General features: G+C 34.3%; 1 protein-coding gene across 4 annotated transcripts; it reads left to right on the forward strand.

The window, feature by feature from the left end:
• The first annotated feature begins 5,961 nt into the window (after nucleotides 1–5,961).
• On the forward strand, nucleotides 5,962–81,424 carry SMC5 (structural maintenance of chromosomes 5). Of its 4 annotated transcripts, XR_004230370.1 has the most exons (26): nucleotides 5,962–7,033; nucleotides 23,911–24,052; nucleotides 27,474–27,526; nucleotides 29,079–29,241; nucleotides 32,441–32,575; nucleotides 36,657–36,797; nucleotides 38,072–38,233; nucleotides 41,092–41,163; nucleotides 43,555–43,810; nucleotides 44,705–44,859; nucleotides 46,810–46,923; nucleotides 52,888–52,982; nucleotides 53,121–53,253; nucleotides 55,128–55,301; nucleotides 56,290–56,459; nucleotides 57,451–57,574; nucleotides 57,836–57,958; nucleotides 61,774–61,899; nucleotides 63,330–63,425; nucleotides 63,819–63,923; nucleotides 64,200–64,319; nucleotides 65,865–66,044; nucleotides 66,133–66,228; nucleotides 68,182–70,491; nucleotides 76,283–76,393; nucleotides 80,326–81,424. XR_004230370.1 is itself a non-coding variant. In XM_031943632.1 (25 exons), the coding sequence occupies exons 3-25, from the start codon at nucleotides 23,954–23,956 to the stop codon at nucleotides 68,323–68,325; spliced, it is 3,036 nt and encodes a 1,011-aa protein (XP_031799492.1). In that variant the 5' UTR covers nucleotides 6,998–7,033; nucleotides 22,273–22,439; nucleotides 23,911–23,953; the 3' UTR covers nucleotides 68,326–70,520. The 4 variants fall into 4 exon arrangements, 2 of the variants coding, with proteins under 2 accessions (XP_031799478.1, XP_031799492.1); XR_004230371.1 differs by lacking the exon at nucleotides 76,283–76,393; XM_031943632.1 differs by lacking the exons at nucleotides 76,283–76,393; nucleotides 80,326–81,424 and adding an exon at nucleotides 22,273–22,439 and having other exon boundaries at nucleotides 6,998–7,033; nucleotides 68,182–70,520.
• Nucleotides 81,425–132,198: the final 50,774 nt, after the last annotated feature.

Here is a 132,198-nt window from a genome sequence, read left to right on the forward strand (position 1 = left end):
TAATGATCAATTCTGATGTGGCCTTTTTCAGCAACAAGGTGATTCAGGCCATTTCCAATGGTCTTGTAATGGAGAGAGCCATCTGCATCCAGAGAGGGGCTATGGAGACTGAGTGTGGATCACAATATAATTTTTTCATTTTTTGTTGTTTGCTTGCAATTTGTTTTCTTTTTTTTTTCCCTTTTTGATCTGATTTTTCTTGTGAATCATGATAACTGTGAAAATATATGCAAAAAAGCGGCACATGTTTACCATATATTGGATTACTTGGTGTGGAGGGGAGGGGTTGTGGGAAAGAGAGGGAGAAAAAATTTGGAACACAAGATTTTGCAAGGATGACTATTGAAAACTATCTATGCATATATTTTGAAAATCAAAAGCTTAAAAAAGAAAATATTTAATTGGAGATAAATGGAAGATTGTCTTGTTCATCTAGGCGAAGGATTCTTAACCATTTCTATATTATAACTTCTTTGGGATCCTGGGAACCTTGTCTATGCTCTCCTCAGTACAATGTTTTTAAAGTCACAAAATAAAGTATATCAGATTTAAAAGGGGGGGGGAAAAAGATCATCAAAAGCTTCATAAACTATGAGTCACAACTGTACATGGGATTGTGTAATTGAATGTAGGGGTGGGGGGGCTGTGTGTGAAAAATTTGGCAACAGTAAAAAGTTTCTGGGCACAACAAACAAAAATTAATTCAAAATCAAACTCATAAAGAATCCAAGGTATTTCTGGCAGTACCTACCCATGCTGCATCATGTAACCTTACTGGAGTTTAGATTCTAAACATATAACATGCACACTTTGAACTACACGTGCATGAACACTGCCAGAAACACCTTACCTCAGATTCAAGATACAGTCACATGAAAATTTCTTGGACAAAAAGGGGTCATGAGGGGAAAAAGTTTAAAAAGCTCTGCCATAGTCAATGAAACAATATCAATATTAAATATAAATCTCCAAGGTCAGGTAGATTTACAAGTGAATTCTACCAAACATTCAGAGAACAATTAATTCCAGTACTATATAAACTATTCAGAAAAACAGGTGAAGGAGTCATGCTAAATGCCTTTTGTGATACAAATATGTGCTGATACCTAAACCAGAGGAGCCAAGACAGAAGAAAAATTATAGACCAATTTCCCTAATGAATATTAATGCAAAAATTTTAAATAGAATATTAACAAAGAGATTACAGCAATTTATCACAAGGATAATACATTAGGACCAAGTGAAATTTATATTAGCAATGCTCAATATTAGGAAAACTATTAGCATAACGAATCATAACAATAAAACTAACAAACTATATGATTATTTTAACAGATGCAGAAAAGCTTCTGACAAAATATAGCACTCATTCCTATTAAAAAACAATACAGAGCATAGGAATAAATGGAAGTTTCCTTAAAATGATAAGTAATATCTATCTAAAGCCATCAGCACCCATTACAAGTTATGGGGACAAGTTAGAAGCTTTCCTAACAAGATGAGGGGTGAAATAAGGATATACATTATCACTGTTATTATTCAATGTTAGATTAGAAGTGTTAATTTAGCAATGAGAGAAGAAAAAGAAATTGAAAGCATTAGAATAGGCAATGAAGAAATAAAACTAATATTCTTTGCAAAAGATGATGAGAATATATTTTGAGAATCCTGGAAAATAATCTAAAAAAACTAGTTAAAATAATTAATAATTTTAGCAAAGTTTCAGGATAAACCCCCCCCCCATGAATTATCAGCATTTCTATATATTACCAATAAAGCAAAGCAGCGAGATAAATTCCTTCCAAAAGAATTATAGACAATATAAAATACTTGAGATTCTATCAAGAAAAACCAAGAAACTAGAGAAACACAATTACAAAACACTTTTCATACAAATAAAATCAGATCTAAACAACTGAAAAAAATATCAATTGCACATGTGTAGATCAAGCCAATATAATAAAAAAATTACAATTCAACTTAAATTAATGTACTTACTTAGTATATACCATTCAAACTATCAAAAAATTAGTGTATAGACCTAGAAAAAATAATAAAAAAATTTATCTGGAAGAACAAAAGATTAAAAATAGCAAGGGAATTAATGAAAAAAAAATTCAAAGAAGGGGGCCTGGTCATACCAGGTCTAAAACTATAATAGAAAGCAGCAATGACCAAAACTATTTAATATTGGCTCTAACTTAGTGATGGATCAATGGAATAGGTTAGGTACAAAAGATACAGTTGTAACTAACTATAAATAGCCTATTTGATAAATCTAAGAATTCCAATTTCTAGAATAAGAACTCACTATTGGAAAAATATGCTGAGAAAACTGGAAACTAGTATGGTAGAAAATAGATATAGAACACATCACACCATATACTAAGATAAGGTCAAAATGGGTACATGACTTAGACATAAGCAAATTAAGAGAGCAAGAGCTAGTTTACCTCTCCAGGTCTATGGAGATTAGAATTTATGACCAAACAAAAGACAGCAAACTTTATGAACTGCAAAATGGATAGTTTGGATTATATTAAAAAAAAAAAAAAAAAAAAAAAAAAGGTTTTGCACACACACAATCAAATGCAACCAAGAGTAAAATGAAAGCAGAAATCTAGAAAACAATTTTTACTACCAATGTTTCTAATAAAGACTTTATTTCTCACATACATAGAGAACTAAGTCAAATTTATAAGAATTCAAGTCATTTTCAAATTGATAAAAAAGGTGAAAGGAAATGAACTGGCAGTTTTCAGATGAAGACAGGATAGAGGAGGAAGAGGGAGAAAATTTTGGAACTCAAAAATCTTATTAAAATGAATACTGAAAATTATCTTTACATATAATTGAAAAAAATAAAATATTATTAAATGAAAAAAAAAGAATAGTTGAACCAATTCACAGGTGCCCCAATGATAATATTCTGTAGATGGGGAAGTTCTTAAGAAATAAAATTTGGTAACACAAATTAATTATTTTGGTGATGAAGAAAAGAAGCTTTGTTAAAATAAATTTGAATACACAGACCAACATGGATTTTTAACAGACAGAAGTATGGACAAGTACTGAGGATGAATAGAAAACTAACAGAATACTGTAATAATAATGTCACAGAAGTATTAATGTTTAGAACGATCTAAGGCTAGATAGATCCTAAGAGAAAGCAGAGCCAAGGTCATAGAGTAACAGAAGTACAGAAAACTCCCCTCGCTGAATCCCTACAAACAGAACTGGAAAATACATCAAATGGCATCCTGATAGGGAAACCCAAGATAAAATCACAGTGAGTTATTTTTGCAGCCCAGACTGGCATAAGGTAAAAGAGAGAAAGAGATCTGTGGACATTGGGAAATAGGTCTGGTCAGGAGAAAGTATCACAGGAGGAGCTCTCTAGCCTTTTAAAGAAAGGTACAGTAATAAAGAGGAGGTCCTAGACCCATGCAGGGTACCCTGAGACCTATATCAAAACACCTCAATGGAGACAGGTGTCATCTGGCACCTTTGTTACTCATATTCATTTCCCAAAGATTGAAGGTGGACTGAGGAGAGGATTTGTTCCAACAGATTAAGAGTTTTAATTAACTACAAGCTAAGTATGAGTCAGAAAAAAAAATTACATTATAGTTAAAAATGTTAATAGTTTTCAGTGTTCAGGATTAGGGGCACAAATAGTGGCATTACACTCTGTCACAGTCACATACTATCTAGAACATTGTGTTTAGTCACTGATGTAATATTTTTAAAAGCTAGGGAGAGTTCAGATAAGGGAACCTAAAATGGCATAGGAATCAGAGAGGATGCCATATGAGGACTGATTAAAGGAATTAGAGATATTTAGCACAGAAAAAAAAAAAAAGAAAATTAAGGGGAATACCAAGAATGTGCTAGATGTTTACCAACTCACTCTAAATGTATACATGATACATTTTTAAGTTTAATCTGCATTAATTCTTCATCAGTCAAGACAATCAACAAAGCAATAAAACAAATCATATTTTTAACATTTGTGGATTTCTGAAATATAAATGCTCATACTGAAAATTTAAAAATTGACTTTCTAAAGCATGTAGAAGCTGGCTTCAGTACCCTGGCATTGAAGGCCAAAGGCCAAGAACCTGTCTCCTTGCTAAGTTTCTGAATATCACAAGATTCACAACCCAGTCAAATCTCATTCATATTAACCCTTACTTTCTGAGTAGACTTCCTAACTCTTCAAAGTCTATTCATGCTTGCCTAGTTGGTTGGGACAGACTACTGCTACGTGATGAGAAACACACCACTTCTTGCTCATACCTGTCATGTGAGAGAGGCTTCCATATGCCTTCTAAGGCATAACAACATGCCAAGTTGGGCAGCTGAAGGTTCTGCCAAAACTTTAAGGATCAACCTTCAACTTTTAGTCATTTGTCTCCATCCATAGAACTTACAGCTATCTAGTCTGGATCTACTCCCAAAAACTTGGCATTCTCTTATTCCATTACAATGATGCAGAACCTCCAAAATTTAAATATTTAGTGATGTGTACATTTACTACATAAAAATCCTTGTCTTGCTTTGCTGGGCTGCTAACTTCTTCAAGGAGCTTGGCCTGCCCATGAGTACATATATCTCATTTTAAAATACTTTTGCTTAGGGTAGAGACTGTCTGAGCCTGAATTCTTTCAGAGGTTGTACCATGACATATACCTGATACCTCAACAATACCAGAATCACAAGACTGGTAAAATAAAAATTATAATTTACCCCAAAAAGAAAGAAAATAGAATCTATATAAAGTTTTGTTTTTGTTTTTTTTTTAATGTATAATTTTAAGATTGTGATCAAAATGGAGAAGCACTGTGTCTATTTCATCTTAGTCTTTTGCTTGACCTTCATCTCTATGTCACTCCCACTGACTGTAGGTTTCCCCAAGGGTCTATCCTATACCTTCTCTATTTTTTCCACATTTAAGTTTGTTGAATTTCACCAGCTCTAATGAGCTCAATTATCATCTTTGCCAATTCCAATAGACTTGGGGTGGAAAATGCCAGCTGTACTGATTGAGAACTATGGAGACTGAATGTGGATAGAAACATTTTTTTCTTGTGGTTTTTTTTTTTTTACCTCTTGGTCTGATTTTTCTTGTACAACATAACAAATACGGAAATATGTTTAAAAGGATTGTACATATTTAACCTATATCAGATTGCTTGCTTTCTTGGGGAGGGAGGACATAAAGGAGAAAGAAAAATTTGGAACACAGTCTTACAAAAATGAATGTTAAAAATTATCTTTACAATATTTGGAAAAATAAAATACTATTGAAAAAAATTATCATCTTTATGCAGATAATTCCCAGATCACTATATCTAGTTCTAGTTCCACATTACTAATTGCCTATTAAATATTTTGAAGTGCATATCCTGTAAGGATTTCAAATTCAGGATATCCAGAACTAATTATCTTTCTACATAGGGAACTATGCTTCTTTCAGTCACCCAAGACTGCAACCTCAATGTAAGTACTTTTAATTAAAATTTTTTTTTGCTGGAGGCTTTTGACTTTTTTTTTTAATTGGGACATGATTTTCTAAACTGATGTGTGATTTCTGTGATGTAGGTAAAGTCTTAAGTGAAGAAAGCAATTTTTCATGTCTGGGAATTGGAAAGAGGCGTTCTGGGAGGTTTTGTGACTGGGAAGGAAGAAAAGTCACACAATCAAATATGCTATTGTTGTGGATCTTCATCTACTGTGTCATTGTATCAGACTTGTCTCACTGATTTTTGTTTTTTATTAGTGATTCCTGTCATCTTATATTTTCTTTTTTTCATCTCTGTCACTTCAGTACGTTGTTATCTGGTACTTTAGCAATTTTTTTAAAAAATGGATTAAGTATTTGACTTGCTCATTTTGCCTTTTGCTTCATTCTCATTTCTCCGCGTCTGGCTTTTGTTTTGTTTGGGGGGAGGGATATTTCTGGGTGTGCCTGAGAAATCTAGATCGTTTTGAAGCGGACAACATCGCCTTCCCCTCCTCCTCCATAATCTCTTGTTGTTCTGGTGCCTCTTCGTTACCTTTTTGGATTTTTTTGGCCAGGAGGTAAGGAGCGGTTTGTCATTTCCTTCTCCAGCTCAGATCAGAACTGAAACAAACAAGGCTAACCGACTGACCCACTGCCGAGTCTGTGAGAATTCGGATTTGAATCTAAGACGATGAGTGCTCCGTGCTCCAGGCCCAGCGTGCCGGCGCCGTTCTCGGAGGCACCTACCTGCCCTCTCCATAGCAACAACAATAAAGAACGACCTCCTGTGCACATTCAGAGAGAAAGCTATGGGAAGAAGCGCAAATGGCTTGAGATGAGGGACACCCAAACTGACTAATGCCTTTAGTTCCTAAAATCACGAGTCCGATCTCGAGCAGCTCCTCCCTCGCTTTCCACAATTTTGCTCCAACTCGGTCCCAAAGGAAGGGACTAGAAGAAGTCTTAAAACCCGCCTCCCGAGACGGCGCTCCCCACCACCTTGCGGCTCTTCTGCTTTCTTCCCGATTCTGGCCTTCCTCGCCCGCCTTTATTCGTCTCCTGAGTGTGACGTAGGGCGGCTACCCGATCCATTTCCGTTGAAACCGAAAGTTTTCTCCGGAAGGCGCGGCCGGCAGCCCGACGGAACCGAGGCGGAGGAGGGAAAAAAGGCTAGGCCGAGGAGCCGCGCAAGCGCAGGCGCGGAAGCCCGAACCCCCGCGCGCGCTTTTTCTGCGCGGGAGTCGCGACCGAAAGGCTTCTCCTTTCCTTTCTTCTCCTTCTCGCCCTTCTTTCCTTTTTCGTCCTGGAGGGAGGGGAAGCCGGGGTCGGGGCAGTTGAGCCGGCGGCGATGGCGACCCCTGGTAAGAGGAAGGCGGACTCGGACGTGGGCCATTCTAAGAAGACGGCTCTGGATCTCGAAGAGCCTGGATGCGGGAAAAGAGGAAGCCTCCTGCCTCCGCCTTCGCGGGCGATGCTGTCAGGATTCGTGGAGGGCTCCATCGTCCGGATCACCATGGAGAACTTCCTGTGAGTGAAGCTGGGGTGGGTGGGAGCGCCGAGGCTGAACCCCAGCGGCGGGAATCTTTAGGCCGCCTCTGGGCCCTGTTGCGTGAATCCCAGCTGTCTCTGCCCCTCCCCCGCAAGTCTAGTCGCTCTTTCTTCCTCCACCTTCCAGTGCGTAATCCTTTGCCTTATCCGCCTTCTTCCAACCCATCCATTCCCTCTTACTATCTCTTCCCCCCTCTCTCCAGCCTATCCCGACCCCCAAACCTTGCCGATCGTTAAAAAATTTCCATTCTAAGGGCTTATTTTGTGCAAGCACCCAAAAAAATTGGTAGGCTTGGGAGGGACCCCAGAGCTTATCGAGGACGGGGAGTTGTTACCTTTTTTGTCTCTTAAACCCTTTGACAATCCTGTTGAAGCCGATGGATGCTATCCCCGAATAATATTTTTAAATAACTGGAGGAAATGTTAAATTTCATATAGTGAAAATAGTTTCCCTACTCCCCATCCTTAATTCACAGAATCATTTAAATATCTACACAGATCACCCTCTTCCCCCAGATTAAGAACTCCTGATTTAGTGTAATGCCCTCTTTTTTTTTTTTTTAAACAAAGAAGGAAAATACAAGAGTCTGATAGTAGCCTAGCAAATTTTTAAATCCCAGATCTTTTATTTTGAATCTAGGTGGTTGGTTTTTTTTTTGTTTTTTTCATTTGTGCCTTTTCCCTGCTTCTGGGCTTTCTCTGATTCCTAAATAGCCGAATTGCAATATCTTCATTTATTTTGCATTGGGAAAGGAAATTATTTTAATGCCTTGGCTTTCAGCGTGATGCAGAGTTTTGAGTTTTTTGTATTTTTTTTTCCTCTTCGAGTTTGGTAATCAGCTTTGATAGCTCTTCCCTGTAATACTGAATTTGTCTGGTAATGAGGGCCAGGGATACATATGCTGAATTTATTTTTCCTACGTCTCCACATGAAATTGAGTTTTGAAAAGGAGACACTTTACACAACTATTAAAGCTTTGCTGGTTTTATAAAACAATTAGATATTTCTGTTAAATTCGAAAGAAGTCAGTTCCCAATTTTATGTACCAGTCTAGAAAATTTCTTCATTTGGAAAAATTAGTACTAGCTTCTGACATAAAAGACTTTAAAGTTTTGAAAAATACCTTAGATGTATATGTGTAGGTTTTTAAAAATCTGTGTGTACATACATTTGTGTAGTTTATATATACCTATATCACACATCCATATCTCCTTTGATCCAGCATTGTTGTGATGATACATCTCTTAACAAAAAATAGAATAACAGATGATCATTTTTTTTCTTGGTTAAATTTTTATTTGCTTATTGTTTTAGGTCCAGTTCTTTGCATTTGGGCTTGTTTTGTGTTGTAATTATGAGTATTTTTTTCTATTTCATAGATCACTTGAATTATAAGGTGAAACGATTTTATGTATGAGAAAATTGAGATAGATTGAGGAAAAGTAACATCTAAGATCATACAGGACAAGAGTTCAGATTTTCTCATCCTGGTCCAATATTTACTCAGCTAATAAATATTTTTTTAACCACTATCTTTACAATAAGCTACTTACTACTAGATTAGTGTTTTATTCAGTACCATATTACTAGTACTGTGCTAAGTGCTGAAGATACAAAGAAAGATAAAAGACAGCACTCTATTCCAAGAAGCTCACAATCTAATGGGGGAGACAGCCTGGAAACAACTGTATAAACAAACTAAATTGGAAATATTAAATGGATTGGTAAAGGCTTATAAAAGGTGGAATTTGAACTGGGACTTGAAGGGGAGCCAGGTAGAAAAAATGTGGCATGGTAGAAAGCCAGTGAAAATGCCTAAAGTCAGGAAATGATCTGTCATGTAACTAGGAACAAACAGCCAGGAGACCAATCTGTAGATAGCAGCATGTGGGAAGTGAAAAAGAAGTATAAGGTATAAAGGAAAATTGGGGAGGAAAGTGGGGTAGATTTTAAAGGGCTGTGAGCACAAAATAGAGGTTTTTATATTTAATCCTGGATGTGAGAGGAGAGTTCACTGAGTAGGGGTTAAACTGGAAAATCACTTGACAACTGAAATGAGGAAGAGAAAGAGACTTGTGGAAGGAAGACTAGTCCCCAAGCTATTGGCAATTCAGATGGGCCTACTCCTATGTGAAGGCAGTGCTAGAGACAAATAGGGAATATGTATATACATAGGGGTAAAATTTGCAACAGATTAAATATGGAGCCTTGATAAGTTTTGAACATTTGAGCCATTATCAAAGAAAAGAGGGTAATAGACAGTGTTGAGAAGTAAAGAAAGATAAAGATTGGCAAAAGGCCTTTAGTTTTGTCAGTTAAGACATCATTGGTAACAATGTAGAGAGTTTTTGTTGAACAATGAGATAGGAAGCTAGACTAGATAATTTAATGGAATATAATGAAAAGCAATAAATACTGGGAATTCAGGGAAGATTTATATGAATTAATACAAAGTGAATTAAGTAGAAACATCCAGTTACACAATGACAAGGTAAATTTTTTTTGATGTTTTCCAATTATATGTAAAGACAATTTTCAACTTTCGTTTTTACAAAATTCTGAGTTTTTAATTTTTCTCCCTTCTCTCTCCCTAAAATGGTAATTTGATGTTACATAGGTTCAATCATGTAAAGCCCATTTCCAAATTAGTCACAGTTGTGAAAAAGAAACAGAGCAAAAAAAAGAAAAGAAAAGAAAATAGTACGTTTTGATTTGCATTCAGAGTGCATCAGTTCTATTTCTGGATGTGGATAACATTTTTTCATTATGAGTCCTTTGGTATTGTCTTGGATCATTGTATTGCTGAGGACCTAATTAGCTCATCCATAGTTTATCATCGTACAATATTGCTATTATTGTATATAACATTTTACTTTGAATCAGTTCCTACAAGTCTTCCCAAATTTTTCTGAAATCCTCTTGCTCATTATTTCTTATTGCATGATAGTATTCCGTTACAATTATATCATGTAACTTTTTAAATCACCAAAAGGAAGCTGAATTTTGGATGGCTACACTATTAGTTATCCTAGAGACAAATAATGAAACACACTTCCTTTCTCTAATAAAGAGGTGGGGCAATTGGGCAAAATTTTTTTGTTTAATTTTTTTTTTCTTTGAGGGAACATTCTAAAAATTATTGTTGTGAAAACAAAGCATTAATGACATTTAAAAAAGTAAATTTCTCAGAGCAGGTATATGTATTTTTCTCAATTGTATTTTATCTAACCAAATAACATGTAAAGATAGTTTTCAACATTCATTTGTTGTAAAACGTTTTGTTCCAAATTTCCTTACTCCTTTGCCTCCCCCTCTGATAAAGGTTAAATATGTACTATCCTTTTAAACATTTCCATATTTGTTATGTTGTGCAAAAAAAAAAAAAAATCAGACCAAAAGGAAACAAACCCAACAAACAAAAAGGTGAAAATATTATGCTTTGATCCACATTGAATTTCCATAGTTCTCTCTCTGGATGTGATTGGCATTTTCCATCCCAACTCTTAATAGAATTGCTTTGAGTTGTTGAGAAAAACTAAGTGTCATAGTTGATCATGATATAATCTTCTTATTACTGTGCACAATGTTCTCCTGGTTCTTCTCAGTTCAGTCAACATCAGTTCATATAATTCTTTCTAGCTTTTTTGAAATCAGCCTGTTTCATCATTTCTTATAGAACAAAAATATTCCATTAACTTCATAGATCATAACTTATTTAAGCTATTCCTTACCTGATGGGCATCCACTTAATTTCCAGTTTCTTGCCACTACAAAAAAAAGCTGCTAAAACATTTATGCACATGTGGTCTTTTTCCCTTCTTTATGATCCCTTTTTAGATACAGATCTAATAGAAATACTGCTAGATCAAAGGGATGTATATAGTTTGATAGCCCTTGGGGCATAGTTTTAAGAAAAAGGTATAGTGTAAAATAAATCAAGAAAAGTTGAGTAAGGCCCAAATGTAGGGGACGTTGAATGACCAATTTTATTCAAGTTTGATTTTGTGGAGGGAAAAGAACCATCAAAAGATTTTTTAAGCAGGAGACTGGCATGGCTTAGAGAAAGCTATTTTGTTGTTAGTATTTAAAATGGAGTGTAGGAGATAACGCCTGCTTGGACAGGAATTTTTTTTTTTTTTTACATCAGTGGCAAGGAGTCATCCAACTTTTGTTTGAAAGCCTCGTAATGATTAGAAGCTATATTGGCCAACTATCTACCTATAAAACCAACAATCTAATAAAGTGGATGATAATTACAAAAATAAGTATTGCCCAAATTAACATAAGGGAAATTAGAATAACACTAACTTAGAAAAACCAATTTTATAAGCTATAAATGATATCTCTAAGAAAAACTTAAGCTGTTTGAAAAAATAAGTTTAAAAAGAATTATACTAAATCTCTTCTATGTCACAAATAATATTTTGGTGCCTAACCTAGGGAGAGCAAAAACAGAAACAAAACAATCCTAGTAGTTACAAAATAATTTCCCTTTAGAGCAAGATTATAGCAATATATCACAAAAATAATATACTATGATTAGGCAGCATTTATTCTAGAAATGTAGGAGAGGTTTAATATTAGGAAATCTATAAGTGTAATTTAGCATCAGTAACAAAAACAACCAAAAAAAAAATCACCATTAGGTCATTAGATGGAGAAAAATTTTTTTTTAACAAAATACAACATTCATTTCAATTAAAAGCAATAGAAAGCCCAGGAATAAATAGAGGTTTTCTTAAATAATAAATAATAGCTATCTAAAACTGAAGTCTTTTCAGTAAGATTAGAAGTAAAGCAATGATGTCCATTATTAGCATTCATATTCATTATTATACTATAGCAGTGACAAGAAAAAGAAATTGAAGGGATAAGAATAAGCAGAAAAGAAAACTATCACTCTTTGCAGATTATATTATGTTGTATATTATGTGGAGAATGCTAGAGCATCAGTTAAAAACAATTAAAACTAACAAAATTACAGAGTATAAAATAAACCCTTATAAATCATCAACATTTCTGTATACTACTAACAAAATCCAACACAAAGAATTAGATATTTTATTTAAAATAAATGCAGATGTTTGGGAAGAGGACCAAAATTATGTTGATTAATTAATTATGTTAACCAAGTTAGTGTGTACAACTGTGGCTGATCAGACCAATATGAGTTTGGAATATTCGGTCACAGGTCAGATACAAATCCCTGTGAACATTTGGGGTGGGCTGTCTTAACTGCACACCTTTCATTTCTATTGAGCTAATTCAATTCCACTTTGCTCATAGAATACATCTTTTCTTATGGGGGTGTGTTATGCTGAGCAGTCCAGTGCCAGTGTCTCCTGTATCACTCAATCAATTGTAAAATTCTTGAGAGTATCCTTGTATCTCTTTTTCTGACCATTTTGTGAATGCTTGACCCATGTGAGTTCTCCATAAAAGCCTTTTTGGCATTCCAGTAGTTTGGTTAGCCCAACAGAGTTGCACCCTCTGTAGTAGTGTGAATGCTTGGCAGTTTAGTTCAAGAATGGATCTCAGTCCTGATCTTCAGAATCTTCCTAAGATAATTCAAATGGAAGTGATAGTATAAAATACTTAAGATTTTATCAGCCAAGACACATATAGAAACAATATGAATACACAAAGCAATGTTCACCCAAATACAGATCTAAATAATTGGAGAAATGTTAATTGCTCATGAGTAAATTGAGGCAATAATATAAAAATGACAGTACTATCTAAATTGACATATTCAATGCCATTGTATTCAAACTGCCAAAGAATTACTTTGAAGAGCTAGGAAAAAAAATAACAAAATTCTTCAGGAAGAACAAAATGTCAAGAATATCAAGGCAATCAATGGAGAAAAATATGAAGGAAAGGCATCTATCAATACCAGATCTCAAAATATATTATAAAGAAATACTCATCAAAGCAGTTTGGGATTGGATAAAAAATAGAGTAGTTGAACAATATGCAATAGATAGAAGCAAATGAGCAGAGTAACCTAGAGTTTCAGGATAAGAACTCACTATTTGACAACTGCTAAGAAAACAGGAAAGTCATCTGGCAGAAATAAAGCATAGGCCACAAATAGATACAAATCTTAAGGGGGGAAAAGTTATCTATAGCTGGAGAAAGAGTTCGTGACCAAACAAGAGATAGAGATTTCATGGAAGATAAAACAGATTAATTTTACTTACATAAATTAAAAAGGTTTTGCACAAACAAAACCATTACACTCAAAATTAAGGGGAAAAAAGCAGGAAATGGGGATGGGAAGGAAGGTTACAAGTTTCTGTGATAAAGGTCTTATTTCTCCCTAGTTGATAACTAGGCAAAGGATATAAATAAGAAGTTTTCACAAAGTTTTTTTCCCTATCTCATACCAAAATCTATGTGCCATTTAACCCGTTAACCATTGCTTTTAGTTCTGCCTTTTAAAGAGTTAATTTTTATTCTATGTGGGTTTTTTCAAATTTTAAAAAACATCTGTCATAATCCTTCTTAAAGTTTTCTCCATTTCTTTCAGATGATCCTTATATGGCCTTAAGTTCCATAATTACTGTGTTCACTATTCTTTAATTATGTCCAAGGTTATCCTTTCTGAACTAAACACAGTACTCCAGACATAGTCTAATCACAATAAGGTAGAACGGGACTGAATGAATGAATTTATTAAGCACTTATTTTGTGCCAGGCATAAGTGCGAAGTGCTGCCATTACAAATATAAAAAGTGAGATAGTCCCTACATTCAGGGAGCTTAAATTCTTAGAGGAAGATAGTGTGTGGGGTTGTGTCAGAGAATAAGAGAGAGAAAAGGGGACAGTGAGGAGAGAGGAGGACAGAAAATCATTTTCCAAGACAGTTTTGGTCTATAAAGGGATGGTGAGTTGTTCCATAGAGTTCAACTGTTGTCATTTTCTGGGAGATTGGGGCCTGTGAACTTCAAAGAAAAATTTGATAATCATATTTCAAAATAATGGTTTGTAGTTTTTTATCTTTTATTTAGGGCATTTAAAAATGTTATTCTGAAAAGGGGTCCATAGGCTTCATCAAATTGTCAAAAAGACCCAAAAAAGGTTAAGAACCCCTGGCTTAGAGCAAGAGATAGAAAACGGGATTGGAGGAAAGATTTGGGGAGAGTAGAGAGTGAGTGTAATGTGTGCACTTACTTTCAAGATGGCATAGGTGGACTTGTGGGTAGGATTTAGAACTAGCCAAATATAAAGTAAATTGATAAGAAAAGAATAAATTAAGTAAATTTGAACTCTCAGTCACCATTTAAATTGAATGCTCAAAGATCACTATAGATGCAAGCCTTGAAATTAAGACTTACCTTTTGGACAGAAGCTGTGGCTACTAAAAAGTAAGAGACATACCTTGCCAACAAAGGTTCATATAGTCAGAGGTATGCTTTTTCTAGTAATAATGTATGTCTGAACCTCATAGAAATTGTGCTTTTGAATTGTGGTGCAGAAGACTCTCAAGAATCCCTTGAATAACAAGGAAATCAAATCAGTCAATACTTGATGAAATTCAAGCTATTCATTGGAAAGATAATTACTGGAACTGAAGTTTAAGTACTTTGGCCATATGATGAGAAGACAAGACTCATTGGAAAAGATTATGATGTTGGGAAAGATTGAAAGCGCAAGAGGATATAGAAGATGAGTTGGATAGATAGTGTCAAGGAAGCAACAAACAGCCTTCTGGAAACAAGAACCAAAAGTCAGACAGACATGACTGAACAGCAAGGGTCCCAGAGACTAAGGACATAGATTTGGAGGTCTGGTACAGAGAGAAATAGGGCAGGGAAGGTAGACAAATAACAAGATGATTTGAGTAAATGGATAGAAGGGATATGAAGTTGAATATTTGGTCTGGAACAAACTAGATATAGTGTGGACTCTGCTTTTCTTAACAATACCTAATTAGCATTAATCATATTATTAACCTTGTAGTCCACTAAAGGATCATTTTCCCTACCGCCATTTTTTCACATTAACTGTTTTGACATGCACCCACCTAAGTACATACAAAATCTATATATAAATGGAAGATAATCTTAGAAGGAAAACATTAGTAAAAGAGGAGGAATAAGGGTGGCATTTTGTAGAAGATAGACTAGCTGAGTTTTAAAGAATTTAAGGAATAAATCAGTGAAAGGCACTGAATTGGGAAATGGAGTATAAGTTTACAACAGCAAAAGGACAGGTGTCACTGGATTAGAAAGTACAGAAAGACAAAGTGGAGATGAAATCTTTTTTAGTAGAAGTCTATATGAAAGAGAATGAGGTTTTGAACCTCATTTGAAAGTGGTGCTTGTAGGAATGAAAAAGAAAGAGATGTAAAAGACATTGAACTCAAAATAGTAGAACTTGACAATTGTATTAGCTATTTGGGAGAACAGTATATTGAGGAGTGGTGATAGGATCAAGAAAGATCATCTGCAGATGGTGCCACTTGAACTCAGTCTTGAAGGAACCAAATATTGCAAGAGGTGGAGGTAAGAAAAACATTCCAGTTATGGGGAATAGGCATTGTAATAACATGAAGATGGGAGATGAAGGGAAAACTTTTGAGTGCTAATGAATCTCTTCCAGGAACCTCTATAATGCAATCCAAGTATGATTACCTGTCACCTACTGAATGGAAAGTGAGAGAGGAGTTTGAACTAGATGGATAATGAACTAATTAAATAGATGAATCCTAAGATCCTTTCTGCTATCATATACTCCTATAATCTGCAAATATGAGCATCTTCAGTACCCTCCCATCTTAAAAAAAAATCCATCTTGACCTTAGACCTTTGTGCTAGGTTTCCATCATATTGACAGACATCTTTGGCATACAGTTGTTCTCTCCTCTACTACTTTTCTGAGATTATAATCCTCAAATTATATTATCTCTGATATTATGTCATTTTAGAAATCTTCCATAATTTTGGCATCTACCTTGTTGGAAGAACCTTAAGATGGTATTTTGCTGTATCAAATCATATGTACTTTTTTTTTTTTTAAGTCATCAAATAAGTGGAATTGTATCCTCTACATCAGTGGTGTTGAATTCAAATGAAAAAGGAGCTCAGCTGTCTATATATTAACTTGTAAAACCTACATATTAACATGTTGCTTTGTGGGTTTTATTTACTTTATTAAGCATTTCCTAATTGCATTTTAATCTTATTCCAGGTCACACCTGGGGATTTTGCAGCAGTGAGTTTGACACCTGTTTCACATAGTATTTTCAATCAATTGTGGAGTGAAAAAGATGTGTAGTGTGTCATGGAAAATGACTGAAAGCCTGCTCATTGCTTATTTATAATGTTATCGAGAATTCTTTCAATGCATGAGAGGAAAAATTGTCAATTATTTTTGTTTAAATCTTATCATTAAATTTCTGCCCATGTATACAGCATTCCACTTATCTAGCAGTCTTCTGTCAAAAAAACAAAATGAGGCTAATTTGATGTGAGGAGGCTATGATGACTCTTTGTAACCATTGCTTTTTTTTTTTTTTAACTTTTTTTTCATAATTACAACTTTTTATTGACAGAACCCATGCCTGGGTAATTTTTTTTACAACATTATCTCTTACACTCACTTCTGTTCGACTTTTTCCCTCCTTCCCTCTACCTCCTCCCCCAGATGACAAGCAGTCCTATATATGTTAAATGTGTCACAGTATATCCTAGATACAATATATGTGTGCAGAACCAAACAGTTCTCTTGTTGCACAGGAAGAATTGGATTCAGAAGGTAAAAATAACCCGGGAAGAAAAACAAAAATGCAAACAGTTTGCATTCATTTCCCAGTGTTCTTTCTTTGGGTGTAGCTGCTTCTGTCCATCATTGATTAATTGGAACTGAATTAGATATTCTCTTTGTTGAAGAAATCCACTTCTATCAGAATACATCCTCATACAGTATCGTTGTTGAAGTATATAATAATCTCCTGGTTCTGCTCATTTCACTTAGCATCAGTTCATGTAAGTCTCTCCAAACCTCTCTGTATTCATCTTGCTTAACTATTGCTTTCTTGAATAAATGTTCACTAACCATCTCTTCTTATTTTAAACATGTGATTTTTTTAAAATTTTGATCTCCAGATTCTCTTCTTCCCTTCAGCCATCCTCCACCCATTGAGAAGTCAAGCAATAAACAAACTATCTTTGTTTTATTTTAATTTTTTTCCAATTAAAAACACTCTGCTTTTCCTCCCATTCTCTCTCCATTTGAAAAGGAAAGAAAAACAAAACCCTTGTAATAGCTATGCTCCCCAAAAATATATCTTTTTGCAACCGTAATCTCATCACTTCCTTGTCATTGATTATGTCTTAAATGAGCTACTCTGGAATTTTTCTAGGAATTGAAATTGAATTCTCTGGCTTTATTGCAGAGTATATTTTGAAAATTAGGACATTTGCCCTTCTGCAATCATATACCTTTCAGTGACTGGCAGACATATATCTGTCAGCTTTTTCAGTACTTTTACTATATAACCTTTTAGGATGTAATTCATCTGGACCTGATGATTGAACCCAAGAGCAGTTAGATGTTTATTATCAGCTCCCCATTAGCATTTTTCTTCTCCTTTCCAAACCAAGGATGACTCTTTTGGGGAGAGAAAATAAACAGAACAATAGAACAGAGCAACAATAGAATTGAGGTGCTTTTTTTGTTTAGCCTCCAATATTTTCTTACTGTCTTCTTTATAATGATATTTTTTAAAGCCTGCCTTGGTTGGTGAGCTCCTTTCATTTACTTCAGTTCATCTGACAGCAAGTTGCTAACTATTTGGAATTAGGGAAGGGACATTGCATGTCCTGTCTCTTCTTGCTTTAGCTGAGACAATAGAAATCAGGCAAGATTGGTCTCAGGAGTCCCAGATTAAGGCATTGGTTTTTGGTTTAGGATTCCCTCAATTCAAAATTCTGATCCCCATACAAGTAAATTAATTAATTAAAAACATTAAGTATGCAGATATAAATGTTATGGGCCAAATAGTAGGGAGACCTAAAATAACCCTTTTTACCCCCACCTTCCTACAACATTGGCTAGTACTATTAGGAAAGGAAGCAGCAGTGAAGATTTGGGGTTAACTTTATCTCCAGTTAGATTGATCTGGCACCCAATTCTAGGCCTTTGGGACAACAATATAAAAGGACTTTTATTTTGAGAGACCTTTCTATTTTTTGTTGGGTTTTTGGTTTGTTTGTTTTCCTCTTCCTGAACTTTTTAACCCACTCCTTTTACTAGATCAAAGGTAATTGAATATATTTTTACTAAATGGATTGTTCGAATCCTTGGGCTTTGATTGTTCAGAATAAAAAGTAACTACTTGGACAACAAAGAATGAAACAGTCTATGATCTCAAGGAGCTTTTTTCTAAAGGAGGAGAATTATAAGTGTGTGAATATATAAAATAAGTATAAAGTCACTGCCAAGTAATTAGAAGGGGATCTCAGTAGTAGTTGGTTGAGTCTTGGAGGAGGTGGTGTTCCAGTGTCTTTTGAAGGAAGTTAGTTGAAGTGAGGCAGGAGGGAGGAGGGAGTATTTTTTAATAGTAGGACCATGGACATAGTAGGCACAGTGAGGCTAGAGTAGGCCAGGGCTAGATTATAAAAGACTTTAAAAATAATTAGGTTTTCTAGAGTCAGTAGGGAGTCATTGAAGTGTTCATTTGAGTAGTGGAATAATAAATTCTCACAGACTTGATTTAGGAGGTAGTAGTCTGTCAAGGTATGTATGATGCTCTTAATTCAAAACAGACTCCTTGGAAAGGATAACAGTACATTTGTCACTTAGAAAAGCTTATAATGTAGGAGATAAGTTCACTTACCTTAGCAAAGCTTAGAATGTAAGAGAGATTGTTTTGCCCTTAGAAACTGTTAAACTGATTTTCCTAAAGAGCAGGTCTAACCATTTCATTACCACTAAGTGTAGAGAGCTGAAACTATTGAGTCTATGCACTGAGGTTAGGATTGTCGAGCACTTGAGGCTAACTACAGATTGGACAATACTCTATGGGCATATGCTTGGAAAATGGTCCTTCCCACTATCCTGTGCTGGCTCAATGATAAGTGTATACAGAGGATTGTAGGAGGGACTAGGGGGTGGAGTAAGATGAGCCAGGGTCACTCTTTGGCTGTAGTAGTGTAGGGAGAAGGCGGTTGCCGAGATTCTGTTTCCATCCTGTTCAATCTTGCGTCTAAAGACCAAGAATAAAGACTAAGAACTTTTGCTTATCCTGACTCTGGCTGATTCTGAGGTATCCTGGATACTGGCGTGGTACAATTCTAAATTGGTCTTGAATACAATAAATTTAAAATGTCAAAAGTGATCAAGTAAATGATTTTCTATGTAATTTGGAAATGTCTTTTACTAAATTGATGACATATGACTGATAAGTGTTGCTTCCTGTGTTAAATATATGATATTGTGTGTTATTTTTTTCAAAATTTTTTCTTATGTTGTGAAATTTGGTAGTCACAACTAAGCAGTAAACTCAAGTGTCTCCCCATTACTAATGGAATCAACTGTAATTCCCCTGTTTGGCAATCAAGTCCTTTACAGCTTGGCCCCAACTATTCTTTCCAGTCTTATTTCATAGTACTCCCCTCCTTTCATGTTGTAAGTTGAGTGTTCTCTACTCAAACTGATCTTGCTATTCCATGTACGTACATGGCCATCAATTTTTCACTGTTCTGCCTTTTTCTTTGCTATCCCTTAACTTGGATTGCACACCTTTCTCACTTCTCTCAATGTTGTTTGGATTAACAACAAAGCTGGATAAACTTTTAGTGTAAAAACACATTTTTTAAAAATCCACATTCTTTTAATACCTCAATTCATAACCTAACAGCATCCAGATTAAAAAGGAAGGTGTTTTTAAATAGCATTTCTGATACAATGACTCCCCAAATTTCACAACATAAGAAAAAATTTTGAAAAAAATAACACACAATATCATATATTTAACACAGGAAGCAACACTTATCAGTCATATGTCATCAATTTAGTAAAAGACATTTCCAAATTACATAGAAAATCATTTACTTGATCACTTTTGACATTTTAAATTTATTGTATTCAAGACCAATTTAGAATTGTATAGTGCTTTCTTTACAATCATGATTCTCACCACTCTGGTAGGTAGGTACTAACTATAGTTATTTCTCTCTTTTTTTTTCTGTGTGACTTTAAAAAAAAAAATAGGAACTTACATTCTTATAGGGAAAGATAACCTGAGGAGGCTAGAGTTCTAGAGATCTCCTGTTCACATCTAAAATCTCCATCTCTGATTATTATTTGATGTCCTTGTGGATTTCAGTTTTCTAATTTAAGTTTCATTTTTCCAATTCTAATTCCAATTCATAACTATGGAAACAAAATTCCATCCATTTCTCACAAGCTTGATTTGAGTAGGGAAGCAGAGGTAGCAAGGTGACACTGATGTAGTTACATGAAGTAGATTTGGGAGAGTGTAATGGTTCATTTTGGGACATGAAACACCCCTGACACAGGCATTTATCACAGGACCAGAGATTTGCCATTTATTATGTGAAATATCAACTTTCTTTGAGGTTCAGGCACCTTTAAAGTCTTGGGAAAGAAGGAACAAAGGTTGGGTCTGGGAATAAGGAGAGGAGTATGTGAGTGACAACAACAATGTATGACGACTTTATGTGAGGTTATGATTGGTAGAGTTCATTGAATGACTCTCTTAAGAGAGAGGTAACAAGACTAACAGGGCAGTTTGGGAAAATTGACCTCCTTTTATATGCAATTAAGATTGATAATAGCTACTTAACACTTTCTAGCTGTGTGACCCTGGGCAAGTCATTTAACCCCAATTGCCTCAGCAAAAAAAAAAAAAAAAAAAAAGATTAATAATAGGAACAGTATGGGTTCCTTTTGACATTTACAGAATCAGCTGGTTTAAAGTTCATATCAGCTTCATGGATAGAGTACCAGGTCTGGGTTCAAGTATGGCCTCAGACACTTATTAGCTCTGTGACCTTAGGCAAGGCACTTCATCTTTGTCTGCCTCAGTTTCCTCACCTATAAAATGGGGATAATAAGAGTATTATGAGAATCAAATCAGCTAATAATAGGGACTGTCTCTTTTTCTGAAGAAAAAGACCCGTTTCACCATGCCCTAGTCCTAAAATCCACACATAGAAAGTACCTTTCATCCCCACAACCTCCCTCTTACTAGACTCTTGTTAGAGCCTCCATTTAAATAAATTCTTATACCAGACACCCTAAATCAGGGGGTCCTCAAACTTTTTAAATAGGGGGCCAGTTCACTGTCCCTCAGACTGTTGGAGGGCCAGACTATAGTAAAAACAAAAACTTTGTTTTGCGGGCCTTTAAATAAAGAAACTTAATAGCCCTGGGTGAGGGGGATAATCATATCTGGCCCATGGACTGTAGTTTGAGGACCCCTGCAATGAATATGCCTCTGGCGGGCTCTCTCTACTCTTATTTCAGGTTCCTTGAGGGCAAAGACTGTCAATTTGTGTATGTATTCCCAGTACTTAAAGCTTAGTAAGTGCCTTAAAAATAAATGCTTGAATAACTAGAGATACTTGTTACTTTAGAAAGTATGGAGGGCTCCCTAACAACCTATTGGAAGATGTATATAGAGGTTGACTATTCTTCTGGTAGACAGGGATAACCTTTTTCTTTTTTTTTTTTTTTCTGTCTTGCTCATTCTCTCCTCCAGGAGTTGAGAAGTCAGTATGGCCTAGTTAGTGTTAAGGTAGGGTTCAACTAAACCCAAAGAGATGATCCATGGATCATCCTCTATCCCATCCTTCTGAAATTAGTGTGTCATAGTTTTAGGATTATTGTTAAGGATTGCATTAAAGAGGAGCAGCTAGGTTGCCCAGTGGATAGAGCAATAGGCCTGAAGTCAGGAGGAGCCAGAGTTCAAAATCTGCCTATATTTAACACTCCCTAGTTGTGTGACCTGTGTGTAAATCACTTAATCCCAATTGCCTGGGGGTGGGGGTGGGGGTGGGGGGAGAGAATTACATTAAGAAATGGTTTTAGTAGATTTTGTGCTTTATATTGAACTAGGAATTTCTTCTAGTAATTTCCCTACTTGATAGAATCAAATTATACTGCATTTACATGTTACTTATTGCTCTTTTTCCCTTATAATCCATGTGCTTGATAGTTCACATTAAATATTTCTTTATCATAGAATTTCACCTTAGCATTCAACTAATGCAATCCATACTTGAAAAAGAATATCTACTACAACATACCCAACAAGTGATCAGCCAGTATTTGCTTGAAGACTTCCAGTGAGGGAGAGACCAACTACCTCCCAGAGCAGTCCATTTCGCTTTTGGATAGTTTTCATTGTTAGTAAGTTTTCCTTACATCAAGCTTCTTTTTGCAACTTCCACACATTACTCCTAGTTCTAGTAAAGTACCAAGTGGGTACACTTGCTAGCTAGTAAAATTATGTCTTCTTTGTGGGGTTAAGTCTCTAGACATTATACTGATGGGTGCCTAGGAAATCTCAAGAATACTAGCCCCTGACAGATTTGGGGTACAAAACAAATCAGCTTCCTACTATGTTTCTCTATTCTGGTATCTGGGTCACATAAGCATGTCTTATTAATACTGTGTCCCATGCCCTAGTCTCTTAGCTATTTTCTTTTGAGTAAAGCATTACCTTCTAAATTAAAGAATTGTTAAGCTTCCCTATCTTTGTACCTTGTGCAAGTTATCTTCTGTGTCTGGAATGTCCTCCTTCAACTCTTTCCTCTTATCAGAGCCTTCTGGATTCTGCATTTGCTAGTTTACTTAAAAATTTAGCTTAAAACCAATTCCCATTTGAAGCTTTTGCTGATCTCTTTAGTTACCTCCCATTTCCCATTCCATCCCCCTTGCCTTTTTATTCTTAGGTTTGCACTTACTGTCTCTCTCTCTCTTCCCCTCCTCCCCTTCCAATAAAATATAAACTCCTTGTGGTCAAAGACTATCATTTTCATCTTTCTATTCCCGTTGACCAGCATAGTACCTGGCATATAGTCATTTAATAAATACGTAGGTTAATTGATTTATTCTGGTCATGGGGCTCATTCTCCACCAAATCTTACTGAGAACTATCATTTAAATTAGCTTCCCTTTGTATTTTCTAGTTTAGTGGGTATAAAATACTACTACTAGTGGGTGAGAATTCTTCTGGTATCTCTTAGATCTCTAGTTGTTAATTAAGACTCTTTGCAATGATTTATAGGTTCCTTTTGACAGTATCATTTGTGTCTTTTTAAATCATCAGTGATAGATAGAAGGTATTAGTGTGGAAGCTTATTAAAAATTTTAAGTTTTTCTCGTTTTTGTTTTGTTTTGTTTTTGCTGAGGCAATTAGGATTAAGTGACTTGCTCAGCTAGATTTGAATTCAGTTCCTCCTGACTTCAGGGCGCCCCAGCCCCATCTATCCACTGCACCACCTAGCTGCCCCCAAAACTTTTTTTAGTTTTTTTAAACAATATTAAGAAGTAGTTCTCTAAAACTCTTTCCAAAATCCTTGGAAAATCCCCTTAGAAAGTTGGGTCATAGATAGAGGACACTTTCTTAGGAAAATGGATATAGGTGATAAATAGTAAATGCCTTCCTCATTACCAAAGTGATTAGTACTGGGATTAATATTGATACTTTCTCTATTTACAATGGATTAAGATATCACTGGAAATGAAGGGATTTCCTTTATTTAACTCCTTGAGTGAGAGGAATGGGCTAAGGAAAAAAACAATTGTGGCTTGGTTTAATGCTTGTTAGGTCATTATCCCTTGGTTTATCTCTTTGGTGTACTGCATTTTCTTTCAGAACCTATGATACCTGTGAAGTAATCCCTGGACCCAACTTGAATATGATAGTTGGAGCTAATGGAACAGGGAAATCTAGCATAGTTTGTGCCATTTGTCTTGGATTGGCTGGTAAACCATCTTTTATAGGCCGAGTAGATAAGGTAAGTAACATTCCTTGTTTTCATTATCAAGCATTTGTTTATGCTCAACAGATTCTGAGTTGTTTGATGCTATATCGGAATTCTTTGATTGTATAAACCCATTTTATTTGAGTAGTGGTCAAATAAGAAGTTGAGGGAAGGGGGAATATAAGGTAAAATGTTTTGCTTACATTTTTAAAAAGAAACCCACTGTTTTTTGGTGGATTTAATTAAAAAACCTTTTAGTCATCATACTTTATTTTTCCAGACTAGATGATTTAGGAAAAACTTTGAAGCTGTGCTTATAAAATGATCATCAGCTCTTAAAGTGGATTGAAACTCTAAATGATGGTTTACATGTAATTATAAGAGACTGACTCTTCTAAAATTATAATAGCAACATTTTCAAAGCTGAGGTTTAGCATCTGGTAAATAGAAAGTTTAAAAGCATTGTCGTGTGTGTGTCTGTGTGTCTAGTGTGTATCTGCATATGTGTGTTTGCTAGCATAAATACATGCTGAAAGTTGTTTTGTTAAGCCCCTTATTCTGCTCCCATGGCAGTACAAACTCTTCTACAAGCAGTTTAGAAATTTATCATTTAAATACAAATAAATGAAAAACATTGATTGAATACTTACTATGTACCAAGTACTGTGCTATATTGTAGGATTAAGCTCTAGCGTTATAAATACAAAAACAAAGCACACATTGAGAAGTGGTAGCCAAGAAGGGGAAGGGTACAGGAATAGTGAGTGGGACTTTAGTGGATATATTGATATAATTAATCTAAAAAAAAACAGTGGCAGATTTGATTTGCTCATACTTTGTGGGTTGTCCAGGTTTTGAAGGACTTGGCCTGAGATGAGTATGAAGTGAAGCATGGCTTTAGCTTTCCTAAATAGTGCTAGGGTATAGGTTATCATGAAGATACTTGTGGGACCCCAGGGCGCATGGGCTAGGGTGAGTCCAAAGTAGTTGGGAAGGTTGTAGAGGGGAGACAGTGTTTTTCAATATAAGATCTGACTGGTGTCTGTCAAAATTTCTAGCATTGTTATCATTACATAAAGAAGGCATTGTGACAGAATATAGCATTTTCATTGCACATGCTATATTTATTACACTGAATCCTTATAGATTTCTCTAGTCTTCGAATACACTGAAACTTGTAAATATGGTATTTCTCTTTCAAATCACTTACAATCTGGAATAAACCTTCTAGGGACTACCATCAAAGATAGTATGTCATGCACCCTGATTTTCAGAACACATTTTTTTTTTGTGTTTGGTGTTTTTTTGTTTGTTTGTTTGTTTGTTTTTTTGTTTTGGTTTGGTTTTGGTTTTTTTTTTTTTTTTTTTTGTGGGTTTTTTTTTCTGACAACATGGAGTGTTTGCACTAAGTCTCAACTCTTACTCTCCTACCTATAATTTATATTTTATATTTTCTTATATTGTTTATAGAAAAATTAGTGCTGGAATTCAAAATAGAGTCAATGTGTTAAAAAAGAAAATTATCTTTTAATTACCAAATCTGATGACATTTTCTCTTTACATTCCTTTTTACAACCTTTTTTTTAGCATTTAATATTATTGACTGCCCTTCCCTCCTGAATTCTTTTTTCCCCCCCTGGGAAAACTCTTCTTCCTTGGTTTTCTTTCTGTTTGACTGCTCAGTCTCCTTTGTGGATCATCATCCATATCATGTGTCCAAACTGGAGGTATTCATCAAGGATCTGTCCTGGGCACGCGCTCGCTCGCTCTCGCTCTCTCTCTTTTTCTCTCTCTCTCTCTCTTTTTCTTGTTTTTCTTTCTCAAAGAGCTTATTAGATGCCATGGATTTCATTATCTCTATGAAGCTGACTTTCGAGTCTATATGTCTCCTAAGCTCCAGTCTCTCTCTTTCTTTCTCTCTCTCTTTTTCTTGTTTTTCTTTCTCAAAGAGCTTATTAGATGCCATAGATTTCATTATCTCTATGAAGCTGACTTTCGAGTCTATATATGTCTCCTAAGCTCCAGTTTTACATGAACTGCCCATTGATCATTTTCAACCTGACGTCTAATAAAGCATTCCTTCATGACTCACCTAAAGTGCCATGTTCTCCATGAAGCATTTCTTCATCCCTCCAGCTGTTAATGCCTTCCCTTGTATTTATTAAATTACCTTGTATTTATTTTATAAATAAATATGTGTAAATGTACAAATCCCTTAAAGAGTATGACGATGTAAGTTCCTTAAGGATAAAATCATTTCATTTTTGTCTCTTATTTCAATATCTAGCACAGTGAAAAGAATATAGAAATACTATATTTGCATTTGCTTGTTGATTCCATAATAGTCATTGCTTTTAAAGGAATTTCAGAGCCCTATTGGGATTATTCTAGCATCAAAAGTATATTTGAGAAAAGCATTTCTTTAATGTCATGGTGCTAGCACACAGTTAATCAGTTTAAAAGTATCTGTTTTACTATAATGAATTAGAAAACTAGTATTTATTTATGTAAAGGATAAAAATCCAATGTTTATCATTACATAGCCAAAAACTGCTTGTTGCTAAGCAATTAGGATTTAGGAGAAAAGGTTACATTATTTTGGTCAAGCATAGAAAGTATGCTTTTCAGGAGTAGTTTCTTTTTTCCATATGTTAATTCTCCTGCATTGTACTTTAAATCAATCCTCTATTTCAAATTGTAACCCCCTTCTTGGACTTTTTTGCAATAACCTCCTCTACCAAGGTGTAACCAGCTTCTACTCACTTTTGCCCCAATCAATTTATGCTATATGTTGCTGTCAGATGAAAAGCCTAACATTCAAAATTCTCTAAAATATGGGGTCATTCTACCTTTCTTCCCTTAACTTTTAATAATGCTCTTCATATAGCATCTCTAATAACACCTAATTTGACTGTTTAGAAAGTTGGCTGCTTTCCTAAAAGAAAGAAAAGGGACCTTTTCTTGTGTTCTCTGCCTGGATTACTTTTACTCATCCAAATACCATTTTCTTTAGGAAACTTTCCCTGGCCATTTTTTTCCCCTCTTCCCCCAAAACAGTAATGTTCTCCTCCTCCTCCTCTTTCTCTCTTCCTTAGCACTTGCTTATATACTCTCTTAATTATGTGCTATATATGCGATATGTGATATATTCTTTTCTAGACTATAAGCACTACAATGTTATCTTATTTAAACTTTCATGTTTGTGTGCTATGCCATTATAATGAATTAAAGATATATATAGGAAGAAGTAATGATAGTACCTAGAATTTAGGTAATGCAACTTTACACAGTCGAGGGGATGTGTATGTATATATCATATGCATTAAAGAACCAAATATGGTCACCTGATAAATATAGATATCTAGTAATGCTAATTGCTCAATGTCTCCTATCTAGCAAGTTAAATAATTTTTCAAGAATTCTCACTCATTTTGCCTTTTCTTGTGTTCTTTAGGTTGGCTTTTATGTGAAGCGAGGATGTGCCAAAGGCTCAATTGAAATTGAATTGTGAGTGTTGAAAATGCTCAAATTAAACTTCAGTATTTAGCTTTTAGTTTTTTCATTTAACATATTTTGTTTTATGCATTGGCTATAGGAAATGACAATAATGCAATAATATCAATTATGTCTTCTCAACAATATAACATTCAAATAAGTAAATATACTGCTTAACTTTGCTTTTTGAGTATTTTTTTTTTTTTAATGCAAGCATTTTCTTTAAAAACTAGTTTCCTTTAAGGGATAGTTTCTCCACTGAAATCACTTAAAATGTTTCTTGTTTTAAAATTATTTTAGATAATGAATTGTAATATCAGATGTAGAAGAATTTAACAGTGTGCAATATTGCAGTATAAGGACCACTCAGTGGCCATTAAAAATGTATACCTAAAACAAAGCAAAACTATATGTTAATTAATAAACATTTAGAGTCTAAATAAATTATTTTGCTTTTGTTAGTAGTCATCTTTAGGGTTTGTGATGATGGCCATAGACAGAATGCAAAATAAAAATGGCTTAATATAAATTGGCTTTTTCAAGTGATTTAGTTGGAAATTTACTCTTTATTTTCTAGAACATATGCAAGAACCTTCGAGGACTTTTAATCTTTGAAGTAGTTATATTAATAGACAAACTGTATTTTTAAAAAATAGGTTAGGAGATAACAGATCATAGAATATTAGATTTGGAAGGAACTTGAAAGCTCTAACCTAACTCTTCATTTTACAGATAAGGATACTGAGAACTTGAGACATTAAGTAAATTTTGTGACCCATATTGCATAGCAATATCCGACTCAGACACTCAGTCCTCTGATTCCAGGTCCAATGTTCTTTATGCAGTACCATACTTCTTTCTAACTTACAGCTTAGAATAAAAGAAAACTTTTTTATTTTATAAATTTATTTTAGTTTAATTATTTTGGAATGAAGCAGCTTACTCTTCCTTCTGATTTTTCCTTATTTTTATTAGCACACCTCCACAATTGTTCTTTCCAGTCACTCAATTCAAAAATTTTATGTTATCTTACCCTTCATATCCACTCATTTGACAAGTTATATCAATTAAATGATTTCAAATTTAATAAATGAATGCTACCATAGGTAGGTTGGATTTGGATGTCTATAGTATTTCACTAATTAATATAGACTGAAAAATAAGTAACATTTATAGAGAGAAAAACTCTTCATAACCACATCTGAGGAAATCTTGGCAGATACCAAAGCAGTTTGCTACTTCCTTCTCTGTCTTATTTTAGGAAACTGAGGCAGACGGGGTTAAGTAACTTGTCCAGGATCATACAGTTAGTGTCTGAGTCCAGATTTGAACTCAGAAGATGAATCTTTCTGATTCCAGGCCTGGCACTCTTTCCATTGTGCCACCTAGCTGCCTTTTGGAAGATGAAATAAATGATAAGTAGGATTTCAAATGGAGCAAAGATTGAAGTATAGAGGTTATTGTTTATTTTCCTTAAAATTGTGACATTAATTTAGATGACAAATTTAGGTGACTTTCAAACTGTTTTTAAAATAAAATATTTTAAAATATGTTTGTTAACCAGGTTCAAGACTTCTGGAAATGTTATAATTACTCGAGAGATTGATGTACTTAAAAATCAGTCTTCTTGGTTCATTGATAAAAAATCTGCAACTCAAAAAGCCGTAGAAGAACAGGTAGCAGCCTTGAATATTCAAGTAGGCAATCTTTGCCAGTTTCTTCCTCAGGTATGAAGAAGATGTAAAGACTAGAAAATTTTTTGTTTGCATGATTTAAAGAGCTTTTACTTTGTGAAGAGGAAAATAATTAAATGTTTTTGGATATATTTTGTAAAGATTGTAAATGTAGTAGTATTGGGTAAGTGATATTCTTAATGCATAGCAAATTGATATTTCTAAAAAGCAATACTTAACAGCTTATAGCACAATCTTAACTTTCCAGTTTCTCTCAATTATTAAATCTGAATCAATAATCTCTTACATCAATGCTTCTTTCAGTGAATCTATAATCTCTTCAATGTGACTTCTCCTTCCAAAGATACAAATTGCAACTAATTTGAGCTTTCCTATATTTTGCATATTGCTGCATAGCTTTTAATTATGTCCTCATATAAATTCTCCTTTGGGGCTTTATTCAGAGTTCTGAGACTTTTTCATACCCCCGGAGCATACAAGCTCTCTATTGCTTATTTCTCAGGTTTGCTATATGAATAGGTCTTCTTTTTCCACATAATGCATCTTAATATCCTTTTTGCATTTCTTCTAGGTAATTATTCATTGGTGATAATGCTGCTGCATTCTATTTGTGCTTTACTCTGTATCTGCTCATTGCACTTTGAGTGGCCATAGTATATAATTTTTTAGAGGCATTAATCATTCCAGGATTTATAGCTATACAAAAAAATGTTCATGTTTAAAAGATTTGTTTCAAGGAAAGTTTTAGGACATTGAATGCATTGTACATCTTTCCAACTAGAAATCGGCTTATTCTCTTTATTTCCTTCAATATTTGACAATTCATTGTCATTCCAGAATATCTGTCCAGGGTGTTTCTTCTGTTGGACCAGCTTTATAGACTGACTTTTTTTATGTGAATAATTAAGCTGAACTCTTTTGAGTGATTATAAATATCATTTAGGAAGTTGTACTGGATCTTGAAACAATCATCCTAGTAATATTGATAAACCACTTGGAGGTCCCACCATCTGCAGCATATCCCCCTTCCCTGTGGGATGCCTGGTATTCTATTCCAGATAATCTTCATTGTACTGGCAAATGCCTTTAGCAAAATATACATTTCCTTATTTTCTCATTAATAATAAGAGGATTGTTAACAAATAATCTCTGTTAATCTACCAAGGAATTTTGTATTATTTTAATGCATTCATGGAAACAAACTTGTTGGAAGAGAATCTTAAAACAACATTTTATTCTGCCAAATCAAATGTTTATTTAGTCAATAAGTATGATAGGATATTATATTAATTATATCCATACATATCAAAGAGTATGTTATGTTTCACTAGATATGCCACAAAATATTTCCTTCTATCCCAAGTCACCTTCCTTATAACCCTATTGCAGTTATAACCCTATTGCAGTTAGCTAACTGCCTTCTTTTTCTAACTAGGTATTGGGAAATTCACAATAGCAGTTTAATCCACAGATGTACAAAACTGCCTTTTTTGTTGTTAGTCCTATGTAAGTGAAGAAGGGGATTAATGGGTGGGGATAGGGAGATTGCAAGAGAGACAGAAATATCTCAGGGCCTGGTAGGAGATCTGGAAGCCCAACAGTCTGGAAACTCTTCTTTGTTGCCATCCTAAAATGTTCTTTTGTCATAATTCCTCTTGGTAAAGTGTACTAAACCATGAGGACAAAAAGCTTTCTGAGCCACTGTTTTTGTGTTTCAGCAACTTGGGTGGCTTAGCTAAAGGATCTTTTTTCCAAAGATTTACCTATTTCCCTCTTTTATTAAGAGTATCCTGTACATATAATGATAATACCTCACAAAGATATTATAAATTGGAATGGTGTGTGTATATATATAAAATGGGTTAGTAGTTATTAATATTTTGTTTGCATTTTTTTGACAATAGGAACAATGATCCTTTTTTTCTCCCAACTATATGAGAAAAATTGCATACTATTATGTCCTTTTCCAAATATTTGAAGAATTGGTCCTTTAACATCTTCAAAAGCATAATTGATATCTCTAGCAGAAACCTCTCTGAGCAGCTGTACATAACTAATCCAACTGTTTCCATTCTCTTTTGTTTTTCTTCAATGCCATCTCTACTCTTAAAAACCCATCAGAGATTATTTTTGTTAGGACCTCCAGACATGATCTCTACCTTTTCTTTTTCTTTTTTTTCTTTTCTTTTCTTTATTTTTTTATTATACTAAACATATATGCACCTAGTGGTAGATCCGTACCTTTTCAATAATAGAAAAAAGTTTGTTATAGATATTTTGGTGGACATTTAACATTTTTCATTTCTTTTATCCAAGTTTCATGCTTCTATATTATCAAGATGATGTGGCTTAATTAGATTTCTCACCAAACTTGCTATAAATTGTTTTTCCATCCATTCTTGCCATTTAATCTTCAGTCTATCTGCATAAAATTTTTACAAATTAATTTGATAAATATTCTAAACTAATATTGTCTTTAGTTGGTATATCTATATTTTACAAGTAGAGCAAGCATTTTCTGGGTGAGGCAGTCTGTGGACACTTGGTTTTCGTCATTGTGAAAGTTATTTTACATTAGTTACACTTCTATAGGAAATGGTGAGAGTCTATGTTGGTATCTGATCTTAGTATCAATAGCTTGTTGAAAATAGGTCAATTGTTTGCTATGCTATCTCATTTTATTCTAATTTGGCTTTGACTTCAGCCTTTAGTTCTGCTTTACATTGGTGCTATTGTGTTTTTTAGATAAATAGATACCAAATTTTGTAATTTAAAAGTACTAATTGGATCTCTTTCTATAAATATATAAAGATTATAGAAAACTTAAGAACTATATTAATGGTGTTTTATCATGGTCATGTATAATTTTTTGTCTAGAGTTCAAAGTATCTTACCCTTTTTGGTGTTGTGAACAATTTTGTCAGTTTCTTAAACCTGTAAAAACCCCCTTTTAGAATAAATGATGTTTTTAAGTGTATGAAATAAAATACACAAGATTATAAAGAAAACCAATACACATTTAAGAAAAGATTTTTAAAAACAAGTTTGTGGACCCCAGGTTAAGTCTAGACAATTGTTCTGACTTTAATTGTAACTGGCAAAAGGCTACCTATGGCATTTCTTTACCAATACATCATTTGAAATAGCTTTTTGTGGTTCTTAGACAGAAAGCATCAAATGGCTTATGTAATATCATTTTTGTAATTAAATACTGATTTTTCTGATACTCCAGGACAAAGTTGGAGAATTTGCAAAACTCAGTAGAGTTGAACTTCTTGAAGCTACTGAGAAGTCAATTGGTCCTCCAGAAATGCACAAGTTTCATTGTGAACTCAAAAACTACAGAGAAAAAGAAAAACATCTCCAGGTACTTATGTGTATTGGACATTTACAATCATGCATAAAGATAACATTTAAAAATTAAATAAAAGTTTTAGTGGTAGCATTTTTTAAAAAGGCCGATAGTAATGAGTTTGAATGAGAATATGAAAAACAAATTATTTTCTCTAACTTCTCAAAATAATGAAATGTGTGTATTTTACTTTAATTCTGGGTTTTCCTTATTATTTAAAAACTTCACCTTGTCACCCTTGAGTTCAGTTCAGTAAAATTCATTATTAAATGTGCCAGGTACTGTGTTAAGCACTGGGAATATTAAAAAGAGGCAAAAGACAATCTCTGCTGTCAAGGAGATTATATATTCCCTTTTAGAGCCAAGTTGCTAGGGGAAAAAAAAAAGAGGCAACACTTTTACTTCCTTTCTCAGCTCCTTCTAATATGACTGAAATTGTTCTCCAATCTTAGGAAAGACCTCTTTTAATTGTTAAATTCAATTGCATTTCCTTAATCATTTCTTTACTCTCTTTGGTTTTTGAAAGTATTGACTACTTCCTTCTGAATATATTTTCCTTTCTCTTAGCTGTTCTTTCTCTTTGTTTTACTGTGTATCTGACCACTCTTTCACAGATTTTATCATCCATAATCATGTGTCTTTTTCAAGGATCAGTCATAAGTTCTTTTTTCTCTCTTTACCCTCTCTTCTGGTAATTTCATCATTTGATCTTTTCAGGCATCTGTGCAGATGATGAATTCCAAACCTTCTCTCCCTTAGCTCCAATTCTCCATCATAAGTTATATTCCTTTCCAAGCATCTCTATAGCAATAGCATGTATTTCCACTGTGTTCTAGTTATTTTAGTTTGAAACCTTAACATCATCCTCAAAAGTAAAAATGAAGTCATCCTCTGCTTGGTCTTCACATATACATCTCCATCCCCATCAGTTGCCAAGTGTTTAATTCTGCCTCTACTATATGTCTTTCATCCATCCTTTTCTTCTCACTTATGTGGCTACTTCCTAATTCAGATTACTCCACCTCTCACTTAAGACTTTCACAATAATCTCCTAACCAGACTCCCCACTTCCCTTCTCTCCCTTTCTCAGTCCATTCTTCACATAGCTCTACCATGTGGATAGGGCCCTCTTCTCCCCCTCTCCCCCCCCCCCCCCCCCCCCCCCCCCCAGGACCATTCTTCAGAATACCTCAGCATCATCTGTTGTCCTGGTCCTTCACTTCATTTTCAAAGAAAGAGGGTAATCCTTATCCATGCCAAGACTAACCCCTTCTATTTATGACCTTTATCCACTTTTAGCTCATTCTCCAGTATGGTTCTTTAGTCATGTTCCTACCTCTAGAGCAGATAGTTCTAAGTCTCTTTTGTAGGTTTATCAGTCATGTCCTATGTCTGTATTTTGATATACACTGGGGTTTTGTCCTGTCCCATGTTCTCTCTATACACTTGCTCTCTTGATGACCTCATCAACTCTCTTGTGTTCAGCTGTCATTTCTCTGCAGGTAATTCCTAGACTCATGTATACATCCCTAATCTCTCAAACTCAAGTCCTCCATCACTAATTGGATGTTGTATAAGCATCTCAAACTCATGGCCAAAACCAAGTTCATTATCTTTCCCCCCTGAACTGGCCCTTTTTTTTGTTTGTTTCTAACTTAGCAGTTTATCTCAGAACCACTCCCATTCTGCCAGTTGTTCAGTTTTTATAATATAGACATCATCTTAAACTTTTCATTATCAGTCACACATCCCTCCCTCCCTATACGTAATCATTTGCTGACTCTTGCAATTCTGCTTCCTCGATATTTCTCATATCTATCCCTTTTTCTTGTCATATCATAATCAGGTTAGTGTAGGCCTTCATCATCCCCCTACCTGAACTATTAGCATCACCTCCTAATTGATCTGTTTCTTTTTCTTCTGCACAGCCAAATGTTAAATTGATCTTTTTATTGTACAGATCTAACTGTTTTACTCTCCTGCTTCAGTGGTTTCCCATTATTTTTAGGTTTAAAGTACAAACTCCCTTTTAAAGTCCTTCACAATCTGCCTATGCCTGATGCTCCAGCCAAAATGGCTTATCTGCTTTTCAACATTCACAAGTTTCTCTTTCCTACCTTCCATGCTTTTGATAATTCACAGATTATTCTTTACCCTGGAATTTTCTCCCACTTCAGTTTAGTCTCTTGGAACAACTTCTAGTATCTTTCAAAGCTTAGCTCATGTGCCTTTTTCTTCAAAAGGCCTTTTTGGATTCCCCCAATTGTTCCTGCTTCTCTTTGTATTATTTCCTTATCTGTGAATGCTATGTATCCTTTAGTGGACTTTAAGCTTCTTCAGGGCACAAGCTGTCTCATTTTTCTATTTGTAGCCCCAATATTTGGCATATAATAGGCATTTAATAAATTCTTATTGATAGCTTTATTGCTAAAATAATCTTCCTAAAGTAGGGATCTTACCATGTTCCTTTCCTATTTAAGATTCTTAATTGGTTCCCTATTGTCTCTTAAAATCCTTCAAATATATTCCTAACCTGGCTTCACACACTTTACATTTGAACCAAACTGGCCTACTTTCTTTTCCCGAAACAAGGCCTTTTAATCCTACATTCTTTTGTATATCCATAATGCTCTTTTTCCTCTTATAATTATTAGCTTCCTTCAAGGCTAAGGAAAAGAATCACTTTCTTTAGGAAACCTTTGCTCATCCCCCTAGTTGTTTGTCTCTCTTCTGAAGTTAACATTATTCACTTATTTTTGTAAATGCCTCTCCATATATAAGAGTGCTCTCTAGATGAAAATTCAAAAAAGTGTTAAATTCCAAATCTTTCATTTTATGAAAGAAATAGGTTTGGAGAGGTGAGAGCTTAATAAAGCATTTGCACTAGGTCATATAAATAATAAGTAGCCAAGTTGATATTTGGATACAAGTCATTTAACTCTAAATTCAGTGCTATTTCCCCTTGTCTATGCTGTCTCTCACCAGTCTGCTTGATGGTAATCGTTCAATCAGCAAACATTTATTGAGCTCTTATTATGTTCCAGGTACTACGCTAAGTATCGGTATCCCCCTTTCCTTCCAAAAGACAAACTTGACCGGTATTATAAATTTTAGTCTCTGCTTGAATATGTCATTCAAGCATAATATCAATATATCCGATAATATATCAGACTAGTATAATTCTATAATGAATAGCATTTACAGACTTTGCTATTCTCAACAATACAACGATCTACAACTACTCTGAAGGACTTAGGATGAAAAGTGTTATCCATACACAGAAAAAGAATTGATTGTGTGTGAACATAGATTGCAGCATACTCTTTTATTATTTTTCTTGATAGTTTTTTTATAGGGAGAAGGGGAAGAATCTGTTTTCCATAACAGAATTCAATTCATTTCTTGGTAGATGGCTGGTAGTAAGGTATTTTTTAAAATTGCATTCTATTTTCTATGTGATATATAATATTGGGGGAATATATTTTCCTATACAAATACAGTGGAATTTAAAGCTTAAAAGGACTTTTAGGTATTAATGAATCTGATTGTCTTATTTGAACATGAAATAATTGATACCTAGAGGAGTTGAATTACATGTTCAAGATCATACAACTAATAAATACCAGATCCACGATTTGAACCCTGATTCTCTTAGCTACAAATCTAATAGTCCTTTTCTATATCAATCATTCCTATCAGAAAATCTTACCTTAGCTCTCAACTATATAACAAAAACAAAGCTAGTACATAACTCAGAATGATCTAGTGGCTTTAGAAAGCATAATGGATTGAGAATAATTTATGGCTCCTTGATTTTCTATAGAAGACAACTTTTTGATTATTAATTCATAGTGTTGAAATTGTACTTTAAACCATTGAGTTTCATTTCTAGAACCTGAAAATTGAGAATACTGAATAATAATGAAGATGATAACAATAAAATTGCTTGTCATTTAAATTTTACTACAATAATATAACTTGAAGGTTATGTGGAACTCACCATAATGGAATTTTTACACATATCAGATTTTTTATTTGAACAGATTTTTGCCTACAATTATTCTAAGTCTGCTTTGTGTAATATATACCTGTATAGATCGCATGCAAAGAAAAAAGTGACTACTTGGAAAAATTGAAACAGACTAATGAAAGGCATAAGCAGGATGTGGAGAGATATTATGAGTGTAAACGTCATTTGGATTTAATTGAGATGCTTGAAGCAAAAAGGCCATGGGTGGTAAGTCTTAAATCTTGGAGACCATTTCTTCATCTTTTGCCTCATTTATTACATATAGTATAGTTTGTTTTCTTGTTCCATTTTGTAAAATTGTGCTTCATTCACTTCTTATTAATTACTGTTTTACTACAGAGTAATTAGACAAGGAATATTTTAATATGTATGAGAGTTCTCAAATTCTATCTGTAGACTTCAACTAAATATTTTATAATTATATATATCTATCTATTACTTTATATATTGTATCTTCAAGTAGAAAGGTAAGAGCCTTGAAGGGAGAAGGGCAGGTTTAATTTTATCCTTGCAACCGCAGCCAATATATGTCATTTTGCATATATTGGATATTTAATGAGTACTTACTGTTTTGGAATGAATTTTATCAGTTTTTTCAATCTTATTCATCTAAAGTTTCCAATCAAGTTTTGTTCTGTTCTCTTGTTTTGGTATGGAATAGGTTTTTGTCAAGTTGGAAATGGACCCTTTGATTATGGGGTAGACACACCAACCTAGCTAGCTTAGGAAAGAACTCCACCAGAAGATTGACCATCCATAAAAATACTTTTTTTTTGACCATGGCAGCTTTTAAAATGAGGAGTGTCTGATTTGCCTTTGTGAATAAAAATATGTATATTTTCAAGAAGCGAGAGAGCACATGTGCATATGTTTGTGAAAATTTAATTTTATGGTGTCCTCATGGCCAGGACATTGAGAAATCATTTGCAAGATAAAATAAATATAAAATTAATGTTCTAATTCATCTAAATTTTTACTAAAATCTCATATTCTTTGTATTCTATGATTCTGCTTCTAATTGCTGTATAACGTATTTGCTTTCACCTTTAGCATTTTAAATTATTGAATCCACATGGATTAACATCTCTTAAGATAATGTCAGTAAAGAGCAATATGGTTTTTCATTTTATATTTTTCTGTTAAAATTTAATTCCTTGCTTCTTGACTTCATTAATGTATCCACTGTCAATCAAGATGCATTATGAAATTTGTTTTTCTTTACTGTTTTACTATTTAAGTAGAATAGGAGTAGTTAGTTTTGAATACTAGAAAGACCTCTAGATATATTCTATGTCCTTTTTTTTTTTCTTTTTCCTTGTCCTTTCTCAAATATTTCTTTACTTTTCCTCTCTAATTTATATTTTTTAATCTTTGCATCTCCTATTTTTGTTCCTACTCTCTTTAGCTTATATGCTTTAACATCACTTATGTACCAGCCTAGACTAGCAGGTTAAATTCCATAACCTCACTTTTTTTGCAAGGAATATGAAAATGTTCGTCAACAGTATGAAGAAGTAAAACAGAATCGTGAGCAGATGAAAGAAGAGCTCAAAAAGCTGAAAGAAACACAGGGCCCTCTAACACAAAAAATTCAAGAGTATGAAAGGCAGCGCCGGCAGTTGGATAATCAAGTCAGAATAAAGGTACTGGATCTATATTGAATTGCACATTGTTTCTTGTATAGAAAAGCTGAGTGAAAATGTGTACTATAGAGCCTAAATTGATGTTATCAAATCTGCCTTTGTAGGAATTGAGGAATTGGGAAGAGATTTGCATGTAGAGCATTCTTTCTACTAAAATTTACTAATAGGAAAAAATATATCTCTTTAAAGTTTGTATAGTATTATACATATAGAGTGGTACCTTGGTACTTTTTGTTAATTGGTTCTAGAAGGCAAGTTGAGTGGCAAAAGTGATGAGGACTGAATATTTTTCCATAGGAAGCATATCTCCAGTCCATAACCTAACCATCCCTCCCAAAATGGAAAAGAAATGCTTTCAGCTGCAGAGAAACAAGCCCAGCCCAGTTTCCTCCCTTTAAACCCAACTTGCTTTCTGAGAGGGACTGCAACCTTTATGCTTTACCTTCACTCCACAGTCCAAGACTGGGGAGCAGGGGAAGTGTTGTGATGGAGTCTGGATGTAATGCAAAACTATGTTCCCATGCCCCCTGCCACCCAGGATTTGGGTCTACTGGGAGTCTTGGGTCCTCTACCATTATTGCTGCTGTTTCTCTTGCTGAACATGATGACTTCTACCCCTTCAGTATTACTAATGGGAGGCAAAAGATTGATATGCTGTAGCCACATCATCCTGCCAATACAAACTACCCTGCCAACACAAACAACTTCTGCATTGTGGGCTCCTCTGCCTTCCCTAAAGAGGAAATGCTCCTGGCTGAGGACAATGATGGCTGTCACAGGGGCTGGGTAGTACCCCAGGCCAACCTTATATCCCTACTCCTCAACCAACAATAACCAAGTATGATGAGTGCCGAGCAAGCATCATGTGTCGAAGCATTTTTTTGTCATTGTAATTATTGAATACTGAATTCAATTTGAAGCATACTGAGACACCACTGTTGTGGTGGTCTTTTTCCAAAACACAGCCAGGTGATAAAAGTTCAGATCTTTCATTGTGTCCTTCAATATAGCCCAGTTAGCTCAGAGGCCTAGCTCTCCGCTTGGTTCTTAGAGCTCTGCCAGAATGTCTCCAAATCCAAAGGTTTGTCCTTTCAACTCCAGCCAGCACCAAGGTAGAAGATACAATGAATTTCTCTTGCCTCGGACAGATCGCTTGTGGGCTTCCTCCCAGAGTGCTCCTCTCCAACCCCTGGGAATGTTCCCAAGTAACTAACTCCCCCGAGTGGCTCACTGGAGCTGTATTTATGCTACTTCTCCGAGAGTGGGATTGTGGGATATCTCCCAGCATGCTCTCTGGCCCTAAGAGCTTCAATGGGAGGTGTGAATTCAGATATCTCTTTCTAAGCCCTGAAATCTCCCAAACATGTGAACTCCAATGAGTACTTAAATATTTCTTGCTTCTATGAGCTCTCTAAAGGTGTGAACACAAGCATTGTTTCCATCAGTTGTACTTAGTACCTTGTTTGAAATTCTGGCCGAAAATATCTCCTTCTAAGATCAAATCAATCATATTGAACCATGCTAAATTAGGTAATTATTGTTTCTATCAACTCTAATGGCTTAACAGTTTGTAAAGATTCCAACACACTGTAATCTCAAAGTCATTGAATTTTAGATTTGGAAGTGACCTTTTAAAGATTAAAAGTCTGGTAGATGAGACTTAGAACATTTAAGAAAATAAAACTAGTCCTTGCTTCTTCAGACTTCTAATTAGATGTGCCTTTTACTCATTGCACTGCTTTAAAAGAAAAAGTGATGTGAATCACTTTCAAAAAACCCAGTGTCATAAATATGATCCCCTATCCTGAATACTAAGCTTCACACGCTGAAATAAATTGCTCAGCACAACCAATCTTGATTCCAGCCAGCCTCTTTATACTAATTTGGACAAAAATGTAGTTGTCTTATCATATCAGTTTAAATATTCTACATGCCTATTGTTGGAAAACTTTGGAAATGCATCTTCTTCTTGATAAGTTTTATCATGTTGAACATTTGAAATAGTGTTATTATAGTACTTTTTTTTATTATTCATCTCTTATGTGATTGTAGAAATAATGCGTCTGTTGAAAAACTCAGTATTCATGTACATATGTGATCTCATTAGTATAGATGTTCCTTTCTACACTGATCTCCCACCCATCCTTTGGGAGTCTTCTTATATATGAAGTTGGTCATAATACCGTCCAGTGGTATTCCTTACTTTCTCTTGATGAGAAGATATTGATTTGAACTATCTACCTAATGTTACTTGCCTTTACCACCCTGCCTTTTTCCTAATGAATTTTGTGGCTCTTCTTTGAATTTCTTCAATTACGTATTATATCTATCTTATACACTCCATGTGTTTCTTTATTGCTATGTAAACCCCACCTTTGTTTCTGGGAGCAGTTGAGAGTCATTCAGGGAACTTAAAAAGTCTTTAAAGGAGATCCCAGCCTTTTCTCATTCTCCCTTTTAAAAGATGAAAAAGCATTTTTATTAATAATCTGAGTGGCAGATGCTAAAAAAAAAAAAATCAGAAGTATTAAGTTTTATACTATGCCAGAAATTTTCTCATCAGAGGACAAAATGCTAGAGAACAGGAAGTCAAGTGGAGAGAAACTTTTTTACTGGCAAAAAGAGTCATAAAACATGCTTATACTTGTAGAAAATGAATGTTTGGACATTTGTTTATAAACATGATGACATGAAGGTGCCACAGGAAAGATCCTGCTTTACTGCTGATCCTGCTCTTCTGTTGTGTAAGTTTTCTTAGCTTTCCTGCCTTTTTGAGGTCTGGGAAATTGAATTCAGATGAATAAATGACTATGCACTTACTTAAATTTTAATTTATATACATTTTTATTTCCTTATAGAATAATGACATCAGAGATACATCTTGTAAATGCAAAGAAAAGCAAGATGCATTAGAAAGGAGAGAGAAACAAGTAAGACTACATAATGAAATATTAACTACATAAATCCATGATGCATATACTGCTCTTGTCTTAGAGCAGTGATTTTTAATGTGGGATTCATAAACTTATTTTTACAAATGTTTTTAACTATATTTCAGTATAATTGGTTTACTTTGCAAATTTTTATATATAAAAAATGTTTTCATTTTTTAAAATTCATTCTAAGAAGAGGTTCACAGGCTTTGCCATACTGCTAAAGGGGTCCATGTGTGCAAAGAGAATAAGAACTCCTGTTCTTAGAGCATAGAAACTCTGATATAAATGTAAGTGTGAAATAGGAAATTTCTGGGGAATTGCTATTTTGTTAAAGCTCTCCTAACACTATTTGGAAGCAAGGCTTATTCAGAATTGTACTGGTTGAATACAGAATTCTGTGATGGTTAATATTTCCCACTCATGGGAATAGTGGATTGGGATCACCTAAGTTAATTAAAAAATAAATGATAAAAACATACTCAGCAACCTCATTGGAATTTGACCCATAAGGCTTTCTGGTGCTCAATAGAATTAATTTGCTTTTACATGGAAGTTAACTGTTAACCATTCTCTTCCAAAAAAATATTTAGATATAAATATAATACAGGTAAGAAATTAAGAGAAAGATTGTTGCCTCGGAAAGAGATATTTTATTTGCAAATTTGGTCAGTCTAAACTATGTCATGAAAGTGCTTTGTACTCTTCCAGAAAGCATAAATTGCCTGGGAAATTTCCATTTGTGGACAGATAATTGTACAGGTTTCATGGTGATACTATATATCAATGTCATTTTTCCCTTTTTCTATCTCATAGTTAAAAAGATAGGAAAACAGAATTAAGGTAATACTCTACTCCTCCTTCTGCCTGTTCTTTCCCAAAGTTCTGGAAGTTCTTTCCCCAATAACTGATTTAAAAAAATGAAACTGAGTTAGAATATATAACGTAATAATTAGTTTTTAGGAAACTATGAGAATTTTGAATCTTAAGCAACAAAGAGAAATGTGTATATGCAATTTCAGCACCAAAGAAAGTCAAATCTTTTCTTTCTTTGAAGAGCTAAGGACTAAGGGAGACAATTATTAAACTTAAAGTTAATAGCAAGAAAAGTTCTAAATTGTGCTTCGGTGGAATCTTCAAAAATTTTCAGGTTCATTTTGCAAATCTAAACTTGGGAGTCTCCTGTTAAGTTATGCACAGGAACTATATGAACACAATAATAAAACATTCTTTACACAAATAAAGATAGATCAAAAAAGATTTTCCATAGGCTGTGGCACTTGAGTTAGTCTTATATGAACCTAGAAACTCTACAGGATAGCAGTCAGAAGGAAAGGTGTTTCATTCTCAGCATAGGGAACAACCCCTCCCAGATTGATTGATTTTTTTTTTTTTTTTTTTTTTTTTTTTTTGAGTAGGAAAAAAAAGCCATTCTTTGCACCATTTCTTTATCTAGTCCTAATGATTGAATGGGCATTACCAAAGACCTAAGCTTAAAAAGGCCAAGGTCTTTCATTGTATCCAGAGATATATCCAATTGTCCTGATCTATATCTTGCCACTGGACCCAGATGGTTTTGGAAGAGAAAGTGAAGCCAGTGACTTTGCTCTTCCTTGCTTAAATCCAACTCACTTGTATATCATGGCATTACCTCACTGATGTGGTCCTCTTCGGGAACAAAGGATAAACAACAATATAATTTGCAGTTCTTTTGTGAACTTTTTATTCTTGTTCTTTGACTACTTATTTGGTCTAGCAAAAAATGTTAATTGTCTTGGATACTACATCAGAGAAATTTGATAGAAAGTTTGTTCATTCAACCACTTCCCTTCTTATTCTAAGTATATTAATTTTGTTTGTATAGAAGCTTTTCAGTTTCATATGATTAATATGATCTTTAGTATGAAGGTAATGTATGCACTTAAAATTTATTGTGGAATGTTGATATGAGCCTAATTTCTGTCAGATCTCACATTTTTTTTTAATCAGGTAGAGAATTCCTTAGTGATATGTTTCAGTTTATTGGACATTGGGGTTTTGAATTTTTCTGAAACAAAATGGTTTCTTTTTTCATAAAAAAAATTTGAATATTCATCAAGTTGCATTCATTTCTGTGAATTTGTCTATTCTTCAACCATATCATATGGTTCTTGTGTCCTGGGAATGATTTTTTTACATGGATACTTGATGCATAAGAATGACTCTTGTTTACATATATTTTGAATATCTAATTAGGCTTAAAAATGGGATATTTTTCATTAGTACTGAGGCATAAATAAAATGTACACTTAGAATGTTGATTTTACCTTTTTTGAAAAAATCAATAATGCAGACTTTTAAACCAACAGAAAAAGTCCCAAGTAATAATTTATTCTTGTACTCTGTTAGATTGAAGAAGCAAAGCATGCTTTCAGAGTGAAGCGAGACGAAGAAGATAATAGACTGCAGAGAATAAGTAATACTCGTAAGATGATCGATGATTGGCAGAGTGAAATTGAGTCCATAGGAAGCTGTGAGAATCTGCAACCTCAAATTGATTCCCTTAATGAAGATCTAAAACAAGTACATGAGGAAAAGTCAGCAATTGATGTAGAGATAAATGAGAGGCTAAAAGAGATAGAAAATCTAAAGAAAGATAAAGAAAGTAAGTGTTATTAAAACTCTGCCACAGTATGTATATATTTGAATATTATATTGTTTTAAATAAAGGCAATATTATTTTTCCACATTTGCTGTATATAAAGCCTGAAGCTGTCCTATAATATATTGTTTTCATGTTTTATATATATTTATTTCCTCTCAGTCAATAGGCATTTTTAAGAAACTATTTTGCTTAGCCAAGCACTGTGCCAAGTTCTGGGGACTCTAAAGAAACGCAAAATGCCCAGCTCTCAAGGAATTCACAATCTAAAAAAAAAAAAAAAAAAAAAAAAAAAAAGACAATATGCAAACAATTTTATTCAAAAAAATATGTGTATAGAATAAATTGGGTATAGTCTGAAAGGGAAGGTACCAGCATTCTAGGTGATTAAGAAAGATTTTTTGGTAGAAGCTGAGATTCTAGCTGGTACTTGACAGAATCCAGAGGACAGAAGACAGAAAGGAGGAGAGAGAGAATTCCAAGTATACGAACAGCCAGAAAAAATGCCTGCAGTCATAGCATTGCGTGTAAGGACAGCAAGGAAGCCACTGTTAATGCATCACAGAATATATTGGTTATATTGTAGTATTCTAGGAATAAGGTGGTGAAGGCTTGCACCAGGGTGGTGGCATTGTCTGCAGAGAAATGGAAATGATACACATGAGAAATATTGCAGAGTTGAATTTGGCAACAGATTGATTATAAGTTGTTGAGAAAATGAGAAATTGAGGTTGACTCCTACGTTAGAAAGATGGAAACTTATTTTCTATTTTTTTAAATTACCTATGAAACAGTTACAGTGATACAATACTATATTTATCATGCTTGATTAATGGCCAATTTAACTTGCTAAACTTTTCAGAGGCATAATGCTTTATTTTTGTTTTTCAAAAATAGCTATAACTGCTCGTATTGTATGCCTTGATAACCTATTGAATCAAAGGGAAGAGAAATTGAGAATGAGATATCGTGATACACATGATGCTGTTATGTGGCTAAGAAAAAATAAACAAAGATTTAAGAAAACAGTTTTTGAACCCATAGTGCTCATGGTAAGAGAATCTGTTCATTTTAAGAAAGCTTATTTTGTCAGTAATCGAATTGATATTTTTTGTTGTAATAAAAATGTTTAGGCAAGTAACACCTCATTTATTCCATTATCATGCTTCTGGCCACTTGTAACAGATTTTAATCTAGAATTGAATTTAAACACACGTACTTTCACACCTTGGTAATCTCTGAGGCCTTTACTTTACCATTTAAAACGATGCAATAATTGATATTCATAAGATTAAAATTTATTTTAATGTTTATTTTTATGTTATATGTTATGTTTAATAAGGGAAGTATATAGTATGATTAATTAAATAATTTTAAATACTAAATAACTTAAAATGAAAATCTAGTAATTAAAGTATACATTTTATTGATATATTAGTATGTATTGATTATATATCAATACTAATATATCACTGATGTGGAATAACATTCTGTGACATGCTATAAATAGGATATTGTGTATAGATAATAAAACATAAAATATAAAATAGAGAATAATAATCTGCATAACAAAATGATTTTATTTAACAGAAGAATTTACTACACTGTTCCTGAACTTCTAAAAATATATATATATATATTGATAACTGTATTTTGATATAATTTGGTTTCCTTTGTAATATTATGTATTTCATTTTGTATATTTAAAAACATTCTGAAAAGGGATCCATAGACTTTACCAGACTACCAAAGAGGGTACATATGACACACACACAAAAAAAGGGTAAGAATTCCTGGTTTGAATAAATCAACAGTTTTCTTTCAATATTGGATATGTGAAACATAATTATGTTTTATACAGCAGATATTCAAAGCAGGTAGTTCCTCTCATTTATTTAATTTATATTAATGATATGAGTGCATAAAAGTATTCTAATATGTTCTTTCTATATTTCTGATGTTTTAAACAATTCAAGGCACATTTGCCTTCAAGTTAAATTTTACTTGAAATATTGAAATATTAAATATTACTTGAAAGAAAATGTTACTTGAAAATCTTTGAGACATTTTGAAAATACCCTAAATATTAAATAAGCCTTGGAAAGTGACTCTTATTAAGTCTCTATAGCAATATAAAATCAGCTAGAAATTCTAACTGTAAAAATGGTTCTTTACTGGAGTTTGACAAACTATTTTCATCTTTTCTTCTTAACAATCTTCTCTCATCAATTTAGTATGACACATTTACCATTTAAATATTAAAATTTATTTTGAGGAGAATTTCATGATATATAGCTTGCTTTTTTTCTTTTAAACCCACTAGATTGATTATAAACTCCTTGCTCTCCTTATAGTTACCCTGTCCCAGTACCTAGCACAGGACTTGGCCAAACAGCAGGTATTCAGTAAATGTTGAATAAATAGTAGGGTATTAAATGCCAAATTTAAGAATTGTTCTTCTCAAAATGTTTAGCTTTATACTAAAGCCATCATAAATTCTAAAGAGTTGGGTGTTTTGTTTTGTTTTGTTTTCTTTTTGTATTTTATTTGCCAGTTATCCATTTCAGTTTACATATCTTCTTGTATATTGTAAAGACAAATGTTAAGTTTGGGGTCTTCGGGGAAATTTTTCTGTAACTGGATATAATTTAAAACGTTTGTTTGTTTTTTTTGTTTTTATTGCATGCATTTACCTATTTTTAATTAATTAAGAACATATACAGAATAGGAGCTTATATACTTTGAAGGGAAAACATTGATCAGAGACTGAGGCTACTTTTCAGTTGCTAATAGTCTTGCATTTGTCTTTTTTATAAATCCATTTTAAATTCATCCAAGACTAGGCTTGATAAATTAAATTGTAACTGCTACCTTAAACAAGAAGTATTTTTTTTTATTTGAGCCTTTAAAACTTCAATATTTCTTCTAGGACCTTTGACCTTGACATTGGGTTTTGAATGGTTTCAGTAGTCATAAATATACTGTTTCTTTACTTGATTTAGATCCATGTGAAAGACTATAAAAATGCCAAATACATTGAAAATCATATTCCATCAAATGACTTGAGATCTTTTGTATTTGAAAGTCAAGAAGATATGGAATATTTTCTCAAAGAGGCAAGTACTTACTGATAGAATTCTTTGAATATCTGAGTAAATATTTTTCATTTCAGAGCTCAAATAATGCCAGAATTTTATTTTTCTTACCAAGGTAGTATGATGTAATTAACTTTGACAGGTAACATTTTGTAAATTCTTTTGGTTTTGCTTGTCTTCTCCCTGTGTTTATCATTAATATAATTAAGTACCTATGATTTTATTTTTATGAGTAGTGCCTCAGTTTATGGAGATTGCAATAAATTGCAATTTATAACATTATAGAATATTATATGTGAAAATATCAGTTGGTCAACAAATATTTATTAATTACTTACTATATACCAGATGCTGTGCCAGGTATACAAAGAAAAGTGAAATTTAGTCCCTATTTTCATAGAGCCTTATGGTCCCTGTATACTACTTAGCGACTCCCCTGGAGGCAGGAGGATCTGAATTTAAATCTGATCTGAGATATTTATTACCCTGGGCATGTCAATTTATTCTGTTTGCCTCTTTTTCCTCATATGTAAAATGAGCTAGAGAATGAAATGGCAAATCACTCCAGTATTTTTGCCCCAAAACCCCACAACAAATTAGGTCACAAAGAATCAGGCACAACTATCAACTAAAAAACAACAATTTGTATGTGTAATATATTCAGTCCTCCTTTGCCCAGTTCAGATGAATGAGATTCATGTAAATTCCATTTTCTCCCATTTTTTCTTTCGTGGTATATTATTTGCTTTGTGTATTCCTATTTTGTGAAATACAATCAATCCTTAACATTTGTGCTTTTTACTTCCACAATTTAGTAATCTGATTTATATTTTTTAACATCCACATGCATTCACAGCTATGCAAAGTAGAGAAAAAGTAAGAGATGTGATGTGTCCAAGTTTGTGGAGCAGCTGATAACCTAGTAGGCACTTCTGGTTTTGTTAACTTACCATTGTAAAGAACATACTCCACATTTGTTGCCTATTTTTCATTGTTTGCCTTTAAAACTTAAATTTTGGGTTACAATTATGCCTCTAAATCATATTGCATGTTCCCTAGACTCTAAGCTTCAGCTTGCAAAGCTCATGATGCAGTGTAGTAAGTTGATATAGTAACTTATATCTGCAAAAAAGGAGGAAAGTGTGGTTCCATGGATTTCATGTATTATAGAAAGTGAATATTGTCTGAAATCATTGTTTTGGTTATTTTTTTTTTTTTAATTGAGAAGTTAGCAAAAAAGGTCACAGAATTCTAGGTAATTACTGAGTGAGAAAATGTTTTATATGTTGCCCATTTTATTTTGTGTACATGATTACTGTGTTAGAAAAAGTGTATATTAATAGAAAAATGTATTTTCAGTAATGAAATATTTGTTTTTGGTGGTCACAGGAACCTAACCCTTTATTTCCCATAGGTTCAATAGATCCAACATTCATATTTTTTAAAACTTTTGTGCCATTGTCTAGAAATGTTATGCCCATAAAAGGTTGAGATTTTACAGTAAAATGCTTTCTCTCTTCTTCCAGTAATTCCCTTTTACTAGCCTTTTCTTTTTAAACCACTACAATAGAATAAAACCACCCAATAAAACCACCCCTTCGTCCTCTGTTTTATTTTACTTAGTTAAACTGCCTCTTTTCTAGTTTTTGCTTGATTTTTGTGTCTATACATTTGAAAGTTTTAGTTGACTCTCTCCCTATATAGTCTTGGTGCAAGTCTTTTAGCTTTTTTGCCTTTGAGAATATCAAGATTACTTTTTCTTTTTAATAGTAGTTGCCAAATCTTAGTGATCCTGCATGTGGCTTTTTAGGTCTTGAAATGTTTCATTCTGGCTACTTGAAATACTTATTCATTGATCTGTAAACTCTGCATTTTGGCTGTGTTTTGAGGACTTGCTTTGTTTCTCATTGCTAGTGTTTCTTTTAGGAGATATTCAGTAGATTTTTTTTTCTCTTTCTACTTTGTATGTGGGCAGTTTTCAGTTGTGATTTCCTGAAATCTGTTACCCAAGTGTTTTTGTTTAGTTGTGATTTATAATTAGTTCTTAGATTATCTCTTTTTAGATTATTTTTCCAGGCCTTTTTTTAGTCATACGTACTTTAAATTTTATTTTTAAAATTTTAATCTTTTGTTTTCAGTGTTTTTTATTGTATTGTAGAGACATTGTTTCTTATTTAGTTCCCTTCTAAGTTTCAAGGAGACCAGTTTTGGGCAAGATTTATTTTCCATTCTAACTATTAATTCAACTTCACATTCTTTTTTCATTAACTCTCATTTCACATTTTTTTTTTTATCTCTTGCTTAATTCATCTGGATACTTTTTTATATACTTATTGGAGAGTTTCTCTCTTTTGAGTTTACTTTTCTTATTTTATAGCATTTCTTTTTTGTGTTAGCATTTTATGCTATTTATTTATATCTCCATCTTGCTTCTAGTTTGGAGCTTTGTACTTAAATCAGAATTTGCTCTTTCCTGTGTTGAATAGTATGGACAGGCTTCCTGAATATAATGCTGCCCTGCTCATTGGATAGACCCCCTATCTCTTTTTGTGACTTTTTCCTGGGTTCAGACTGCTTGTACCCTGTGCCTTTAACCTGCACTGGATTTTCTCTTTTTCTCTATTCATATCTAATGTTTGTTTTTGACAGTCTTTTCATGCAGTCCCAGGGCGTGGACAATTTCCCTTGGGTCTTTTTTTTTTTTTTTTTTTTTTTAACCAATATTACTTCTGGTACATTTTTAGGACTTTAATGATATAATTGTAAAGAATATGGACTTTTCAGCATCCTAACATTGTTGTCTTTGTTGGGAGCCTTTTTTGTATTTTATAAAGTATTTTTCCTGGTTCTGCTTTCTGGAGCCAAATATTTGAAGATAAGTGTTATATCCTCCCAGTTCATTTTTTCCCCAGGCTCAGTGTCCCCAAATCCTTCAATCTTCATATATAATGAACTCCAAACTGTGCACCTTCCAATTTTCTGTCCTAGATCCTTTCCAGTTTACTATTTTTATTCCTAAAATATAATGGCTAGAACTGATCACATTGCTCTAAGATGTATCCTCCTCAGAGCAGAGTACAGTGGGACCTCCTTATTCTTTGAAATACTCTTGAACTTTGCTCTTGAAGCTTAGATTGTATTTGTGTTCTTGTTCTTTCATAACATCTCTAACAATTTGAGGTGGGGGTTATCTTGCACCTCTTGCCTCTGTTTCCTCTCCTCCCCCAAGATTGTTTGTATGTATGTGTTTGCTTGTCTCTCCCTTTGGATTGTGACCGTCTTTTGCCTTTTTTTTTTTTTTTTTTTTTTTAAATAGCACAGTGCCTAGCACACAGTAGAGGCTTAATATATATTTATTGACTGATACATATCTACTAGAATGCTATGATATGCTTTAGTTCTTTAAAAAAGCCATGATATCATTGATAAGAATACTTACTTAGCAACTCTACAATAAGGCCATCTGTAGGATTCTCATGCTTGTCCTGTATGGAAAATCACATACATGGAGAGCTTTTCCAAAAGACAGAAGAGTAGAGCAAAGATGCCCACTTAACCCCATTATTATTTTCTGTAGTTCTAGAAATATTCTAATAGTAAAACAAGAGAAAAAAACTAATAATAAAAAAATAATAATCAGAGGAGATGACAAGATGGTTATTTAGAAAGTCCAAAGTATTAGCAAATATATTATTGAGAACATTAATAAATTCAGCAAAGCTGCAGGCTCCAAAATAAACCCACAAAAATCAACAGTATTTCCATATAATAATAATAGCCAAAAGCAATAATAGAAAGGGAAATCTCATTCAGAGTAAATGTATATAATGTTTGAGGATCAATCTACCAACTTACACAAAATATTTATATAGATTCTATTATAAATTGCTTCTTAAAGAAATACTGGATAACTTAAATTGCTCGAGGAATATAATGCTTAAGTGTAGAGCAGGCCAAAACAATAAACATATCAAATTACCAAAAACATATTTCATGGAACTCAATAAATAATTAATTTGGAAGAACAAAATATTCAGAATAGTAAAGGTTATAATGAAAAAAGGAAAGCAGGGAAAAGGTCACTTCCATCCCTCAGAGTATATTATAAAATAAGATGTCATAATCATTTGTTATAGTTTAGGAAAAGAAAAGTAGATCAATAGAACAAGAATAGAAGAGAGAATCAGACATAGTGGAATTCAATAATCTACTGTTTGATAAAGCTGAAAATATAAATTACTTAGGAAATAATTCTCTATCTGATAAGAAATACCAAGAAGACTAGAAAGCAGTCTGACAGAAATTTGGCTTAGGTCAATATTTTACACCAGGGGTCCTCAAACTACGGTCCGCGGCCAAGTGCAGCAGCTGAGGATGTTTATCCCCCTCACCCAGGGCTATGAAGTTTCTTTATTTAAAGGCCCACAAAACAAAGTTTTTGTTTTTACTACAGAGCGGCTCTCCAACAGTCTAAGGGACAGTGAACTGGCCCCCTATTTAAAAAGTTTGAGGACCCCTGTTTTACACCATATTCTGTAGTAAATTCAAAATGACTTCAGCATTAAGAATCACAGCATAAAAAATTAGAAAAGATAAAAATGTACTTTTCACAGCCTTGGGTAAGGAGTAGATTTTTAACCAAACGAGATATTGATGAAGCAGTTAGATAACTTTGACTATATGAAACCAAAAAGCTTCTGCACAAAGTTAATACACTTAAGAGAAGTAGTTGAATGTAAAGAAATCTATATCAAATGTCTCTACAAGAGTTTAATAACCAAGATCTATGGATAGTCAACATGTATGTGTTATTATCTCCAATAGATAAATGGTCAAAAGATATGAACAAATAGTTCTCAAAGAAAACCTGTAAACAACTACATGAAAATGTTCCAAATCACCAATAATAAGAGATCTGTAAATGAAAACAACATTGAGGTTTTACCTCACACCCAGCAAATTGGCAGAGATGACAAAAGATAGAAATAGGCAATATTAGAAAGGTTGTTGGAAGATAGATATTCTGACCCCATATGGTTGATAGAACTGTCAATCCATACAGCAATAATGGAAAACAAGTTGTAATTAAACAACTAAATAATAGATAGGTAGATAAATAGATAGAGCAAGCATGCAACTAAAATGGCCATATCCTTTGACTTAGAGATCCAGTTATTAAGCATATACCTTGAGGAGGTCATTAAGGAAAAAAACAATCCATGTACCCCAAAATATTTACAACAGCACTTTTTTATGATAGTAAAAAAAAAATTGGAAAGTTAATATTGTTGTATATGGCTGTAATTCAGTATTACTGTGCTATAAAAAATGGCAAGCATGGTAAACAGAGAAGCATGGCAAGATCTGTATAACTGATGTAAAAATGAAATAAAAAGAACCAAGAAAACAATATACACAGTGGGTACCACATTGTAAATGAAAAGAACAAACACCACCAAAAAAAAAAACCCAAAACCGCAAAGTGACTATTGCAGAATTACAAAGAAAGAATTATGAAGAACTGTAGGAAGAGAATTCCTACTCCTTTTCAGAGGTGCGAGGTTCACAAATGTGAAACATTGCGTATATGTCCAGGTTTTTTTTTTTTTTTTAATTGTACTAACTGGTTTTCTTGGGCTCTTATTTTCCTTTTAAAAAATGTTATTTGTTATAAAAAATGACTTCTTCTTAATTGTGAAGTTCATTTATTATATCTTTGATATCTTCAATTTTTTTGTCCTTCTAATATTCCTAAACTTTCTGGGAAAGATTTTGTTTAATTGAGTCTCTCACCTTAAACTTGTTTTACTCTTGACTGCTTTTCTGTTTGATGAGATGAGATTACTCGTAATATTCCAGAGTCCTCTCTTCAGATTTTACAAATAATTTTATATTCCAGCCCTTAATTCATAAATTTTTTTGTTATGAAGCTTTTTTTGTTTTGAAATTGCCTTTTAAGAATGCTTTTGCTTTCCTACAATCTAGATGCGTGACAATCACAAATTAAAAGTAAATGCTGTTTGTATCCCCAGTATCGTATATGCAAACAGAGTACCCACAAGGTCTCTGAATGATCTAAAGTAAGTATTTGAAATTATTTCTGATTTTGAATCATTTTTACCTCTTAAATGTTTCTTAAGTATTATTTACAATGTAAAATTCTTGGAAAAATATATTAAACCTAAGACCATTCTGTTGGTCATCTTTGTATTCATTAGGAAATATGGACTTTTTTCTTATCTAAGAGAGTTGTTTGATGCACCTCAATTTGTGATGAGTTACCTTTGCTACCAGCATCATGTTCATGATGTCCCTGTAGGAACAGAAAAGACCAGAGCAATAATTGAGCAGGTGAGGAGATTATAACTAATATTGTAGTAAAATATTGTAGTTTAACTTAGTTAAAATCCCTGTAGGAAATGGTAGAAATATTGGAAATAACATTCAGAACAATAAGATAAGAATGACAGCCTTGTGGTTGTCTTTAAGCAACTATAAAAATTATCTTGGCATTTTTCATTTTTTGTAAATCTAAAACAGGACTATTGGGTAAAATTGACAGCAAGAAGTAAAGGGTAAATAACAAATAGGTTTAACTTAGCAGGTTGAATATAAAATTTCACCTGGAACACTTCTACTTTTCTTCTTTCTAAATAATTGTCTCTTTCTCTATCTCATCTTGATGGCATAGTTGAAAAATATACAATCATTAAATTGTCAAAAGTCTATGGTGGATGTTATAAAATCATATAGGCATTATCATACATGTAAATATTTGTGTGAATATCCACTACCATTATGGTACTTGGAATAGCAATTTATGAAACTTCTTAGTATGTTTTTCAGTGGAAGGAATACCCACATCAATGGAATCATGTCTTTTCAATTACAACAAAGATTTTTTTTTTTTTTTTAAAGAAAAAACAATATTTTTACTTCGAATAAAGATTGTGGGTTTGTTTTTTTTTTTCTTTTGAGCAAAAGAAAGAACCCTGAGCTAGAAGTCAGGAAGTCTCAATCTGGTGATCATCTCAATCATCTCAATCACAGCTTAGCCCTTTAAGACCCCTGGTTTCCTTATATGTAACATGAGTCTATTTGGAATGACCATTAAAAAGTATCTTCTATTTCTAAAATGTTATAAATCTTTAAAAAGTTTAGCAAGATATGGATAGAGGTGCCTATTATGCACCTGGTGCAATGCAGAGGCCTTTGCAAATATCTCTTAATCCTTACAACTTTGGGAAATAAATACTGTTATAATCATTTTACAGATGAAGAAACTGAGGTAAAGAGGCTAAGTTATTTACTGATGGTAACATCATTAATAAGTATATGAGGCTGGACTTGAACTAAAATGTTCTGATTCTAAGCTCAGTACTTTATTGTGCCATCTAGCTGCTCAGGTCCCCAAAATACTCACTTCTGAGATAACTCTCAACAAAAAACTTTTTGTTTTGTTGTTGTTTTTTTTTTGGGGGGGGGGTTAGATCCCAAACCTTTAGGGAATCATCAGATGGAATTTTAATGGTCTGTTATAAGGTTTTAGAAAAGGAAAATCAAAAAGAAGAATCCTCAGCAAAGTACCATTATAGATATCAGGGACTTTGAGTACCACAGAATACTTCATCTATATTTTTGATATTCTACTCAGCTGAAAAATTGCAGGATCAAGCCACATTGAAATCCAAGAGACTAAGGAAGTCAGAGTAGCTCTTTACCCTATTATTCCTATTCATTCACATCAATAACAACAAAAAATAACAAAATATTTTATCTAATATAGGATTTATTTATGATATTTGTTTAATAAACAGAAATTCCTGAGATCTAGGACCACCTACACAGGGCTATATGTTTTATGTTTGATTTTTTTTTTTTAATGGTGGAATTAGGCTATGATTTGCTTAAGGTGGTCTTTGAAGTAATAAGTCTTTGAAGGCATTGAAGTTTTTTTTTTAAGTGGATGTAAATGCATGAAATTATTTTGATTTACCTACTATACTAAAACTAAGTTGATGATAAAGCACAATTTCTAAGTCTTGACTCAATTAGCTTAGTTTTTAGTAATTTTCAAAATTAGCAAAAATTTTATCAATCTGTTTTCAAATATAGTTGTCTTATTTACCCCTTTCAGAATTCAAATGTATTCATTTATGCTTTGATCCTTTAAAAAAGAATGCAAATGAGCATGACCAAATAAGTGATCATATTTTTTGTTTTAGGTTATTCATGAAACCAAACTGAAACAGATTTACACAGCTCAAGAAAAGTATGTGGTAAAAACTTCTATTTATTCAAATGACATTATATCTAGTAACACACACCTGAAAACAGCCCAGTTTCTCACATTTACTGTGAATGTTCAAGAAAGAAGACAATTAGAAGATCAGGATAAGGTTGGTTATCTCTCTAAAGGAGACAGTACTACTCTTGCCTTTTCTATTTCTCCCACCCCAACTCCTGCCCTCTCCCACACTCCCATCTTCCCCCAAAAAACTGGCATGTATAAAACTTGAAACTGTAAAAATTTAGTATTGATTAGTCCAGTACTTCTACTCACTGCTGCAGAAATAATTTCATGGAGCTCCATGAGGCAGAATAAAAGGTAGGTGAAGACTGAATAAATTCCACAAGGTAGTGATGTTTCTAATATGTATAACTGACAATCAGTTGTCTTAGTTTAAAAAGGGGGGGGGGGGGGGAGATGGAGAAAAATTAAGGACAAAGAAGGACAAGCAATAATCCCATCTTTATCAGTCTTCTTCCCAGTAAAAGCTAAAGAAATGTACAAATTGCTATTGCCTCCAAAATAAATAACAATTGAGAGCTTTTAATTAGTTCGGGATAAAATTGACATCTTTAATTTAGAATCCTAAGAAGCCAGCATGATAGCAAATTGTTTACCAACATCCGAGAATATGGTATGGTGGGAGTGTCCTAAGACTGAAGGATGAGTGAAGTACAAAGGAAGTATAAAGAAGATGACTTATTTCACCAAAGTCTTGTTCAGAAGCCATCAGAAAGAGGGGATATTTCTTAACCTAAGGCTATTTACCTAGCATTCCCTCACTGATGTAAAACATTTTTTCTATGTAGTTTGAATGGGATGCTTCTGACTCAAAGGTATCAAGAATTGGTGCACAAGACCAGAAAATGTGAATTTGAGAGTAATACTAAATAAAGGTGCTCATCTCTACAAACATGAGATGGGTTTCTCCTAAATGGATAATTTTATATGATTCTTTTTTATATACATTTTCCTTTAATTTGTTAATTTATGGGTAAAAGGCTATATTTGGGGTAGCACTTATTTAAACCAATATTGGAATTCAAGTAAGACTTGCTTAAATATGTACTTACAATTTGAATCTATATTTTCCATAGGAAATAATTAAAAAATTTCAGACACTAGATATAGAGTTAACAGTCTTTCGTGAAAAAATCAAACATCTTGAACACAGAGACAATGAATTCAGAAATAAAAAGAAGGATCTTCAAGACAGGAAAACCAAAAAGAATCAACTGGAACAGAAAATTGGTTCGAAATTAGATAGGTATTGTATTATTTTTACTCTAAAGTAATATTTTTGACTTTTTTCTTCTTTTTAATAACAATATTAATGACTTGAATTATGTATTATTCTTTAAAGTTAACAAAGAATAGCAGTTATATGAGGCAGAAAATACAAAATATTATTCCCATTTACAGATGAGAAAATGTTTTCACAAATTGTGATGTACCATTAAGTGGTGGAAGCAGTATTTGAACCCAGGTTTTCTAGCTCTGAATTTTGGTTTTTTCTAGCATATCACACTATAAGTGACAAATTTTTGTGCAAGTTCAGTTTTGACTCTACATATACTTTCCTAAAGAATTCAAGTCATATTAAATTGACTTGAACTCAGTCTATGAAAGAATTCTATTAATTCTTTTGTTAAGTTAATATGTTGCCCTCTTGTCTGCTATTAATATCAACTTTTCTTGGCTTCTAAGACTTTTTATAATCTAATTCTATCCTATTAATCTTGGCAGCATGTTCCCATCAAGTCAATGTTCTCCCTGCATTCTGCATCTTTCAGGTTTTTTCTCACCTCTACACCTTTGCTCTTGAATTTCCACCCACCTAGAATCCTTTCATCTTTCTCATTGATCCTTCAAGATCTAATTGAAATTGGTTTGTTCATTTAAAAAAAAAAAGTTTGTGTTTAGAGTAGTACTAAGCTAGTTCTATCTCCTCCAGATTATTAGAGGAGATGCTATGCTTTGTGTTTCTTTTGTATTTGCTACAACAAACTTAGGTGATGGTAGGTGTAAAGTAGATCTTCAGTTAAACCTTTAGAATCATGGAGTGTGAGATTTAGTTTAAAATAAAATAACCCAACTCTCTCATTATATGAGAGAGAAACTGAGGCCCCGTAGGTAATTGACTACAAGGCTAAACAGCCATTGAATGGCAGAACTAGGACTTCAATTTCAGGATAGAATTCTTCTCCCAATATTTCAGAATACCCTTAATTAGGATATCATTTTATTTTTTCATCCAGTTTAAAGCTGATAGAACATCGTACTTACAATCTTGAAGAAGAGGAACAGAAAACAAATGCCAAAATCAAAGAAATTAATGCCCAGAAAGCAAAGTTGGTTTCTGAATTATTGAAGCTAATTAAGGTAAGTTTTGAAATCTATAGGCAACATGTCAAGAAAAAAATATTAAAACTTATTTTTAAAAACCTGATTTTGCCATTCTGAAGTAACACATTTAACCTAATTTTTTCTGTAGAAAAATTGTGAACAGAATTGACACAAGTAATTTAGGAGATGATTGATTAAATTGATTTTTTTAAAAACTGTATTATAGTAATCTTAGATATGAAATATAGGAGAGCTTTTAAAATAAATATAAACAACTTTTATGGGTTTTGTTAACAGACTTGCACAATGTTGAATGTACGGAAAGTAGATTTAGTTCTTGAGCTAGCTACAGAAGGCTATGAGAAGAACAAATTAGAAAGAGAATATAAAACTACAATATCAAACCTGCGGCAACTGGAGGTAAGATTTTACCATTTACTTATTTTAAATAAGAAATTTTGGTAATTATAAAAATCTCTGCAGTTTCATATTTGGATCATAGGTTTTTAGTTTTGGAAGGGACCCAAGAGTCATTTTATTCAACCTCTTCATTTTACATCTCAGAGTGTCCAGAGATATTCAGTGATCTTGCCTGAGATTACAAAGGTAGTAATTAATTAGTCAAGCAGGGATTTGAATCCCTGAACTTGGAATCCATATATGCCTTAAATTTTACTGTCTTTGTGAAGCCTATTGATGAAAAAAAAAATTATGTTCAAAAAATTTTATAATTTTAGTATATTAATAATAATAATATATTATTAAATAGAATTTTATAATATTATATCCAAAACATAAATTGGGTTGGGTTTCATTTTTTTAAGAGAAGTTAGGTTACCTAATTTGGTTATTTAGTACAATTGCCTGTGTTTTTTTCCTGTGATAATTTTTGGACATTAAGGTCTTTATAACTAGTAAATAATAACCATTGGCTTTGATTGCTATTTTTACATCTTATAATATCTAAAGATAAATAAAAATAAAATAGAGCATAATTGTATCTTTTTATACCCATATCTAAATATTTTCAAGAAAGCCTTTAATATATTGAACTATTACTAGGGGACAGCTTGGTGGTATGGTGGATCGAGCACTCACTAAGGAGTCAGAAGGACCTGAGTTCAAATTTGGCCTCAGACACTTGACACTTACTGTGTGACCCTGGGCAAGTCACTTAATCCAGATTGCCTCATTCCCTCAAAGAAAAATTACTAGTCTAATATTTTAAAAATATATCTTGTTATATTTTTATATTTTTTAAAATAGTAATTTAAATGATGACATAAGAATTGAGGATAGATGTGCTATACTAAGTTAAAATCCAATAAAATTCTAAAGTAATCATGAGGGTTACTTCAAAGAATAAAAATCAAAACCAAGATTGTATTAAATACTTTGTTAACATTTTTCCTATTATGTTATAAAATGTTTAATTTGAAATCTCAGATTAACAGTAATAGTGGTTCAATAGAGGCAAAAGAGCATAGATGAAAGGGAAATTGGCCTTAGGATCAGGAAGACATGGATGCCATGCCAGAGCTTCACATACAAGTCATTTCCTTGTTCCCCAGAAAGGAGATAATAACATCTATTGTATCAAGTTCTCAATAGTATTTTATTTCCAAAATTTTTTCCCTTCTTCCCCAAGACAGCAAGCAATCATATACAGGTCATACATGTACAATACTTTTAAACAGAATATATTCAAATTTTGGTGCTTTATTCATTGCCTTGTTTGTAGTATTTTTGTAATGGTTATACTGAAAAGAGAGCACTGGATTTAGAATCACAAAATCTGGGTTCATGTATCTGCTCTGCCTCTTATTAACCATATGACCTAGGGCAAGTCATGAAATCTCTCAGATTCTTAGCATCCTCATCTGTAAAATAAAACTAATAGTACTGTAAGTTCATATTTGGGTGTACAGATTCTCAAAAGTACAATAATTCCTAATGATATCAGCATGCCATGCTGAGAGCACATTGTCCATGAGACATCTCTAGCTTATCTTGATTGGCCAGAAGCAACAAGTCAAAAAGTGAATTCCTCATGCTTGCCATTCATTACTCATTCCAGAGGCTTTTATTTATTTCTCTTATCATTCCCTCTTTAGCAGAACCAGAAGGGAAAAGCACTTTAAATAGATTGAAAATCAATAAATCATTTCCATAAATAATACTGATTTTTAAAATTATGCTGTCACAGTATTTTTAAGTTTTCAGGTGAAGATTTAGTTTTCATGTTCTGAAACCCATTTATCTTGTGCTGTAAATATATCCAGTTAATTTGAAATGGGAAGTGACTTTTGTTACAGTTGTAATATTACATGGCAGAAAGAAATAAATATAGAATAGCACTGATTAAAAAGAAAATAATAGTTAAAGTGATGAAAAGTCTCACATCTGGAATTGCTTAATTTCTCATATGAAATCTTTTCCTACATTTTTGATTCTTGTATTTCAGTGTTATTAAGTTATATATATTGAAACATCTTCAGTGTCATTAGTGTACTTATATAAGTTTATATAAATTGTAAAAATTCATGCCTCCTTACTTAAACTTTTATTTTTGACCATGTTCCTCTATAAATCCTCTAAGGAGATTCTTATCCAGTATAATTCATATGTATGCATTTTAGATCTGGATTTAAAATAAAGAACACCTTTTCTATAGGTGACCTCTAGTAAAATAGTTCTAAGAATTTGTTCTTATATAAATATATGTTTGTATATGTATGCATATATGTGCATATAGAGTATAATAATTATAATATATTCTAATATATAATATGGTTTTTATCTGCATATAATACATGTTCATGTGTGTGTTCCACTGTAGAACTATTCTAATATCTCCCACTAGGGGTCATCCATAGAAAAGCTGTTCCTTATTTTAAAGCCAAAGAATTTGTTCTTTAAAAATTAGGAGTTTATGTTGCTCAGTGGATAGAATGCCAGGCTTAGAATCAGGAAAACTTGAGCTCAAATCTAGCCTCATAAACTTCCTAGCTATGTGTCACACTGAAGAAGGAAAAGGCAAACTACTCTATGATCTTAGCCAAGAAAACTCCATAAACCAAGGTCCATGGGGTCACAAAAGAATCCAACATAACTGAAAAAGCTGAACAACAACAAATACATATGTTTGAATATAAATAGATTTTTTTGAGAACAGATTTCTAAAGATCTAATCTCTTCCTTTAGAGGTTACCTCCCCCCCCTAAAAAAAAAAAAATAAGGACCCCATCTTAAACCCAGACATTTCTACTGTAAATCAGACTTTTTCAAGAAAAAATTTCACCAATGTATCAGATATATATATCTCTTAAGAGTTTTGCTTATAATTAGTAGTGTGACTTGAAGTCTTTTTCTGTAGTTTTGTTATAAGTGTGTGTGTGTGTAATCTGTTATAAAGGGCCCCCCTAATTGCTCTATTTATCATTGTATGAGGTGAATCTTGTGAGCAGGACTAAATATGATCTTCATATCTAAAGTCATAGCTGAGCAATCCTGAGAATTTATCTGTTCTTGGTGTTTCAATTCTCCACTGAAAACTGTCTTAGGGAACCCTGGAAAGAAAAGTTAGTCATTGATCTCCAATTTTCAGTGGTGTGGGATCCCTGAAGGGCCATTATGGTGTAGAATATGCAGTTTCAACAAGACCGATGACAGTATTAGTGAATTTATTCATATTGCCCTGCTGGATCAATATCATCTAGGATAGCAGGTTATGGGAATTAAGTAATTCCAAGTCAGATTTAAGGAATTGTACAGGGACAAGAAACTTTCATCTTATACAAGAGTTTTTCATTTGCATGTTTCTTCTTATACCAGTAATAGTTGTTATGTATGTCAATTAAAGCAATTGTATTCTAGTGTCATATTCACCCCCATGATCTTCCTTATTTGAGGGGAATGGGGACATCACATGGACACCTATGATTCTAGATGGAAGATAAGTGCTCTTTTTTTATAACATGTTTACACTATGTGTTTAAATTTTTCTTATCTAGATTATATAGGTAAGTTTACCCTTTATTCTCAGAACAAAATTTGCATTTCTTTGTCAGTAAATTAACTAATTTTCAATACTATTGTAGTTGATTTACTCATGATTGTGAAGTAAAGTACATACATAGATGAATTTGCTCTGATGATTTAAAGAAACAAATCTTTTATTTGCAATAACTGTTCTCCAAATTCTTAAAAGCCCTTCTCTCATTTTATTATAATAGCAACAATACAATGTTTTTGGGGAAAAAAAACGTAGACTTCTAGAAAAGTGCAAAGAGCTTATGAAGAAAGCTAGGCACGTGTGTAACCTTGGCCCAGATCAGAGCATTCCTCAAGAGTACCAGACAGTAAGTATGAGAGTACATAATTTTGTAGATGTGGGTATTTTACTTTTGTTAGCATTTAACTCTTCGACATGCTCCTACCCCCATACTATTGAGAGAAAATGTGGTATAAAGGAAAGAGCATTAGAATGAGAACCAGATGACTTAAATTCTAATCTTAGTTTTTTAATGAATTGCTTGATTTTGCTGGATTTCACTAGATTTCTCTCTTGTAAGACTTGTTACAAACTATTTGTAAGGAAATTGCTTTTTAAACTGTTAAGTGTTATATAAAGATATAACCTACTGTGACATTACTGATCATTTCAGAAAGAGATCATTTTTTAATTGTAACACCATAATTCTCAAATCTTGGGTTGGTGATCACCAAAAAAATCAGTCTCCTGGCTCTTACATTCATCCTTTTTTTACCCAGTTCTACTTTTAAAAATACATACATACACACACAGATATATATACACATATAGAGAGAGAAAAAGGTTTTTTTGGAAAGTTTTTCTGGAGGTTGGATTATTAGTTGAGTGGCCCAGATATGTTAGTAAAAAAAAAAGAAAGAAAAAGAAAAGCCTTTGTGCTCTCCATTCAGTGTTAAATGTCGACAACTCATTGATGTACTAGATAACAGGAAAGATTTGTCTTAGTCCAGTTTTTTTCCAATTACAAAGCTCTGAAAATTTCTTCTGTACTCTTTACTTGAGCTTCCCTGAAAGAGGGAAAGAAATCCTGACAAAGTGTGGAAAGGTCATTGGATTTAGAGTCTACAGTCTACAAACATTTATCAGACACTTAGAATATGCCAGACACTGTATTAAATAGTGAAAATGAAACACAAAAAAAGACATTTTAATGAGGAAAATAATATATAAAAGGAATGCTAGAAAAAGTAAGTTTTGTTTGGGTTGGGAAGGTGAGAGGAGAGTGAGACAGGAATGGGGGGTAAAAAGGATGCCTAATGGAAAAGTGCAGATAGGGAATACAAATAACTCTTCTAAATACACCAACCAGAGGAAAGGTCTCCAGAGTCAGAGGGTATTTCCAGGGTCTGAGTTACAAAATTGAAGTAATCTTCCAGGATGAAGAATAATGGAAAAGTCCAATGGAATACAATTTGGTGAGAATGAAGAGTTAAAGATTTTCTGACCACTGCCTACCTGATTTCTCATTCTATATTTTAAACCCAAATGACAGTATTTATGCCATTTATTTTTATTCTTTATGTCAAATTTATGTTGTATTCCTTATAAATTATATGGTGTATATGTATTCTCTACAAGGTTTTTTTCAAGAAAATTGTAATCTTTTTCAGAGCGATATTTATGTAATTATTTTGTATTCCTACATGGTGCCAGCCTCAGTAAAATACTAATTGAATTTTGTTATTTCTTAGTATTCTTACTATCCTAGTACTAATGAACAGATTTTTTTTTCTTTAGGCTTTCCAAGATCTCCCAAACACAGTGGAAGAAATTGATTCTTTACTTGCTGAAGAGAAGACAAGAGCTTCTTGCTTCACCGGCCTGAATGCTTCAGTATGCTTTCCACCCCCCCAGTCTTCTTAGTACTTGCCTCCCACTCTGTACTAGAGCTCTTGGTAATAATAAGCTAGACAGCAGGAACAATGTGCTTTAAATGCCAGCTTCTGAATCTATTAGAATTTTAAATAGATTTTTCCTAAGAAACAGGGTGTTCTTGCCTTTTCTTTATAAAAAGAATAGTAGGGCTAACTTAGAATAGCAATGTCTAACAATTTTCAAAAGATAGAAATGTCATATTTTCAGTACATAAGGAATGCATGAGTTAATTACATGCAAACAAAGCAACACAGTTGGCATTTTTGAGTTAAGATTTTAATTGATGTACATTTTAATGTTATTTTATCTTCTGAAAGATTTGTCCTAAAGTAAAGTGCTTTTTGCTGCCAGGTTGTTGAAGATTACAAAAAAAGAGCACAAGAAATACAACAGCTAACTGAAGAACTAGAGCTAAAGACAAATGAGCTGGATAACTATAGGCAGACTATTTCAAAGGTGATATTTTAAATTCTGTTTTTTGCCCCTTGACTCAACTAATGAACATGAGGAGAGGGAAAGGACATAAAAGGGAATATATTATGAATAGATTCATAGATTTTTTGTTTTTATGGGGAAAAAAATTTTTTAGAGAAAATATTAGTATTTAAAGTTTATTCAGTATGTAATAAAGTCTAATTTGATGTTGTGCTCTTTTTATAATATAATAGTTTGAGGGGGTTTGGTTTTTTTTCAAATTTGTATGGTACTATATATTTGTCTCTTTATTTTTAGGTTAAAGAAAGGTGGCTCAATCCATTGAAAAATCTGGTAGAACAAATAAATGAAAAATTTGGCAGTTTTTTTAGTTCCATGCAGTGTGCTGGTGAAGTAGATCTCCATACAGAAAATGAGGTATAAATGTCTTTCCTGACTACAAAAAGAACTACAAAAGAATTAAAGAAGAATAATTTACTATTCTTCTATAGAAATCCCCCCCTTAAGTTTATTTAGTTTGAGGTCTTAGAAGTCTTCTGTTAAAAATCATTGTTCACTAAAAAAAAATTGAAGAAAAGAAAAATATCTGTTCAATCAAACCTTTTTAGAGACTTTTAAAGATCAGTGAATTAATAATCTCATTATTGACCTGTTGCAGTCCAATAAAAGTAATGGTGAATCCAACTTGGTGAACAATAATGAAAAAACTTCTTGATTTAGAATTGAACTATAAAATTCATTAGTGTGAAAATTTGTGAAAAAATTAGTAATATTGCAAAAGCTAAAATTTCACAAATTTTAGTATTTAATATTAAGTAAAATAACTAAATATATGATAAGTAGTAAAGCAGAATGTTAATACAATAAAATGTTGAGGCACAGGGATTTTTTTAGTATGTAAGTATTGCTTAACAATTTGGAATAGAAGTAAGTACAGGCAACCCTTAATGATAAGGTTTATCAGGATTCTCTCCCTCTCCTCCTCTAGGAATATTTTCTCTTTCTTGATATTGACTCATTCCTAGAATCCTTTTTTTCTTCACCTATATATGGTAAGGATTGTTGATAGTCAACTTAGGCAAAGCCATTTCCTGGAATTTAACTAAATGTTATATTCATTAGTTTTGGTGAACTGATGCACCTTTCTCCAATAACGTTCAGTTGTAACATATCTGGAAACTAAGGCCATCATTCTAAGACTGTCTCTTTTAATTTAAATATTTTGTAACGTTTTAGATTGGTTGATTTGCTTCTTAGATGATTAAACAGATTTAATTTCAGAAAATAGTTTTTCTCATCTAGTGAATGTGAGTAGTAAATGGTTTTTTGAAGCAAATCTTTTAAGCACTTCAATGTTCACAAAGCACTGTGCTAAGTGCTGGGAATACAAACAGAAAAGCAACCCAGTCTTTGGGTTCACGAGGTATACATTACAGAAGAGACCACATCTGAAGATGGATGTTAGATAGAAAACCAAGTAGACTTTTAAGATATAGAGACAAAAAGAGTAGTAATGTTAATACTGATAAAACCATCTAAAGTCAATTTTTGATGATGCCAAGGCATTTAAGGATAAGAACTTTCTGATCTCCTGAAGGTAGGACTACTTTGGAGGCAGCTGCCTGGATCTATCTCCCTAAGGATTGTTCCTCTTGAACAGTGGCCACAGGGATTAGAAATAGGACTAGTGATACTGAGGATGACCAGAGGATGGCAGTTAATCAGTAGTTGAAGTGGATATGGTAGACATAGTTGGCTTTCAATTAGGAATACTCCCCTTGATTACTACAGGGGTTGGATGAGTAGTCTGGGGAATGATACTGTTTCTAGGATTCCATTTCCATTGGTATCTTATAATTGATATTTTTATTTTGAGAACTTATTTTATCCTATTGTAAAAGTACTACATGAAATGCAAGAGGAAAAGGCTTAAGTTATTTATAAAATGTGTCTGATTTACAGGAAGACTATGATAAATATGGAATTAGAATTAGGGTCAAATTTCGCAGTAGCACCCAACTGCACGAATTAACTTCTAGTCATCAAAGTGGAGGTGAAAGAAGTGTTTCCACGATGTTATACTTGATGGCACTCCAGGAACTTAATAGATGTCCATTCAGAGTTGTAGATGAAATCAATCAGGTAAGAGTATTACTTTGTGTAATTAAGTTTTATTCATTTTCCAATAAATAGAAATTTAATTTTTACTATTATCATTATTATCATCAAGGGAATGGATCCAGCCAATGAAAGAAGAGTGTTTGAGATGGTTGTAAATACTGCCTGTAAAGAAACCACATCTCAGTATTTCTTAATTACCCCAAAGGTAGGTAATCTATGACCTGAAAGCATTAACATACTTTTAAGTATGTTGCCATTTGATGATGTCTATTTAGTAACTAGATAATTTAAGAGAATTTTACCCAATGGTAAAAATAAATCATGTACTTTATAGTAGTAGCAGTGGTAAAGGAAGAACAGAAAGAATTAAAATAATATTTCTTTTATTAAAGAGGATAATAGAAGCTCATACCTCCAGAGTTGGGAAAAAAAACTAGGGCCCAAGGAGGTTAAGTCATTTCCTTGAGATCATGCCAGATAGTCAGCATCTAGCAGTATTTGAAGCAAGATCCTTTTCACTCTAGAGCCAGTGCTCTGTGCCCTATAGATAAATACCTTCTACATCATTTAAGATGAAATTTTGTTCTCTGTGATTAGGGTTCTTTATATTTTATTTTCATTCTCTGAAATTGTTGTACATTTGTGTTAATTACTATTCCTCATGAAATGCTGTATGACAGAATACATACACTTCAGAGGACATTTCCTACAATTATGAAATGTTAGAAAACGTGAATCTGTGAAACAAAATATTGTCTTTCCATGTTTAAACTTATTTCCCGTTTTTATTAATGCTTCAATTTGTAAAGGTAAAAAGGATGGAGGACTTTTATGAGGTAGTTTCATTAAAAATTTGTCTTCAGGCTCATGAAAATTCAACCATTCCAATAGCACACTTTGCTATTTGAAACTTCATTGTTGTTGCTTTTCCCATTTTTCCTGCCATGGTAGAGTGTATTACATTTTCCCAGCTCTTTCGTGCTACATAAGGGGCATCCCTACAAATGACTGTAGCCATTGGTATGTGATAAGGACACTAAACCAGATGCTGGATCTCACTACCTTAAAAAAAAAAAAAAAAAAAAAACTACCTGAAATAGTGTGGTCACCTTTTCCATAATCACCTAGTGTTAGAGTCAGAACCTTCCCCTAACTTCGATTTGTCAAAAGAATTTGATCTTTATCACTGTTTGATCCACTGCTGTATTTAGTGTTGTGACTAAATCTTAATGCTAGCATTCAGACAGGTAAAGAGATTTTTAAGAGAAATCCATCAGAACTCTGACTTCACTATAGAGTTAACTATTTAGCCAGGCACTATCCTTTTTCTATAATCACTTTGTCCCTTCTATTAAACTTTTCACTTCCACCTAAATTCTAATCCTGCTGACGTATATTTCATCTACAGAATGAAGATATCCTTATGTATCATACCTATTTTGATATCCATTGAGTACCAAATGAAATATATAAAGCACTTTGTAGAATTAAAGTCCTATATAAATGCCAGCTTATTGCTATTTTTCACTATTACTTCTTAACCAGACTGTCCACTCAATTCATGCTCCAATCAGATTTGGATTCTTACTTCTGTAAGAATCTGTATAACTCTTTTTTTTTTCTCCTGAGGCAATTGGGGTTAAGTAAGTGATTTACCCAGAGTCACACACCTAGAAAGTATTAAGTCTGAGGTCAGATTTGAACTTGGGTTCTCCTGACTTCAGAGCTGATGTTCTATCCACTGCACCACCTAGCTGCCCTTAGAGATGGGGCATGAAATTCTTTATTGCTTATTATGTATCGTAAGCACTAGACACTGGCTGATTCTGGGAAAACATGAGGATTTAGGTTTAAACTGGAACAATTTCAGAGAGTCCACTCTGGACCAGAGTCTCACCAGAAATTTTGATTATGTTCCTTTAATATTAATCATCTGGAGGACTCCCTGGAACATACAGGTTGGTCTTTGAACCCTTTTCAAAGCTGTTCAACTGAGGATCCCAGACTGTTAGAGTTATGCATTGGAAATCATTCAGTGATTACTGGTCTTTTGTCAGTATTTTGGAGTTCCTAGAATTTTGTAGTATTGTTATAATGGAATAATATCATTAAAAGAATGTCCCTTAACTTATGTTTTTATGTGTTTTAATTTTTACAGCTTCTTCAGAATCTCACTTACTCTGAAAAGATGACAGTGTTGTTTGTCTACAATGGCCCTTGCATGCTAGAGCCAAAGAAATACAATTTAAAGGCTTTCCTTAGGAGACGACGACGTATTGGAGTTAGCCGAATGGATCAGTGATGAAAGAAAAGTGGTCTTAGGAATTTTGCCTTAAAACTATGTTTATAATTACAGAGCTGTTGAATGAAAATGAAAAGTTTGCTGAAATGACAAAGAACAAGATTTATTTTTGGAAGCCTGCTTTCAAATATAAGTAGGGTGATAAGGTTGAAACCATGTACTTTGTGCTCCTTTGGAAAATTTGCTGGTAGTTAGAGTTACCCTATTTAGTTTTTGTCAATTTGGGGTCCTTAGTACCCTGGTGTTAATTCATTGAGGTTCTATGTAAAATTTCTAGTATGGAATCAAATTGTGTCATGTAATATGTGAAAATGCAGATTATAGAGTTAAATGGTTCGTGCTCATGTGGCTATTGACAACAGAACAACCATTAGTTAAATGTAGAGAGACCTAAGTAATTTTTAAAACCTAAAATTGGTTCTGTAAGCTTAGGTCATGATTTTTCTTCTAAAGTCCCTTATTTAACTGATAAAAATGATTTTAATATTTCTAGTCTGAAATGTTTGTTAGTATTCGTTTCTACTCTGAGATATACCTTTGTTTTGGAAAATTTAGAAAAATTTTTATGGAATTTGAAGTTTTTGTCCTATTTGTCTTTCATATTCCTCCTCTCTCCCTTGCTTCTCAGTTAAGCATATTGGTTTAAAAAATAGTAGTAGGACTCTTTTGAAGTGTGACACAAAGTGGAACTTGGAAGTAGCACGAATAAAATCAGGAAACTTCCAAGGAAGAAAATCAGGTGTTGAGGTTATTGGGGAGGGACATAATAACACTATAAAGTTTTTGTATTAAAAGTATATTTTATTTTCCATTTTAAATCTTGAGCAGTTTCATAATTTGGAAGGAATTAGTTTGGGATTCATATGTGCTGGGACTTATTTATATCTAAGATTCTTAAATATTTTACATAGAGGAAAAGTGCATTCATTTATTCAGAACATAAAGAGTTCTTAAAACTTAGTATTTATTGCACTTCTGTAATTATATTGATCTTCATTGTCTCAAATCTAATTAAAAATTTTTTCTTCAGTGAAAAACCTGTTAAATAATTTTTAAATTGAAGATATCCCCTCAGCAGTGCAAAGCAAATTCTGTACCTTTTTGAAATATATATATATATATATATATATAGAAAAAAAGGCTTGCTCTAAAAACACATCCATTTGCTTAAATGGATGAATTGTCCATTTGGTTAAATCTGTATTATCATCTACATATGTCCATTCAGTGTGTCTGCTCACAGAAAATGAGAAATTGAATTCAGTGCATTTTATATATGTATATATTTTAAATAGCCTTCAGAATTGATATTTTTCTTAGGTCAAGAAATAATGGTGTTATAACTTATACTCTTTCAGCCTAGAGATTTTCTCAGTGAAAAAGAGTGAAATTGCATTTTCCTGTGTAAAAAGTTTAAAAGAAAACCTTTGTTTATTAAGTCTAATGAATGAAATATGTAAATAATATTTTTACTTTTGAGTTTATCAAATTGTTTTGATATTTTGTTCCTTATGGAAATTCTGAAACTTAGTAAATTTTTTTGTTTTATTTTTAAGTATATTCATTTTTACCAATTAAATCTATTATTTATGTGGTTAACGTAATATAGATTTAATTTTTTATTCTGGGTTCAGTCATTACTTTTTAGCAAGAAAAAAGATTTATGGAAACAAACTCAAAGATGCCATAGATAAAAATAAGATGGTAATGACATTTCAATTTATATATCATAATCATTTCTTTATAAGCATTCAGATTTTTGTACTAAAGAAATGAATGTGTGATTCCCCTTTGAAATACTGACTTCAAAGATAAATTATGTAGCATTCTAATACAAAAAGTAAAAAATGCAAAGAATGAAAAGTCTACCAAGGTCAATATATTCTCAACCACTTGTAAATGTCATTTTGAAAAGGGAAAAAATTGAATTCTATTTGCACACAATTCATAAAAACATCAAGAATAAGATTTGATTTAAGTAATGTAATATTCAAAATTTTTAGTGCATTGATGTTAATGGGTAAAGATTTTCAGTAATTCAAAGTAATAGGAAGATATTTTGCTATTTTCTAATTGGTTTTAATATTTATTTTTCTTTTGTATATTTCCTTCAAGATTATGCCATTTTCATAAGTCCATCCTTCTGAAATATTTTTATCCAAAAATGTGAGTAAATAAAGAGATGATGAACAAAAGTCTTATTTTTAGAAATTGATGGCGGGATAGGGAGGAATGAGGTTGGGAAGAAGGGACAACTTATCATCTTCTTGTTAGGAAAGTTGGAAATAAATCTATATTTTCATATACTTTTGGTGAAAATTATTTTAAATTGGAAAAAAAGTTATATTTGTTACATATTAACAAATCACATTTGAGGTTCAAATGTGTCAAAAACAATTCTGAGGCATTATTTACAGAAAGTGTCTGGGCTTGATATAAAATTACAATTGAATAGGAACTGAGGTCTAGGCTTATCTTCAAGAAGCTTATAATCTACTTGGAAAACAAAATATTTACCTAAGAGATTTGCCTTTGAAAGCAACCAATGCTGAGTTTACCCAATGTAATAGAAATTTGTGAGTTAAAATCAGTTGTAATTGTTATTTTGTTATTGTTTAAGTCTTTTCAGTCATGTCCAACTCTTTGTGATCTTATTTAGGATTTTCTTACAGATGTGGAAACAGTGGCATAAAGGGTTAATAAGCAACTTGCCCAGGATCTCACAGGATCCTGTAAGTGTAGGTCAGATTTGAACTCGGTCTTTCTGAATCCAGGCCCAGCGGTTTTTTCTCTACATCAACTAGCTTACCCCATCTTTAATTCTTAGCCTCACTGCATTTTTAAAATTTTAAACATTTTACAGTGTTTATGAAACATTTTATCATCAAAATGTCCAAATATTCATTTCTGTTTGTGTATATATATATATATATATATATATATGTATATATATAACCTATATATTGAAAATTGGTGAATAATTTTCATCTTTGCTGTCCAATAAATTTAATATCATTGTTGAAAATATCTAGATATTTGGTCTATAACCAATTGGCTGTGGTTTTGAGACATTCTTTAAAAAGATTTTATATCCATTAGAAGGATCTGTAAATTAATAATACTGGTTTCAATAGATCATATAAAGAAATAGGTTGATTTTTTTTAATAGTCCTGCCTTGTATTCTGTCACTTTCTAATTATAGTATATATGAATATATGGAGATGAGCCCATGTCCTCCACTAAGTTTTCTGTATTGTGGGCATATAGTGGTTGTTGACATAATAGTTACTTGGTTACGCAAAATTAAGTTCTTAGTAACTAGGGTATAGATAGGTGTGGGTTTGGGTGTTAGCACCAGGGTAGTTAACTGGTGGAAAAAACAGCCATTGATGCAATTCTAAATGCAGCACTTGAAGCTGAGAAATACATTCTCAGGTGAAGCTGAGAAATACATTCTCAGGTATTTCCCTGAGCCCTGATTAAAAATAGTCTGTTCTTGTTCTTCTGTAACACTGGCTCCATCTGAATCTCTGCAGTAAGGAGAGGTTAGTTATTTTTAGACAGGCCTCAGAGAAACACCTGAAAGGTACTCTGATTCACCAGATGCCACAACTATGCCTGTCTGACCTTCCTGAAGCTAATGAACTTACTTGAAATCTTACCAAACCATTTTTCTATCTTTATGTTGGAGTTGTATATTGATGCCACTCTAGCTTATCCTTCAGATAAGAAACCATAAGGAAATGCAAGAGAAAATTTGTCAGGAAGGTAAATTACTGCTAATCTGCTATTTATTTCGTGAACTTTAACCTATCACTTCATTTTTAGACACACTTAATACTTTACCAGAATCAATAGAATGATAGTCACTATTATTTTCTTTTATCATCTTCAGATACAATTCAGTTGAAATAATCATTTAAACTGTGTACTTTGTGGATGTGATATGCTTCAGAAATTCTTTCCATAATCCTGTCTCATATCTATAGACTTACTGCATCTTAGATGATAGTAGCTGCTGGTGACCTTAGACCTAATGGTTATCTGGAGAATGGAATGGAAAGAGGATATGCTAAAATTAGAAAGGCTAATTAAATCCAAGCAGAAGCCTGAACAAAAAGCATTCTCTGTAGAAGAGAGGCTGGATATTAGGGATGTAGAATTAAACATTTGGCAACTGATTAGATGTGGACTGTGAGGGAGAAGGAAGAGTCTTGAGTTTACTGACCTGGGTGACTTATATGATGGTGGCTTATACAGGAAATACAGAAGTTTTGAGGTATCTGGGTTGGAAAGTGGAAACGGGCAGAGATGATCAGCTCTAATTTGCATATATTGAATTAATGTTAATGGAATGTCTATGTAGAAATGTCCAGCAGTTAGTGGGTAATGTCAAAACATATAAATTTGGTGGTCTTCTGCATAGAAAACTAAACCTTGCAACTGAAGAGGTCACCATGGCAGAAAGCAGAGAACCTAATTCAGAATCTTAAAAGGTCAAGTACGGTTTGAACAGAATGATGAGCTAGCAAAGGATACAGAAGTGAACAGATATGAAAAAGGACATTCCAAAGAGTATTATTGCCTCAGATAAGAGGAATAAGAGAAAATCCAAGAGGAGGGGGTACTCAGCAATCAAAAGTTTTAGAGATTTCATTAGCATGAAGACAGAGAAAAGACTGATGATACTTAGAAATTCCAGGATTGTTAGTAATGAAGAAAATGGGATGCAAGTGGGTACCAAGGTTAGACAAATTTTTTTCATTCATGTGTACTTATTTAGAAGTCCATAAATTTGGCAAATAAAGGAAGAGATAAAAGGTGATTGAGAAGATTTTATGGTTCCAATATGTTTCTTAAAGATGGAAGAGATGGGCATACTATACAGTCATGGGAAAGAGATCAAAGATGAGCAGATTAATAGGGCATCTTCTTGAAGCATATGGGAAGAAATGGATTGAAAGCAGAAGTAAATGTATCTTGGCAAGGAGGACCACCACTCCACAAAGAATAGGGGTCCTATTCCCCAGTAGAATGTGTTTGTTGTTGTTTTTTTTTTTTTTTTAAGTAAGTTGTAACAAAACTTTTGGCATCTTTCTAGAACCTTACATAGAATGGGTACATAATTCTCATTGAACTAAAAGAAATAGTTTGGTCATTCTCTGCCCTGCCTTTAGGCAGAATATAACCTGACCTCTCCTCCAAAAGATTATACAAGAAAAGATCTATTTGTGACCTGTTCCATGTTCTTACTAGATTACAAAAAACCAAAACATTACTTTAACCCAATCTTTTCAGTTTTAAGTTCATTTCCTCCAATTCTTTCAGCAGTGAAGATGTTAAAATTTGGTCAGCATCATTGATTTCAAGGTAAGAAATGATTGATGAAGAGTATAACCACATAGACCTTTCATAAATAACTGACTTTTTGAATTAAGGAATACTTCAGATTAACTTAAAAGTGTAACATTCTATTAGGACCAATGCCTTTTTATTAGGTAATATATTTTGAGAATTAACAAAATATGGTTAAAGAACAAATAAAATCCAGATCTGAGAAAACTTTAGAAAATGTGTTTTTCTTAAGCGTTTTAGTTAACAAAATATTCATACTTCTGAGGAAGATCTCAGATGATCAAAATGTTATTTTTGGGATTTTCTTGATTGTTTAGCTTTTAAAGTTCTTTAGATTACCTTGATTTCCCAAATCTGGCAAATAATGGTTAAATGTACCTTTTGGAATTATAACTTAGAGAAGAATTTATTATCCTTTATGGTTGGTTCTCAGGTGAAGCATTACTTTACCAGTTACATAAGCTTAAGCTTCCCAAACAGGAGAAATCTATAGAGGAAAATGCCAAGGAAAGAGTCCTTAGGGCCATTCATCTGCAGAGGTTTAAAGTTCAGCAGTCTGAACCTAGAGTTTAAATTATACTTTTTAAAAAGTAAATTAGGAAAAAATAATAATATAGAAAATCTAAAAAAAAATCAATGCAGAAGCAACCTGTAATACTACAGAGGGAAAGCAAGCTCAGAAAATAACTACTGAATTGGAAAAAAAGATGCAAATGATTGGAAGAGTAGTCTCTCTCCCTGACCCCAATTGACACTTCCAAGAAAATTTAAGGGAGAAAAAACTTGTAAATTAAAATAGTTTAGACCTTAAGTCACAAAAATATGTCAGAACAAAAGAGTGAACCCCCTGATGAAATGTCTGCGACTCTGCTGAATAATAGAAGACCAATACTTACTTGAAATTTCTGAATTCCTATTTTGGATTTGATAAGACACATCGGATAGAGTGCCAGCCCTGAAGTCAGACTCTTCTTGATTTCAAATCCAACCTCAGATATTAGCTATGTGACCCAAGGCAAGTCACTTAATCCTTTTTGCCTCAGTTTCTCATCTGTCAAATGAGCTGGAGAAGGAAATGGCAAATCACTCCACTGTCTTTGCCAGGAAAACCCCACCATGGGATCACAAATAGTGAGACATGACTGAAACAACTGAACAATCTAATTTTACTAAAAGATCTTTAAGGATCATCTAACCTAATCTTGTCTTTTTCATAGTTTGCCTCTGTGTTTTTAAAGACCTTTTCTATAAAACTTTACCTTCTCATTGCTTAACAAGAGAAAGTGGAGTTTTTCAGATCTGATTTTGTAAACAAGTTCATTTTCTCTATCAAAATGGAAACGAGTATTAATTACTAAGAATTGTTAAGTGATTTTAAAATCTGGTCAAATTCCCTGCTAAGTTCTTTCAAATGAGGTAATATTCATAAAAATACTATGGTACCCAGCAAACTTAATGCTTATTCCCTTCTACTTGTCTCAATTGTTGATCAAATTAAAAAGGAACCTACATAGTTTGTGTGGTAAAATAGACATTCTTTCCCACAAAAAGTGATACAAATGAATTCCTTTGCAGAAGGAATTATGTAAATACAGCATCAAAATATTTAATACTTGAGTCATTTTTAACCATGCATAAAAGGATTTCATGAACAAAATTTAAAACTACATCACCTGGCTATTTACACACTTTAGAAGTCAATATGGATAAAGGAAGATTTATGAAACCTCTTTTTTTAATATTGTAATTTTTCCCATTTGCATGTAAAAACAATTTTACCATTCATTTTTAAAATTTAGAGTTTCGAATAAGCAATTTGACATAGTTATATATGTACAATTATGCAAAATCTGTCCACATTATGTTCTGAAAGAAAATGCACATGCAAACCCATGAAAAAAATTAAATGATAAATAGCTTGCTTTGATTTGCATTCAGACTCCAGTTCTTTCTCTGGAAATGGATAGCATTTTTTTTTATCATAAGTTTTTCAGAATTGTCTTGGATCACTATATTGTTGAGGATAGCTAAATTCTTCACAGTTGATCATCATATATTACTGCTATTATTGTGTATAATGGTCTGGTTCTGCTTGTTTCAGTCCACATCAATTCATTTAGGCTTTTCTGGGTTTTTCTGAAATCATTTTCTTACAGCATAATAAAATCATATATATCTCAAATTGTTAAGCCATTTCCCAGTTGATGACTTCCCTTCAATTTCCACTTCTTTGGCAACATCCAAATTACTCTCCACAATGGTTGAATCTGTTTACAACACCAACAGAGTATTAGTGTCCTGATTTTCCCACATTCCTTCCAACATTTTTCATTTTCCTTTTCTGTCATTTTAGCCAGTCTAATAGGAATGAGGTGGTACCTCAGAGTTGATTTAATTTGCATTTTTCTAATCAGTGGTGACTTAGGGCATTTTTTAATGACTAAAAATAGCTTTTATTATCAATTGGGGAATAATTAGTATTTAAATTTTATTCAGTTCTCTAAGAGATAAGATCTTTATCATAGACACTTGCTGTTAAAAAAAATTACCCAATTTTCTGCTTTTCTTTTAATTTTGGCTTCATTGGTTTTGTTTGTGCAGGTTGGAGCAAAATCTTCTATGCTTCGGGTGAAGTCAAGAAAGCAGGGGTAACCATCCTGATCTCAGATCAAGCAAAAGCAAAAATTGATCTAATTAAAAGAGATAAGGAAGGTCACTATATCTTGCTAAAGGGTAGCATAGATAATGAAGCAATATCAATATTAAACATATATGCACCAAGTGGTATAGCATCTAAATTCTTAAAAAAGAGAAATTAAGAGGTTTTGTTGTGTAAAACCTTTTTAATTAAATATAACCAAAGTTATTCATTTTATCTTGTAATGCTCTCTTGTTCTGTAGATCTGACAGGCAAACTATTCCATGCTTCCCTAATTTGCCCGTGTTAATTTCCCTTTATATCTAAGTCATGTACCCATTTTATTCTTATCTTGGTATATGCAATATGAGATACTAGTCTGTACTTAATTTCTGCCTAAGTGCTTCTTAATTTCCCAACAGTTTTAGTGAGTTTTTGTCCCCCAGAGTTAGATCTTTAAGTTTACCAAATGGTAGATTAACTATGGTTATTTGCTATTGTGAATTATGTGCCTACTTTATTCTACTCATCCACCACTCCATTGTTTTGATAAGTACTTTATAATAGTTTTGAGATTTGATATAACCAGACTACCTTCCTTCACATTATTTTATTAATTCCCTTGATATTTTGTTTTGTTTAATATTTTTATTTTCCCCAATTACATGTAAAAAAAAAATTTTTTTTACATTTGTATTTAGAATTTTGAGTTCCAGATTTCCTCCCCTTTCCATACCACTCTTCTCCTCATTGAGAAGGCTCATGTGAAATTGTGCAAAACATTTCCATAAAAGTAAGGATGCTTCAGTCTATTCAAATGCAATCAGTTCTTTTCTCTAGGTATAGATAGCATTTTCTATTATAAATCCTTCAGAGTAGTCTTAGATGTATTGCTGAGAATAGCAAAGTCATTCACAGTTATTCATCCCATAACTTAGCTATTATTATCATGTACATAGTACATGTCACTTTGCTGGACTATATGGAGTCCAAGGTTTTTCTTCTAGAACAATAATACTCTTTCATAATCACATACCATAGTTTATTCAGCCATTCCCCAATTAATGGGTATCCATTCAATTTCCAATTCTTTGCCCTCAAAAGAGCTTCCCTTTAAAAAAAAAAAAAAAAAAAAATCTCTTTAATTCCCTTGACATTCTTGATCTTTTGTTCTTACAGACAAAATTTGTGGTTTGATATGGCACTGTACTTGTAAATTAATTTAGATAGGATTGTCATTTTATTATGTTGGTTTAATTTGTCCATAAGCAATTAATATTTTTCCAATTGTTTAGAACTGATTTTATTTGTATAAAAAGTATTTTGTAATTGTGTTATAGAGTTCCTAGGTTTGTCTTGGCAATTAGACTCCCAATTATTTTGTATTGTCTACAATTATTTTAAATGATATTTCACTTTATATCTCTTCTAGACTTTTTTTTGGTAATATATAGAAATGCTGATGATTTATGTAGGTTTATTTTATATCCTACAACTTTGCTTAAGTTGTTAATTATTTCACCTAGTTTTTTTAGTTGATTATCTTAGCCTCTACTCTCTAAGCATATTGTCTGCAAAGTGATAGTTTTGTTTCCTTTTAACCTAATCTAATTCCTTCAATTTCTTTATCTTCTCTTATTGATACAGCTAACATGTCTCTTTCAATATTGAATAACAGTGGGCATTCATTCCTGATCTTATTGTTCCTTTTTTTAAAAAATTTTTTATAAGAATGAGTGTTGTATTTTGTTGAAAGCTTTTTCTGCATTTATTGAGATAGTTATAGTTTCTTTTGGTTATGTTATTGATATGGTAAATTATTTCTGTTGTAAAAGAATTTAATAGGACTTCTTTACCCATTTTTCCAAATAGTTTATCTAATATTAGAATTAATTTTTCTTTAAATGTTAGGGAGAATTCACTTGTGAATGCATCTTGCCCTGGGAATTTTTTCTTAGGGCATTTTTTAATGGCTTGTTTAATTTATATTTTTAAGGTAGGGTTATATAAGTATTCTCTTTCCTTATATATTAATCTGGACAATTTATAGTCAATTTTACTGGCATTTAATAGGACAAAATAGCTCCTAATGCTTTAATTTCATTTGTGGTGAACTCACTCTTTTCATTAATTCAGTGACCTTTTAAAAAATTTTTATTAATCTCTCCTTTGATTTTCAGGATTTTTAATTTGGTGTTTAATTGGGTACAAAACTTTTTTAAGGATATATACTTAAAAAATTTTAAGAATTAGAATAAATGTTCGTGGCCATCCAAAAGAACACTACCCAAAAACCTTCCCACTGTAATGGACCTGTAAAATCGTTATTCAGCCTTTGCCTGAAGACCTCCAGTAAAGGGAAATCTACCTAATAACTTCAATTCTTTTCATACATAATTTTTTTAATATAACTTATATTCCCTCTAAGTTTACTCTTCAGATTTTTTTCATTATAGCATGCTTTCAAGATGCTTCATTTTTCTGATTCTTCTTCAGTATTAATAATCACAATATCACAAATGATCAGGATAGATTATAATATAATTCAATTATCAACTTCCTTATTCCTGGAAGCTGTGCCTTCCATTACAATATAATATTTACTGTCTTGGATTCCATATGACATAATTTTGAGTTTGTAGTTGACTAACAACCAAGTTCTTTTTTCATTCGTAATGCTAATTATGTCTTGTTATATATGTAAATTTAATAGTGATGCTTACTATTCTATATATGTGCTCAGGACAAAGTACATATCAGTGCGGTATTACACGCTGTGTTCAGCCATTCAAACAACCTTGAATACCATTATTAATGACCCGTTGAAGGGAAGTACTTTTCAGTTTACAATATGTCAGTTTTAAACTAGCAATTTTATATGTATCCCACCATAGATACTCAACTCTTCCATCACACTACAAAAAAGTAATGCTTTCTTACATGAACATCGTAATTTACTCTTTTTTCTAAAACAAAATGAAAATACTTCATTTTGCCAGAAACAAAACAAAAGCCTTTCATAAAACCATGAGCTAAAAGGCAATGTCATTAATGCACCTGTTAACATTCTTTTATTTCCATAGATGAAAATAACTAATAAAATCTAACCCATCATGAAGCTGCTTCATAGTTTTTCAAAGATTTATCCAGAAGGCCTAACTGACCCACTTTTTCAAGTTCATTACAATACTTTTTAATGCTAAGATGGGCACCATTTTGCATTTCTATTCTTGTCAAGGATCTTTACAGAATCAGCATGCTTCCGTTATAACAAGTTTTTCCAATGTCTCCATATCACAGCTTCCTATGTATAATGATTCCCTGATAGAATTGGTAGTACTTTGTTTTTTTCATTGACACTGGCCATATTGAGAGCTTGAAGTTTAATTAAAGAAATTGATTGTACCACTTCATAACCTTGATAAGCCTAAAATAAGTTCATCCATGAGGAGATCCAGGCTTAATATTGAATGATCCCTTTAGCTATCTCTCTGCAGAGCATTCTATTCAAGGCTTGTCTTTGGAAATTATCTAGATATGAAAATTGTCTATATCATGTGTAAAAAATTATATCTAAAAGTATTTTCATGCCTGTTAGAGGTTTGAGGTAGACTGGTATTCTGGAAAGGTTTGAATTCCCAAAATTATTTTGTGAGTGCAGATAAACTGAGTTCCTGTAGAGATGAGTTTTGATGGGCCTTTGCAGAAGTCTATTCCTTTATTTTTCTTAACTTTTTTTTAAAATATAGTGAATCACTTTGGCAGTCAGATAAAATCTAAGGACCCTTTAAGAAGTAATCATAATTAAAGGAAATACTAAATTTCATTTAGAGAGTAGTAATAAGGGTGGATTTTTTTTCTCATGCACGTTCATTGACCCCAAATTAAGGATCACTTTCTTAAGTATAATTATTCCATAAGAGACAGAATCTTTGTTTGAAATTCATAAATTTAAAATGATTTGGTTCATCACCTTTATCCCTTGGGATTTTTACTTTCATTACAGGACCTGTCTGCTGGACAAGTTTGAAGAGAAGCACCTCCATCCCTTGTTAAGGCTGCCAGAGAAGAGAGTGATCTGCCTCAGCCATGGCAACCTCGATTTCTGACCACAGGTCTCACAGTGGTGATAATGCCCCATTGCCAGGCCTAGTATATTTTAAAAAATATTTTTAAGTGTGCTATCTTTTTTGTTTTATATCAACTTCATTTGCCACTACATCCCTCTCCCTTTCTCCATCCAAAGAATCACCATTTATAATGAAAATAATGAAAGGGGTGAACTTATTAAGGAAAACTAACTAATATACCAGTCGAGTCTGATCTGCCTGAATGATCAATCAAGTATTCTACATGCGTAGTCTTTTCAGTTCAACAAAGAAGGGAGAGAAAAATGCTTTCTCTTCTCTAGAATACCAAGCTTGGGCATTCTCATGACACAACGTTCAGTTTCAGTTGTTTTACTGTTTTTGTTGGTTTTTTTTTTTTCAACACTGTATGGTTTTTCCCGATTCTGATTTGCATCAGTCACTTCATATGTTCCCTCACATGTTCCTTATGGTATTCATATTTGTTTCTTGCAGTATATACATAATATTCACATGCCATAGTTTGTTAATATCCAGTTGATGGGTTATCTATTTCCAGTACTTTGCTACTTTAGAGAGTGCCACTATAAATATTTCAGGGTACATAATTATGTTTACTTTTCATCTTTTGCTTTCTTGGAGTATGTGCCTTTCACCAAATCTCTGGGTCAGAAGCAGACTTTTTAGTCATTTTCTTAGCAAAATTCCAAAATTGCTTTCCAAAATGGTCATACCAGTTCACAATCCCAACTGTTAGTAATCCTGTCTTTGCACAGACTTTCCAATACTATACCTATCTTTGATATTCTTTGCTAATTTGCTAACATCAGATAAAACTTAAACATTGTTTTGATTTCATTTTTCTTTTGTGACTTTGCAATATTTAATATGATTAAGTTTGCTATTCATTTGAGAATTGCTTCTTCAAATCATTAGACCACTTATCCATTAGTCAGTGGCTTTTGGTGTTGTATCAGACCCTTAGAGATGGTTGAAATAAAGATATTTTCCAATTGACTACTTGTCTAGCTGGGATTAAAAATTAATTTCCAATTGTCATCTCCTTTAAAAGTCCCAAAAAATAATAAAGTAAAAATTGTGCTGATCATACTGTAACATGTTAGAATAACATCAGAAGCTCCTTAACTTCATAAATGTGCTCCACACAAACAGAAATGGGATTGTAGGCTGTAGTAGTTCAAAGTAGCAAGGGATCCCAAAGCAAAGAGAGAGACATAAGTAGCATGTGTCAGCCAAACAACTGTCATATCTTCCTCTCAGAGCCCAAGGATTCTAGAACAAGCATCCCAATCTAGACAATCAATTCTGCTTCCATCCTCACCCTACTCTTAAGAGGAACAACATCTATAAAGAAGGAGCCTACAGTTGATAAATTGCAATGATAGACAAGCTATCTATGGATATATAACATGGCAACTTCTACAGTTAAGTCTTCACTTCAGCTACCATAGTGAATAAAAATCCCTAAAGAGTTTTCAGCATTAAATTCCTTGGAACTCTCAAAACAGTTAAAAACAAGAAGCCATACATGATTTCATCAGTAGAAAAGACATTAAAGATGCAACCATCTATTTTGCCACTGCATTCTAAGGGCCATTGGGCCTTTCCATTTGACTTGCTGCTAAAATCTATATTTGTTGTCTTCCTCTATTAAAATGAAGTCCTTGAAAAGGACTATTATATGTCTTGCACTTTAGCATGTTGTAAGCATTTAATAAGTCCTTTTTTATTCATTCACAAAAAAATCATAGATTATGGCTGGAAAAGACCTTTGAGGCAATGAGGTGCAACCCCCTCATACTGGAGATGAGGAAATAATATACAGAGTCACACAGTTAGCCTTCTAAAGCAAGATTCAAACTCTGGTCTTCTTGCCTCCAAGCCTACCATTCTATCCATACACCGGTCCTGTCACATGGGAGGCTCCTAATAAATGCTAACTAATAGTGAGAACCATGTACATAACAAGGAAGAAGATTAGTACCAGAGATTGCTTGAATAGTTTTACCCGATAGTTATTCCTTCCAAGTTCTCAATTTTTGTTTTTAATTGTCTTTTCTTCTGACTGGTTAGAAGATTCACCAAGACCCATTTTAGATTTTTTTAAACCTTGTGATAGTATCAATTTTTCCTTTGCTTCTTATTTTTATGACTTGGCATGTTTCTGTTAATTTGTTCTATTAGCTGCCCTACCTCACATAGTGCTTTGATGCCAGCCAACTTAATACCCAGCTGGCTAGCTCCACCTACTAGTTTTCACTGCCACTATTTTATCAACTATTCCCAATACCTATAATAAGGAAACCAACATTTTAAGGCCACATCAGTCTGATCTTGCCATTGACAGTTTTAGTACAATTTCAGTAGAGTGTTTTTGTTTTTTGTTTTATGTGGAGAGGTTTTGGACAGACTAATGCATTTAAACCTCTGAAATTTACTTTTCTAGTCTTAAGTTGTATTAGTAGATCTAGGCTTTAGGTACATCCTTCTCAAGCAGCTGATCCATTTTGATTGTGTTCAGGATACTTTACTTTGACCCTTACTGTGGCCTACAAGGCCACTTTGCCTTGCTTCCATTAATATTGTTCGTTTCATGACACTTCACTCATCCTAGAGTGTTGGAATCTTTACAAAGTGTTAAGACATTGGAGTTGATAGAGACAATAGTTATCTGGTTTGGCATGGTTCAGTGTGATTGATTTGATCTAGAAAGAGATATTTTGGGCCAGAACTTGAAACAAGGTACTAAGTGGAACTGATAGGACAATGCTTGTGTTCACACCTTTAGAGAGCTCATAAGTATCTAAGTACTCAACAGAGTTCACACATTTGGGAGAGTTCAGGGTTAGGGTTTTGCACTCTGGGAGATAACCCAGAATCCCTCTCCCTCCAGAAGGTGGAGTTAACCTTTGGGAGATCACATATATAGAGGGAGCTCTTGGAGCTTGGGGACTTACTTGAGTTAGTTACTTGAGTTACTAGAAACTCTGGGAGCTCAAGAGAGTTTTAAGAGAAGTTGAACCAGCTTTATCCAATGTGGTTGAGAGTCACTCAAAAACCCTTGGAAATATCAGTTTTTGCTACGAAAGAGGCACCCACAGCAGTCCTTCATCAAGGAGACAGTGTGATAGAGTGGGTGAACCTCCCGGCACAACCAGAACAAAGCCTTACTCCATACCCAGTGCTTGTGGCTAGAATTTTATTAAAGGCCATTAAGAGAGCAATACAATTGTCTGGGACAAGACCTGATAGGATATACACCTTTTATACTAATGCACAAATTAATGTGTGCTGCGAGACCATCCCAAAGTGGCAAATTTTATTGGCCACAGCTCCAAATTTTGCACATGGGTCTCCATTAAAGATGATCAGACTATTACATAATTGGCAGTGGATTTTTGAGGAGAAGGTTTCTAAGGTTCCTCTTAAAGGACCCACCATCTTTACAGACACATCTAAACAAAATATTTGTGCTGTATACTCTTATGATTTAACAATAAAAAGAGTAGTCAGAACTCCTTTTCAGTCCATCCAGCAGAACGAATTATATGCAATCATGTTAGCTCTCACTTATTACCCAGGCAATATAAATATATCTGATTCAGCCTATTCAGTAGGTGTGGTACAAAGAATTGCCACAGCCCAAAAGCCTCTAATATATATCAGCTCTTCAAGAACAAGTGAGAAAGCATCCAGGCAAGATTTATATCTTGCATGTCCACTCACAAAGTGGACTTCCAGGTCCTATTTTCGATGGAAATTCAAAGGCAGATAGTCTTCTGACTATGTTAGCTAGTACTCCTTTGTTTAGAGGTTTTTCTCTTTTTCTGTTTCTCTCTGATGGACAAGGCAAATACGGCTCATTGACACCCATCTGATTCCTTCTCCTGTAGAGATACAAGAAAATCCTCTTCCCCAAGCAGTTAAACTATTTGGTCCCTTCCATTCACCACCTTCTGGATCTCTCCACATCACCTGGCAATTATCTAGAGATAGTGGAGCTGCTTGCACTGGACACTGCTCTTCTGGTGGGTTATAAAACCTGTCTGCTGGAGCCAGTGCATCTTTGTCAAAAATTAAAATATAGAGAACTAAATTTAGAAATTCTCTAGGGTTATCCATGGCTCCCCCTTTCTTTTGTTTTTGGAGGAGTGTCTTAATGTTTCTGTTTCTTCTTTCTACAATTTGCTTGACCTTGGTGTGTAAAATCTTAAACTGTGCACAAAAGTGTTCAAAATGTTTGGAGGTATATGCGGGTCCATTATCTGTTTTTATTTCGTATGGCACACCCATAATTATGAATGCTTGTATGAGGAATTCAGTGACCCCTCAGGCTGTTTCTTTTGCTGCTGGTATTCCATAAGTGAATCCTGAAAAGGTGTCTACCACAACGTGGATAAAAGACAGATGACCAAAAGATTTATAATGGGTCACATCCATTTGCCAGATTTCATTGAGTCACAAACCATGAGGATTCTTCCCTGGGGGGAGCGTAGGAGGGTGGAAAGGAAGGCAAGCTGTACAGCTTTTTACTATGCTCCTAGCTTCCACTTTTGTTATCCCAAATTGTGTAAAGCTGGAGCAGCCTGATGGTATTTAGAATGGGATTCCTGGGCCTCCTGAAACAAAGGAGTACTTAAGTATCTAAGTACTCAATGTAGTTCACACGTTTGGGAGAGTTCAGGGTTAGGGTTTTGCACTCTGGGAGATAACCCAGAATCCCTCTCCCTCCAGAAGGCGGAGTTAACCTTTGGGAGATCACATATATAGAGGGAGCTCTTGGAGCTTGGGGACTTACTTGAGGTACTTAGTACTTGAGTTACTAGAAACTCTGGGAGGTCGAGAGAGTTTTACTTGGAGTCAGAGAGAGCTCTTGGAACCCACAAGCCCTATCTTCGAGGCAAGAGATTCATTGCATCTTCCAACTTGGTGCTGGCTGGAGGCTGAAGAAAGCAGAGGCAGAAGCCAAGGACAAAGCTACAAGATTTCTTGGAGCCAAGCAGAGAGTTAGGCCTCAACTAACTGGGCTATTTTGGAAGGAGAAATAAACGTTTGCAATTTTTACCAGCTGGTTGCATTTTGGAGTAATTATTGATTGTAACTGAAACTAAGGCTGCCTCCAGAAAACCTTCACACTTTACACTCTGGTTCTTTGGAAGCTCCCATTTGTACATACTCTTCCCTTGCCCTATGCCAATCTTTTCTGGTTGGTCCCAGAAGCATATACTTCTCAAAGCAGCTGCTTAGGTCTTTGGTATCAGGTTGCTGTAGAGGCAAGAGAGTGGGAACTTAACTCCTATTCTAAAATCTTATTCAGTTCTTAATTCCTAATTTATTACTTCCTTACTTTGTAACATCTGTCCAAATATCAACCTTCCTGACAATTTCTTCACCTATAAAATGAAGAGGCTTGCAATGCATAGTCTTTAGAGTCTTTTCCAGTTATCATCTTTTCCCTTTATCATCATGCAGACCATGGGGACCACAGGAGCCAATACACTTGGAGTTTTGAGACTACTCAGACTACTTTTCTACTTTTCTTCAACAATCTTGCTTTCTAACTGGGAACTTTTGCTACTAACTGGGCTTTCTCTTATCTCACTTCTATGGCCTGAAATGAAGTGGTGCTACAAGAGCCAAGAGACTAAACATTTTGTCCTCGGGTGAAAATGTTCAGCATCCCCTCAGTTTTTGCTTCCACCACCATACTACTTAGCAGTAGATCCAGACAGGGGTTGTGCAATAAATAATAATAACAAAACTATTGAATATAATGCCACTATAAATATGTTATCACATTTTCCAGTGTGAACATTAATGTATTAGACATCATACATATGCTATAAATCAATGTTTGACTGATTGTTTTGTTGATTGTCTAAACTTAGGACAGTAATGGAGAAAATATTAATGTAAAGTTAAAAGTCCGTTTTCTACCTGATATCCCCCTCCCCCCTTCAGCTAATTGTTAAACTATTTATTGGCATTATTTCTCAATCCTTAGAAATCAAGCAGGATCATTTTATCAAATATTTACACTCTTTCTTTTATGTCTGACATGTCTTCCTATTACTAGATCTGCAAACTATATTACAGTTTTTCTCCACAACAGTCCTGAGATTCGTCAAGAGAATCATAGAATTGGAGGCAGTATTCCAAGTTAAATTTTCAGATGAGGATTGAAGTGTGGTGGTCCACTAACTATAAAACTACTTCTTTCTAGTTACACTAAAGAGAATACAGACAAAGAAATAGAAGCATAAACAGGATTATAACTTAGTCAAAATCTTAGTCCAAGTTAATTTGCAGTAAGCCCCATTGTTTGTGCTTGGTACTTTCTGCCTGAAGTGAGTAAGCATCTTCTATAACTTTTCAGCAGATTTTGTTGTAATCCATTATACTACAATTATTATTTTTTTTTTAAATACTCTACAAGTCTCTCTAGCAGTCAATCTACAGTGATTTCCACATTCCTCTGCCTTGCTTTTTGTTTGCTTCACAAAGTTCTCCCTTCTCACCAACTTCATCAAATAAATCTGAATATCCCTGATATTCAATTTGTTCCATCTCTATTCCTTTTTGTAATTACCCTTGAATAGCCTCCTTTCTTTTGTGAAAGCATATTTTACTTAAAACCAGTGTTTATAACGTGTCTTTGGCTTAAACTGATTTTGACATCTGTATACATGTACTCTGATGGAAGTGTTTTGTGCCATTAAAAAAATGTTAAGACTAGGCTGAAACAGACATATTGAAAATCTAAGTATATTTTCTTAATGTAACTTTTAATAATTTTATGACTATACTACCTTCTAAACTAGTAAAATAATCCTCATTTTGTATGTGTATTTTTTTTTTTAAAGGCAAAGCCAAGATGGCAAAATAGCTGGGTGACAGAAATACAGTGAGATTTCCTCTCACCCAAAGAAAAAACACTGGAAAATGAATGTAAACTGTTTGCATTTTTGTTTTTCTTCCTGGGTTATTTTTACCTTCTGAATCCAATTCTCCCTGTGCAACAAGAGAACTGTTCGATTCTGCACACATATATTGTATCTAGGATATACTACAACATATTCAACATATATAGGACAGCTTGCCATCTGGGGGAGGGGGTGGAGGGTGGGAGGGAAAAATCGGAACAGAAGTGAGTGCAAGGGATAATGTTGTAAAAATAATTACCCTGGCATGGGTTCTGTCAATAAAAAGTTATCATAATAAAAATAAATAAATAAATAAAAAGAGATTTCCTCTCAACGTATCTAGAAGATAAATCAGACTAAATCCTGGTCAGGAAATTGAAGGGGAGGGGGGAGGGAAGAATCATATTTTTCCAAACCAGATATTCATAAGAGAAGGATCTGTAGATCTGCCACACTAAGGATGAGGTGTGATTGGAGCACATGAAACTAATCACTACAACTTAGGGGGAGGTTATCTCTAAATTAAGAGGAGGCCCTGGATCCAGCACAAAAGTTACTGAATTTATGCATGATCTGGAAATAGGTGCCAAGTGACAGTTCTGTCTGGATCACAGATCCAAAGCAGACAGAGGAGAGAACCTACAGGAAGATGGCATTTGAGAGTGAAGAGCAATTATAGGCTGTAGGTTGTATACTTAGAAGAGTAAGTTCAGAAACAAGCAACAGCAGCAATATGTTTTAGTCTCAAGAGAAGTGAGGTTCTTTTGCCCATTATGAAGCCCTCAATAGAATGATTGGAGCAGCATTCTCAGTCTGAAAAGGAGTCAGCTGCAAAGAAAAACAACTTGGATACAACTAGGATTCCTGCAAGAAATTAATCAGAAGATTTTCTAAGAGTTAAGGATTTTTTTTTAATTAATGAAATAAATGTGCTCAAGGATAAAAAATGAAAAGAAATAAGAACTGGGAGCAAGAAATGGAAAGGAAATTAATAGCTTGGCACAAATGAAAAGTGATTTTATCCTAGTAAAAATCTTTCTAAAAATTAAAATGAACCAAATAGAAGCGAATGAGATAAGAATTATTAAAGCAAAGTTTAAAAAAAAAACTATAGAATACATTCCATAGGTATCTCATAACAGAAACAACTGACCTAGAAAACAAATCAAGAAAATATAATTCAAGAATACTGGACTACCTGAAGCTATGACCAAAAAAGGCCTTCATATATTTTAAGAAATCATAAAAGAAAACTTCCCAGATCTGGATCTAAGAGTCCTTTTACTTTTAAAGAAATAGACGGTGGAGACATGCACTTGCACTTCAAGAGCATAACTTCCTCTTACATATAATCTATAAAATTTCAGTCAGCTTTTGTATGAACTTTGAATCTCCCACCTTGTAAATTTTGGCTGCAATAGAATCAGCACCAAATGTTTTGCCACATGAATGTAGCCTAATGGCATTCAAAACTTATTCAGTTGAGACTTCAGCTAGGGAATGATTGATTTCAATCTGAGGTAAATGGTCAGTGGCTTCAGCATTGATTTTTGACAGTCTATTGAGAACACTATGGAACTGTTCAGCTCATCTCACTAAGATAATGTCATCACTAATAAGTTTTGACTCCATCAGCACTTAGTAATTGAGATGCACCATAGATCTTTGACCCATAATTAGCTTTCATTTCATCATAAAAGCACTTTGGGTTGTTGTTATAGCAACATAAAACTGTATTTCATCTGCCTTCTTACTGAGCCAAGAGTGCTGCATCTCTCATGTTTCAATTGTACTTTACATTTGATGATATTGAATGCTACTTTCTTAAAAATGGATGAACTGATCTGCTGGTACAACCTGTGGAGTTCTTGTTTTTCGTTTAGCAGTTTCTGAATTTATCCATCATTTTCATCAAACCAGTCTTGAGGTTTGCTAGTTTTCTGACTCATCTGGAGCAAATGCAATCCTATGCACAAACTCTCCAAAAACTGCCCACTCCTTTTCTACTCCACTGTTGCCAACTCTTTTGGCTCAACTTACCCTCCAAGGCAGCAACAAACTGTTTCCTCTCAGAGAAGCACTCTAATCTGTAGACATTCATTCTTCTAATAGTCTTTTTACCTTGGGACCACCACTTTTGTTGAATGTGAATATTCAGCTTGGAAAGGATAAATTCTATGATCAGTCCAGTGCTCTACACTACACATTCCCTTCATCAAAATTACTTAGTCTATTAAATGCCAATGGTTGCTTTGATGGTGCATAGATGAAGTTGTATTGCATTTAGGTAAATGGATGGTAATGAGAAGATCTTGAGATGCACAAATTTTCAGTAGTTAAGTGATCATTGCTGTTGCTTCCAAATCCATTCCTCCCAAGGACTTCATGTCATGTTTGGTACTGTGAACCTACTCTAACATTAAAGTCACCCAGAATTATGTGGCACTTAGATGATAAGGATCTCCAGATTTTCATAAAATTTTTCTTTGACTTCATCAGGATTTGTCATTGTGGAACATAGACACTTGTTATGGGCCAGAACTTGAAAAAGGTACTAAGTGGAACTGATAGAAACAATGCTTGTGTTCACACCTTTAGAGAGCTCATATAAGCAAGAAGCTTTTAGGGCCAGAGAGCACTCTGGGACAGACACAGAGCACTCTGGGAGATTGAGAGCCAGAAGCCCTCTCCTGGAGGCAAGACAGATTCATTCCAACTTTCACCTAGGTGCTAGCTGGAGACATTCGAAGTTGAGCTAGAGGCAAAAGACTAGCAACAAGAGCTCTCGGAACCAAGGAAAGCTGAGGCCTCTAAGAAAGCTAACCAGGATTGGAAAGAGATAAACGTTTGGGTTTTATCAGCTGGCTGTATTTGAAGTGATTATTACTCTGAACTGAAATTAAGGCTGCCTCCAAAAAATATCCCCAAGAAATCTGCTCCCAGAGAGAACGATTATAAAAGAAGAACATCACATGTTGACGCCTGAACAGGGACTTGAACCCTGGATCTTCAGATTGGCCCCACGTTGGGTGCCAAAATGTGGTGTTCTCTTCTTTAAAATATAATATAATGGTTCTCTCTGAGAGCAAGTTTCTTGGGGAGGTTTTCTGGAGGCAGCCTTAGTTTCCGTTCCAAGTGATAGTCACCTCAAATGCAGCCAGCTGATAAAATGTTTATTTCTTATCTCTTTCCTTGGGCCCCGGGTAGCTTTCTTAGAGGCCTCAGCTTTCCTTGGTTCCGAGAGCTCTTGTTGCTAGTCTTTTGCCTCTAGCTCAACTCCAAATGTCTCCAGCCTGTTAGCACCAAGGTGAAAGTTGGAATGAATCTGTCTTGCCTCCAAGAGAGGGCTTCTGGCTCTCAATCTCCCAGAGTGCTCAAAAGAAGGTTGTAGCCATGAGATGACCCATATGTAGATTTTATAGGGGAAATTTAACCTCAAGAACATGATTGGGATTTCTGACCGGGTGAGCAAGGTGAGCCTGCTAGAGACCTCTACAGAGGGTGGGTCTCAGAGGTTTGACAAAACTTGAATTTCAGAATAGAAGATCTCCCCAGAGGATGGGACAATGGAGCTAAACTGACCTCAATCAGTGCCTTCTTGCTACCTGCCTCAGGAATCTTTATCAATTCCTCTATTAACAGTTTAGTAGGGGAGAAGTACAAAAATAATTATAATACATCAGGCATAAAAAGTACTATCATTGATCTAAATAGTTAAGAGAATGGTGTCTAGGGAAAGCTTTCTGAAACAACAACAAAGACACCTAAGGTGGGCCTATATTTTTATTAATTTTTAAAAATTAAATTTTTTTCAATTAGCAAAAATCCAAAAAGAAAAGCAAAATCCCTAAACTTCCTAACTACTTTTAAGTTTCAACTAAAATCTTATTCTACAGAAGTTTTCCCTAACCCCTTTCTAGTGCTTTCTCTTTTAAAATTATCTTATATTTGCTGTGTGTGTGCGTGTGTGTGTGTATATATGTGTTTTGTATTTCTCATTAGAATAAAAGATCCTTGAGGGAAAAAACTGTATTTTGTCTCTTTTTGTATCCGTATAGTAAATATTGATTGAAGAATGTATAGTCAAGTCAAACACATTTCCACACTGGCCATATTCTCTCCTCTTCTCCCCTCTAAAAAAGGGGAGGGAGGAAAGGCTCATTCTAAAACCCCGAGTCCTTCAGCTTTCTATCAATAAGTGGGAAGTAAGTTTCACTGTTAGTGCTTTAGAGTTATGGCTGGTTATTCTGCTGATTAGAATTCCTGTATCTTTCGAAATTTTAAAATATTGTCATTGAATAAGTTCTCTTTTGCTCATTTCATTCTGCATCAGATGTCCATAAAAATCTTACCAGGGTTCTCTAAAACCACTCCCTTTATCCTTCCTCACAATAATATTCTATTACCCTTGTAGGTTTAAGGTGTGTTCAGGGAAGACTAGTAACTCCTAGAATGAGGGCTACTGAGCTTTTTACAGAGATGTTTTCACTTTGGTATCCAGTTGATCCACCCAGCTGGGTGCTGCCTGCTGGAGGTCTAACTCAGACTTGTAAAATGGATCTCTTCATGTGAGAGGATGATGATGATGATACAAGGAAACTGAGAGGCAGTTGCCTTGTCTGATCCCTCTCCTCTTCCCTCTGCCTCCAATTTATTTCATTCCCAGTCCACAAGTAACACGTATGTCAGTAAAGGCTGCTTTGCAACTCCTTCCATTCATAGCTGTGGAGGCTCTCAGAGAATTGACCTGCCCCATCACCTAGGCATGGTCCTTAACACTCCTCCTTGATAATTATTTTAGGGTGCTAAATTTAGCATTTGCCAGCTAAGGGCATGCCCCAATCTCTACTAGGTAATTGTAGGTTCTACTGAGGAATTTGTCTTTCATATGCTTTTCCACTCTATTTTACATTTACCATTACCAGAGTCAGTTGTGTCCCTTCATTTTGTCTGTTACCTTTTCCCTTAATCTACCTTTTGCCAAAGAGATTGGCCATTGTGAATTCTTCACATGACCAAACCCCAACTCTGGGTGCTTACCATTATCTGGTGTCTATGTCACTTATATCATTTTGGTCCTTGAACTTCATCAGGCACCATATCTTACTAATTTTTTTATACAACACATAAAGTCTCTCAGATCTATGACAGTGCTTTGTATATAGGCCCTTAAAAAATGTTCATTTAGATTCAACCATTCTGAAGAACAATTTGGAACTATGCTTATACTATATGTACACACTGATGCAGCAATTATTCTACTGGGTCAGTATCCCAAAGAGATCATAAAAAAGAGGAAAGGATCCACATCTGCAAAAATGTTTGTTGCAGCAATTTTTGTGGTGGCAAGGAACTGGAAAGTGGATGGATGACTCTCAGGTGGAGAATGGCTGAATAAATTATGTTATATGAATATATTGGAATATTATTGTTCTAGATAATTTTTAGACAAATTAAAACCATTTTTAGTCATATGAAAAAAATGCTTTAAATAACTATTGATAAAAATGCAAATTAAGAAAACTCTGAAGTACCACTACACACCCCTCAGATTGGCTAAGATGACAGGAAAAGATAATGATAAATGTTGGAGAGGATGTGGGAAAACTGGGACACTAATACATTGTTGGTAGAGTTATGAACTGATCCAACCATTCTAGACAGCAAGTTGGAACTATGCCCAAAAGACGTATCAAATTGTGCATACTCTTTGATCCAGCACTGTCTCTACTTGGCCTGTATCACAAAGAGATTATAAAAAAGGGAAAAAGACCCACATGTGCAAAAATGTTTGTAGCAACCCTTTTTGTAGTGACAATGAACTGGAAACTGAGTGAATGCCCATCAGTTGGGGAACAGCTGAATAAGTTATGGTATGGGAATGTTATGGAATATTATTTTTCTATAATAATCAACAGGATGATTTCAGAAAAGCCTGAAGAGACTTACAAGAACTGATGCTAAATGAAGGGAGTAGAACCAAGAGAATATTGTACACAGCAACAAGATTATGTGATGATCAAGTCTGATGGAAATGACTCTTCAACAATGAGGTGATTCAGACCAATTCAAATAGACTTGTGATAGAGCCATTTGCATCAAGAAAGAGGACTGTGGGGACTGAATGTGGATCATAACATAGTGTTTCTAATCTTTTTTGTTGTTGTTTGATTGCTTTTTGTTAATTTTTTTCCCTTTTTGATCTGATTTTTGTTGTGCAGCATAATAAATACAGAAATATGTATAGCAGAGTTGCACATGTTTAACATATATTGGATTACTTCCCATCTAGGGGGGGGGGTAGGGGAAGAAAAGGAGAAAAATTTGGAACACAAGGTTTTGCAAGGGTGAATGTTGAAAACTATCTGCATATATTTTGAAAATAAAAATCTTATTTTTTTAAAAAAGAATATTATTGTTCTGTAAGAAAGGATCAGCAGGCTAATTTCAAAAAAACCTAGAAAGACTTATATGAGGAGGTGGAGCCAAGATGGCAGAGAGGACACATGCTTCATTATAAGCTCCCTTCTACCCTCACTACTGATTACCAAATTCAGCCTCTGAAATAGTTCTTGACTGGTAGAATCCACGAATATTGGGAGAACAACAAATTACTAGCAGAAGATAATCTGGAAGATCATCAGAAAAGTGCAGGCAAGGAGGCAGAATATGGAGGCTAGCTCATGCTGAACGGTTTACACAGGTGGAGAGTTTGCAGGGAGGACTCTACTACAGGTTGGCTACTCTGCTTGGTTGTAAAGTGGTAGATCAGCAGAAAAGTTACACAAACTCCAAAGGGAGAGTGTACCCCAGAACGCCAGAGTTTCACAGAACCTAGCCACATCCACCCAGTACCAGGAGTGACTCAGCACAAACACAGCACAGAACAGCTGCTTTCTGCAGCTCAGGGAAACCCGTTAGCAGGACAGCTACTATCCATAAATCCCTATTCTGTAGAGGAAGCTAGGAATCTCCTTGCCCTGAAGGCAGATCTCCAAGGGCTTTTTAAAAAATGAATAAAAAAGCAAAGCGAGTTCTAACTATAGATAGCTTCTATACAGAAAGAGAACAGTTTTCCAATACTTGAGGAGACTAATAGCAGACAGTCTCCAGACAAAACCCCAAAGGGGGATATAATCTAGTACCCATCACATAAGGCTCTCCTAGAAAAAAAAATTATAAAAGATCTTAAAAGAAAGTTAGAAGAAAAATGGGGAAAGGAAAGAGAAGCTCTGCAAGAGACTATGGAAACCGCATATAACTCAAAAAAAAAAAAAAAGATAAAGTGGAAAAACAACTTCCTGGTGAATTGGAAAGGGTAAAGAACTCCCAGGGAAACAGAATTTGTGAATTGGAAAAGATAAAGAACTCCCAGAAAAGTAAGGAAAAATAAAATAACTCATAAAAAAATTAGTGAAATGGAAAAAAAATTTCATATAGCAAAATAACTCACTTAAACACTCAATTGGACATATGCAAAAAAAGTAAAAAAAAAAGTTAATGAAGAAAATAACTCATTAAAAAATCAGAACTGAACAAATGGAAATGAATGATTCATTGAAACATCAAGAATCAGTCAAGCAAAACCCCCCCAAAAAAAAGTATATGTTAAAAATCTTCTTGGAAAAAACAACAGACCTGGAAAATAGAGATAATCTAAGTATTATTGGGCTCCCTGAAAACCATGATGAATAAAAGAACCTAGACACTATTTTTCAGGAAGTCATCAAAGAGAACTGCCCAGATGTAATAGAATCAGAAGATAAAATAGACATTGAAAGAATTCATTGACCATCTTCTGAAAGCGACTCCAAAATAAAAACTCCAAGGAATATTGTGGCTAAATGTCAGAACTATCAGTCTAAGGAAAAAATATTATAAGCAGCCAGGAAAAAAAAATTCAAATACTGAGGAGCTGCAATAAGAATCACTCAGGATTTAGCAGCTTCCACATTAAAGGATCAAAGGGCATGGAATATGATATTCCGAAAGGCAAAAGAACTTGGAAGGCAGTCAAAAATAAATTACCCACCTAAGCTGAGCATTTCTTCCAGGGAAGAAGATAGACGTTAAATGAAACAGGTGAATTCCATTTATTCCTAATGAAAAAACCAGAGCTAAACAAAAAATTTGACCTCCAAATATAGAACTCAAGAGAAGCATAGAAAGATAAAAAGAACTTGAGAACTATATTTCTGTTATGAGCATAAAGAGTGTGTGTTTAATTTTACTGTTATAAATTTTTTTTAAGGCAATTGGAAGTGGAAAGGGGATTGTATCAGAAAAGGGAAAAGTGGAGATAAAAAGAGGGAAATTATATCTCATGAAGAAGCAAAGAAAACCTATCATATCTGAGGGAATTAAGGGAGGAGAGGAACATTGTGTGAATCTTACTCTCATCAGATTTAGCTTAAAGAGAAAATATTAGACATTGGTTTACAGAAAAACTTCTCTCACCTCATTAAAAAGTGAGAGAGGAAAAGGGAAAAGGAAAAGAATAGGATAAATAGAAGGGAATATAGAAAAATAAGGAAAAGGTACAAGAAAGGGGAAGGGACAACAAAGGTAGGAGGGATTCTAAAGAGGGAGAGCTGCGTGAGGCAAGTGGTGCCCATAAGTTTAATACTGGGAAGGAGGTGGAGGGAGGGATAAGGGGGAAAAGAAAAAGAAAAGTATAATCTGGGCATAATAAGATGGCAGGAAATACAGAATTAGTAGTTTTAACTGTAAATGTGAATGGGTTGAAAACTCTGATAAAGTGGAGGCAGATAGCAGCTGGATCAAAAGCCAGAATCCTACAATATATTGTTTACAGGAAACACATTTAAAACAGGGTGATACATACAGAATAAAGGTAAAACGCTGGAGCAGAATCTACTATGCTTCAGGTGAAATAAAAAAAGCAGGGATACCCATCCTTATCTCTGATCAAGCAAAAGCAAAAACTGATCTAATTAAAAGAAATAAGGAAAGAAACCATCTTGAAGGATAGCATAGACAATGAAGCAATATCAATACTAAACATATATACACCAAGTGGTATAGTATCTAAATTCCTAGAGAAGTTAAGAGATTTGCAAGAAGAAATAGACAGCAAAACTACAATAGTGGACCTGCACTCTCAGAAGTAGATAAATTAAACCACAAAACAACTAAGAAAGAAGTTAAAGAGGTAAATAGAATATTAGAAAAGTTAAGTATGATAGATCTTTGGAGAAAACTGAAGAGAGACAGAAAGGAGTACACTTTTTTTCTCAGCAGTTCATACAAAAACTGACCATATATTAGGACATAAAGACCTCAAAATTAAATGCAGAAAGGCAAAAATAGTAAATACATTCTTTTCAGATCACGATGCAATAAAAACTACATTAAACAAAAAGCTAGGGGTAAATAGACAAAAAAGTAATTGGAAACTATAAATAATCTCATCCTAAAAAATTGAATAGGTGAAACAGCAAATCATAGATGCAATAATCTCACCCATGAGAATGACAATAATGAGACAACATACCAAAATTTGTGGGATGCAGCCAAAGCAATAAGGAGAAATTTTATATCTCTAGAGGCTTACTTGAATAAAATAGAGAAAGAGATCAATGAATTTGGCTTGCAAATTAAAAAGCTAGAAAAAAAAGCAAATTAAAAACCCCCAAATACTAAACTTAAAATTCTAAAATTAAAAGGAAAAATAAAATTGAAAGTAAAAACAAACTATTGAATTAATAAATAAAACTAAGAGTTGATTTTATGAAAAAACCAACAAAAGAGATAAACCTTTGGAAAATTTGATTAGAAAAAGGAAAGAGTAAAATCAAATTGTCTTGAAAATGAGAAGGTAGAACTTTCTACCAATGAAGAGGAAATTAGAGCAATAAGTAGGAGTTATTTACCCAACTTTATGCCAATAAATTTGATAACCTAAATGAAATGGATGACTACCTTCAAAAATATAGGCTGCCCAGATTAACAGAGGAGGAATTAAATTGCTTAAATAGTCCCATTTTAGAAAAAGAAATAGAACAATCTATTAATCAACTCCCTAAAAAAAAATCCCCAAGACCAGATGGATTTACATGTAAATTCTACCAAACATTTAAAGAACAATTAACTCCAATGTTATATAAACTATTTGAAAAAATAGGGAATGAAGGACTCCTACCAAATTCCTTTTATGACACAGACATGGTGCTAATACCTAAACCAGGTAGGTTGAAAACAGAGAAAGAAAATTGTAGAACAATCTCCCTAATGAATATTGATGCAAAAATCTTAAGTAGGATTTATACCAAGAATGCAGGGCTGGTTCAATATTAGGAAAACTATTAGCATAACTATGTCAATAACCAAATTAACAAAAACTATATCTCAATATCTCAATATCAATAATCTCAATAGATGCAGAAAAAGTATTTGATAAAATCCAACATCCATTCCTATTAAAAAAAACACTAAAGAGTATGGGAATAAATGGACTTTTCCTTAAAAGTAGTTAGGAGCATCCATTTAAAACCATCAATAAGCATCATAATATAATGAAACTGGAACCATTCCCAATAAAATCAAGAGTGAAACAAGGTTGCCCACTATCACCATTACTACTCAATATTGTATTACAAATGCTAGCTTCAGCAATAAGAAATGGAAAAAAAATTAGAGTTAGTGTAGGTAATGAGGAAACCAGATTATCACTCTTTGCACATGATATGATGGTATACTTAGAGAACCCCAGAGCTTCTACTAAAAAGCTATTAGAAATAATTAACAATTTTAGCAAAGTTGCAGAATACAAAATAAATCCACATAAATCATCAGCATTCTTATATATCACTAACAAAATCCAACAGCTAGAGATACAAAAAGAAATTCCATTTAAAGTAACTGCCAATAATAAAAAATATTTGGAAATCTATCTGCCAAGGGAAAGTCAGGAACCATATGAGCAAAACTACAAAACACTTTCCACACAAAGTCAGATCTACCCAATTGGAAAAATATTAAGTGCTCTTGGATTGGTTGAGCGAAAATAAAAATGACAATACTACCTAATCTATTTATTTAGTGCTATACCAATAAGACTCCAAAAAAAACTATTTTAATGACCTAGAAAAAATAACATCTGGAAGAGCAAAAGGTCAAACTTTCAGGGGAACTAATGAAAAAAAAAAAATAAAATAAAGGTGGCCTAGCTTACCAGATCTAAAACTGTATTATAAAGCAGCAGTCACCAAAACCATTTGGTATTGGCTAAGAAATAGATTAGTTGATCAGTGGAATAAGTTAGGTTCACAGGACAAAATATCCAATAATTATAATAATCTAGTGTTTGACAAACCCGAAGACCCCAGCTTTTGAGATAAGAAGTCACTTTTTGACAAAATTGCTGAGAAAATTGAAAATTAGTATGGCAGAAACTAGGCATGGACCCACACTTAACACCATACACCAAGATAAGGTCAAAATGGGTTCATGATCTTGGCATAAAAAATGAGATTATAAATAAAGAATATAGGATAGTTTACCTCTATTTGTAGAGGAGGAAGGAATTTGTGACCAAAGAAGAACTAGAGTTTATTATTGATCCCAAAAAGTTTTTGATTATATCAAATTAAAAAGGTTTAGTACAAACAAAACTAATACAGACAAGATTAGAAGGGAACCAATAAACTGGGAAAACATTTTTATAGTCAAAGATTCTGATAAAGGCTTCATTTCCAAAATATATAGAGAATTGGCTTTAATAAGAAATCAAGCCATTCTCCAATTGATAAATGGTCAAAGGATATGAACATACAATTTTCAGATGAAGAAATTGAAACTATTTCTAGTCATATGAAAAGGTGCTCCAAATCATTGCTGATCAGAGAAATTCAAATTAAGACAACTCTGAGATACCACTACACATCTCTCATATTGGCTAGGATGACAGAAAATGATAATGCTGAATGTTGGAGGGGATGTGGGAAAACTGGGACACTGATACATTGTTGATGGAATTGTGAATGCATCCAACCATTCTGGAGAGAAATTTGGAACTATGCCCCAAAAGTTATCAAACTTTACATACCCTTTGATCCAGCAGTGTTACTACTGGGCTTATATCCCAAAGAGATCTTAAAGAAGGGAAAGGGACCCGTATGTGCAAAAATGTTTGTGACAGCCCTTTTTTGTAGCGACTAGAAACTGGAAATTGAATGGATGCCCATCAATTGGAGAATGGCCAAATAAGTTGTGGTATATGAATGTTATAAAATATTATTGTTCTGTAAGAAATGGCCAGCAGGATGATTTCAGAAAGGCCTGGAGAAACTTACATGAACTGATGCTGAGTGAAATGAGCCAAACCAGGAGATCATTATACACTTCAACAACAATATTCAATGATGATCAATTCTGATGGACATGGCTCTCTTCAACAATGAGAAGAACCAAATCAGTTCTATTTGTTCAATAATGAAGAGAACCAATTACACCCAGTGAAAGAACTATGGGAAATGAGTGCGAACCACAACATAGCATTTGCACTCCTGTTTTTGTCCTCTTGCATTTTTTATTCCCTTCTCAGGTTATTTTTACCTTATTTCTAAGTCCGATTTTTCTTGTGTGGCAAAATAACTGTATGCATATATTATATATATGATGTATTGGTCTACCTGCCATCTAGGGGAGGGAGTGGGGAGAAGGAGGAGAAAAGTTGGAACTGAAGGTTTTGCAAGGGTCAATGCTGAAAAATTACCCATGCATATATTTTGTAAATAAAAAGCTATTTTAAAAAAGTGAGAAAAATGTACATTCATAGGGCCTTTTTCAAGCAATGAAGAGAAGTGATACATCAAAAAAACTGAGCTCATGTTTTAGACCTTTTACTATTTGAGTTGTAAAAGAATTTAGAAGACTCCTAAAAATAGAAAATTTGTTTTTTTCCCAATCAGACAAGCTAAAAAAAGGTCTGTGAGTCTACATGAAGTATACAGTACATTATATTTTTAAGGGAGAGATTGCATTCTTCTATTTATTCCCCAAAATGTTTACTGCCATATTGAACTAAATGATTTCTGTCCTGAATATTAGAGATCAATATGTTTATTAATTGTCTTAAAAAAAAAAAAGACTTATATGAACTGATGCTAAATGAAGTGAGCAGAACCAAGAAAACATTGTACAAAGTTATAAGTGTTGAACTTGGCCCTTTTCAATAATGAGGTCATTCAAGATAATTCCAGTAGACTTGTAATGGAAAGTGCCATCCAAATCCAGAGAGAGAACTATGAAGGAAGATTGAATGTAGATCAAAGCATATTTTCATCTTTTTTGTGTTGTTTACTTGTTTGTTTTTTTCTTTTTAATCTGATTTTTTTTAGCTCAGCATAACAAATATAGAAATGTGTTTAGAAGAATTGCATGTTTAATCTGAATATATATATAATATATTGAATATATATATAATATATAATCTGATATAGATTGCTATCTTGAGAGTGAGGAGAAGAGAGGAAGAAACATTTGGAACATAAGGTTTTGCAAAGGTGAATATTGAAAACTATCTTTGCATGTGGAAAAATGAAATACCATTTTTTAAAAAAATGTTCATTTAATTGAATTACTTTTTCAAAGATGAGCCCTACATGTTTGATAATCCTAAAAGAAGTTACCCTGTGTGGGTCACTATGATCTCCAGAAATGTCAGTTCCTTCAAAAAAAGAATCTGTTGGTTGGCAAAGTTGAGAAAAGAAGAAAATGACAAGTGTTTTTATTATGGAACTATGAATTGTTTCAATCATTCTGCAAGACAATTAGGAACCTTGCTCCAGAAGTCACTAAAGTGTGTAATATACACTGTGATCAGCAATACATCTCCTAAGTATATACTGAAAAAGAGCAAAAGAAAAGGAAAAAGACTCATATGCACAGAAACATTATAGCTTTTTTGTAGTAGAAAAAAAAAAAAAAAAAAAAGGAAACCATGAGTGAATACTTATTGGAAAGGAACAAAACAAATTATGGTTTAAAAAATGCAATGGAATTATATTATGTAATGGAATGTTATGCCATAAGAAAAGACAATGTATAGTTTGTGAGGAAACTTTATGAACTGATGCAAAGTTAATTGAGCAAACCCAGATCAATTTGTACAATGACAACAAAAATAAATATAATTTTGAAAGGTTTTTGATAAATGCTATTAAAAAAAAAAAAGATTCTAAAGAATCAAGGATGAAGCATTCTACTCTTCACCTAACAGATACTGCACTTGGAAGGCAAAATTACATTTGTTTCAAGAGTTTTATGCATTTTTTGTTGTTCAATTAAAGGAGGGGTAGAAAGGGAAAATGTGATGACCACGTATTTTAAAATCAGCCAGAGTCAGGAATTCAAGTTAAGGGGAAATCCTCGATCTTTATTCTTTGTGGAGGTGAAGGGGAATGGCAGTAGGAATGTGAGCAGCCGCGAAGCGAACCAGGCCAGCAGTGCCCCTGCCTCTCTCCTTGCCTCTCTCTCTCCACCCGCCAAAATCGTCTCTACATCATTTCCTATACAACACATTGAGACTTGCACAGAGAGTGGGAGGGGGGCATTCTTTCTCCAAGCATATAGTAATAGAGTATGGTCCAATTACTATTTAGCCTCACATGCTTGGGACCTCAGTGCATCAACTCGAGCTTCAGCCCATTACAGGAAAAGTTTAAAAACAAAAGAACTTCTAAATGGCTTGAAAAGAGGAGTTGAAGGGCATGTATAATATTATATAAGTAACTTTTTTCTCTAAAAGGTTCCCCTTCCCCAGCTTCTCAATTTTTTTGCAGGGCTATTCTTGTGTGTGTGTGTGTGTGTGTGTGTGTGTGTGTGCATATAGATAGATAGATGTTTATATATGTATATGTGCTTGTATGTGTGTGTATAAATGATTCCCTAGTAGTGTGTTATTTGGGGGGAAAAGAATGCAAAATTTGAAATTGTTTCTAAATAATAATAGCTCAATTTTGTAAAACACCTTAAAGTTTGCAAAAATGCTTTATGTACATTTTATTTGATCTTCTCAAACGCTTGAGGTGTAGATATTATATCCCTTTTGCAAATAAATAGAGGCTCAGAGTTCAATGAATTGCCAGAGTCAATCCATTGTGCCATAATATTGAATGAGGCAACCATATTCCTTTATAAACAATAACAAATAAGATCCTATAATAATTTATAAGCCTATAAAGGTATCTTTGTCAATTTACAAAGCTGTGAGGCAGAAGTTCTTTTATATTCAAACCCTTAGGCATACCTTTAGAAGTCTTTAAAAAAAAAACTTCAGAAGTTCATCGTGAAACAAATTTTAATTTCAAATGAAAACTTGAAGGTTTGTATATGCTGTTACTGTGGAAAAAAAAAGACTTTCTGTAGAAGGAAACTTTGAAGACAGGGCTAATTAGCATTTCCAAAGGGCAGTGTTAATAGTTGGCAGATTACTATGCTGACTCACAGGTTTTAGGTGACTAGAGAGTTTTCTTTAGACTTGCAGACACTAGTTAAAGGCTATTGTAAAGTGAGTGAGTGAGTGAGTGAGTGAGTGCGTGCGTGCGTGCGTGTGTGTGTGTGTGTGTGTGTGTGTGTGTTTTAAGGAAAGTTATTTTGGGAGAGCCACCTGGGAACACTGTGTAGAGTTGCCAAGCTGACAGTTTCCCAAAGGAACAAAAGAAGCACCTTTTGTTTCTGCCTTTTGCTTGTTGCTTCTGACAACCAGCCACCTTTTTATATTTGGAGGAGAGTAGTGGAAAGAGAGATTGGAAATGTATGAGGAAAAAGATACTCAAATACAGTGTGAGAAAATAAAAATGAATGAGGCATTCCTAAAAAGAAATAAAATCTTGTAAAGGTTCTAAAAATCTAGTACTTTCATTTTATTATATTTCCTTGGTCCCTGTCATTCCTGATGCTCACATATCTTCAATGGCTTTGGTTGTCTTCCATGTAAAAATCTGACATTCAATGTTTCTACATGCTGACTCCATCCAACCTGTCCATGTTGTATCATTTCTTTCTGTGCTTAATCTTCCAACTCAATATGGAGTATTTTCTTTCTCTCTCCCATTATTCTGCCAGTCAGCATGCTGTAATTTAGTGAGCAAAGGATTTTTAGCCAAAGCAACCAAGATTCAAATTTTTTCTCAACACTTATTATCTATGTGATCTTGGTGATGAGACTGATATAGCAAATGATGTGGCACTGAGGTCTTCAGTGTTGGGTGTGATTAGTAGAAGAATAAACCCTAAGGCTGGCAGGGAGAAGGCTCTGATAGAGATCAGTTTAGCTTAGTGTCCACCCTCTGTGGAGGTCTCATCTTGCTTGAGATCAGTCAAGAAATCCAAGTTATGTCAAGCCCCTGAGGCCCACGCTCAGATTGGGGGTTGTGGGCAGCCTCTCAGAAATCCCAGAGATTAAATTTCCCCTATAAATCTGCTTATGGTGTATGCTATCTTTGCTGCATTCCTTTGCGTCAGTCTGACACAGTACTGTGTCTCCTGGCATCTTTTCCCTTACCCCTCCCTGATGTTGAGTTGTATGTCTTCTCTGATCCCCCACCATGTTTCATGGTATCTTTCTCCTCCTTATAGCTAACTAATTCTATGAGAGTGCTAAATTCCTTTTAGGATTTCACTTGCCAGCTAAGGGCATGCCCCAACCTCTTGGAGTGTTTCCTTTCTCCTGGCTAATTGTGAGTTCCACTAGGGAACTTGCCCTTTCCAATATTAGTTATTAAAACCCTTTTCCTTGCTATGTGCTCTGCCACTCTATTCCATATTTACCACTTTTGGTGTCTGTTGTATCCCTTTATTTTGACTGTAACCTCTTCCCTAAATTGTAATGCCAGAGAAACTGAGGCAAGATAGAGATTAGAAAGTATTTAATATTTTATTAGAAAGGGAGACATTTACTGGGACCAAATGGATCCATGGTTTGATCCCAGAGCTGAATGAGACTGTCGTCTCCAAGAATCCAGCAAACAATGTGAGTTCTCATAGCATATATACATGAGGTTCAGACACAGGAGGTAGACCAAGGTAGAGGTGGAGTCAGGGTGCTGAGAATGGCAACGGGACTCTGACAGGGTGGGGTGAGCCTCTGGAGATGAGGGGAGACATCTTAGAGATGAGGGGAGGCACCCTGGAAATGGGGAGAGGAATCTTGATAAAACAGTATCAGATATTCTAACAGCTTGGGATGGGGAGAGGCATTCTGATATTCTAAAATATAAGATCTTTTATCCTTATCAAATATTCTGATTAAGAGGGAGGGGTGGCTTTGCAGGATTGAGTAGAACAATTATAAACTGAGGCAGAACAACTAGAGAAACTGAGACAGGACAATAAAAGAGAACTGTGGCATAACAAATAAATTACTTTTTGCCAAAGGCACCCAGATTTTGGTACCTACCATCATCTGGTACCTCTATCACCCATATCAGCACCAGGTGATGTCCTTTAGGAAAAGCACCTAATGCTGGGATTGAGTTATGTGAATTCACAATGGCAAGAGCTTTTTTTGTTAAGTGGTAGTGATGTGATTGTTTTTCAGTTGTGTCTGATTCTTCCTGACCTTGTAAGATTCTGGGTTTGCCTTTGCCTTTTCCAATGGCAAACAGCAGTCAAATGACTTGCCCAAGTTAATATTTCTGAAGTTTGATTTGAACTCAGGTTTACCCAACTCTTAAGCCCCATGCTCTGTCCACTGGGTCACCTAACTTTCTTTTCTTTTTTTTTTTTTTTTAATTTTTAGATTGATAAAAGAGGTTTATTATAGGCATTGGGAGTAAAGTTAGAAATCCTGACAGAGAGGCATAAAGTCTCATTGGAGAAATAGGTGAGGATAAAGAGAGGATAACACTGGATGAGAATATTATTCCAGGGGGCAGAGGCTTCCTTGGCATAGCATGACATGTTTAGAACCTCTGCAAAGAGAGGATTTTAGATTGACTCTTTTATAATAGTTTTGGCTATAGCTGGGTTTCAGCTTGAGCTAAATTTGAATAAATTGAATGAGTTTCTTTATTTGAATGGGGTTGGAATTCTTTTGCTCAGGACTGAACCAACCCCACCTAGATAACAGAATGAAGCTGTTTCTCTTGTTTCCCCTGGGGCGGGGTCCCTCACTGAGGCAGAGTTGAAGGAGATTTTCTCCTTCAAAGAGTTTTAGAGTTTTGGGGTCCCTTCTTCATTCTCCCCTTAAGCAGTTGCCTCCAAATTCATTTGGGATAAAGGGGCTAAGATCTCTTCTTCAGTAGCTGCTTCGAGTTGGCAAGGGTCATAGAGATTTTGGAGGGTTCATGCCAGGAGGTGAGGCGTGAGGTGTGAGGTCTGAAAATGGCAGCAGGGCATCTAAAGAGTGTTTATCCCAGTCAGTTGTCCCATGTTCTCCAGACTGAAGGGCAGTTGAAAATCCGAAGCTTGAAGCCTAGAGAAAACAGATCTCAGGAGCAGATTAAAAGTGGGGTTTCATCCAGAGTTGAGATGGTGACATGCAGGAATGGGGCATTTTGCAGGAAATACATCAGGTCTCATCTGTGGGTTGCCTTTAAGAATGCTGATAGCCCATCTAACAATACTGAATACCAAAGAAAAGTAGAAGAGAAAATGCTAGGAGCAAAAAGTTCTTTGTCTATAGTAAAAGTGTTGAGTAGCCTAGAGGTTAGCCCTTTCACTCCAATTTCCAGGAGAACTAATTTCTCCTGGGGGGGAGGAGGGGGGCAGGGATTAAGGGTGTGACCACTCAAAGAGTAAGGCTGCCACCTAACTTTCTTGCTTTCTATTTCAGATACTATGCCAAATTCTGGGAATACAAATACAAACAGAAAGACAATCCTTACCCTCATGTAGCTTACATTGTAATGGAGGAAAACAACACATTTCAAAAGGAAGAGGAAGTGTGTAGGTTCATGTGGAGGAGATAAGAGAATCTGGTGGAAATGAGTCAATAATGCATTCTGGAGAGAAAACCTCTCATCATTCTCCCAGTCATTTAGGCTTAAAACTAAGTATTCTCACTCTCTCTCACCCTCCTCCAGCTTCCCTGACCAATCTGCTGCTAAGTTTTGTCTATACTATCTTTGTAACAACTTTTATAGATGTTCTCTTCTATCCACTGTCATTGTTACCATCTTGGTTCAGGACCTCATCAACTCCTAGGAGTACTGCTGCAATAGGTTTCTAGTTAGTTTCCCTCCCTTCAAATCTCTCTCCTTTCCAATTTACCACCAAAAAGTGATTTTCCTAGTGGGAAAATTTGACCATGTCATCATCTTCTTCCTCAGCAAATTTTAATGGTCCCCAATTACCTCTATGTGGGACAGGTACCAACCACTAAAACAATCAGAAGTTCGAGTATGATTGTAGGAAAAAGTTTTATTTCTTTCTCATGAGAAAGGATGTGCAGTCTGACACACAAAGCATGGTTTTAGAGACAAACATAGGCAAAGGGAATTCCCTTTTTTATTCCCCAACTCTAGCTCCCTCTCCAACCTCCCAGCTCCTTTCTTCATTGGCTGGGATTTCTCAGGTGCAGTTTCTTTTCTTTCTTTTTTTTTTTTTAATTATAGTTTTTTATTACAAGATATATGCATGGGTAATTTTTTCAGCATTGATAGTTACAAAACCTTTTGTTTCAATTTTCTCCCTCCTTCCTCCCACCCCCTCTCCCAAATGGCAGGTAGACCAATACATGTTAAATATGTTAAAGTATATGTTAAAAATACAATATATGTATACATGTCCATACAGTTATTTTGCTGCACAAAAAGAATCGGACTTTGAAATAGTGTACAATTAAGCTGTGAAAGAAATCAAAAATGCATGTGGACAAAAATAGAGGGATTGGGAATTCTATGTAGTGGTTCACACTCATTCATTGATTTCTTTCACTGGGTGTAATTGTTTCAATTCAATACTGTTCTATTGGAGCTGATTTGGTTCATCTCATTGCTGAGGATGGCCAGTCCATCAGAACTGGTCATCATATAGTATTGTTGTTGAAGTGTATAATGATCTCCTGGTCCTGCTCATTTCATTCAGCATCAGTTCATATAAGTCTCTCCAGGCCTTTCTGAAATCATCCTGCTGGTCATTACTTACAGAACAATGATATTCCATAACATTCATATATCAGGTGCAGTTTCTAAAAAAATGTGAGTCTGTCAAATGCTTAACTTGAATAGGGTGTTTCTCACTCAATTCAATCCCTGTCCCCAAGGAGTTTCCATTGTAGAAGAGGAAGAGAAAAGTGGAAAACAGAGGGGCAACGAACAAAGGATTCTTTTCAAATCTCAGGCCACCACTCTAGACCACAAAACCCAGGTCCCTAAGGAGCTTATATTCCTACATTCTTTTGGGAACTTCTAACCAACCACCCTATAGGTTTCAATTTAATTTCACTTTCATTTCTCCAAATTTTTATACTGTGGAAACCAAATAAATCCATTTATCACATCTCCACGATCAAATATCTTCTGGCTTTTAAAGCCTTTCATAATCTGGTCCTTTACTATTTTTCCAATCTTCTCACACTTTACTCCCTACCCACATACTCAGTGATCCAGTGACTCTATTGCTTTTGCTGTTTTTCATCTCTTTACTCCATGCATTTTCATGGGCTATCTTCCATCCTTGAAATACTGTATTCTGTCTCCTGACTTCTCTGGTTTTCTCCTTGAGTAAAATTCTAACTTTTGCAAGAAACTTTTCCCATTCCATTAATGTATGTAAAGTCAGCTCTGCTATAACATGTTTTGAAAACACAAATTTGTTTCAACACCAGTGATATATTAGGAAATATTTTGAGAAGGTAAATTTCAAATTTGTTTCTGCAGGATTTCGTCCATGTCAAAGAGTGAAATGACTCAGAAAACTATACTGCTTCATGATAGTTCACTAACGACAATATTTCCAATATTCTACCAGCAAACTATATTTGCTTTATAAAGCACTATATTTATTATACACTTTGTCTCTTCCATGTTGATGAGATCAGAGTAGCAATTCCTAGAATGAAACACACATGTGACAAATTCACATCAAATGAAGTGTTTGGGGTTCAGCACTGTTGAGACTCAGAAAGGAGACCCCAAAAAGTTGAGGTCACAGACCAGTATCATGAGCTATCTCAAAAGAATTTGCAGGCTTGACCCCATCTCCAAGTAGTCCATAGGCGAAGTTTATTGTAATTGTTATGCTAATTGGAGTGGATTAAGTTTCAAAAAGATTTAGCAAAGAATTAAGGGGCAAGAAGATAAATCTATATGAAAAATTAGAGAGACCAGAGCTTCATGTTACTTATTTGCTACTTTTATGGCTTACAGGTTAAGTTCAAGGGGTCTTTTCACTGTTGTCTCAGGAACTTGGTTATCATTGATCAGCAGATTATCTATCTGACATTCAGCAATGTTTGTAGGACAATGTTTGTAGGCCAGAAGACTTTAGAATAATTGACAGATTGTTAGAACAATAGCACTTTAAGGTCAAGGATCCTTAGAATTACTGCTATATTTCCCTAAAACCTAAGGAAAGAAATATATAACTATATTATCATATTTCTAAGGCTAGAAGACTTTAGAATCATTGATAGACAAGTTGTTATAACAATAGCACTCTATGTCTGGGGACCTTAGAGTTACTGCTATATTTCCCCAGAAGCTATACTCTTATCAGCACCAAATGTTGGGATTGATGTAGGCACTAAATGTTGGGATCCAATCATGAGAAGAATTCACAATGGCCATTTTCTTTAACAAAAGGTTTATTTTTAACAAAAGGCAGGTTTATTTAGAAGAGATACAATAGACACCAGGAATTGGTAAATATGAAATAGATTTGGGAAAGCATGATTAGCAAAAAGGGGTTTTCACAATTAACAATGGAAAATACAAGTTCCCTAGTGGAATTCACAATTAACCAGGAGAAAAGAAATACTCCATGAGATAGGAATATACCATTGACTAATAGGCTAAATCCATAAAGGAATTTTAATAGTCTAAAAGAGTTAGTGAGTTATAAGAAGAAAGATACCATAAAGCATGGATGGAAAAGTAAAAGAAAAGACATCATGATGTATAGAGGAGAAATAAGGAAAAAAACACCATGAACTCAATAGGAGATCAGCAAAGAAAGTGTGGGCCATGAACAGGTTTATAGGGGAAATTTAACCTTGGGTTTGACATAACTTAGATTTCTGACCAATCATAGCAAGTTGGGACTATCCATGACCTCTGGGCTATAAGGTTATAAGACATAAGGTTAAACTGATCCCCATATGTATCCTTCCCTGCTTGCCACAGAGAGTAATTTTATCAATGTGTGGGGCGGGTGCTAGACCCCCTTTCCCAAATTAACTAATCAGAGACATCTTCAGGTACAAAGAGAAAACATTTACTTAGTCCCTGCAGGGAGAGGCCAAACACCTGGGAGACATCTCATCTCCCAACAAGTGCTCATCAACCTGACAAGCCAGAAGCTTGTCAGAGGTTAAATAGCAAAAGCCTTTTCATTGGATAGACTAAAAGGAAGTAACTATCATTGACCAGTGGTCACCAATGTTGTCTGCTTCCTGGGGGTCCTGTCACTTCTTGTAACTTCCTGTCACTGACCTAGGGTCTTAACCTTTTAGAGACTTCTAGGCCTAGGGTTCCTATACTTCTTGCAAGCTGAGGCCCAAGACCTGATCTTCTGGCTCTGGGAATAGAGATCATGTGACTTAGGTCTAGTCTCATGGACTGAGAAAACTTCACCCCATCAGCCCCATTCATCAGTACTTCAGACTTTCAATTTGCGAACCCCTCCTAGTAACTCAGGACCTCATCACATACATGACTTTCCCTATGGGGGCCAGCATAAAAAATTAAGTATTAATCCCACAAAATGTGAAAAAGATTACTATTTATATTCTGGTTCTCTCAAAGCTAAGAACTAAAGAAAGGCTCCTCTAAAGTAAAGCATCCTCACTTCCTCAAGGCCAAACTTGTTGCCTGCCCCAGTCAACTTGAATAATGTAGTTCAGACATAGGTGGAGAAGCAGCCCGAGGCCTCAGACTTCACTATTCATTGTAGTATTTCTGTATTTTTTAAAACTATTGCCCTACCCTTTTTAAAAATTAGGGTTTGAATTTTGTTTTTAGCATTGTGTTCCTAACCCCATTTATCCATTTTGTAGAGAAGTACTTTTAGGGGAACTAATATGTGCTGTTATAATGGAATTGAGGGTAGTAAAAAAGTATCAGATAAATGTAGTTATGATGTAAACTGTGTCCCCTTTGATCTTTCGGGGAAGGGTGGTTCTGGGTTTGCTAAAATCTCAAACCCCTTCCAACCTCTGGGAGGCACCTCACCCTCCTGTTCATAGGGGAAACTCCCATAGCATCTCCATCTACAATTCAATTTGGAGATCTTGGCCTGGGGCATAATCACTACCCTTTTTTGAATTGAAAATTAGCCTTTAATTGCTCCTTAGCCTCAGATCTTTGAAGGCTAATAAAAGATGATTCTGAACCCCAAACCTTTGCAAAAAATCCTAACAGGATTTTGCCCAGCTGAGAAAGTTGTTTTCTCAGCGTAAACCTACCTTTGCTAAAATCTGGCTTTGCTAATTCCTTTGGAGCTAGCCCTCTGGGAAGTTATTTTTCAGTTTAATAGATCCATTTTTGCCACAAACCTTGCCTACATTTGGGATTGAGAATTCTTTTGCAAAGCTTGTGACACTGGCCAGGGGACCCCATTGCTGTCAGGGGATATCTCAACCCTCCTTTCTCACACCTCAACAATTAGTACCCAGGTGCCAAGTGGCAAGAGAGCAGTTCACACTGTGAAAAACTCACATGAAAGATATTTATCACAGCCACAAAGAATGCTATTTATCCTGAAATAGCTCACTGGATAAATCAAATGATTGAGCAAGTCTAAATCACACAAGAATAAGCAGGATGCTTCCAGTGGCTTGGACCTTTAGAGTAGGAGGGAAGTTAGGGCATAGTCTAGAGAGGTAGGGAAGAATTGGAGGGGAATTATAGAAGGGTCTAATGGAGAAAAAACTCACAAGTGAATTGTGTCTATTGGAGAAGTCAGATGCATAATAAGATGTTTGAGTCTGTTTTAGGCTAATAAGACAGTGTAAGGAATTGGTCAACCTTTGTGTGTGATTATAGGAACAAGATGGGTGGATTAAAGTTCCTGTTTTTCTTGTACAGTTGTTGCCTTTGCTGTCCTACCCTAAGAAGGTGAGTTCCTTGAGGGCAAAAACTATATTTGCCTGTCTTTGTACCCCTAGTATTTAGCACAGTACCAAGAACATAGTAAATGTTTAATTAATGCTTACTTGATGAGGGGGGACCCTGAAACTCTGTCTAAAACTCCTTCAAGGAGAAAATCTCCTTGAATTTTGGCCTTTGTAAAAGACTCCACCCAAGGGAAACAGGACAAACAGCTTCATTCTGTTATCTAGGTGGGGTTAGTTGAGTCCCAAGTTGGAGATTTATTGAGAAACACTCATTCAATTCTAAGATTCTCTATTCTAATTCCAGCTCAAACTGCACCAGCCCCAATCAAGAGCAACCTCCAGCTTGTAGCCAAGGCCTCGATTATAAAATGAGCCAACTTGGGGCTCAGTCCTTGCAGAGGACCTAACATGCCATGGCATGCATATCAGCAACCCTCTGCCTGCTGAAATGATATTCTCTTTCAGTGTTAACCTCTCTTTATCTTTCTTACCTATTTCCTTAACAAGACTTTATACCTTTCGGTTGGGATTTCTCTGCTAGAAATTCTCTATCTCTCTGCCAGGACTCCTCTACTAGAAACTTAACCTTGCCACCAAGGAACTCAGTCTTTCTATTCATGCACAGCAAAGGCTGATTTCACAATGCCAATAATAAACTTCTTTTTACCAGTCTAGCTTTTCAGGTTTGTAAATTACTTTACAAAGGACCTCTGCACTGCCAGAAGAGAGTTCCCATAACTCCTCTACCCTGTGCTGAATCCTAGGGGGATTTAGGGGAGCCAAACCTCTTTATTTGATTCCTTGAACCCCAAACCTGCCACTAACCTCATCATTTAACTCCCTGACCATCAAGAACCCTAATCCCATCAATCTGACTAAATAATATAGGGATGACTAACCCAATTTCTTATAAGGAAATATTTTACAAAATAATAGGTATTTTTCATCTTGTATAATTGTTTTTGCCAACATCTCCATTAATAGGAAAACAACTAAGCAAACCTTGTATCAACTACAATTTGAACCCTGCCTTTTCCAAAAAGAGAAAATATGAGTGGGAAGTGTCAAATGAATAAATTCTCAATTAATCATAAAACTAATGCAATAAATGCCTGTCATAAAAAAAATTCTAGTTTTACTACACTAGAATAATGGGATCACTTCTCTTAATAAGTAGGTACTCCTTCTACTATTAAAAAAGACCACATTCTCTATACCTTATCTTGTGTGGATCTTGTCTTTGTTTTCCATAATCCTGTATAAAGATCTACCAAGTATCATTGAGACTTCATTTGCTTACTCTCACTTTGGGGTGTCTATATGATGTTTCTCATTTTCACTGAATGACCTGCTTACCTCATTTTCTAGTCATGCACTTAGGATCATAATATCCAGAGAGGGGTGAGTCCTAGAGCTAGATCTTAGAAAATATTTAATGTAACTGCTTTATTTTACAATTTTATAATTGCTCTTGAAGAAAATAGGAAGTGTATTTCACTCTTGAAAGTCAAAAATAGTGAGCACTGCAATTGGTCAGCCAACTGATATTCCTGATGGAATATAGCTTCTAAGAGAGACAACAGTAAGGAGGTCCCCCTGACCTTGGGGTGCTTCTGTTCTAACAATCTGTCAATGATTCTAAAGTCTTCTGGCTTTAGAATCAGTGATCCTAAAGTCCCCCCCCCCCCCACTTCCACCTTAGAGTGCTATTGTTCTAACAATCTATCCATCAATGACTGTAAAAGTCTTCTGGTTTAAGAATATAATATTTCTTCCCTTAGTGACTTTGGGGAAGATATATTAATGGTCCTGATACTCTCTAACCTTAAAATGCTATTGTTTTGACAATGTCTAAAAAGTCTTCTGTCCCTAGGATAATCCTAGATCTGCTGGTCAGTGATAACTAAATTCCTCAGACCATTTCTCAGTTCTACCTCTAGGCCATGAAATTAGTATATCAATGACATGAAGAACTAGGTAAATGTGTCTTGGTTCTTTGCTAAACTCTTTTGGGACTTAATCTGTTTCAATTGGCATTACAATTACAATAAACTTTGATCCTTGACTTGGATGTGAGTTCAAGCCTGAAAATTCTTTTGAGACACCTAGTGACACTGATCAGCAACCCCCAACCTTTTGAGGTGTTTTCTGAGTCTCAATCTTTGGTGGCCCATATGGGGAGAGTCTGGCTTTCCCCTGGTTTGATTCCCTTCTTGTCAAGGTAAGCCTTCCATTTTTTTTTCTCCCCCAATCCTATATCTGGGACACCCCAAGCAACTGGGAGAAGGCTTGTCTGAGCCATCATGAGCTCCATGCTCAGCAAGTTTTCCTTGACTGGGGACATCCAGACTTGGAAATTCTTGCAATTTTCAGCAAAGTTGCTAGGGAACCTTTGCCACTTTTTCACCTTCTCTGGGATACCAGAAGAGATGAAGTGCTATAGGATGGCTTTTGTCAAAGAAATCTTATGGCTTTTGGCAACAATGGGACAGTCCTTTTTCATGTCATTTTTGTCTGCTGTCTCTGCAGAGTGTGTCATATTTGTTCTGTGAGCTAGATTCTGTTACATGGAAAGATTTAAAAAGCAACCGCAAGAAAGAAACTTCTATGTGGTACTTAGAATGCTGGGAAGATTTCTTAATATTCTTTGACTCCCACCTTAAAAAGGGAAAAAGCTTAACTTTTTTTCCTATGGACCTCAGCTCTGCCCAAGCTGGGGGCTACAGAAATAAAGTTAGCTAATTAAATTTAAAAAAACTTTACAGATTCTCAGTTTTGAGAGCAAACTTCTTAGCAGATTCTCAAAGCTTTGAGAGCAATGATTAAGAAGTCTGGCAATTAGTCATTTTAAGATTGTAAGAAAAATTCCTGAAACATTGAGGATAATTCCAGGAATTTAACCCATTCTGAAAGAAAAGAAGAAGAAAAGAATAAACTAGATAAATAGCAACTTTTGCTAACCCTTCCTTGACCTTATCCTTATCTGCTCCTTTGGGAAAGCATCCCAGAAGGTATTAACGGACCTTCTCCACACCAACTCCCTGGTGTGGTCCTGAGTGTATCTTAGTTGTGAGGATTGCTAACAAGATCAATATAGCCCAAATTCTTCTGTTTGCTATCTTCTCTTATCTCAGATCCTATTAAGAAAAGAGAACACTAAATTTTGCCTCATCTGTAGAAACAGGGGAAGCAACAACAGCCATGGGGACCCCACAACCTTGCCTAAATACTTCCCCAATCCAGTTTTGGGAGAGTGGGGTCAGGCTCCATGGTCAGTATTCCTTGAGCCCTGGCAGCTGAAACTACCATCAAAAGGAGATCCTGGCACCAGTCACCCCAGCCTTTTAGTAGGTTCTGTCCAGCAACTGCCTGGGAAGAATCTGGGTACCCTTGGCAGACCCAGCATTGCCGTGTGAGGTAAGAAAGGCAGTCAGCCTCTGCATTTGGTAACCTCCTTCTCCCCTGCTATTCTCTGTTTCAGTTGTGAATATGTATTAACTATGTAATTTATGGCAAATTATTTTATCTCTACCCAGCTTTCTAATTTGTAAATAGAATAATGATTATTGTTGTGAAGATCACATGATTGCAAGCATAAAACATTTTATATGAATATTAGCTGCTTTATTGGATATAATTGCCTCACATTTGATAACTTTACATGGGTTTTTATATGTGACCAATATACAATGTCAAATTTGAGATAAATGATTTCTAATTTGTTATTTGAAATGTGAGAGTAAAAATAGTTTTAAAGACGCTAAGCAGAGCCCACTAAAGAGATATGTCAATTGTAATCTACATATTAAACAAAAGTCTCATGTGTGTAAGTCATGGTAGACTCTTAAAAATGAGGTATCTATCCCTAAGCTGAAATTAGTAGAATTTACTATTAGAGATAAAGTCTCTTGGGACTGTAACTGATAGTCTTTTGAGTTTTAAATTTGATTACTTGATCATTAAGCCAGTAATCTACCATTCAAGAGAAATGCCACAAATTACTCAGAGGAATGCCTTCCTAAACTCATAAATGGGCATCTTATGTGTGCAAGAGCTAAGAGGAAAACCTTAACCTTTGCTCAAAGTTGGGATCCTTTTGACTCAGTTTCCCAGTTCTGTTTCTTTGTTTCCCATCTGATTATTCCTGAGTCTGGAAATGGTGTCGAATTATTACTGCATGATTGGTTGCCCATCAGTCTGTAAGTACTTGGGCTGTGAATTAACTCCCACCTCCCTTTTGCTCATAGTGTAAAGGAAGCAATCTTATTACTCTCTGAAGCTTCCTCAAAGAAACAACTTTATACTTTCCTGGACATGGCTGGATTTTATACCTAACTTTAGTTATTGCCAAGTCCCTTTGTGATTTTATTCAAGGCCCTGACACAATTCCCTTTGAATTGAGGCCCCTGATGAGGGCAAGGCTTTAAAGATCCTGAATGCTAAACTAATCTCTTTTCCTGACCTTAGCCCTGCCTAAAGCGTTTTATACTGTACATTGATAGAAGGCAAGGCCAAGTCCTAGGAGTCTTGATTCAGTCTCTGGGACCCTATCCCAGACTTCTTACTTACTTCTGAAAGAAACTTGGTGTCTTTGGGGTGACCCTCCCACCTTAGAGCTAGCTACCACACCCCTTCTAATTGAGGAAGCCTCTAAGCTTACCCTAGGCCAACCAATGGAGATTCTAACTGTCTACCAGTTCAGAGCATTATATCCTCACAGAGTTTTAGAACTGGAGAAAGAAACAAGAGTAAACATCCATACTGACTCCAAATATGCCTTTCATGTTTTGCATGCTCACTGGGCTATATGGAAAGAAAGGGGACTTTTGACAGCAAAAATAGATAAATTAATTCCCCTATCAAATATGCAAGGGAAATTCTACAATTATTGCAAGCTGTCCATGGACCTAAAGAGGTTTCTGTTATGTTTTGTGAAGGACATCAGAAAAGGAATTCACTTCAGGTCAAGGGAAACAGGCTTGCAGATTCAGCTGCCCTTGCTGCTTTCTATTTGCCTCTGACCATGGCACCTTTAATTCCCCAACTCACCAACTCCTACACTCTTTTATACAGTTCCCAGAAACAAGCCCTTGATAAAGAAAGGGGGTATACCCTTTTCCCTTCTGGGTATTTTCAAATAACTTCAGACCAACTTCTAATCCCAGAGGCCAGCCAATGGAAACTTCTTTATGGCCTAAACCAAGCTACTCACTTAGGAAAAAATGCTCTCCAATCCCTTGTGAAACCTATTTTCTTTTTCTTTTTTTTTGCTGAGGCAATTGGGGTTAAGTGACTTGCCCAGGGTCACACAGCTAGGAATGAAACCTATTTTCCCTGTTCAAAGCTAGGTGAAACAACTGAACAGATCTGTCAGGTCTGCCTAGTTTGTGCCCAAATAAATTTGGAAAAAGCTGTTAAACGCTCTATCCTGAAACCTATCTGGAAGAGGGATACTAGTAGAGGAGGACTGGCAGATAGATTTTACACATGCCCCCTCTCAGCAGCTTCAAACTGATTTTGGTTTTTGTTGACACCTTTACTAATTGGGTAAAAGCCTTCCCTTGTAAGACTGAAAAAACTCAGAGGTTTTTGATAAAGGAGATCAAATCCATTTAAGATTATTATTTCACTCTGCATGTCATCCTCTCTACCCAATGCTTATTGCCTTTTAAACATTATGGTGCTTGCACCCTAAGCCACTTGAGTACTTCTTTCATGTATAATGTCACTATTGTACCCATTATCCCTACTCCTTTGAGGAGACAAAAGCAGGGATTTGGGGGAAATGTTCTTTGGATTTACCTTAGGAAAAATTGTCTGGATGAGCCACCTTCATGATAGTCTCTTCAATATCTCAAATCTTCCCCTGGCCAGGGTTCCTGGTTATTGTCCCTAGTAACTCCCATACTAATTCCACTTTTAATTATTCTTTTTTTGCTCATATTTGGCCCCTGCATTTTTAACCCACTTACTCCAAGCTATGAAATTCAAACTATTTGTTCAACTCGTATACTATCAGCTGATTCTGATACTTAGCACCCTCTGAATGCTGCTGCTGCCATCTTCAAGTTGTATGCCTCCCCTATTCAGTCTAGACCCCACTAGGCAGGGACAGCTCTACTCCCCTTATCAGCATGAAGCAGCTCCAGAAGATGAGATCTCTGTCCCTTTATCCCAAATGAATTTGGGATTCAAACTTCTTGAGAGGGGAATATGAAGGAATATAGCTTTTAGGGGGAGACAGCAGTAGAGAGATCCCCCTGACCTTGGGGTTCTTCAGTTCTAACAATCTGTCAATAATTTTAAAGTCTTCTGGCTTTAGAATTAGTGATCCCAAGGTCTCCCTGATCTTAGAGTGCTATTGTTCTAATAATCTGTCCATTAATGATTGTAAAAGTCTTCTGGTCTAAGAATATAATAATATTTCTTCCCTTAGATTTTTGGGAAGATATATTAGCGATCCTGAGATTTTAACCTTAGAATGCTATTGTTCTGACAATCTGTCAATGATTCTAAAGTCTTCTGGCCTTAGAATAATTCTAGATCTGCTGGTCAGTGATAACCAAATTCTTGAGACCACTCCTCAATTCTACCTCTAGGCCATAAAATTAGCATATCAAAAAATGAAGAACTGGATAAATGTGTCTCCTTTCTCTTGGTCCTTTGCTAAATTCTTTTGGAACTTAGTCTGCTTCAATTGAGTGTTACAATTACAATAAACTTTGCCCCTTGACTTAGATATAGGTTCAAACCTGCAAATTCTTTTGAGATACCTCGTGATCCCAGTCTGCAACCCCAATGTTTTGAGCTCCCTTCTGAACCTCAACACTTCCATAAATCTTGGTAGTACTAATTTGATTACTATCTCTATAGTAGGAGCTAAAAAGTGGGAGAATTGGAAGATGAAGAAGTGAGGTGGCATACTATTCCCTATAAAACTTCTATCTCTGGGGAGAGTGGTTCCAAGTGTTATTTCTACACAGAACAAGACACACACACATATACAAGTTCATCTATAAATTTCTTTGTATCATTGCCAAATTAGTTCTGGTCTAAGCTACTGCTGGAGCAGATTCTAAAGATCCTTCTTTAAGGCTAATGCCTTGAATAGCACTAGTGTATTATTTGAGCATAGCCTCAACACAAGAGATTTTTGGATGACTTTACTTTTTTTGACCTTTTAAAAGGTCATCTTCCAATTTTTTTCACCTAGAATGAAAGGACAAATCCTAAAGCAAGGAATTAAAGCCTGTACTCATGCATTGAATATCAACTATGGAGAAAAAAGTTTAAAGTCTTTCCTCTTTCAGCTTTGCCTATTGCCAGATGCTAAGAAGTCACATAAAGATAAAAGCAAGATAGAAAGGTCAAAGTTTTCATCACCCAATGTCTTTTCAATGCAATGTCAGTAGAATAGAATCAGTTACAGAATGTCTAAGCATGTTGCAAAATCTCTCCAAGATACCTTTATTTACATATCATCTCAACTCTCTCAGAACTAGGCTCTCTTTCTCTTCCACATTCAGCACTTTGCACTTATTCATAAAGACTGGGCATAGTGCACAGTCCCCTTTTTCATCAGGGAAAAACTTTCCAGCAATAAGAGCCATTTAAACAGTTGATTGGATTGCCACAGTGGTAGTGAGTTACCACTTCCTGGAGGTGTTCAAGAGAAAACTGGAAGAATATTCGTTGGGTATATTTTGTGGAAAGGTTTCCTGTTTAAGTATTGTTTGACCAAATTGGCCCCTTTTGTATCTATTCCACTCTTCATGTCATCTAACTCTGAGATTTTGTCATTTTTTTTTCATTAAATTTCTTCAATGTCTACTGCCCACCAAAGGAAATCTGAACGTCTCAGTTTGATATTCAAGATTTTCTAAAAGCTGCCATCATCATTTCCTATCTTAAATTCTATGTTCCAACCAAACATGTTAAGAATCATACATGCCCCATGCTTCCTAATTTCCATTTCATTATTTATTATGTGACCTCCCACCACAAATTTCTTCCTGTAAGGATAATTGTCTGAGAAAATGCCTAACTAGAACAAAGTCATCACTTTTTTTTTTCTCAAAGTAAGTTTTGTTGCTATCTTTTGTCTCTTACATCATCATAATTATCCCCACTATTACTTCCTCTCCTCACTTCAGAAAGTCCATCCCATACAACAAAAAGTATTTAAAAACAAAAACAAAACAAAACAATCCACAATGGATAGATCCATTGAAAAAGTTCCAAAACACCTGGGCCCTCCTATCTCCACAAAGGGATAGGTCGTTGGTGTCCTCTTGTATCTTTATAATTTTGTTATATTCACATTTTATTTTTTAGTTTGTGGTTGTTCTTTCCTCATGAGTAGTTCCTTTGTATATTGTTTTCTTGGCTGTGTTTACTTTACTCTGTGTATGTTCATGTAGATCTTTTCATGCTTCTCTGGATTCATCACATACATCATTTCATATAATACAGAAATATTGCATTATATTCATGTACCACCATTTATTTAGCCATTCCCCAATTGATGGGTATCTATTTTTGTTAGGATTCTTACAAAGTGATAAGTCAGTTTAATTTTAGCATCATTCTCTAGTTCAGAGTTCACACCTTTCACACTTTTAAGAGTTCACACATTAGTTCAGTGGAGGAGATTCACAAATCACAGTCCCACAATCCCACTCTCAGAGGAGGAGTCAATGGTTGAGTTCACACCTCTAAAAGAACATATAAAAGGACAAGCCTTATTGAGGAGTTAGTGGAAGAGATTGAGAGAGCCAGAATTCAGTGGGGAGATTCAGAACCAGGATTCAGAGAGAGCTGGAGGCTGAAGCTAACAGAGGCAAAGGACAAGCTGCAAGAGCTCTTGGAACCAAGGAGGGAGAGAGGCCTCTAAGAAAACTAACCAGGCTATTTTGGAAAAAACAATAAAGGACTGAACTTTTAACAGCTGGCTGCATTGAGGTGATCTGAACTGAAACTAAGGCTGCCTCCAGAAGCTCCCCAAGAAATCTGTTCCCAGAGAATGATTGTATTTTAGAAAAGAAGAGCACTACATATTTTGGTTCCAATTCTTGCACTTGGAAGAAGAGTTGTTATACGTTTTAGTGTATATGGGCCCCTCCCTTTTTTTTTTTCTTTTTTTTTTACTGATAATTTCTTTTGGATATAAGCCTGTAATGGAGTCTCTGGTACAAAGAATATAGACATTACAAGTACTTTATTAGCATAATTTAAAATTACTTTCCAGAATGGCTGTACCTTTTTACTGCTCCAGCAACAATATGTCCATGCTCCTTTCATTCCACAATCCCTCCATCATTGTCTTTTTTCTTTTTTAGTCATTTTTTAAACAATTTTCAGGGTGTAAAATGAAATCTCAGGGTTATATTGATTAGCATTTTTAAATTAGTGATTTGGGGAAATCTTTCATATGGTTTTGAATGTTTTGAACATTTATTTGTGGAAATTAGTTATTAACTATGCATACAAACACACACACATATAACTTGTTTAAATAGTTTAGATAGCCACCCGTTATCCTTTTGATATCCTTTTGATAAATTTGATACAAAATTTTTCCCCATTTTTTTTATCCTTGGTCTACTAATTTTGTCTTTGTAGAAGTTTTCAATTTCATGTAATCAGATTATTTATCTTTTGTAATTTTTTTCCATCTCTTGTTTGTTTAAGAATATATCTCCTCCAAAAGGCTATCAAACTGTGCCTACTCCTTGATCCTGCAGTGTTTCTACTGGGTTTATAAACCAAAGAGATCATAAAGGAGGGAAAGGGACCCACATGTCTAAAAATGTTTGTGGCAGCTTATTTTGTAGTGGCAAGATACTGGAAACTGGGTGAATGCCATCAGTTAGGGAATGGCTGAATAAGTTATGGCATATGAATATTATGGAATATTATTGTTCTATAAGAAATTATTTCAGATTTCAGATTTCAGTCTGGAGAAACTTACATGAACTGATGCTAAGTGAAGTGAGTAAAACCAGGACATCATTATAATCAGGACATATTGTCACAACAACAAGATTATATGATGATCAATTCTGATGGACATGACTCTTTTCAACAATGAGATGATTCAGGTCCATTCCAATGGTGTTATGATGAAGAGAGCCATCTGCATCCAGAAAGAGGACTGTGGGAATGCAAAAAGAAGAACTCATCTCCTACTTTGGTTATGAGAAATACATGATTTACTTCTATTCTAATTTTTTATAGCATGATCTTTTTTGGTGAGGCAATTGGGTTTAAGTGACTTGCCCAAGGTAACACAGCTACTTAAGTGTCAGAGCTCATATTTGAACTTGGGTCCTCCTGACTTTAGGGTCAGTGCTCTATTCACTATGTCATCTAGCTTCCCAAGTATAATCTTTAATATTAAGGTTATATATTCATTTAGAATGTGTTCTAGAATGTGGTATAAACTGTTTATCTAAGCCTAATTTCTGCCAGACTGCTTTCCAGTTTTCCCAGTAGTTTTTATCAAATAAGGAGTAATCTATGTTGCCATGAGCATTGTGTATTCCATCTGTTTTAAGATGTTCTTTATTTCTTTAAGGAACATTTTAAAATTGAATCTATGTATAAACCTTTTGTGTAATATGAGCAGTCAATCACCAGATATTTTGCACATTTTGTAATTATTTGAAACAGGATTTCCCTGTCTACTTTTGCTTGGGTTTTGTTATTATATAGTTTATTTTGTGGCCTGAACTTTTGCTGAAGCTGTTGCCTCAATTGGTATTTTTGCTAATTCTCTAAAAGTTCCAACTATAGCATGATATTATCAGCATATAAGGAGTTTCATTTCTTCTTTATTGGTTTTTATGTCTTTAATTTCTTTCTCTTGTCTTATTGCTATTTGCTAGCATTTCTAAAACTGTATTAAATAATAGTGGAGAGAGTGGTCATCCTTTCATATTCAGTTTTTTCCTATTGGATATGGTACTTTCGTTAAGGTTCCTTTATACATTGTAAGAATTTTAGAATAAATAAAAAATTAAATAACTTTGCCAATGTTTTTTTTCTGCATCTATTCAGATGATCACATAGTTTTTGGTTGCATGTTTTCAGTGTGATTAGTTATGTTGATTTTCATAATGTTGAAACACCTTTGCATCTGTGGTATAATAGTGTTCCCAGTTTGGGTTAGGGTATTTGTCTCATAAAAGGATTCTATTAGGGTACTTTCTTTCTCAGTTTTTGAGAATAATTTATGAAGTACTAATTGTTCCTTAAAGTTTGATAAAATTGTCCTGTAAATTCACCAGGACCATTAATTTTTGTAGTTCCTTTATAGCTAGATCTATTTCTTTTTCTAAGATTAGGTTATTTAAGATCTCTGATCTATTAATGGTTTGGGTATTTTATATTTTTGAAGGTATTCTATTTTTGCTGTTGCTGTTTTCAGCTTTGTTAGCAAAACTGTGCATAGTATGTTCTGATTATTCTTTTTTATTTCTTGTGGTTTTGTTGTGATTTCACATTGTTCATTTGCTAATTTAGTGATTTGATTTTCTGCCCTCTTCTTTTTAATCAGATTAGCTTAAGGGCTTATAAACTCTATTAGTCTTTTCAAAGAATGAATTTTTAATTTTATCATTTCTATGAGTTTTTTGTTTCCAATTTATATATTTTCCCCTTTAATTTTTATCTTTTTTTGCTGATCCTACGTTTATTGGCTTTCTAATATCTTTAAATGCCTTTTATTAATTATAAATGTATTTTATTAAATTTAAATTTAATAATTACCAATTATTAAGTGCCTTTTATTAATATATGTTTTCCCCCATAAGGACTGTGTAAGCTGCATCCCAGAAATTTTGATATATTGTTTCATCATTATAATTTTCTTTTACATAGCTATTTCTATGATTTGTTCTTTGATACAATCACTATTTAGGATTTCGTTGTTAAGTTTCCATTTTGGTCTGAGTCTTTTGTTTGTGATCTCTTAAATCATTGACTGTTTTTATTGCATTGTGATCTATAAAGCAAGTATTAACTATTTTTGCCTTTTAATTTTGTGTGCAATATTTCTGTGCCCTTATACAGAACCAATTATTGTTAAAATTCCATAGATGCTGAGGTCTTTTGAAAATATTAATAATATTATTAAGTGCCTTTTATTAATATATGTTTTCCCCCATAAGGACTGTGTAAGCTGCATCCCAGAAAATATTAGAGTCTCCTTTCACTATTGTGTTATTGTCTGCCTTCTTGTAGTTCACTTAATGTTTCTTTTTTGAATATAGATGTTGAGGCATGTTAAGTATGTTTATTACTGATGTTGGTTTGTTGCCTATGAATCCTTTCAGAATGATGTAGTTTAAAAATCCATTCACATTTAAAGCTGAAGGAATTATATTTTCCCCTCTATTTTCTCTAATAGTAGAGTTTTTTTTAAGCTTTATTTTTCCCCCTTTTCCATAAACACAGTGCCATATACCTTTAGTTACTTTAGCTTTATCTATTTAAAGTGGCCCAATGAGCCCTGCCTTGATTTGTTATTCTTTTCCCTTTGGAGCTCTTATTAGTTCCTTCTTCTTTTCTGTGTTTATCTGATTATTTAATTCTCTTTACTGGCTTTTTTCATATTAGTCAAGTAGATTCTTTTTTCCTACCTCTCAACTCATTTTATTATTCATTAGCTTTTAAAAAAAATTTTTTTTTGGTGCCCCTTTCCAAACAGTATTTCTCTTATTCTCTTCACTTTCCATCCTCTCTTAACATTTTGTAAGGATTCCAAAACAAAGTCTTTTGAGTTTTCTTTTTCCTGAAATCTTTAGCAATTTTGGACTTTTTCTCTTCCTATTTTCTGTTATTGTTCACTTTTTGACTCCCTGTCTTTTGATTATCATTTCCCAGGGGGCTGGATCTGAAAATGTCTCAACATTTTATCAAATTGGGCAATTTATGATTCATCAGCCTGGGTTTCTGCCCCAATTGACTTTGCAGGGATGAAACTGACCCTATTTAGATGCTGGGCTCTTTCTCTTAGGCTAATGGAAGGTTACAGTTTCCCCTTTTCTCCCTGGGCCCTTTTAAAATCCCCCTCTCTCTTCCTCAATTCTCTGGTCAGGCACTGGCAGTTCAGAGACTTGCCATGTTGATGCTACAAGACTGATTTCTGCAGTGGAGATCTTCAAGACTTCGGAAGAAAAACGTAGAGTTGATCTCTATTTCAAACCCAGATGTGAGTCCTGTCCTTTTTTTCTATGTTCCTCCATTCTTTTGCAAAGATATTTTGCATCACAAAATGCTACTACTATAGCATTGTTTATCCAACTTAAGCAAACAAATTTCTGTAACCAAAGCCTAAATTTCCCCAGCTCTGGAAAGAGAGAGTTGAGATTGGGGTATGCGGTTGGGTTTTGTTGCAAACCATGTCTTTGGGTTGCCTAGAGTAGCCTCACTGCCAGCAGTTTGGTAGATCGTAGGAAAGAGGGTTTTGTAATGTCAGTTCATGGGTTTTTAACTAATGAATCAAAAGTTTTTTCTGGTCTTTTTGGGATTCTGGGTATCCTAGATCATTGGAACTGCTAATTTGTTTTATAAATTTTTTACTGGAAAGTTGTGAGAATGGTGATAGACTTTTCTTCAGCAGGGAACTCCAAGTATGGAAACTTTCTCTAGTGAAGCAGAGCATTAACTCATCTGTAATTTAATGTTTATAACAGAGAGGTTAAGTGATTTGCCCATGGTTATAGAGTTAGTATTAGAGACAAGACATATACCCAGGTCTATGCATTACATTATTTTGCCACACTGTCACTCCTTATCCCAAATTTTTTTTGTTCTTCCAACTGAAACAGCCATTTGGAGCCAAAGATAATTAGTCTGGACTGCATGGTATAATGGGGAAAGTTTGAAATCCTTGCCCTAGTACTCAGCTCTGTAACCATAGGCAATCTCTTTAACTTCTGATCTGAGAAACAGATAAATAATGTTTGTACTACCTTCATCACAAGGTTATTATTATTATAATAATATTTATTATTATAGATATATAATAGATAGATAGATAAATATATTATAGGTTATTATAAAGAGATTATTATTTGTAAACCTTAAGGGCATGATTTTTCTTGGAAACTGAAAACAATTTCTTTTAAAGGGATTTCAAAGAGTGAGAGCATATATAAATTCTCACAATTATACAATGACTACAACAATGTAATAACATCAGAGGCCAAATACAAAGGTTAATGGTAGTTCTATACAATCCAAGATCAAATGGCATAGGAGGCCATTCTGTTAACTATCCATAGACATATTTTTTTTTTTTGACGGGATGGGAAAGGACATGCTTGGAAAATTTCTGTTTGGAAGTTTTGTGTAAAAACCAAAATATATTGACAAACTCAAAGACATCATCTTCAGGGGTGACTTAATGGTGAACAGAATTGAAGTATAGAGGCTACTCAAGTATACCACCCTTTATTAAGTGCCTGCAATTTGCCAGGTACTGTGCTAAGTGCTGAGGATACAAAAAGAGGCAAAAATAGTCCCTACTCTCAAGGAGCTTACAATGTAAAGAGAGGAAACAACATGCAAATAAGATACATGTACAAAGAAGATATATACAGGATAAATTGGAAATCAACAGAAAATTCTTCTTTAGGAAACTAGGATTAAACAAGACATGTCTAGAAAAGCAGTAGCTCAAAAAGGAAATATTCTCATGCCAAAATGCAATCAAGAAGAGATAGCATGTTATAGAACAGGAAGAATACAAGTTATTTAAGCAATTAATTAATTAAGCAATTTAAGCCACAGATCACCCCAGAGGATCTAAATGAATGAAGGAAAAAGCATTTATGAAGCACCTACTATATATGTCTGACACTTCATGGTATTTACCTCAGAGGCTTCTTTAAGGTCACACTTAACCTAGCATCCTGGGAATGGGGCATCTAGGAGTTCATAAAGTGAAAGATATACTAGTTTAATTAAGAGTCAGGAAAGCGGAGGTGAGGTAGAGAGAAAGGACTTCTTTCTTCAGCTATTTTAAAATAGTGTTCTAAAAGATTTCTTTAAATTTCTGATTATCCAACTCCCTCATTTGAGAGATATGGAAAATGGGGTCAGTGACTTACTCAAAAGCAGAGCTAAGACTTAAAGCTGGGTCCTTCGACTTCTAGTACAATATATAATCCAGGTTTCTGTCTGCCCCATGCTAGTGCTCTCCCTATGATGTAAATGCCATCTCTATGATATCTAGATTGGATTCTGACAATTTAAAAAATCCAACAAAATCTTACAGAGACTTTGGCACACGTTTTGGGATACTGAATCTATAGGTCTCAAATCCTAAAAGAGATACCAGGAAACAGATCCTGGATTTACTAGATCCTGTGATTAACAGACTTGACTTCCTTTTGAAGTTGTAAGCAGTTACATCATAGTTTCCATGAAAATGTTCCATTTATATACAGCTTCCAGCCTTTGTTTGTTGTTGCCTCCATTAGAGTGTGACTTCCTTGATTTTCTTTGTATCCTCCTCACAAAGGACAAGTCCTAATAAATTGATTAACTCCAATTGGCCCAGTTCTCAGTATATTAAATTGGAGTCACCAACCAGTCCAGGATCGAGTTAATCTTTGGTCCCTTGGTGGGGGAGAAGGTGGTGGTGGGGGAAAAATCAAAATATCAAAATTAGAGCAGAAAGGATGATAGAGATAGTTTAATTCAAGGTTCTCTATTTATCAAAGACCCTTCCCCAAAAATTGAGGTTCAGGGATATTGTGACTTACCCACTGCACAGGTAGCAAAATGTAGTTTGAATTTGGTTTCTTTGACTCCAAAGCTAGTGTTTTTTTCATTATACCTAGCTGCCTAAGAACCCACTCTTTTTTCTCTCTCCTTCTTACCTTTTCACTTTTTTTCTTTTCCTTCCTGTCTCCTCTTTTTTCTTCCTCTTTTTTCTCTTTCTCTTCTGTCTTCCTTTTTCTTTCCTATCTCCCTCAGGAGCTCACTCTTCTCTTTTTTTTCTTTTTCCCTCTTCTTTCTCTTTTTCTTTCCCTTCCTCTATATTTTTCCTCTCCTTCTTTCTCCCTCCCACTATCTCCCTTCTTTTCTCCTTCTTTCTCTGTTTCTCCTTTTCCCCATCTCTCTATCTTCCTTTACCTTTCCTAATCTCTTCTTCTATTTCAACCCCCACCCTCTACCCCTTAGGCTTTCTAAAGTTATATTTAGCTAGTTGCTTCAATTCTCCTAGCCTTCTCCATCTCTTGTTGAGCATTCGGTAGTTTTTCCCTACATAGCTACTTGTGCCATGTACCCCCACCTGACCCAGATTAAGTGTCATCTTCCATTCTGCCTACTCATCATATATTCTTTTATAAACCATTTATGTGCATGTTAAGGGAATTCCTATTTAGACCTGGAGGGTCCCAATTAATTTCTATTACAATGTTTATAACATTTAGGACTCATGTTTACATTTTTATAGGAAATACACTAGCCTCTTTTATAGACGTAGTCCCAAAATTCACAATCACTTCATTAGAAAAAGGATATTTTATAACATATTTCAGAGAGCTCTAGTGTAGGTTCTATGTCACAAGTTAGTAGAAATTAGATGACCAAAGATGTGGGTCTAATACTCAGTTTCTAACTGAAATTACAGGTGAGAAAAATATACTAAGGAAATGAGTATCTTCATGGGAGTTATAAGATCACCTAAAAAATATTTTAAAGATTATCTGATTCAACTTTGTTTTTTAATACATTAGAAAACAGTAGAAAGGAAATAATTTGTCCAAAGTCAAAGTCAGAATAATCTAACCCAGATAACATAACTTTGAATTCAGATTTCTGTCCAGTGTACAATTAAATGTGAAATCTAACTGGACTACTTAATCCCCACTGTAAGAATAATAGAATTTATAATGACAAGTCACATTTACAGCATACTTTATTCATTTGAACCTCACCCTGTGAGGAGATATTTAGTGTTATTTTTACTATCCTCCTTTTTCAGATGAAGAAACTGAGGGTTTTAGAGTTAAGTGACTTGCCCTTGATCACATAGCTAATGTTGGAGGATGGATGTCAGATCTGGAGTCAGGAAGACAAATTCAAATCCAATTTCAGACACTTAGTAGCTGTGTGACTCTGGACAAGTCCCTCAATCTTGGTTTGCTTCAGTTTCTTCATCTATAAAATGGAGATGAAGATAATAAGCACCTAAGACTGATGTGAAGACCAAATGTAATATTTGTAAAACACTTAGTATAGTAAGAACTTTATAAATGTTAGCTATTATTTACAAGTTCTCCTGATTTTAAGCCCAGTAGTGACTAGAAGCATTTATGTGGCACAGTGAATTAGAGTTCTAGGACTTGAGTCAGGAAGGCCTGAATTCAAATCCAGACCCAGACCTTGTGACCCCGGGAAAGTTACTTTTAACCTCTGGCTGCCTCTGTGTCTTCAAATGTAAAACGGAGACAAAAATAGCACCTACATCGCAGGATTGTTGTGATGATCAAATAAGAAAATATTGTACAAGTACAGTGGCACAGTACCTTGCATATAATAGAGCTTATTTTGTTTGCTTATTTCCTACAACGTGGGTTCTAAGTTCAGATCCATTATTAAACTGGGCCAAGTCACTAAATATTTTTAATTTCTTTTTGCCTTATTTGTCAAATATGATTGGATCACTTGATCTCTAAAGTCATCTTTTTGAGGGGGAGTTGGGAAGGGGACTAGCCCTATGATTTCATGGGTAAAGGGAGCATTTGGTGAGGAACCTTAGCCCTCAGTAAAAATCAATTCTACTGAGACTTAACAACCTTAGGAAGTTGATACCTTTATATATACATACATATTTTTTTAATGATAAAATTTCTCTTTTGAAATGATAAATCCAGTGTTTTATCCCCTTAACCTAACTCCTAGTAACTTTGGTTAAAAAAAAATGAGCAAGACAGCAAGCAACCTGGTATGAGACTTCAGAGTTGGGAGTCAGAAACCCAAGTTTAGAATTCTGCCTCTTTCATTCTGTCCCCTTGGGCAAATAACTAAACTCATTGGTGCCAATTCCTTTATCTACAATAGGAGAATGTTAAATCAGATGATCCTTATAGACTCTTCCAATTCTCAGAACTCCATCTAAAGAGAACTCTTTGGCCTTTCTTGAACACGCTTTTGTTTTGCTCCTGCTAATTCTTTCCTCCTGAAATGTTTTAGATTCTACCATTATCACTTTTATTTCACCTAATTTAGCTTTCTTATTACATTCTAAGCTTGAGTGTGATATAATTTTACATTCACTTTATACTCTTAACAATGTCTAACATCATATGATGTTAAATTTAAATTTTATTAAATTTCCTCCAATTGCTCATTGTGCTCTAATTTCATAGCTTTCTCCAAAACAATATTGCATATTCCAAATTCTTTAAGATTCTAGAAGTGTATGTGGTGTGGAAAGAGCCCTGAGTTCAAATTCTGCTTGTGACTCTAGCTGTGTAATCCTGGCATGAACCTTTCTTTTTGAATAATGGGACTAATAGTATCTACGACAAATTTTACCTCACAGGGTTGTTACATTTGCTCCTCCAATGAGAGAGTTAATGTAAAAGTACTTGCAAATCTTAGAGCATTATATAAGTGTCAGCTCTTGTTTTCTGAAATCTGCTTCCTACAAAGCCTCCCCAGACTGATCATAGAAAGACTGACAAGCTTTATCCTCTTCAGTCCATTCTGGACAATGCACTCTCTAATCCCAATTCTAATTATGTCATGTTTAATGTATCTCATTCATCCATTTTGATACCTTTATAGCCATATTATCAACCTGATGGTTTATTTAACTGTCCTGAGGCTTCTCAACAAATCAATTTGTAATCTTTTTATCAATGTGCATTCTCCCTCCCACTGAACCATACCCTTCCTTTTTGAGTAAATCTGGTGACTCAAAATTTTTATCATGCTCTACTCGGAGCTAACTAAGAGTTGCAAAGATTGGAGCCATTAATTAAAAGACTACATTGTGGGACAGTATTCATTCAATAAACATTTGTTAAGAATAGTGCTAAGAGACCAATTTAGACTTGGGGGGAAAATGCAAAGTATAGATAGGATTTGAGCCTATAACCTATTGGGGAAGAAGTTACAGATTATAAGCAACAAGATTTAGCTCCATAACTTTCTATTCGGTTTCTTTTATAAAAATGAACATAAAATCTGTCCTGCCTACATTAAAGCATTTTGAGTAAATGCAATCTAATAGTTGAAAGATCATTTAGTTTGGAGTCCCTGGACTTGGATTCAAATCCTAAACTCTAATAATTATTCCCTGTGTGCCTTTAGGCATAGGGCCTAAATTTCTAAATTCATGTATGAAGGGGAGGGACTGGATCAGGATAAGAACCCTAAAGAACTCCTAAAACATCCATTAACTTTTAAAAAATATTTAACTATGTTTTCAAATAATTGGTTTCATTTGTAAGCCTATGTATTTCATTTTAGCACTTATTCTGAGATGGATCCCATCACCATCACCATCACCAGATTCTCAACGTGGTCTATAATAAGATTAGATGATCTCCAAGGTCTCTAAGATCTAAGTAATGTACATGACTGAGCTTTGTAAACCATAAAATATTGTTTAAAAATGAGGTGAGATTGTGATCTACAAGAATGGGATAGAGATCTTCTGTAGAATGCCATGCACACAACCACAGAATTACAAGTTTGATAAGGATTGACTGTTGCTGCTGATTTTGCATTCTCAAGGAGGGGTAATGTTGATAAACTATATGTTTCCTTCCACCTCCTAACATAGTTTTGATAGCCTCCATTCCATCTACCTCCTTGAATAGAAATAAAATTTCATATTTTCATATGAATACATTTGTTAAAATATTTTCTACAATGGAATATACAAAAGTCAAGGCCACCTTCAAAGCTACTGTAATTAGTGCCTCCTCATTACGGTAGCTGAGACCTGGGCCTTCCATTACACCATGGCTCAGATCAGTCAATCCATTCATACCAGTTTATTATGTTTATTTGACAAATTATATACATATATACAAAATCCTTACTGTCAGGATACTTGCTTTTTTTTTTTTTTTTTTCTATTTTCATTTTGATTTACAAAAAAAAATGGGACAGCAAAATAACTTAGGTCACTAATACTGTACAAAAATAAAATTGATTAAACAGTTGTCAAGATTGGTATTTTACAGTGTTACAGATCTGTTACTACATCTGTAGTAAAAGAAAGTCTATCCAGAATGATGAGTACTGTCCTAAATCTATCTGCAAACTGACAACTAATTGGTTTTCTGTAATTATAAGCTATCAAGTATAGTTCTCAAAAGAAGCATGATTGTAAGCTATACCTTTAAGCCACAGCATCTTTCCACTATGAGGAAGGGTTTTTCTTCCCCAATCAAGAGGAGTTAACTAAAACTACTGTTTTCCCAGATTGACAACTACATTCAGTATTATTAGATAAAACACTTTTCTTTCTTCCTTTTTAATACCTGCAACAGTCTTTCAAAAATTCAGTTTGGTTAAAAAAGTAAACAAAAATTACTAGCTTGCATTTGGATTTTTAATAAGTTAAATCC

The sequence above is a fragment of the Sarcophilus harrisii genome, chromosome 1 (genome assembly GCF_902635505.1).
Source record: "Sarcophilus harrisii chromosome 1, mSarHar1.11, whole genome shotgun sequence".
Classification (NCBI taxonomy): domain Eukaryota; kingdom Metazoa; phylum Chordata; class Mammalia; order Dasyuromorphia; family Dasyuridae; genus Sarcophilus; species Sarcophilus harrisii.

What these genes read in the sequence shown, in the direction of transcription:
- SMC5 (XM_031943618.1), top strand. Translation starts at nt 6,855, where the DNA reads ATGGCGACCCCTGGTAAGAGGAAGGCGGACTCGGACGTGGGCCATTCT. An exon ending in ATCACCATGGAGAACTTCCT is followed by an intron (nt 7,034 to 23,910) that starts GTGAGTGAAGCT and finishes ATTTTCTTTCAG; the next exon opens with AACCTATGATACCTGTGAAG. An exon ending in ATCTCCATACAGAAAATGAG is followed by an intron (nt 64,320 to 65,864) that starts GTATAAATGTCT and finishes TCTGATTTACAG; the next exon opens with GAAGACTATGATAAATATGG.